General features: G+C 40.8%; 6 protein-coding genes across 15 annotated transcripts; 3 read left to right on the plus strand and 3 right to left on the minus strand.

The window, feature by feature from the left end:
• Window positions 1–731: 731 nt before the first annotated feature.
• Window positions 732–6,416, plus strand: LOC133468062 (zinc finger protein 436-like). The gene is made up of 2 exons (XM_061753483.1): window positions 732–2,390; window positions 3,945–6,416. The coding sequence occupies exons 1-2, from the start codon at window positions 2,276–2,278 to the stop codon at window positions 5,708–5,710; spliced, it is 1,881 nt and encodes a 626-aa protein (XP_061609467.1). The 5' UTR covers window positions 732–2,275; the 3' UTR covers window positions 5,711–6,416.
• Window positions 6,417–7,789: 1,373 nt separating this feature from the next.
• Window positions 7,790–11,626, plus strand: LOC133468067 (gastrula zinc finger protein XlCGF57.1-like). 2 transcript variants are annotated; one of them, XM_061753495.1, is made up of 2 exons: window positions 7,790–8,241; window positions 8,490–11,626. In XM_061753495.1, the coding sequence occupies exon 2, from the start codon at window positions 8,540–8,542 to the stop codon at window positions 10,157–10,159; it is 1,620 nt and encodes a 539-aa protein (XP_061609479.1). In that variant the 5' UTR covers window positions 7,790–8,241; window positions 8,490–8,539; the 3' UTR covers window positions 10,160–11,626. The 2 variants fall into 2 exon arrangements, with proteins under 2 accessions (XP_061609479.1, XP_061609486.1); XM_061753502.1 differs by having other exon boundaries at window positions 7,790–7,928.
• A 1,470-nt stretch (window positions 11,627–13,096) lies between these two features.
• ctr9 (CTR9 homolog, Paf1/RNA polymerase II complex component) lies at window positions 13,097–25,360 on the plus strand. Its single transcript, XM_061753621.1, has 23 exons — window positions 13,097–13,263; window positions 14,081–14,179; window positions 14,410–14,649; window positions 14,731–14,848; window positions 15,357–15,446; window positions 15,520–15,776; window positions 15,849–15,956; window positions 16,743–16,979; window positions 17,556–17,774; window positions 18,180–18,363; window positions 18,451–18,539; window positions 19,285–19,470; window positions 19,808–19,895; window positions 19,978–20,126; window positions 20,208–20,324; window positions 21,678–21,823; window positions 22,000–22,071; window positions 22,457–22,592; window positions 22,668–22,805; window positions 22,965–23,113; window positions 23,381–23,477; window positions 24,066–24,175; window positions 24,262–25,360. Exons 1-23 carry the CDS (start codon window positions 13,219–13,221, stop codon window positions 24,758–24,760), a joined length of 3,573 nt encoding a protein of 1,190 aa, XP_061609605.1. The 5' UTR covers window positions 13,097–13,218; the 3' UTR covers window positions 24,761–25,360.
• A 1,763-nt stretch (window positions 25,361–27,123) lies between these two features.
• LOC133468129 (eukaryotic translation initiation factor 4 gamma 2-like) lies at window positions 27,124–39,355 on the minus strand. Of its 3 annotated transcripts, XM_061753635.1 has the most exons (21): window positions 39,327–39,355; window positions 38,176–38,283; window positions 37,985–38,041; window positions 37,530–37,655; window positions 37,318–37,420; window positions 37,086–37,217; window positions 36,926–36,992; window positions 36,690–36,841; window positions 36,435–36,545; window positions 34,037–34,219; window positions 33,790–33,943; window positions 33,542–33,702; window positions 33,339–33,446; window positions 33,082–33,189; window positions 32,907–33,011; window positions 32,586–32,801; window positions 30,543–30,801; window positions 29,610–29,814; window positions 29,335–29,543; window positions 29,139–29,260; window positions 27,124–28,373 (listed from the first exon to the last, which is right to left on the minus strand). In XM_061753635.1, exons 1-21 carry the CDS (start codon window positions 39,353–39,355, stop codon window positions 28,308–28,310), a joined length of 2,781 nt encoding a protein of 926 aa, XP_061609619.1. In that variant the 3' UTR covers window positions 27,124–28,307. The 3 variants fall into 3 exon arrangements, with proteins under 3 accessions (XP_061609619.1, XP_061609627.1, XP_061609638.1); XM_061753643.1 differs by lacking the exon at window positions 37,985–38,041; XM_061753654.1 differs by lacking the exon at window positions 33,339–33,446.
• A 2,043-nt stretch (window positions 39,356–41,398) lies between these two features.
• Window positions 41,399–48,406, minus strand: LOC133468148 (CD209 antigen-like protein C). 7 transcript variants are annotated; one of them, XM_061753687.1, is made up of 4 exons: window positions 47,721–47,775; window positions 46,900–46,963; window positions 46,593–46,640; window positions 41,399–43,441 (listed from the first exon to the last, which is right to left on the minus strand). In XM_061753687.1, exons 2-4 carry the CDS (start codon window positions 46,920–46,922, stop codon window positions 42,442–42,444), a joined length of 1,071 nt encoding a protein of 356 aa, XP_061609671.1. In that variant the 5' UTR covers window positions 46,923–46,963; window positions 47,721–47,775; the 3' UTR covers window positions 41,399–42,441. The 7 variants fall into 7 exon arrangements, with proteins under 7 accessions (XP_061609671.1, XP_061609708.1, XP_061609690.1 ...); XM_061753724.1 differs by lacking the exon at window positions 47,721–47,775 and having other exon boundaries at window positions 41,399–42,856; window positions 42,943–42,981; window positions 46,900–47,310; XM_061753706.1 differs by lacking the exons at window positions 46,900–46,963; window positions 47,721–47,775 and adding an exon at window positions 48,390–48,406.
• A 1,140-nt stretch (window positions 48,407–49,546) lies between these two features.
• On the minus strand, window positions 49,547–115,654 carry galnt18b (UDP-N-acetyl-alpha-D-galactosamine:polypeptide N-acetylgalactosaminyltransferase 18b). Its single transcript, XM_061753666.1, has 11 exons — window positions 115,183–115,654; window positions 85,869–86,064; window positions 83,080–83,246; window positions 72,751–72,934; window positions 72,234–72,431; window positions 71,115–71,229; window positions 59,615–59,800; window positions 56,120–56,257; window positions 52,948–53,043; window positions 51,206–51,370; window positions 49,547–50,871 (listed from the first exon to the last, which is right to left on the minus strand). The coding sequence occupies exons 1-11, from the start codon at window positions 115,424–115,426 to the stop codon at window positions 50,725–50,727; spliced, it is 1,836 nt and encodes a 611-aa protein (XP_061609650.1). The 5' UTR covers window positions 115,427–115,654; the 3' UTR covers window positions 49,547–50,724.
• Between the last annotated feature and the right edge of the window lie 18,413 nt (window positions 115,655–134,067).

Genomic DNA, 134,067 nt, shown 5'->3' on the forward strand with positions numbered 1-134,067 from the left:
GGAAAACTTAAGAATTCACACAAGAACACACAGTGTAGAGAAACCTTTTGCCTGCCCAGTTTGTGATAAAAGGTTCTCTGGAAAGGGAAACTTAAGAACACACATTAGAACACATACTGGAGAAAAACCTTTTCCCTGTTCAGTTTGTGGTCAAAAGTTCTCTGAAAAGGGAAACTTAAGACGACACAGAAGAACCCACATTGTAGAAAAACCTTTTGGTTGCTCAGTTTGTGGCAAAACATTCACTCAGAAAGTACATTTGGGAACCCATGCAAGAATCCACACTGGGGAGAAACCTTTTTCTTGCTCAATTTGTGATAAAAGCTTCACGATAAAGAGAAGTTTAATAAGGCACGCAAGAGCACACACTGGAGAGAAACCTTTTGTCTGTTCAGTTTGTGGTAAAAGCTTCTCTCTGAAGGCACATTTAAGAACACACACAAGAACACACACTGGGGAAAGACCTTTTGCCTGCTCAGTTTGTGGTAAAAGTTTCACTCAGAAGGGAAATTTAGAAGCACATGCAAGAACGCACACTGGAGAGAAACCTTTTGCCTGTTCAGTCTGCAACTTTACTTTCATTGATAGTACAGGACTAGTTCAACACATGCGGACGCACACTGGGGAGAAACCTTTTGCCTGTTCAGTTTGTGGTAAAAGATTCTCTCAAAGACGCACTTTGACAACACACACAAGAGTACACGCTGGTGAGAAACCATGAGACAGAAGTGTGCTGGTGGGAGAAGCAACAGTAAATAAAGCTTTAAATAAATTGTGAAGAAACATTTACCCAGCGGAGTGAGATGAAAAAAAATTAAATGTGATCTGAATAAAATACAAGTCGTCAAACGGTGATAGCGTTCAATATATTTCTTCTGGTTTCAATTTAGTTTTTCGTCTTCCATATTTTATGTTTGTCACCGCATTACATGATTCTTGAGTTATTACACTTGTGGTCAGAAGTTACATACACTCGGCATGAATGTTGTTGTATTTGGTGATTGCAATTGTTTAATGTACGTCTTTAACGACTTTTAAAAACAAGACTTGTTAGCAGACCTTTAATTTAATATTTTCTCATATCCACACAGGGTAAAAATGGATGGACAAATATATCTTTGTTCATCGATCTGTCCCAGCTTTGTAGCCAGAGTAAAATTAATGTTCATCTTAATTAATTACATGGCAGAGGGTACAACAACCTGTCTACCTACCTGTTTCCATTTACACATTCCCCCCCCCCAGATTTTACACTGAGTACCGGTAAGTCAATAACATATAATAATACATAAATACATAACAATAATAATAAGTAAACTTCGACATGATCATTATTTCAGTATTCTTTCGATTTTTGCTTCGGCGGTACGTGTGAAGACTTTTGAATTTATGTATATATGTATGTGTGTGTGTGTGTATAGAGAGAGAGACACAACTGTGACTCTTAAAAGTGTGTGTTATCGATCCTGTGAGCAACGTGTTTACTTTACTATTTATACCCAATCATGACACTTTCCCATTTCCAATTCATTTGTTCACCTATACCATGTTTGAAAATGGAATTTTCCAACAGCAACTGTAATTTAAAAGCACATATTCTCACGATAATGTAATGGATTACAATTATAATTTTTTTAAAATTAAATGATGTCATCTTGTTACACGTAATTAATTTTTCCTATCACTGCATAATTTTTACGACAGTTAATATTTTAATGTCGGTCATGAGCTGTGTCAATACTCAGGATACAACCATACCTAAATGTTTTGTACTTTTTGGAAAACAGCGTACATGGTCAATATCATAGCTAGATTATTAATATCCTGCTATTAATAGTTTGTCCTATCTGTTAAACAGTATCTTTGATGCAATCGAACCGGTTACAAAGTGCAAGAGAGGCGAGTTGTCTCTCACGCCTGAGGTTTATTAAAGCCGATTCGTTGTTGTGTCTTTGACCTAGTTTGTCCTAGTGGCTTTGCCGTACCATTTCCACTTTAGCGCTACTTCCGGGTACGCTTTGGCTAACCAAAAAACGCGCTTCTCTTTATACTTCTTCCTGAATTCATCTTGAATGTTCTGAGTCTCGATACAATGCATCGCAGCGCTACTTTACGAGACTAAAACGACATCCATACATCTTCCTTGCCGGATAATCTCGTCTCGGTGCAAGCTGAAACTTCTCCAGTTAGCTTAGCTTGCTAGCTCCTAGCACGGCGACGCGATTGTTAGCAACACGTCGCCAAGTAGAGCTTGGGTTGCGATTATCGGGTGGAAATGTGTGCAAAAAGGGTGAAAGAAGACTACGAGGAGGAACTTCGAACAAACGAGCGACAAGGTCAAGTACCAGACGCTGTTTTCGAACTGCCTCAAGATGAACTCCATGGAGCAGGTGTGTTCACTTCTTCCTCTTATTCGTTTAGGGACTACTTTCTTTCACGTGAACACGATTCGTGTGTAACCCAGGTCCCACGTTATTTGATGACAAACATCTAGAGTGGTTAATAAAATGAAACCCGAGCTTGTGTCCAATGTTTACAAAGGCCCATTGGTGAGAAATCAGGGCCAGGAAGGCCTTCCCTGTTGGCCTAAACACTATCCAAAGCACTGACCTGCATGCGCAAACTAAATTGTGACATAGAAGAGTATGAATCAATTCCGAACAAATGTATTCTTTTCATTTCGTAACGTTTCTTTTCTTCAGGCTGCACTTGACCAGTAAGATTTGCACTTCATCTTCACATAACCAGCTTGACGTATATGGGAACAGCAACCCACTTGATGATGTCATGTTAGTAGTCAGTATGAACTGCTCCTCATGATGTATGTGGCACAGTTGCGTGCAAATGTGTGTCGGTACTAAAGTCCTTGAATACTTGAATACGCTCACGATATGACAATATTAATTCTCTTTTTTTTTTTGCGTGAAGATTTGAGGATAAGCCTCCCGGATGGTGTATTATTTTTATACAAAATCAGGGCTTACAGTTCAAACAAAGGTATGACATTCTGACCAATTTCAATCTAAGATATCAATTTTGTATCTCTGTTTAAATGTATCTTTCTCCATAATGTGAACAATTAAAAAAAATATATAAATAATAACAAAATTTGCACTTAAACGAGTATTAAACGTTTGGCACCGAGGTATCAACAATCATTAATGCCTTAACAGGCAATAAATATAGTGCCAATCAAGTTTCCAGTTGGTAAAGAAAAAGTGCGACGTAGCAACATTAATAACAACACATCAAGTAGATCAAAGAAACCTGTTTTTAATCAAAATCTGGAGCCTTTCTTTAAACGCTGCTTTGTCAACATGTTCAATGGCTACATCTCAATAGTGAGTGCTATTAATACAAATTTGGCATAGCAGCTCGTTGGTGTTAGCGGGATAGTCGCGTTATTCTGGCTTAAATCCCAAATGTTCCACTTCGTCGCGGTGGCGTTAAGCTTTGGAATTCATTCCATTTACGCCGCCCAACTTTCTATAACTGTGCAGCGACCGGCCCGCCTGCAGAAAAGCTAGCTTCGTGTTTGCTAGCGCCCGCATTCATTCCGACGCAGACACGCATACAGCCAATCAACCTCCCCGCCCTTGGCTATCTCTGATTGGTTTAGAGACGACAATGGGTTTCATGTTTCTGCTTTTATGTCGCGGAAATGTTTTTTTTCTTCCTCAGATGACTGGTTGTAAAGGTGCACCCTCTTTTCTTTTCTTTTTTTACCACAACTTTCAGAAATTAGGGCGCATATGCGACCAAATTAGTTGCACTCTAGAGCCCTTTCTCGTCAAAAAAAAAAAAAAATCCATACACAAAATCTCTGCGGCTCCATTTGGAAATGCCCTCTTGGAGGTAGTATTAAGTTTAAAATCTTTTACTTCAACAATTTAGGAGAACTTGAACGTGCAAAGGGAGATAAACATTGTTCTTATGTCTTGCAGATGTCCATGAAAAATATGTTCTGGCGCCAGAACCGTCTCACATTAAATATGAAGAGGAGGAGGAGGAAGAAGAGGCGGATGATATCGCCAAGTTGCAGTTGACTGTTGCCCCTTTGAAGAGTGAAGATGAAGTTAAAAGTCAAAGTGAGGAGATCGGAGGGGCCCAGCCTCCGAGCGGAAGCTCAAGTCAACACACGACACGCGAAGGTTATAGAGACCACTTTGGAGGATCGCAAGCAGACAGCCTCTTCGCACCACGATCAGATAGTGACGACACAACGTCGCCTGACTCTGACGGGGAGGAGCACTCTAAAGGTGAGATGACACGTCACACTGACGACAAACGGTTGGAATGTTGTCAGTGTGACAAAACTTTTGGAACCGAGACCGATCGGAAAAGACCCGTGATGCTCCACAATGGAGAGAACCCTTTTGTCTGCTCATTTTGTGGTAAAAGCTTCTCTGTAAAGAGAAGTTTATTAAGGCACACAAGAACACACACTGAGGAAAAAACCTTTGGCTGTGCAGTGTGTGGTCAACGATTCACATGGAAGGGACATTTGAACACACACATCAGAACACACACTGGGGAGAAACCCTTTGCCTGCTTAATTTGTGGCAAAAGATTCTCTGAAAAGGGAAACTTAATAAAACACACAAGAACCCATACTGGAGAGAAACCATTTGCCTGTTCAGTTTGTGGTCAAAGATTCTCTGAAAAGGGAAACTTAATTAAACACTCAAGAACCCACACTGGAGAGAAACCTTTTGTCTGCTCTGTTTGCGGTCAAAGATTCGCTTGGAAGGGAAACTTAAGAGCACACACGAGGACACACACTGTTGAGGAACTTTTTACTGGTTCAGTCTGCAGCTTTAGTTCAGCATTGAAAGCTCATCATCCTGAGCAGCTAGAGTGGAGCGCTAGGTTGGAGCGGCAGGAGCCAGAGCTTCCCCAAATTAAAGAGGAAGAGTTGGCGCATGATATCACCAAGCTGCCATTGACTGGGGTCATTGTGAAGAGTGAAGATGAGGAAGAAAATTGTCAAAGTGAGGCGAACAGAGAGGCTGAGCCTTCGAGCAGCAGCTCAAGTCAACATACGGCAACAGAAGGTTACGGAGACCACCGTGGACGATCACAAGAAGAGAGTCTCGCAGCTCCACTATCGGATAATGACGACGTAACGCCACACACGTTTGACACTGATGATGATGAGCGCTGTGATGATGGTATGACATGTCACGCTGACAACAAACACTGGGAATGTTCTCAGTGCGACAAAAGTTTTGTCTACATGTCTCTTTTGAAAAAGCATATGATGATCCACACTGGGGAGAAACCTTTTAGTTGCTCACTTTGCGGTAAAAGATTCTCACGGAAGGGACAACTGAACGCACACATGAGGACACACACTGGAGAGAAACCTTTCAGCTGCTCAGTATGCAGAAAGACATTTGCTCAGAAGGGACATCTGAATGAACATACAAGAACACACACGGGAGAGAAACCTTTTTTCTGCGCCATTTGTGGTAAAAGATTCTGTGAAAGGGGACATTTGAAGGCACACATGAGAACGCACACTGGAGAGAAACCGTTTTCCTGTTCGATGTGTGATCTTAGAGTAGCTCAAAAGAGTACTTTAACAAATCACATGAAAACACACACTGGAGAGAAACCTTTTCCCTGCACAGTTTGCGGTAAAATGTTTGCTCGTAAGGCACATTTGAACATACACACAAGAACGCACAGTGGCGAGAAACCCTTTTAGTCCGCTTTAGGCGGAACGTCACGTGACCAAAACCGGTTCGCGGACTTCCTGTGTATGCTGCGATAGCTCGCTTAACTACGGGCTGATGACATGATGGCTTCATGAAAATAATAATAATAATAATGCATTCGACTCGTGTAGCGCTTTTCAAGGAACTGAAAGACGCTTAACTATTTACACGCGTTATTGATTCACTCCACAGTCACAGCCCAGCAGTTTGAACCCCAACTTTAAAAAAAATTAAATACATTTGGTTTTCTTAATGGCTGGTGTTCTCGGATCAAGGTGAATGCATGTATATCGTTCATTTATACGAATATGATATTTGTAAACAGGAACAAAGCCGACACATTGGAAATTGTCATCTTTCCTAGCTGTTGAAGACGTCCTGTGGAAAACAAACGACAGTGTAGAAGTTTCAAATGTCCACAGTTGGCTGTCCATAATTCCTATTTTCTATTTTTTTTTTATTTCAGTAGTTAAACACAGTTGATTATTTGATATTTATTTGTTTCATTTGTATTTATATCGTATTCCTTTTGCTTTGATTGATTTGTTTTTCTTATATTCACTTTAACTTGTATTGCTTGCAAAATGTTTAGATTCTGTATTTTATATATGTATGACTGTATTTTAACCATGCAGGGCACATTGTGAGTCCTCTCTGTGGGAAGTGCTATATACTATATAAATGAAATTGACTTACTCCTGTCCAGTCTGTAATTTCCGTTCAGGATTGGAAGCTCCTCATCCTAAGAAGCTGTCGTTGTCCGAAACATTTTGCGTCCATAACTTAACTGGATTGGTCCGACTCCCATAATTATAGTTGACTCTAATTTTACTTGAATATTTTCTGTTAAGGAGAAACACTTATTTTCCTCTGTTCATTGAGCTAAATCCTCCTTCCTACTTTTATTTGATCTACTATTGCGTTTAGGATCTATTTGTTTTGGTTTGTCAGTGCATATAGATACGTGCATATGCAGTGGAACCTCCATTTAACGGACTTCCGATTTAACAGACAAACAAAATAGTTTCCATTTGGAACACAAAATCAGCCCTTTCATGCACCAGTAAGGAAGATTTGGGTAATTTTTTAAAAACTTTTCAAACATTTTGAAACATGTTTATTTGTTTACAATAATTTTGTATTGTACTGGGTGTTTTTAGCCCGCGAAAAAAAGTTCAAAACTATAATTCTGTACTGCAATGGTGTTTTTAGGCCAGAAAAAAGGGGCTTCAATTTAACGGATAATCTGATTTAACGGACGACCCTTGCCCCCATTAGTCCTTTAAATCGAGGTTCCACCGTATGTAAATATACACATGCGTATATATGCAGACGTTTATTTCAGCCTTGTTTTCTCCTGTCTTAAGTAACAATCTATTTCTTTTCCCCGCTTTATTTTGGTGCAAATAATTACATGTCCCTTCTGAAAATGTTCACCTTTGTAGGTTATTGTTGCAAATAAAAGCAATCTGAAATGTCTCAACAAAAATTTGTGCTATTTCGGCAATATTATGAATCAGTTTTTCATTTACACATACGTAACTTCAAGCTCACCGGATCTAAATAGTGCACGTACCTTTCATAAAGCAACTTAAGATTTAGAAATGATTTTGAATTGAAATCAATTTCCACAGCCTTCTGGAAATTTTGACAACCTCAACAACAAGTCGTGGCAATGCGTGAAAAAAAAAAATATGAAAGGGTTCCACCAAATCAAGCTGAACTGAAGCCTATGACTGACATTTTGCCATATTCAGCGTTTTAAAATATTTCTACAGGAGGTAGTCATGCTCACAGAAGTCAAATGTAGCCTCAGTGCGACATCCAGTGGACAAAAGCAGCAACAACAGTCACTTTTACTGAAAAATCCCAGTTCACGTGTTGCAAAATGTATCTCAATGGGCCGGATTGCACACCCTGACAGTGTGTTTTTAAAATATATCTTAATTAAGATTTACTATAATCATACGATGACTCATATGTGCTTCAACATGTGCCAGCATGAATTAGAAGTTGCGGATGCTAATTCCTACAACGCAGGCTACACACGAGATTTGTCCAAGTGGTGATGCCGTAGTATTACTTATGCAACACATTTGCTTTCCTGAACGTTTTTTATTATTATTTTTTTTCATCTCCGTGCACACATTGCACTAAATATTTTTTTCCCCCCCGAATTAGTACTGAATGTACTGAAGCCTCGATACAGTACGTCCATCACTACTAAATCTTCTTAAACTCGTCTCGGTGTACGTCGGTTGACGCTTCTCATTCTATTTTAGCTTAGCTTAGCTTAGCTTAGCTAACGAAGAGATGGGTTTGTTGTCAACACATCGCTCATCGGAGATCAACTGTGGGCGTAAAGTGGTGTGATTATCGTGTGAAATGTGTGCGAAAGGTGTGAAAGAAGAGGAACTTTTTTTGAGGGGTGGGGGGGAGGAATTAAAGCGGAGAAGGCGCGACAACATCAACTAATTAACGCAGCTTAGAAGAATCCTCGAAATTGTGTTATACGGAGCAGGTTTGTACACTTCTTACACTCAAAATGATCCTGTGTTGACTTTTTTTTTTAACGGAATCATCATTACTTTAGGACGTTACATTTGAAATAGCATGAACATTCAATAATTTGTACTATGTGACTATGATGGCGTCCCCTCATGATTATGTGGACCGACGGGCCTATTTAGCCAGCATTGCACAAATGGTCAATATAATGACTTATTTCAAGCTACATTATCCCTCAATGATTATGTGTTTGTCCTGCAGACAACAGTGAAAAAGATCGTTGTCTTGAGCGGCAGGAGTGGAGCTCCAGGATGGAGCAGCAGGAGCTGGAGCCACGCCACATTAAAGAGGAAGAGGAGCCAGTGGACTTCCAAATGAAAGAGGAAGAGGAAGCAGAACCACCGCGCATTAAAGAAGAAGAGCAGGAGGAGGGTATCACCAAGTTTGTATTGACTGGTGTCATTATAAAGTGTGAAGAAGGTAATGATGACCACTGTGGAGAATCTCAATTAGGCAGCCTTTTAGCTCCAGTCTCAGATAGTGACAACATAACGTCACTGTCTGATGATGATGATGATGATGATGATGATGATGACGACGATGGTGATGATAATGATGAACAGCACTCTAAAGGTTATATGACATGTCACACTGGCAACAAACGAGTGAAATGTGCTCAGTGTGACAAAACATTTTTCAACAAGTCATCGTTGAAAACACACACAAGAACACACAGTGGAGAAAAACCCTTTGCGTGCTCAGTTTGTGATAAAAGGTTCACCCAGAAGGGACAGTTAGTGGCACACGCAAAAACACACACTGGGGAGAAACCTTTTGTCTGCTCAGTTTGTGGGAAAAGATTCTCGAGAAATGGAGATTTAAGAACACACAAAAGAACACACACTGGGGAGAAACCCTTTGTCTGTTCAGTTTGTGGCAAAAGCTTCACGAAAAACACAAATTTAAAAGCACACCAAAGAACACACACTGGTGAGAAACCGTTTGCCTGCTTAGTATGTGGTCTTAGGTTCACTCAAAAGACAAATTTAACAACACACACAAAATCACATGCTGGAGCGAAACCTTTTGCTTGCTTAGTTTGTGGGAAAACATTCTATACAAAGTCCAATTTAGCAGCACACACAAGATCGCATGCTGTAGAGAAACCTTTTCCGTGCTCAGTTTGCGATAAAAGATTCTCTTCAAAGACCAATTTAACAGCACACGCACGAACACACACTGGAGAGAAACCTTTTGTATGCTCAATTTGTGGTAAAAGATTCTCTAGAAAGACGCATTTAAGAGCACACACGAGAACACACACTGGAGAAAAAACGTTTTCCTGCTCAGTTTGCAGCGTAAGTTTCCGCGTACGTTCAACATTGGTTCAGCACACGAGAACACACCAAGGGGAGAAAACTTTTGTTTGCGCCTTTTGCGGGAAAGGATTCATGCGTAAGGAAAAATTGAACACACACACAAGAACTCACACTGAAGAAAACCCTTTTTCCTGTTCCGTTTGCGGTAAAAGATTTTCCGCGATGATGAGTTTAACAACACACACCAGAACACATAGTGGTGAGAAACCTTTTGTCTGTTTAGTTTGTGGTAAGACATTCACGCGTAAGGAAAAACTGAACATACACACAAGAACACACACGGGAGAAAAACCTTTTGCCTGCTCGGTTTGTGGTAAAACATTCACGCGTAAGGAAAAATTGAACACACACGCGAGAACACACACCGGAGAAAAACCTTTTGCATGCACAGTTTGTGGTAAAAGATTTTGCAAAAAGACAAGTTTAACAACACACACAAGAACACACAGTGGTGAGAAACCTTTTCGTTGCAGTGTGTGTGATGTAAGATTTAATGAAAAGCGTCAGCTTCGGAAACACAAGTGTGCTGGTGAGAGGCGCAGCGGTCAGTGAAGCTGCAGATTAAATTGAAGAAGCAAAGGCTGCGTTGGGAATTGCTGCATCACAGCAGGAAACTAATTTGTGCGGAGAAGATTTTTTTTTGCTGCTGTGCCAAGTTATTAAAAGTAAGAATAATCATTCATTTTATGTGTCGGCACCTTTCAGGGCAATCGAAGTCACCACACAAACGTAGTTTAAAGAAGTCAAGCAATACAATAAAAGTAACGGAACATAAAACATAAATTTAAATGTTTCAGAGACTCGGCAGTCCGGACTAGGTGTGTCTTAAAGGGTTAATGAGTCTGTGTTTCGGAGGTCAGGTGATAGTGAGATGAACCGAAGTCATTTACTGTATGTGTTTTGTTTCTAAATACATGAAGTTTGAAGACAACTGATACAAACATGCAAAGACCAATAGAGAACAATATAGTATTGAATTGTTGAGTTTGAGCTTAAACTGTTTTTTACGGAGGCATATTGCATTCACTTGGATTAAAAAAAAAAAAAAAAACTCCTGTTTTTCTGAGTAATTTTTTTTGAGGGCTTTGTTTTTTTGAATAGTTTTTTCTGTTTTTCTGACATATTTTTTTCGGACTCACTAATGGCGGATTACTGCCGGGCCGGGATTGTGGCACATACGCCGGCGAAGCCGATTCCGGCTGTGTCCCGATAACTCAGAAAAAAATTAGTCAGAAGAACAGGTGGAAAAAAATTCGGGTCGTGCTGACGTCAACAGGGAACAGCACGAGTCGGCCCTCCCCCCACAATATAAAAAACAAGCGCCCTTATTCCACACAGTGGCCATTCGGCAGAATTGCCGTTTGCTTATTCCTAATAACTTGACCCAGATCTACTAGTACAACGTGTAGTTAGCCACCAACGTATACCCACAACTCGGAAGTGTAATGTGTTATTTGGGCTACAGCGTCTCTGCCATCTGGCGTAGAGAGCCAGCTGTGAATCGGACGAGATTCGCCGCCCCGCGGTCCCTTACCAGACCGACAGCAGTTAGAGTCCCCGGACGTCTGGCGCAACGGCCCACAGCGTCTGGAAGCTGAATGAATGGGCCTCTCCGGAAAGTCCAATCTCCGAAATGAACCTTTATGCCACTTTTTCTTAACCTTTTTCGGAATACGTCATGAAGTCAAGGAGAGATGAGATGTTTCAAAAGAATTCAACTTAATTTAAGATGAAAGACGTGTCTTTTGAAATAATTCACACATTCTACCCATGTGAAGTGTTTCGACAGTAATTTAAAAAAAATATATAAATACTTAAATTAAGTCACACAACTTATTAGGACCGTTAGACACTGTGAAAGTCATTGAAACCTTGGATCTATGTGCTCTTGAATGCATTTTTGTAAATTAGTAATCTGCCTTAATACCACTCATTGTGTGTCACGCCCTGGGGGATGTATGTGTATGTTCTGTGTTTTCTGAATAAATATTAATGGGAAAAAAGTCTAGCCTGCTTTTTTTTATTTTTAACTCCTTTTTCTCTCTCAATTGAAATTGTATCCCTCGCACGTTTCTGTATTTTATTATATCGTGTGTTTACGGCTGTATCGTTTTTTTTTTTTTTGTATGGATAGTAATATTCGTTTTACCATTATTGAGCCAAATGGGGCGGCACGGTGGCCGACTGGTTAGAGCGTCAGCCTCACAGTTCTGAGGTGCGGGGTTCAATCCCCGTCCCCACCTGTGTGGAGTTTGCATGTTCTCCCCGTGCCTGCGTGGGTTTTCTCCGGGCACTCCGGTTTCCTCCCACATCCCAAAAACATGCATTAATTGGAGACTCTAAATTGCCCGTAGGCATGACTGTGAGTGCGAATGGTTGTTTGTTCCTATGTGCCCTGCGATTGGCTGGCAACCAGTTCAGGGTGTACCCCGCCTCCTGCCCGATGACAGCTGGGATAGGCTCCAGCACGCCCGCGACCCTAGTGAGGAGAAGCGGCTCAGAAAATGGATGGATGGATGGATGAGCCAAATGGTTATGTTCACATTACTATTGTTCACTAAGACTGCATTCTTGATGCATGTTTTTTCATATATACTGTTCTGTTCTATATTTTTATTAAGATAAAAGTTTTATTGAATTATAATTCAGGTCTCTAGTTCTCTGGCCTGAAACTCTTGCGTTTCTTCGTGTACTGTGGTGCATAGTTATGAAGAGTAAATTACGCCGGCGAGTTTAGCAACAAAGCTAAACGACGTGTCTTCGTGGCGGCCATGTTGGGGAGGTCGACGTTCCCATAAGGGGCAATGCATGGACATTGAAACTAAGTCGTAAATTGCTAAATTCTCAACAAATGTTTACGAAAAAATATTTGTTGTCAACGTCAAAGCGTGTTCTATTATATAGATAGAGAGAGAGAGTTTTCTCCGGGCACTCCGGTTTCTTCCCACATCCCAAAAACATGCTTGGTAGGTTGATTGTAGACTCGAAATTGCTCGCCGGTGTGAATGAGTGCGAATGGTTGTTTGTTTCTATGTCCCCTGCGATTGGCTGGCGACTGGTTCAGGGTGTACCCTGCCTCCCGCCTGAAGATAGCTGGGATTATATATATATATATATATATATATATATATATATATATATATATATATATATATATATATTATATATATATATATATATATATATATATATATATATATATATATATATATATATATATATATATATATATATATTAAAAACTTTAACTTAATTTCTTAACTATTTTTAGAATTCAAACGAACTGTTCTCCAAGTACTTCCGGGTCATCTCGTTCGGATACGATAGACAAGATCCAAGAAAAAAAAAACGCTCCTAAGCAAAAACCAGCATCCGAAAAGACTCATAACATTTATATCTCGATGACAACGTGCCATCGTGCAAATTGTTTGTGTGCGTCAGTAAAGAAGGAAGAACAGGAAATTTGATATTTTATTCCCAATCGGACACAGTTTTCAGTTGCACAATCCGCGTGCTGGCTTCCGGCCGCATCGACTGACGATCAAACATCTCGCGACGACTCGTTTCATAATTCCGATTTTTAACTGCAATCGGGCTTTTCCTCCTCCAAGATGTCTCGAGGGTCCATCGAAATCCCTCTGCGGGACACAGATGAGGTAAAACATTCAGTTTTTATGGACGTTACAACCGCTGCTGTGTTTTGCTAGCCAAGTGTGCTACTTTTTGCTAACAAGCGGAACAAGTGCTCCGCATTGCTAGCCGAATTAGTGACGTAATGTACAAACCATATATGTCCAAATAAGCATTTCTTTATCTTAATATATCCACAGGGCGGATGTTTATGATCAGGCGCCCCCCCCCCCCCCAAAAAAAAAAAAAAAAACAGCCAAAAGATTCCAAACAGCTCTCGCTGTGTGTTAGTGTCCACAAAAAAAACTGAAAATTGTTTGTAAAAGCAGAATTTATTTTACACGGTTCTTGTAATGAATATCATGAAATTGTACAGATCTGTCGATTGGCAGAACGCCTGTGCAAGTTCGCTCTTTAATGAACGGTAGTGTCGTGTTGCGTTAGGGGCTGCACATTTCCGGCATCCCTAAGAAAGCCGCAGCTCATTGAAAGCTTTACATTGCACCCATTATGTGACATATGTGGAACCTAGACTGTCCGACAATGCTTGCTTTCGGCACTTTATGTAATGGTAAGGCACTTCACTTTTCATTAACTTGTTTATGCAATACAATGTTAAAATTTGAGATATTGTTCTTTATAGTTTTCATATTTGGCCCAAAAACAGTGAGGAAAGAGGAATCTCACATTAACTAATAACTTGCACCTGATGCCTGGGTAAAGCAGTATCGTTGCGTCCCTATATATGAATCTATGGACTAAGTATATGCAGTACGGTGGTGATGACACTGGCACAAATGTCTTCAGAATTTTTCTTTAAATGTCATCAATTTCACCCTGCAGGTCATTGAGCTTGACTTCGACCAACTTCCGGAAGGCGACGAGGTCATCAGTATCCTGAAGCAGGAGCACACGCAGCTGCACATATGGATCGCCTTGGCGGTAAGCATATATTGTACTCACGGGCAATTATAAAGCTCATCAATTAAGGTGCCTTGCGTTGTAGGGTTTTACAGAAAACGGTGAACATTTCAATGGTTATCATAATGAAACAACGGAATGTAATGTGAGATAATACATTTCTTAAAAAAATTCTTCTGTCAAATTGCATTTTTTTTTGGGGGTTATACAGTATTAATGAAACAATAAAAATGACTTTTTTTTTTTCTCAGTTGGAGTATTACAAGCAGGGCAAAACGGAGGACTTTGTCAAACTTCTCGAGGCGGCGCGTATCGACGGGAACCTGGACTACAGAGACCACGAGAAGGATCAGATGACCTGTCTGGACACTCTGGCAGCTTACTACGTGCAGCAGGCGCGCAAAGAGAAGAACAAAGATGCCAAGAAAGAGCTCATCACGCAGGCCACGCTGTTGTACACGATGGCAGACAAGATCATCATGTACGATCAAGTAAGAACAAGATCTCAGGGCAGGTGACCAAAAAAAGCGTTGTTTATGTCCAATGAATCCAACTCATCTTGTGTCATTCAGAACCATTTGCTGGGAAGAGCTTGTTTTTGCCTGCTGGAAGGGGACAAGATGGACCAGGCCGACGCTCAGTTCCAATTTGTCCTCAACCAGTCCACCAATAACATCCCTGCTTTGCTTGGCAAGTTGAACACTATACAATTTGGATTATTATGAGGCGGATTTTCAACACTAAAGTACAATTTACAACATTTAAAGCACGAAACACAATCAAACATATTACAATGTAGCTTGGAGCGATGCATACAGTCTGTTTTAACTTGTTTTTTCATCTAGTATAGTACATTCTTTACTTTTCAAGTGCAGTTCAATTATATTTAGGTACGGTACAATAGATTTCCACTTAATCTTTCAGAACTGCTTGCTGTTAAATTCTTTCTTTCTTTATTTTTTTTTTTTACAAAAGTATGTAACATTTATGTGCAATACATTTCAATGTGATCATTATCTAATATAGGCAACTTTTTTTTTTTTTTTAAATTGAAACATAAGAATTGGACAGGAGCTCGGTACACGATGGGGAATCCTTCGAGATGATGATGATGATGATGAGCCAGCTTCAACGATACATTTGATCCAATAGAGAGCCCCGGTTCACCGGGTTAACACGCCCTTGTTCTGTTTGACAGGCAAGGCGTGCATCTCCTTCAATAAAAAGGATTACAGAGGAGCGCTGGCGTACTACAAGAAGGCTCTGCGTACGAACCCCGGCTGTCCAGGTAAAGGTTTTCTCTCCTTCTCCAATCGCGCATAGATGACATGCTGCGTCTTATTGTTTTTGTACGTGACCAGCTGAGGTAAGGCTGGGTATGGGCCACTGCTTCGTCAAGCTCAACAAATTGGAGAAAGCTCGCTTGGCGTTCGGCCGCGCCCTGGAACTCAACCCCAAATGCGTGGGAGCCCTCGTCGGCTTGGCCGTGCTCGAGCTCAACAACAAGGAGGCCGACTCCATCAAGAACGGAGTGCAGCTTCTGTCGCGCGCCTACACCATCGACCCCAGCAACCCCATGGTGCTCAACCACCTCGCCAACCACTTTTTCTTCAAGAAGGTAGGTACGAGCGTCGGACACGCGGCCTTCTTTTGACCGTTGTTCACCGTGTTTGCCGTCGTCTGCTTTCAGGACTACAGCAAAGTGCAGCATCTGGCTCTGCATGCTTTCCACAACACGGAAGTGGAGGCCATGCAGGCGGAGAGCTGCTACCAGTTGGCTCGATCTTTTCACGTGCAGGTAGCGTCCGCTGTTATTCTGAAGGAGCCTCCCTCCTATTTACTATGCGTTGTATCAAGGCAAGTGGACTCTTCTTGTTTGACATGACACTTTTTATCCAAAAGGCTTTGTCAGTTTGACATTTTTTTTTTAGTGTGGAGTCTCCCTATTCGTGTCTCTCCTGGGTGTGCCCCTCCCCCAATGACGATTGGCCGAGGGTGCGCAATTTCAGGGCCCATAGTTTATCAGTTAATTGATGGGCGAATCTGTTTTGTCACCAGGCAGGTGAACGACCGGTTGTTATGCAAGGCTGTTATTCACCGGCCATGCCTGGCAACTAGGGCTACAGCTATTGGATCATTTCAAAATCGATTATTCTACCCATCCAGAATTTGGACATCTTTGTCCTCCAAGAAACATTTCTTCCCTTCTCTTTGAGATTCAAATGAACTGCTGATTCCGTACCCAAATAAACTGCTCTCCTTTGGTGCGCCATGTGTTTGTGTAGAGGTTGTATGGTCTTCTCTCCAATATAGAAGTGAGTCTCTCCTCACTACACTACACTACACTGCAGTGCCTAAACAACACTGCTGAAGTCTGCTTTGAGGGATTTTGTCCTTGGGGTGAACCAGCTTTTGTCTGAGGGTGTTTGTGGTTTTGAAAAGCATCGGTATGTTCGTCAAAACTCATGACTTCACACTGAAAAATGCAGATTCTCGATTTAACCATTGCAAATGACCATGACCATTATGACCGAGGATCTTTATAGGCATTCATGTTGTTTAATTTCCCCTTCTCTGGCCTTAGGAGGACTATGACCAGGCCTTCCAGTATTACTACCAGGCCACACAGTTTGCCTCGTCCACCTTCGTCTTGCCCTTCTTCGGCCTGGGACAGATGTACGTTTATCGAAGAGACAAAGAGAATGCAGCGCAGTGCTTTGAAAAGGTTTTAAAGGCCTACCCGAACAACTACGAGACCATCAAAATTCTGGGCTCCCTATACGCAACGTCCGACGACCAGGAAAAGCGAGACATTGCCAAGGTACGTGTCCTATGCATTTATTGGTCCAGTGTTCCCCCGCATACCTGCGATTCTCTTCTAGTTTGTCGAAGTGTGCCATACGATTGGCTCGCGACCATTTGTATCTCCAAAGCATCTTTTCCCATTGAAATGAATGGAAATGTCATTAATCTGTTCCAGCCTTCCCTCCCAAAACAATTAGTGCTACATTTGAATGAGAAAAATAGCACTCTGTAATATTATGCTTTATAAAAACATACACTAATGGCATAATTCAATAGTATTTACACATTCTCCTTCAATTGTGCTGCTCGTTCTGGTGTACACACCTTGGCCACCTGGAGGCAGTATAAGACAGCGATATACTGTTCATTGAGCAGCTCAACTCGCCAATTGGGTCACTCGTCTCTCCAGACAACGCTGTACCTATACAAATACTTAGTTCTCCAGGTACTACCATCATGACCATCATGAGTTTCCGCTGTCATAGTTTAGACGTTCCAAACAAAAGTTTGTATTTTGCAGAATTTCTTAATAATAAAATGATTGGCGTTAGTATTAGTATTACTACAAGAAATCTTCACATTTGCTCCGCAGGGTCATCTAAAGAAAGTAACAGAGCAGTACCCGGACGACGTGGAGGCCTGGATCGAGCTGGCTCAGATCCTGGAGCAGACCGACATCCAAGGAGCTCTGTCTGCGTACGGCACGGCCACCCGCATCCTGCAGGAGAAGGTGCAGGCGGATGTGCCCCCAGAGATCCTCAACAACCTGGGGGCGCTTCACTTCCGACTGGGCAACCTAGAAGAAGCCAAGGTAGAGACGTCACTATTATTCTATCACCTTTTGAAAAATGCTACTGATGCATAACACCTGAATGCAAAGTTAAAGAAGAAATAGCTGGCATGTTCATGTTTCTTCCATGTTTCCAATTTAGTTGCTCATATTTTGGTCTTTTTAAAAAAAAAAAAAAAAAAACATTTTCCTCTCTCTCGGGGAACCAACTGTTTTTTTAAGAAAGAAAAACAGAACTATGAACTCTAGAAATTAGAATAGCTACAGAATATAGTCCTGTGCAATAAACATCAGAATGATTATTTTTCACTTCACTTGAGCGCCGGCGTATCTGAAGCTCGCTCATAACTAACACTTTTAAGTCAAGCTACCGCTGTAGTCCTTTACAAAGGGGATTCTAGACATTAAGCATCCTTTCTCCTCCAGAAATACTTCCTGGCGTCTCTGGATCGGGCCAAAGCCGAGGGCGAGCACGACGAGCACTACTACAACGCCATTTCCGTCACCACCTCCTACAACCTGGCGCGTCTGTACGAGGCCATGTGCGAGTTCCACGAAGCGGAAAAGCTTTACAAAAACATCCTGAGAGAGCATCCCAACTATGTAGACTGTAAGCACACCAAATATGCAATTCTGCATCACACAGCTGAAATAGGACGAAAGTGCATTGCGTAACACATTTCTTTTTGACCTCCAGGCTATTTGCGACTCGGTGCGATGGCGCGTGACAAAGGCAATTTCTACGAAGCTTCTGATTGGTTCAAAGAGGCCCTGCAGATTAATCAGGTATATTGATTACTGCATATTTAATTGTGGGAATGAATTGAGAGTTGAGTGTAAAATCATGGAAGGGTACCAGACAAAATCGACCTAACTAAAAAAAAAAAAAAAAAAAAAAACCCCACAAAAGCTCCAAAAAAAATCAAGGTATCACTATACTTACATGAAATCTAGTTGTTTTAGTCAGGATGATGCTGAAGTATATTTTCGTTGATTTAAAGTTTCCAGAATTTTGCAACCGTATTAATTCGAGTTGTCGTGAGAAATCAGGGCCGACCACGACATTTGCAGCTGATGCAAAAGATCGGATCAGCGTCGCCAAATCAAATTGAAAACACAGACTTATAATGTCTGTAAATTGAAAGTTTTGCAGGGGAGTGAGATTTCTGTTGTTGGTTTCAATATTCGACGAGTTCGATTGTTTTTATTTATGCCCGAATGTGAAGCTACGTCTTAGAAGAGGCATTAAGCGCTCCAAGTTTTACTGCTACAATATTTCACTCTGTTAAATTGATTTAGATCTTTATTTTGTTACTGTATTAAATTGAATTTTTGATATTCATTTTTTTTTTTTTTTTTTAGATTTTAGTTTATTTAGGAAGGGATATTTAAATGCAATTTCTTTGCATTTTTAGTTTGTGCTTCACCACTGATACGCTGTCAAAATATCGTATTGTTATTTATTAGAGTGGGCAACTTGTCGATGTGATTTGAGACCCTCGTCACCATTCTCTGCTCCCGTTCGTTGCAGGATCACCCAGATGCCTGGTCCCTCATAGGGAACCTTCACTTGGCCAAACAGGAGTGGGGTCCGGGTCAAAAGAAGTTTGAGCGTATCCTGAAGCAGTCGTCTACGCAGAACGACACCTACTCCATGCTGGCTCTGGGCAACGTGTGGCTGCAGACCCTCCACCAGCCCACCAGAGACCGGGAGAAGGTGCGGTCACAAAAAAAAAAATCATCGGCTCTCGCAATTGTCAAGGAGGTTATGTGGAAAACTTTATGGGGGTCAGGCAAGACTTTACTTGTATCAATATAGGAAGAGAAGGCTTTTTGTTACAATAATGCATGAATCTGTGAGTTGGCAGAATATGCAAAACCGCTTAACGTTTGCGCAGTAGGGCTCAGGCCGAAGAAGAGCCCATTTAATTTAGGTGAGGACACGTTTAAGATTAAATGATTTTTTTTTGTTGTTGTTTTTTTTGAAATAGTTCAGCCTTTGCGGAAGTCTGCATTGTACTGACCTTTTCTCGTGAATGTATTCATGTGTCCAGGAAAAGAGACATCAGGATCGCGCCTTGGCCATTTACAAACAGGTCCTGCGAAACGATGCCAAGAATCTCTACGCAGCCAATGGAATCGGTGTGTTGAGCGTTTCAAAAAACAAAACCAAAAAAAGCGCTGGTGCTGGATGTGGGTCGCCAGAGGAATACTGTGTGTTCAGGTGCCGTCCTGGCCCATAAGGGCTACTTCAGAGAGGCCCGGGACGTGTTCGCGCAGGTGAGGGAGGCCACGGCCGACATCAGCGACGTGTGGTTGAATCTGGCTCACATCTACGTGGAGCAGAAGCAGTACATCAGCGCCGTGCAGATGGTGAGACGCATTTATTTGGGTAGACCGCCGTTGGGTCTGCACGTCACCGAGCGTATTGAATGGTGAATTTCTGCCGTGCAGTACGAGAACTGCCTGAAGAAGTTTTACAAACACCAGAACACGGAGGTCTTGCTCTACTTGGCACGAGCGCTCTTTAAATGTGGGAAACTTCAGGAGTGCAAGCAGATGCTGCTAAAGGTAAAATCAGACGCGTGACTCCAGAGCAGGGGTTCTCAAAGCAGAACTTGGGGGGTCCGCACAATTGCAGTAAATGATATGGTATTATTTGCAAAACTGCATACCCACATATGGAGACCGTCGGCCTATAAAACCAACATAGTAAAAGTCCTCACTGCCTTAGTTTAATGCCAATTAAAAGTTGATATGTTTGTGACAGGAACTGATTTGGAATCATTTACATTTGAATTTGGATTGGAAATGTCGACATTGTGAATTTTCAGTGCGGGTAAAATAATCTTCCGTTCACTTTCAAGTTGATTGGCCTTCAGTTCCAAGCGAATGCCTTCAATTGCAAATATATCTGATTCAGTTTTTAAATGCGCTGTTTCAAATGAAACAATTCAAATTCTTATTTTCATTAAATTAAATAAATCAATCAATAAAATAAAATTCAAATATAGATATTTTTTTAAATAAACTTGAAATTAACTTGTTATAATATGATTTTTTTCCCCCCCTTGTTACATTTGGAATTTCGTATTATGACTTTTTCTTGGGGAAAAACACATCTTTATTTTTGTAACATTACGACTCCTGGAAAAAAAAAATGTCTGAGTTCTTGTTAGAGATGTCCCGATGCACCTTTTTCACTTCCGATACCATGCCGATATTGCGGCCATTCCGATATTGACCTGATGTCTGCATAAATCATACCTACTTGTACTTATTTTGTAGTACGGCGTGTATGAAATGGCTTCAATCAAGTGATATTATTCAAATGGTGAACAATAGTCAGCAAGAGTAGGAGTGAGGAAAAACTGACCCATTTGTTTTCTAAAGTTGAACCCTAAACATAAGCATATGCTTCAATTGAAGAGAATAGATGACCATTACATTAGAAGATCCTGAAAAATAATCTCATTAAAACCAATCAAAACAAAACCTATAAATTGCTACATAACCACTGTTAATCTTAAATGTCAGCATACTCTACAATTACATAAAAATAAACCAGAAGACCATGAAAAATAACCTCACTAAATACGTATTATACTATAAAGTGAAAAATAACAATTCAAGTTCACTTGAGTTATATATATTTTTTGCTGTCAGTCTATGGCAGGAAGAGCATTTCCTTTCTCCACATGTGCAGCAATACACTTTTATAGCTTTTCTAGTTTTATCAACGGTGTCGTGGTGGACATTTCCCCCCCCTAAAACAGGCAACTTTTAAAATTTGATGGCATTTAGGTGTAGACATGGTAGCTGGTACCCTGGACCCAAAAAGTTTGAGAACCCCTAACCCCATAGAAAGGCATTGTGTCATTGGTCTGCAGGCGCCATTGTAACTGATGGTTGCGTTGCCTTCAGGCACGCCACGTGGCGCCCAACGACACAGTGCTGATGTTCAACGTGGCCCTGGTGCTTCAGCGGCTCGCCACTCTGGTGCTCAAGGATGAGAAGAGCAACCTGAAGGCTGTGCTGAGCTCCGTCAAGGAGCTGGAACTCGCTCACAGGTAGCAGCGGTCCACTCTCCACTTTGTGGTTCCTGGAGCTCAGGGGTGGGCAATCCGGGTCACATTCGTTTAAAAAAAACAAAAAACAAAAAAATATGTGTATATATGACTATGGATGTTTTCAAATGTATGAAAGCGCTGCCCTGCATCTTCCTCACTTTGTGCTCCCCTCTCAGGTATTTCAGTTACCTGAGCAAAGCTGGAGACAAGATGAGATTTGACCTTGCACACGCAGCATCCGAAGCCAGGTCTGTTTGCGAGACCCTTCCCTTAAATGATTTGAAAAGTCCAGTCGTGCCTTGAGATACGAGTGGCCCGCCGGAGGAGCTTTAAGTTTACTGTCAAACTTGGCATCAAACAAAGAGAAATACATGTTGTGCATTTAAAACAAGCGCATAGCTTTTGCCTGAGGCAAGTTTGCTTAGCTGAGTGCTAACAAACAATGCCAAACCCCATAGAAATGCAGAAATGGCACCACTGTCTTTGGGTTTATTGTGCTTTAGAAATCCCCTTCAAGTAAATTCCCTTTTCTGCCCGCATTATTGCGTATATGTCTGCTCGAGTGTCAGAATCCTCTTGGATTGGATTCCCGCTCGTTATTGTAATCTGACCGCGTGCGTTGCGGGATTGCAGGCAGTGCTCCGACCTGCTGAGCCAGGCTCAGTACCACGTGGCGCGGGCCAGAAAGCAGGACGAGGAGGAGAAGGAACTCCGGGCCAAACAAGAACAAGAGCGCGACCTGCTGCGCCAACAGTTGATGAAGGAGCAGGTACGTGAGTCGTGGCGAGGATTTGAGCGTTGGACTTGCACCGTGTTGACGACGTGCGCTTCAAAATATGTTCAGGAGGAGAAGAAGAGCCGTGAGGCTGAGGAGCAGAAGAAACTGCTGGAGCAGAGAGCTCTGTATGTGGAGAAGACCAAAAACCTGCTCACCTTCGCAGAGGGCGCCTCAAAGGAGAAGAAGAAGGGAGGTGGAGGACGTGTGAGTGACAAATACACACACACACACACACACACACATTAAGAGTTCACAAACTGCAGTCTAGGGGCAATAAATGATATTTCAAAAAGGAAAAAAAAGGCCGGCAGGTAATAAAACTAATAAACGAACCGCGATATGATGTATTCCATCTGCTCCCAGCGCAAGAAGGGCGGCGACATGGACGAGTTTGTCAATGACGACTCTGACGAAGATCTGCCCGTGAGGAAGAAGAAGAAGAGGGCAGCCAGCGGGAGCGAGCAGGACGAGGACGAGGACGGAGAGAAGAAGGCCCGCCGGAAGAGGAAGAAGTGAGTGCGCCGCTGACATCAAGATCAGTGATTCTTAAAGTCGGACTTGGTGAACCACTGAATTCAATGTTCAAACTGTGTTTAACGTTACAGCGGCTTAAACGTGTTTTAAATCCAGTACCGTACATCTGTTAAGTACAGTTCAGTTATATTTAGCTTTGTCAGTACAATACATTCGCTTTTAGTCTTTTGGAAGTGTTTGTTTGCAAACATTACTTTAGGTACAATTGGACAAGTGGCGCTGACTTTTGATTTTGATGGCCTCAGAGCGGCGAGAGGCGACGACAACGACAGCGACGACGAGGACGGAGGAACTCAAATCAAGAAGCAGCGCAAAACCAAAGAGCGCAAGAGGATCGAAAAGGTACCTTTTTAAACCCTGTATAGTGATATTTGGACTTCCCTAAATTAGGAGAATTACACCTGGTGGATTTTTTTTTGTTTTTGTTTTGAAGGTGAGGAGTGGGAGGGGGGGGTGAACGCAAAGTGTCGTGTGGAAAGCTTTTAATAACTTTGTTATGAAGCTAGAAAATCTAGCTAGCAGCCCTCGTCCCAACGCTGTTTATAGCATAAAGAGACTTTAAAGAGGATTGCATATAAAAAATAAAAAAAACATGTCCCAAAACAAATGTTTCAGTTGGTCGCACCAGTGCTACTAGTATAAATTTTAGTGTAGAGCCCTGGAAATAGTTAAATTTTTCAACTTTTTTATTGTCCTATATTTAAGTGGAGTGTTAATGTTCAAACGGTGCATATTTTTAAAGTGGTGTACAATGATATAGAATTTAGTTTTTTTTTTTTTTTTTTTTAGGTGGTACTTGGTGTAAAAGATTTGCGAAGCACTGGACTAATATACTGTCTCTATTATTTTAGAGACAGATGGCTGGATTCCTTTTCCAGTTGATCAATGTCTCCGTTTTGGTCTTGAACCTAACGTCTTGGTCCTTTTCAGCCTCAGCTTGAGCGTCCTCCGCCTTCTCTCAAAGGGAAGATCAAGTCGAAGGCAATCATCTCATCCTCCGAGTCTTCAGACGAGGATGGCCTGAAAATAGCAGAGGACAGGTAAAAGGGTGGGAGGAGCTGTGATCACAGACACACACACACACACACACACAAAAGTCTCACAAGTCCGCTTTCTTTCTCTTCAGGAACCAAAGAGAAAGCGGTTCCGGATCCGACGAGGACAACGACGGCGACCACAGGAAGCGGATCATATCCGAAAGCGACTCGGACGCCGGGAGGAACCGCTCCGGCAGCGAGGCGGGCAGCCCTCAGCGATCCGTGGGCAGCCCCCAGCGCTCGGCGGGCTCCGACGACAACGATGGCGACTCTGGTAGTGATCGTCTGGGGAAGAAGAGGAGGGTGCAGCGGCAGTCCGACTCGGACCGGTCGCCCCAGCGCTCGGCGGGCTCCGACGACAACGATGACGACTCTGGTAGTGACCGTCCGGGGAAGAAGAGGAGCGTGCAGCGGCGGTCCGACAACGAGAGCAAGAGGTCGGGATCGGACGATGAGTCCCGGCCCGGTACCCCTGTTGTGGCGTCTGAGCGGGAATCGGAACCGGGTACTGACAACGAGGGCTCTCCCCCCCGCTCTGACAACGGATCGGAACCCGGGGGCTCCGACAATGATGATGACAGTGATTAACGATCTAACTAACGATCCCCGTTTATGGCAACAATGACAGCGATTAAGATTGCCCATACTCAAAATGAGCTTAGAAAAGTCTTTTTTTTTTTTTTTTTTTTTTTTGTACAGCATCCATCCATCCATTTTCTGAGCCGCTTTTCCTCACAAGGGTCGCGCGCGGGAGTGCTGGAGCAGGAGGCGGGGTACACCCTGAACTGGTTGCCAGCCAATCGCAGGGCTTGTACATCATTATCATGTCTTATTCTGTCATGTCGAATGACAGAGAAAAGAATGCTTCACACTTTTTTTTTTTTTTTTCCACACTTAGCTTAAGTTTTTAATACAATGAGGGAAGCAGCACTCTCACTCCACACCGAATATGCAACTAGTCTCTGGCCCTGCCTCAGCCCCTGGCAACTGAATTCTGGCCTGTTTTACTGCCCCTTCCCCCACATGGTATCAAAAAAATAAGTTATAGTAAAGTTTGGAAAATGTAAAAGCCTTGAGTCAAGATTTAAACATTATGCTCTCAACATGTTTGCATGTTTTTTTTTTTTCTCTCGGTAAGCTCACATTCCAAAAGCATGCATCTTGGGTTCATTAAAGACTTTAACATTGCACCGGTCATTTCTGTGTTTTGTTTCTAAATAAATGAAATATGTTTGAAGGTAAGTTATGAAAATCTGCAAAGACTGAGAACAATTTAGTACTGAATTGTTGAGATATACCTTAAAACCTTTGGATTTTTATGGGCCGGGCTTTGTGAGAGTACACGATATATTATACAGTACCATGGTCTTGGTGAATACTCGATTCTGATTGGCTCCGAAAATTCCTGTTATACATTATCAGGCGATAACGAATACCCTTCGAGCGTCTCAAGTTGTTCATGTCAAAACATCATTCCACGTGAAGCACCTTGTAGATTGTATAAGTAGACGTGGTAACCCTAACACAGATTTTCTGATAAGTAAACGATGGACTCCGAGGACAGCGAATTAAAAAAAAATTTTTTTTATTTATTTGGTGATTGCAACATCTTTGAAGACTGACAAATATGAACGGAACACATTTAAAACAGGGTGAGTGTTTCAAAACAAGGTTAGGGTTTCAAATGAGTGTTTCAAGAGGGTTTTAGGGTTTCAAAATAGAGTTAGAGTTTTAAGTGAGGGTTTCAAAAGGGTCCTAGAGGGTGCATGGGAGTTCGCCCAACCAATCTTTCAAGAGAATTTTAGGATTTCTAACATGGTTAGGCTTTCAAAACATGGTTAGGGTTTAAAATTAGGGTTTTAAGACAAGGTTAGGGTTTCAAATTAGGGCTTCTAAAAAGGATTATGGTTTCAAATTAGGTTTTCAAGAGAGTTTTAGGGTTTCAAAACATGGTTTGGGTTTCAAAACACAGTGTTTCATAACACATTTAGGGTTTCAAGAGAGTTTTGAATTCAAAACAGGTTCAGTGTCTCAAAACAGGGTGAGTGTTTTAAAGTAGTTTCAAAAAAGGGTTAGGGTCTCAAAATTAGCGGTTTCAAAACGGCGTATTTCAAAACAGGGTTGGGTTTTCAAAACAGTGTTACAAATTGGGGTTTTGATAAGAGTTTTATGGCTTCAAATTAGGGTCTCAATGTAGGGTTTTAAAACAAATTAGGTCTTAAAGAGAATTTTAGAGTTTTAAATGAGGGTTTCCAAAGAGGGTTAGGGTTTCAAATAAGAATCTAAAGAGAATTTTAAGGTTTAAAAGTAGGGTTGCGAAAAAAGTGTTGGGGTTTTGAATTAGGGTTTCAAAACAGACTTAACAATGAAACGAAACGGCAACTTTTTGTGACATGGTTTAACATCTCCAACATGGCGGAGGCGGCAGTTGTCACACGTCGTCTTGTCGTTTGGGTTTGGTCTTTATTTGCGTGAGCTACATGACCAAGCGCTCGTCTTCTGGAAATTATATGGCGACATAATTGAATATATAGAATCAGAATGATACACATCGATCTATTCGAATGTCACAAACAATTTGTATTTATTTTATCGAGAAGTCTGAAAATTAGGGTCTGGAAAAATTCGGGAAGTATGAAACCACAAATGTGTAGAAACTCTCTTAATTTAATAAGAGTTTAGGAGATTTCGAGGACCCCTACATCCCGCAGTTAGCCGTCAAACCATGCCTACAACCCCAAAAACGGTTTCGTTTGTTGTGGTGACCCGCCCGCCAACACAAATGGCGGAGCAACACAGAGAGAAAATAATCATACTTGTACACTTTGTCCTCTGCAAAAAAAAACATTTACTGCAAATTACCGAGTTAACAGTAGTTGAGTGAAACTCTTGTTTGTCTGCATATTGTCACCAAGTGGGCAAGTCTCACACACACACCAGAAGGCGCCACGGTGGATTAATCATAGTGTAGTTTAATTCTTGACATTCTATTTCTATGTTTTTATAAAATATACAGGCTGCTAGTTTCCTTATTAAAAACAACAACAACAAAAAACCTTTGGGCAGGCTGGGAGAGATCAAAATTTCCATTTAAACGAGGAACGATAAAGATACAAGTGTAGCATGGCCACCGAACAAACTCTTTTTCAAGGCCCCACTGTACTGTACAAGCACCAGACAAGTGAGCGACCATGAAATGTACTTTATTTAAGGTTGATCATCAGATGTCCACTCAAACCGTTGCTTACGTTACAGCGACACCCGAAAGAAAGCGCAGGTGGTCACATGCAAGGAGATTAAAAAGACCACTTAAAAACCCGATGATATGGCATACTGGAAACTAAGCTTTGGCTGTCGATATGATAAAACACTTTCAAGTATAGTCAGATACAGAGGTATATTCATAAAAAGTGATAAATTAAAAAAGGCAACAGATTTATTTTTTTTTACAGCACAAAACATCCACACTCCAAATGCTTGATGTAAAAACAAAACAAAAAAAACTATCAAAAGTAATTTTACAAGCATCAAATATAGATAAGCACCCTCTAAAAGCAAAAAAAACTCATTGCTTAGAAAAAAAATAAATGGCAACTGTCTGATGCTCCCATCTTTAACTGCTTGTGCCACAAACATTTTGTGTGGACAATAAAATGGCCGCCTGGTGTCAAATTCAAGACGAAAACAAAACGACTGGAGGAGCTTCCATACAGCTGTCAAGCACACTAATTACCCCCCCCCCCCCCCCCAAAAAAAAATCTGCAACTTAGGATTGTTCTTTATTTCAAAATGAAAAAGTGTATGATACTATTGCAACGACTCATGATGTGCAGCAAAGTGGATCTAAAAACAGATAAAAATGAGTCTCTTTATAATGCATGTTCACTTGTAAACAAGCAGCACTTGATGACTGCGACCTGATTATGAAACCGTGCGTGTCTATGTTCAGAAAAACACTGTTACACTAAACGCAAATCAATTCCCCAAAAAATACTTTGACAAATTACATCTTTCAATATGACGACGTGTTGACGCTGGTTTAGGTCGATTAGTAACAGCGGCGTTGTTGCCGACGGAGGCAAAGTAAAAAAAAAAAAAAAAAAAAAAAAGGAATCAAATTCCGACGTGGGGGATTTTAGTAATCTTCGTCCTCGGATTCCTCGTCTTCGGCGGTCTCCAGCCAGGTGAGCCACTGGTTCACCTGCATGACAAAAACAAAAATCAGAGACGCAGCTTGTGTTTGGAATCACTCCCTAGTGAGTATTTTTAGAATTGATTATTCCAATGATTAGTTAGATTTAAAAAAATAAAAAGTGTACGGAATTTTTTTTCTGAGATTACAGTTTATTAACTGATAATTGTTGTATATTTAATGATTACAGAGGTGCAACAATTGTAATCTACTATCCAATGAATCACAACTATTTTGATAGTCGATCAATTGTTTAGAGACACTGACTAAAAATCTGAATTTCATCTTCTGAACAGTAAATACTCTCAGATTTCTGTAGTCCTCGCATGCAGAGCGGTTATCTTGGTTTTTAACCAAAACAACATTTCGAAACGTCTGCTTTTATTATGGAAAACAACATTTTTGCCTATTTCCTGACTTGTTACAGACCAAACCAGTAACTGAATCATGATGAATTTGTTTGTGCATTTTCTGTACTGTCAATTTGAAATAAATTCGTTTTCGAATAATGGGATGACTAAATGTTTCAGATTCACTGAGGGGGAGGAAAAAAAAAAAAAAAAAAAAAAAAGACAGGAATCAATTATTAAATCATGGGAACTATAGGACATAATTGCTTCAGTTTTCAGATAAAATTTTAGTCAAGGAACAGATTAATTTCAAAAACAGAAGCGCAGAACAGTAGTGACGATATGTGGTTTGGTTGAACATTTTGGTCTTAAATATACAATGTTGAATTCTCTTTTGTGCGTTTTGTTTGAGGAAAGTACGTACGTGAAACAACGCTTTGCCTTTTCCCGGATACTCTTGGGTGACGTCTTCTTTCCATGTCAGGAAGGCTTCTTCTTCAATGATTTCCATGTCGTAAAAGTAGGCAAAGAAGCGCAGCAGCATGCCTGGACACAGACAGCACAGTTAGCATTTCTGACAAGTGCGTTTGTGTGTGTGTGTGTGTGTGTTTCTCGGTCACCTTTCGGGAAGTGTTTAGCATTACAGTGGACCTGCAGAGCGTAGAGCGCGCTGACTTGCAGCTCAACGTGATCGTGCAAGAACTTTTGCATGACGGGCTTGAACGAGAGCAGCAGTTGCTTCTCCTCGTCCAGCTGCTCCTTGCTAGGAGACGCCAGCTGCTCTTCGTCATCGTCAGGGTTTATCTCGTAGGCGATGTACTGCAAGAAACTATCAGAAAAAGAAAATAAAAATGAAGCCAAGTAAAAGTAAAGTGTGACAAAATGTCTGGTCTACCTGGTTGTGAGGATATTGACAAAGCCTTTGTCAGTGTGGAGTTTGGGAGATATGTTGTCTTTAATCCACTTATAGATGGACTGTGGAGATGGATCCACTTTGATCTGCTTCAGAAGCTCCTTCTCCAGCTTCATCAGTGGGAATAGAAAGCTCAGGCCTTTGCCCTCCAGAATCTCCAGCATCCGGTCCTTGTTCTGGTCCATTTCTGGAGACGTGAGGGGAATGAACTATCAAAGCACCAGTCACTCCCAATACAACTTTGAACTTTAGTCTTAAGTTTAATGGATTCTAGAAAGTCCTATACAATTTGACTGTGGCGACCTTCATACGTTAGGAGTAGAAAAAAGCCTTTAAGATGAAGGCAAAGCACTACATTTGTCTCAATAAATCTCTTCAGCTTGTAGAAACGTTCAAACAGGAAGAGAGCCAAGGTTGGCACGCTTTACACTAAAGAATTAGTTTGGCAGCTTCAGCTTATTCCAGAAGATTGACTGCCTTTTGTTGCTTTACAGCTGCTAACTTCATTTTACGGTAATGTGAAAACATTGGCAAAATGTGATGCTGGAGGTGCATTTATGACTCACGCATGCACACATCCTGAGGCAAAGTTAGGAATTTAGTAAACGTTTGTTAAAATGGTTCTCAATGTTGCATGGACTGGTAATTACTGTCACTAGATCACATTCCAGTCACAAGTCAGACTGTGAGCAGTTCTTAGATTCTTAGGCTGTACTTGCCTACGTCTGAAACAGTTGAGCTGCCTTTCCTTTTTCACTTCTGGCTAAACAAGGCAGTTATTGACCTGGTGTTTAAGAGAGTTCTGAGATCTCATTGCAGAACAACAATATTCATTCCACTGATCAAACAACATTCCTAATCCAAACGACATGACTTGTCAATGATGGATAGAGGTGAGTGGAGTGCGAGACATACCGGGTAGCATGTTCTGCATGTTAACCTTGCTCTTCTGGAAGAGATCGGCGAGCCACTCGCGATCCTTGAGCTTGGACATCTGTTGCAGACAGAGCAGGAAGAGTGGGAAATGGGCGCCGTTCTCCAGCTGGTGGGCCAGATCAGTCATGCTGATGAGGTCAGCGACGGCGGCCCGTGCCGCAAACTGAGCCAGGTACGACTTCACCAGAGGGACTTCTTCCTCGATCTTGGGACACTGGTCCAGGACACCGAGAATGGCCTGTTTCGGAGAACGTTGGCAGTTTAGCTCGTGAGTGGCGGCAGTACCTCATTGTGAGTGATGTTGTATAAACTGCGAACATTCACCTTAAGAACACCGTTGAGACATTTTAATACTTCTGAAAGGCAAAATTTAGATTTGCACGCCTGCGGTGTAATGTCATGCTGGGCACCAAGAGCTAAAACAGAACAGCAATACAAATTTCCGGTAACGAGTGCATCCGGTCGCATTTGAGTTGACAAGATAAAGCCCAATGATCGTAAAAATCGGGATGCGTCGGTATCGGAATACAAGATTTTATTGCAGTAGATTATCTAATAGAATAAAAATAATGCTGCATACTGTTCAATTGCACAACATAATCAGAATTCTTAATACATTTCGGCTTCAATATGTTTTTATCGCATCAACATTGTAATGCCAGACTCAGTCGCAGCCTGAATCAAAGTATATGAGTTTTGCACGTGCCAGTCAGAATTCACCTTTACCAATTCTGTTTGGAACTTTGGTTATAAAAGTCCAGTAAATCAGATCTCAATTGTCAAAATTAAAACTCGGCACTCTTATTTCTCAAACAAACATAACATTGGTGGTAGACGGAATTGGATAGTTTCTGCATGGACAATAGATTTTAATTTTGTGCATGTATTCGTATAGATTTCTTCTCTTGCATGCCATTTAGGTCTCCTATATCCACTAATGCTACTTGAAAGGACTGAAATTTCCCCATTGTGGGACTAATAAAGGTAATCTTATATTACAAATAACCTGACCCCGTTCTTAAATTACATCTTCAGTGATGTATTAATTGAGTTCCGGTTCAGGGGGTGTCGTTATTTATTGTTATGAATTATTTTACATTTATAACTCCAGATGTGTAACAATTGGCTTATTATTTTGTTGTTCAAACTTGGTTACTCACTGCTATAATGCGGTTCCAGCCAGACCTGTGTGACAAGTTAACTGTATAACCCAATCACTTATTTCGGTTTTGCGACTTCCTGACACGATAGCTCAGGAATTAGCACTGTACTTTGTTTACGCCTTTGCCTACCCACACCTCGCCCCCTGTGATAATGGAAACAATATAAAGAAGCATGCTAAGAAGTGCAGCTTATTCGCTACCACAGAGGCGATGATGAGTGACTTACAATGTGTTGATGACACCAGACGCAAAGAGAACTTTCGCCTCCACGGCCGTGTAATAAACTGGCGTACCCCCAAGCAGCACCCCATCCCTTTTTGTCAGTGGCCAGAAAGACAGCCGTGCTGGCCGGTAATGGAGGCCGCTGGAGTTTGCTCTCCCCCAATATTCGGAACAATCGATATTATGGCCGTAACGAATCAGCGTTCAGTGATTTCCGAAACAAAAGATGGATGTTCCATAACATTTGGCAGCTTTATATATCGTTTAGGTAAACATTTTGGTGTTGAAATATACAATGTCTTATCCTCTTTTGTCGTGTGCTGTGTGTGTTTTGCTGCGCCATGTCTGTCCAAGTTTGAAGAATTACTGTAATATCTATGCTAATTTCCATTAGCCTGTTTATGGTGTCCTGCATTGGAGGGTAGGATTAGGCTTGCGGACGTTCATGAGATGAAGTTATCGGATTTGGTCAAATATTTTGATGCTTGAATATACGTTTAATTCTCTCGTGTCAGTTTTACAGTGAAGTTCAGCTGGGAGTGACATATACATATATATATTTTCACCTCTAGTAGGTAGAACAACCCCCCCCCCCCAAAAAAAAAGGGGGGGTTCGCGGTATAAACTTTACACTCACCTGCAGAAGGTTCTCGCTTGTGACAAGGCCCTCTGTGCAGAGCTCGTGGATCAGGGCGCTCGCAAGTTCCTTATCGTCAGCTGTACGACTGAGCGAAGACACCACAATCTTGTTCAGCATCTCAGATAAAAAGTGTTTAGGAGCCTTCATCTCCTTCATAGTGGCCACAGCCTCACTGACGTCCTTGCCGTTCATATAGTCAGCAACAAGTGTGTCCTAAAAAAAAAAAAAAGAAGACAATGGCGAAATGTGTTACACTGCATGTAATAGTGTTGTACAGGACTTGGGCGGGGGGGGGGGGAACAAAAAAAAAAAACATACCGTCATTTTCTGCAGCTCTTCCTTAGTTGGAGGTAGTTTTTTGGTGGACTTTGCGGGTTTTTCCTGAATCGGTGGAGGACTGGTTTTAAGACCAAGCTGTGGGGACTACAAAAAGAAAAACGCTTAACCATTTAACTTTTGTAAAGTCATGTTCTGCCACCATATAAACAATTACCTGCCCCATTAAGGAACCTTGGGCACTTGGCGGCATCATCGTCATCTGTGGCTGCAGCTTTGGCACTTTTTTGTTTAAGATGAATGACTGTGCTGGCCTCAGGCTGATCTGGAGGTGTGAAAACAAGAATTTAAACCATCCGACCTTTTGTCAGAATAAAACCAGTGCAACCCAAAGACATCTGCTTATAGTAGATTAATTAATGTCACAATAGAACCTGGAGAGTCTTTCCACCATCTTAACAGAAGTCTAAATACCTCATCAACATTGAGCTTCCCTTTCTTGCTAAAGCGTGGGCCCATATCCTTAGACTGCATCTGAACTGAGCCATTCTGTTTATGGCTGAAAACTGGTGAACTCTGACCCTGGGTAGACATTGAGAATAAATGCTGGCAATGTCTAGAATCAATAACAAAAGCAAGTTGAGTTGGAGGGGGAAAAAAAACGTAATGGCAATCACCTGCATTGGCTTGATAAAAGGCTTGCTTCCTGTATCAAACGGGGGCTGATGCAAACTGTTAATCCCAATATGGCCATTGAAAATTGGGTTGGAGCGGTGGCGGCCCAAAGTTGGAGAGTAGTGGTCCTGAATAACTCCAGGACCTGTTCCAATTCCAATTCCTGCACGAATTAAGAGGAAAAACAAACATTGCAAATTGTGCCGTGTGTGGCATTGTGGGGCAAGAGGACAACAATACTGTGGCATACCAGGCATTTGTCCAAACATATCAGAAAGCCCCCCAAGCCCTTCTTTGTCAAATCTGATCCTGGCCTGTAGAAAAGAACAGTCCAGGAAGGCATTATCCATGAAAAAGTCAGACCTCGAGCCATCAGATTGAGGGGGAATGAAGACACCCAAGTCCTGCAAAGAACATTAGCTTGGCATCAGGTCAGAATGAGAGGTGACTCGTAAACCGCTGATAAACAAGGAAGCGTTATGAAAATGAAAATCAACCTTTATGGCATCCTGACGAACTTGATTGATCGTTTTTGGTGCGTTGTCAAAATAAGCTTTACGAGGCACCCAGTTGTTCTCGCGCAGCTCTGCTGTATTCTGCAGCAGGAAGCGAATCCTTGCAGGTAATTCCTTGTTGTTGGTCAAGGCCTGCATGCGGCCAAAGTACTGATTCATCAGGGACTGGAATGACAAGAAAGGTGTGTCATTAAAAACAAAGAGCATTAAAAAGGACTTCTTTATGACAGCATTGTTTTGTACAAACTAGGGCTGCAATAACAAATCGATCATTAAAAGTGTTGGCAATGAATTTCATTATAGATTCGTTGTGTCGCTCGATTATTACGTTAGTCACCCGCTGCATCGCACGATTATTACAGTCTGTGCTGCTGTTGTGTGTGTTCTGTTCCAATTCATCAGAACTGTATAAAAAGTTTTTCCACATAATAGCAAGAATATGGACTTGTGAGTATTGTTATATTATCTGTATGTTGCTGCAGTGTTTGTGGGAAGATCTGTTATTTGGAGCAACAGTCCCGTGAAAAAGTATTGGGCCCCCTTCTCAAATTCTTATATTTTTGCCGTTTCCACGCTGTGTTTAAGATCAAACTAATGTAAATAGACAAATATAACCCAAGTGAACTTAAAATTCAGTTTTTCAATGATTTCCTTTATTAAGGAAAACCTGGCCCTGTGTGAAAAAAGTTATTACCCCCCCCCCTTGGTAAATCATGAATTAATTGTGGCTAATAAAATTTTTGGGCTAGTTTGCACTGATCACACCCAAGCCTGATTACCTCCAGACCTATTCAAAACCAATCTGTACCGACAAAAATCAAGCCAGACAAAACATCTAAAAATATATGCAACAAAAGGACACGATCCAAAGAAATTCTAGAACGGTCCAGAAATAAAGTAATTGACATCTATCAGTCTGGTAAGCGTTACAAAAGCCAATTCTAAAGCTTTAGGATTCCAGCGAACCATAAGGGAGACTAACATGGAACAGTGGTGAACCTTCCCATGAGTGGCTGGCCTAAAAAGATTACCCCAAGAGAACAGCAATGACTCACCCAGGAGGCCACAAAGGAACTCAGGATAACTTCTAAAGAACTGCAGGCCTCCCTTGCCTCAGTTAAGGTTAGTGTTCATGACAACAATAAGGAAGAGACTGGGGGGGGGAAAAAAAATGGCATCCATGGCAAAGTTCCAAAGCAAAAACCACTGCTGACCAAAGAGAACAAAGGCTGGTCTTACTTTTGCAAAACAAAAAATAAAAAATAAAACATCTGAACGATTCCCAAGACTTTTGGGAGAATATTATATTTACTGACGAGATGAAAGTTGAGCTTTTTGAAGAGGTGAGTGTGTGTGGTTACGTCTGGCATAAATGTAGCACAGCATTTCAGAAAAAGATCATCATACCAACAGTCAAACACGGTGGTAGTAGTGTGATGGTCTTGGGCTGCTTACTCCTTCAGGACCTGGACAACTTGCTGTGATTGATGGAACCGTGAACTCTGCTCTTTAACAGAAAAACCTGAGGGAGAATGTTCAGCCATCAGTTTTTGTCCTCGAGCGGAAGCGCACTTGGGTTCTGCAGCAGGATAACGATCCAAAACACACCAACCAGCAAGTCAACTTCTGAATGGCTTAAGAAAACAAAATGAAGGTTTTGGGAGTGGCCTAGTCAAAGTCCAGACTTGAATCCGATTGAAATGCAGTGGCATGATTTTAAAACCCTCAATTGTTTCTGAATTCAAACAATTCTGCAAGGAAGAGTGGGCCAAAATATCTCCACAGAGATGTGAAAGACTCATTGTCAGTTATAGACAACGCTTGATTTCAGTTGCTGCTGCGGAGGATGGCCCAACCAATTATTAGGTTGAGCGGGCATTACTTTTTCCACACAGCACCAGATCACTTTGAATAGCTTTATGTTCTTAGTTAATGAAATCACCATTTAAAAACATTAAGTTCACTTGGGTTACATTTGTTTGATGATCTTAAAGTGGGGAAACTATGCAAAAATTTAAGGGAGCCAATATTTTTTCACAGCGCTGTACACAAGTACCGCTACTTTGGCAATAAGATTTTGCATTGAGCTGTTAGCATTAAGATGGCAATGTTTCGAAAAGAAAATGTGTTGGATTAAAATATACAACTTGTTCATTCTTTTTGTAGTGTCTTCAGTTTTTCAGCCAACTGGAGTGTCAATAATTAAAAAAGAAAGTTGGACCTTTTGATGCAGCGACCTGTGTGCACTGCCAATTTGAAATAATGTGCTTTTTTTTTTAAAATAAATAAAGGGATGGCAATTAAGAATTCATCGATTAATCAAAAATAACCGATTAAGAAATTAAACTAATAGTTAGTTTCAGACCTATTACAAACATACCCGAGCCTTTGCATGATCAAGTTTTGGTCCCACCGTCTTCATTATCTGACAGAGGCATTCCAGGTCTTCTCCCATATCCTTAATTTGGACTCTCTTCTTCTTTTCCAGAAGCTTAAAACAAAAACGCACATTAGAAAATTTAATTTTCGTACTGCCGATTTTGTTTTACTATACAGTGGTGCCTTGACTTAAGATTTTATTCAATTCCGTGACCGTGCTCAAGGTAACACTGTATATTGTGTAAATAGGACCTACTGTTTTGATGCATTTATGGAGGATGGATTCGTGGATAAGGTGGAGTTTCCCAAGTTCTCCAATGAATTTGATGTTGCCAAGCATTTTAATCTTCGCAACAGCACGCTGTTCCTCCTCCTCAGAGGTGAGTGGGCAATCGTGTTTGTCAAAGACTACAGAGGAAAAAACAATGACAAAGTTAAAAGTGATCTTGACAAAAATTGCAAAACATGCTATACAAAATATTTGCTACACACGTTCAACATTTCTGGCACGATTTTCAAACTCATCTTGAAGCTTGGAAATGAGAAGTCTTCTGAAGGTCTGCAAGCGAGAAAAAAAAAAAGAAGAAAAAACTATATTAAAGGCCACCAAAAACCAGTTAATGCTTTCACCTTAAAATATTTAATAATTTACTGTATTCTGCTTTTTTGTTGCAGGGTTTTCTGTTGCTGGATCTTCAAAGTTTGGTGCGTCTTCTGCCAAGCGTAGACATAGCTGAGCATATAACTGACTGTACTTGGGCTCTTCGAGGGCTTTGTCAACGATCTGAAAAGGCACCCCCCCAAAATAAAGCATAGAAGCACATAATGAACGAGTGCCTTGATGGGCTACACAAATGGATCAAAGAACTTTAGAGAACACCTACCAACAAGATAATTCCTTTCAGTACAAGCTTAGAATCCACACCCACATTGAGGAGCTCCAGGCACAGTTTGTCAAACTTCTCAGGTGTCAGCTTATTAAGAATGCTAAAGATAGCAGAGGCATGCAATAAACCAGCAGCTTAACACAAACTGATTCCATCAACGTTTTGACAAACACGGAAGCAATAGTCTTGAATTCCCAGTCAAAACTCACCCCCTCACTTTTCTGAAGATTGCATCATGCTGCACTTTCTCAGCAGACACACTGGCCTCTCGCCTAGTGCTTCGAGAAGGTATCCATCTCTGAGCGGCAGAACCTGGGGGCTTCCCCAGGAACTCGCTGTAATTGACAAACAAAGCTGATGTTACAAGAACTGCATGGCAAAACAACCTTGTGTCAGCTTAACGAATTTTTTTTGTTTAGTTACATAGTGGAAAATAACGGTAGATGGTGGAGGAGTTATTGAATGTGTGTGAAACACTTTGGCAAATAAGTTGGCAGCTACAAAAAAATGTGTCAAATGAGGAGGGAAAAAAAGCTAGTGGAGAACCTGTCCCTCCATTTGTGTTCATAGTGACACTACTTTTAGGCCAGCACAGATTTGGTGAGAACTATCAATAACATGCAATTTACTAATATTGTACATTAAAAATTAAAATAAAAATCACCTTTTGCTTTCAGCCTTGGGAAAGTGCTGAGGTGCACCCCCACCTCCTCCCCCCACTCTGTGATGCAAGCAGAAAAAAGCGTGTTGAAACGAGAAAGGGTGTATGCGTATGCTAGTTCCGTTTGTGTGTGTCATGTTTTGGAAGCGTTCCCAGTGCGAGTAGTCAGGGACGGCTCACAACATAATCAATACCTGAAATGAGAAGGAACCCCTGGTGCAACAACACTCTCCACTTTGGCGGCTTGACTACAAATATTTGGAAAAGAATTGTGTTCTGGGAAGGAATCAGGGAGAAGCACCCTACAATTAAAGAGAGGAGAATAACAGTTACAAAGCAAGCACATTCACATTTCAACAACTGAAAAGTCAGTTTAATAAAAGGACAGTTGTGCTCCACGAATAAACGTGCAAAAGGGATTTTCATAGGCCTGTCATAATAATTTTTTAAAGACGATATATTTTCCCAACTACAGCGATAAACGCTTTTTCATGCCTCTGAAATCATGAAAAATAAGGCCGGCCCTTATTCATTTTTAATTAATTATTTTATTGATTTTAAATGTTTACTGTTGTTATTATTTTTCTTATTACCATCCTAATTTCTTTTCTTGTTTCTCAATTCAATTGGTTTTCTTTACTCTGTAATATGGAACCCCCGTGGGCCTGCAATAAAGAGCTGCAAGAGTAGCCTGGTTTACATGGAGCGTTCTGTTAAACCAAATGAAAATGCTCCATATAAAAACCTCCATCGGAATAAGCAGGCCGAATGGAATTTCATTCAGTTTCACAATGGACCCCCGCGATTTGTGGGGATAGGGAGTCGGTCAGACCACGACTAGCCAGACTCTGTGGATAATTGATGCCCATTATAATTACATTAAAAAATTAACCTGCAAAAAAAAAAAAAAAGTGAATTTCAAGCACAGATAAACTAATTAAAAAAATATTTGTCCTCAAATGGGCAAATCCGCAGATGCCGAACCCAGAGTATGTGGGGGCGCCCACTGTAGTTGTCCTGCTTATATGCCAAACTCGTCCTACTTGTGAGTACAAAGGATGTACTCGTACATTGACCTTAAACATGGACTTTAAATAATCTTATGAGCATTTATTTGACATCCAGTTTAAGAGTGTACTATTCCATAGACCTTCGGCTGGATCTGAAGGCTAAGGGATAAATGCTCACACGGCTTCCCAAGGTTACCAGTGCAGTCCACTCAAATTTCGCCAACTGAGAGTCAGTTTAATGAGGACAGTTGAGCACATGAGCGCTCCACGTGCCGGTGGGGCAAAATTCAGCACTAGTACACACACACACACACACGCACACAGGCGCTGCTAACCTGGCACGAGGCATTAGCCCAGCAGACATCCACGTCTCAATCCGCTTTCACAACTACCTCCCGGACTCTAAAACGCGTCATTAATGGAAAATTACCTACGATAACACCGATTCACAAGAGTCACAGAACAATCATCTGACCGACACACAACTTGTCGAGGTGCTCATGGAAATTCTACCAGACACAATTTATACGGACATAAATGATATTCTTTCATAATTTGTTAAATTAATGCTAGTAATGTTTGGGGTTTGACATTATCGCTACGTTTTGGTGATTAATTTGAAACCGTGCTGAAGGGCCATTTAAACGTTCATCGCCAATACCGCGATTGTTATGTTCTTTGGAGAGCAGTAAAAGATCGGATTGGATTTGAATACGAATACAGAGTGAAAGCGAGAAAAGGAGTCCAGAAGCTGTTTTTCCTCAAGCCTTTGTTAGGGAAACCGGATGTTAGCACACAGCCACATAATGGTGGCTATCTCCTCGAGACGGCCCTTGCGCCGATACCGCAAGACATTAAAAGTTACATTCCAAAATTGTGGAATTCCGATAGTTTCTTTGTTCCGTCGACGTCATGTAAGGGCAAGAACAACCAAATCCACGGAAAGCCGCTAACTAGGTCACGCAGCTAACACTAGCCAACGCCGTGAAATAGCCAAAGCGCTTACCTTTTACAAAAAGAACGTCAGCTCAACTGTTGTCGTTTCGACAACTATTAAGAAAACTAGGCGATGAATGTGGGGGAACGGATGCGAATCTGTCGTAATTATCACCAGAAAGCTTCAGTTTCCGTTATCTAAAAGAGGACGGGCCTCGTCGTAGTGGCTCGCAGTTGCTGCGAAGAAGACTGCTGACTGGCTGTGTGCGTCACGAGGCATGAAGTCGCTTTTTGAATGGGGGCTCTATGATGCGTCATCAGCCTGCCCCGGTGACGTCACGTACTGAAACCTCGCCAAATCGTTTCGCAATTCACTTGATTTAGTTTCCGGAATTGGTAAATGTTCCTATGAAAAGCCCTTTTGCCGTTTAAGAGCTAGGCCGTAAATCTAATCTCACCCTAAAGATATCTTGAACTCAAAATTATGACTCGCCAGCAGTGTTGGGAAGTAACTAGTTACATGTAACGAGATTACGTAATTTAATTAGTTGTAATCAATTACATTACCGGGAGAATTAGTTGCTTTAGGACATTTCCACGTTTACAATTTTAGTTACAAAAAATAGTTGCAAAAGGTCGGATTTGGTTTCATCTCTCTTCCGCCTCCTAAAATCGACGATTGTGATTGGCTGTCTACTCAAGTGGGAGTCCTTGGCTCAATAAAGGTTGGGAAACAATATAGAGCACGGTAAAGCGGATACTGAGTGATTCCGAACACAAAGTATTCCAACTAACTTTGGAACTGTGAAGATCTCACCTCATTTTCACGCTCTCCCCACTGAGACTCGTTGGGTCTTCACCGCTGACATCAACAGAACAGGGATTATTCAGCACCACATGCAGTGCCGGTTCTGACACGACTAACACCCACACTGATGTTATTTTGCCCCCCAATAAATAAATAAAGGTGCCAAGTTGTCAAATGATGAGTGCCTTCAAATTGGACAAATAATGACAGAACAATTAGGCACTGAAAAAAATACTCTCATTCGTATGACCTAACAAGCATCCTTCCAGCTGTTGTACCCCAGACCAAACCACCTTTTGCAGGTAGTCATGTTTTGTTAGACTCACATTTGGTGCTAAACTAAAAGTACACACGTTTAAAAAAAAAAAAAGACTGGTAAAAGTAGAAGTAAAAAAGTACAGCGTCTGGGTTGTATTTCCAGAATTGGAGGATAATTTAGCCACCAACATCTAAAAATTATACCATTTCTTTTACAATTTGTTATTTTGTTTTCAATAAACAAGTAAACCATTATATCATTTGATTTGTTCACCTCATCCATCAACAGTACAGTATTTATGAAGTATTTTGTTTGTCCAATCATACTTTGCTGTTTGGCACAGCTTGGGTTATTATAGTGAGCTACCTGTAAAACATATGAATGAATAAATCCTTTACAATAAATTACATTTGAAAACTCATTTAATTTAACAATTTCTCCAATGATATAAACAGGGTTGCAAATCAATGTTCATGCACTGTATGTAGTAGTTGATAAGGTACCATAAGGTGCAAAAATTAAGTATTAAGAAAAATACTTGGTTTCATCGGAGCGTAGCACACTTTCACACGTGTGTGGGAGATTTTGTCACTTCCATCGAACCCAAGGCTGAACTTTTTGGCCATAACTTCAAAAGGTATGTTTTGACACAAACCCAAAAAATGCTCATCATTAAAAGAGCACCACGCCTACAGTGACAGCATGTTTGGTTTGAATTTTCGGGTTTTAAATCTTCTTTAGCTGGAACGGGGGCCTGAGACAAGGTGGAACCTGAACACGTCCACTCTGTCATACTGAAGTATCAATTGATATAAAAAACCTTTCAGAAATTCAAAATATATTGGTTAAACAGTACAGTCAGCTTGCTAACGTTAAGAATCATGTTGCTACGTGAAGGTTCACCATGTCAATCATACCCGTGCCAATAAATCAAAACATTTAACCAAAAAATAAACACCCATTGAGACCGAGGTCTCTTTTTCAAGATGGAATCTGGCCAAGGCGGCGGAGAGCACAATTCGTCATAAAAGAACACAGTAGTTACAAATAGAAACCTCTCTCTACAATCCACTCAGAATGCATAGCAGTAAAACAAAAACCAAAAGGGTACACCGTGTCAGAAAGCTGACATAATTGGCTGTTTACATGTGCGTTGTTTGTTTGTAGTTGATCTAATTAAAAAAACAAAAAGGTGTGGGAGCTTGACCGATATGCATTTCTAACAGCATAACATACTTATTGAAATGAACAATGAAGTTCAATGGAAAATATTTTCCTGATAAAATATACATTATGACAGCCTCCAGGAAATTGTCTTGCGTGGGCTGCAATTGTTGTACAAGCTCGTAGTCCCTTCCATCACAAAAAAAAGAAAAACCGCTGTTGGGTGCTAGTCAGTCTCCTCAAAGGATGCTGATTGGACCCCTATAGTCTGGCCACAAACACTTCAGTCTAAATAATCACATAAAATGCACGCTTTACACATAAAGTATCGTCTTGCGTTGCATATGACATCATCCCAGGAATGATACCACTTGACGTCCTTTTTGTTACGCTTGTTAGACTTCTTGGCCTTTTTACGGGCCTTAATGGTCACACAATCTTGACCGTGGACCTCGTGATTGTTGTTTGGCTCTTTGGGCTCCCAAAATGTGAGATCGGAGAGGTCGGTGCCGTCCACCCACTTGAATTGACCTTCTACTTCAATGTCATTCAAGCCAATCCATGCCGAGGGTTGTAAGTCATGATCATCAACAAGATCGGTCAGGAACGCCTGCTCGTCATCGGTCTCAATTTTAACTAGTAAACTGTTCATGCTCTCACAGTGATTTTGTGCATCCTTCCAGTTTTTTCTTTTTTCTCTATATGGAAGGTAGCAATTAGAAGCGTGCCTAAACCAGCCATGCCGGCAGCAGTTTATGGGATTCTCTTTCTTTGTGTCACATACTTGTTTGTAGAGCAGATCCTGCTGCTGTTCCTGTTCCTCCTGAAATTTTTGTAGAGAGGCGTTAAGACTCAGAATCAACCGCTGGTGCTCACTTATGAGGGTGCTCATAGTCTCGTAGATTTCGAGATATTTGAGCTCCAATAGATTAATTTGCATACTTATGATTGTGGTTACTTCAAAACATTTAGCATTACGCAATAGCTGCTTTTGCTCAAGATCTAGCCGCTGATGTTTAAGCTGTAGGCTGTGAAATTGCAGCTGTATGCTTCCCATGTTGGTGCTCGTAAACTTGTTCAGTAGCATACTTGTATGCAGCCGAATATTTTCTTCACTGGCGCTCAGGTGATGGAACTTGGACATGTTGAGAGAGAAACCAGCCGCTGTGCAAATGAGCAGTATAGCAAATCCAATGAAATAGCAAACACCTTGGGTTGGCATCCATGACATGTTACATTTGGATTGATGCCATTCCACTGGAGTTTGACGGTCATATATTATACTGATAGAAAGAGAAAAAAACAGGGAAATTCTAAGCAATTGATTTTTGCAGCACAACAGCTTGCAAACATCACACTTCCTTCATAAACATACTTTTCTTGAAAACAAAACTCTCATTAAAAAAAAAGCAAACATTATCACATATTTTATGATGACAAAAAGACTGAGCCTGTGTTCAGAATCATGTATTAATTTGCTCCTCCCTAATCACTATACAGTACAGAATCAGGGATTTTATACTGTAGAATGGACAGATTAATATCTGTAAAAAATATTGAACAAATAAATATGGTATAAAAAAAATAGCCCGCGACCCTAGTGAGGAGAAGCGGCTCAGAAAATGGATGGATAAAAAAATATATATTGTTCTTAAGAGGAGTGTACTTAAGAAAAATAAAATACAAACTAGGGCCTGACTGATTAATTGGCAGATATTAGTCCTTTTCAAATCGGCAAAAATCGGGACGATTCATTGCGATGTTTTTTTTTTTTTTAAACAATGACTTACAACATAAGACAACGATAATGACAGTCAAACAAACAAACAAAAACTTGTTAACTGAGTTCAATAAAACTGTGCACTGAGTCTGTGCAATAGAGCTGAGAAAAAAAAGTTGACTAACGCGGTTATGTCTACAGAAATTAGTCGACACCAAATTTTTGCCTCAGCACTCTGCCAAAACCATGTTTGCGCCGGAACTTTTCCACACAGACATTACTCGCACGCAACGTCATGACCTCCCCATCATGGCCGCCACATAGGTGTCGGTTGCCCGGCTGCTACAGCACGCTGGCGTTATCGAGTCTTCATACAGAACTTGGGACCATTGCTGCAATACACTGCTGTAGACAGAAGATGTGAGCTTGCATGTTTACATCCACAAATAATCAAAACCTCAACTGTGGACTTCACTCTGTTCACACAACCTTTTTACGATGCAATTAGGGCTAGCCAAATTTGTGTAAAGAATATGAAGAATCGTGTGATTATTTTTGATTGAGAAGAATCTAATCTGCAACAGCCAATCACGGCCCAAGTCGGGCCGGTGTAATGAGTAGACATGTGACATATGTGCGTCGTGTTGGGTCCCGCACAATTTTCAAAGTGTTTATCATTTTGCTCCATGACACCCTAATAAATGAGCAATTTATTCAGTATATTAAATTGAAATTGAACATAATTTTGGCAAGGAAGAAGGGGGGTTCCAAAGGGAATTAGTTATTTGCCAATTGCTGTAAAACAGATTGATAATATTGTAAATGACTGCCAGATTAATTTTCTTGAGGAAGAAAAAATATATAAAATCAACTTGTTAGTGAAGTATGTGAACATGAAGACCCCATACCACATTTAAGTTATTGGTGTTATTTGTATGTAAACATGAACTGTTTTAAGGGTTAAGATGTGTGTTTAACAATTACTTTGTATTTCTGTGTTTTTGGGAATACATTTATATATGTTGATGCATTCTTCTCCTTTAGTAGGATCAAAGTAATTTCATTTGTGGTAAAACAGATATCAGCTTTTTTCTTGGAAAGAATAAACATCCTATTTGCAAAATGAATAATAAATGTGAAAAGAAATGGAAATGTTCGACTTTTGTTCAACTGGTCAGCTATGCAAATCGAAACATTTTGAGGTCTGAACCTTTGCCATGAGAAAACAAAACAACTTACACCACTATGAATTTTAATTGAAGATCCCTGATATAGTGCATAGGGAGTGATTCCTAACCAGGGGTGAGTCTAGGTCGAGTACTTTGGGTGGGCTGAGGCCAATTTCAGAGTCCCCTTCTGAAGTTGAATCAAACTGTCGGCTCTAACGTTTTAGTCCATGAAAAAGATCATTTGGTGGATGACCCAAAGTAGGGCTAAGCCTCACCACCACTACTACTAATTTATTATTAGATCTATTTATGCAATACACTATAAAAATCTGGTTTATTGTCAGAAAAGGACAGACATTTTGTAACAGTATGAATACAATATGAGTATTTCATCTCAGAGGAAAGGAATATGAAAAAAACATTTTGGCTAGTCTCTAGCTCTATTAAAGAAGAAATAAATTGTTTATAAGGTCACCATTTGATTTGAGTAATAGACAACAGTGTTGGAAATGTAGTATATACCTCTGTGACGTTTTTTGTTACTATGCCGTCACATATCTGATCCAATAGATAGCAGTGTGAGCTAAACAATGCAGTTCCGAACCACTAAAGTGACGAAAGGAAACAAGACTTTTTGGAAGAAGGAATGATTAAATGGAAGTGAACTCAAATGAAAAATTTGAGATATATTTTCACTCAAACAATTGACCATGCTGTATTTTATTCTGTTTTATATTTACACATTTACCATAACATATTGATTTTCAATGTAAACTATACACTGAGATGCATCTAATTTTATTTAGTTTTGACTCGAAATAAAATATTCATGGTAAGATTTTGAGTTTTTGCAGGGGATTAAAAAAAACAACAACAACAAAAAAAACACGTGTGAACACGCCCTACCTTGGGGTAAGATACTTCATGGAGATATTTCATATCATATCGTCTCAGATACATTGGGCAAAAACTCTTTTGCTATTCAATTAACTAGCGACAGCTCCAAGTGCCTAATTAGCATATTAGCTAATCAGTCCGCAGCATGACAAGCCCCTCCCGGGTCAGTGCCGACACATAACATTGAGCAATTGAAGAGACATTGAAGCATTGCCGTGTGGTCAAATGTCATTTCACAGATTGTGTCAGGGTTGTAAATCAAGCATTACCTGGTAATTAGCGTTAACACAGCTGGAAATGTGGGTAACTGTCCTGACCATAGATAGGAATGTACGCTAGCACGCCGACATGCCTACGTGGCGGCCACGTTGGGAAGGTCCATTTTCCTTTCAAAGGCAATGCATGGACATTGAAATGAAGTCCTAGCTTGATCTTTTCTCAACCGATTTTCACGAAGTTTACTTTTTTGTCAATTCCAAAGCGTGTGCTATCATCACATTAAAAAAAAACACACCAAAAAAAAAAAACAACAACAACCATATTTTTCAAATTAATTTGAGTCCACCCAAAATAGTGCTGGCCTCGCCACTGTTCCTAACACAGCCTGAGTATTCCATCTTAAAACTGACTGAATTGTGACGATCTCACCTCATTTTCATGTTCTCCCCACTGTGACTGTTAATTGTGTCACCACCGCTGAAATGAATAGAACAGGGATTTTTCAGCAACACAACACGAATATGACATTCACACCCCAATATCTACGTATAAATGCTGCATTTGACTTTGAAATGCATTCAAATGATCACTTAGCAAGTTCACATACGACATTCAGTAATACTCAGGAAGTAGTACAGCCGTCTCGATTAAAACATGTACTTTCCCTTACTGTTACAGTACACATGGAGTCAGGAACATCTATTTAAAGCTTTCTATTCAAAACGGATTTCATTACCCATCCTGTGTAGAGTCAATCATGGCGACATCATTTTGTTTCACCACAACACGTCTGGGTCAATCTAAGTATGAATAAAAAAATAAATACATAAAAACCACCTATAAGGCTTCGCATGGCCACACCTTCCGTATTGCCCGGCATGGCGTTATTTTCAAACGCCTTTGACGAAACAAAACAAAAAACAAAGCCGTATTCGGCGCGTCAGGTGCCTCGTCAAAGGAATTACGAGTGACGGAACAATTATTCATTTAATTATTTTTCAAAAAAAAAAAAAAAAAGCACACACACGTTAGTATGACACAAAACGAGCATCTGACGAAAAAAAAAGAGAAAAAAAACAATAAAAAAAAAGAAAAGAGCGCCAACCGAAAACATAATTTGCTGTTTGGCGCAACTCGGTTAGATACTCACGCACCTGAAAATCATATTTAAAAAGTATTACTTAAGAAATCCTTCGTATCATGAAATAAAAGTAAATTTTTAATTGAATACTCGTTTAATTTTAGTATTAGCCCAACTCTATCCACTTAATCATTAAGTGTTACATAACTTCATCATTAATATGATGATTGATGATTAATAGGGTTTCAAATCGATGCTAATGTTCATGCTAGCTGTGTTAGCTGCTGTGCTAACAAACATGGCTAAACAAGAACAAAAACAGCAACAAAAACCCCTGATATTAATATGTTTCTTCCTGATCATATATGAGTAAAAAGGGTGCTTTGGTTTGCGTGACACGCAATTACAGCTAAAAAAAAACAACAACAAAAAAACATTGAAATATTGTGAAAAATAGAAGACAAGACATAGGCTACCTTAGGTCTAGCCATGGTCAGGACAATTGCTAGCTTGAGTTCTGCTGAGTCATGTCACTCACTTTTTTCTCTCTTCCTTCAGACCAAGGTGGTCACCAAAATGGTGCCGGCGGGCCCCTTGTAGCCCCTCTTGGATCACATAAGCGGCCCGCTGGGGTGTTCCAAAAATAGTGTCTTTCTCAAGTGATATCTTTTTAAAATTTATTTATTTATTTTTTACATTGTGTAGTTATTCGCGAGTTTGACAAAAAGTGTCTATTTTGACAAGTAGTAGAATGTATGACTGAAACCAAGGTTGAACTTTTTTTTGGCCCTAACTCCCAAGAGCTCACCACCAAAAGAACACCTTACCTACAGTGCAACATTATACTTACATGGTTATAGGTCACATTGAGTGGATTTTTTTTTTGGTGGAAATTATTTATCATTTTAAATCGCAAAAACCTGGCATTTTGAACGCGTGTGTTTTAGACTTTTTATATGGCCACTGTATATTAATGAACACACATTTAAAAATCAGTTGTCAAAAGTCTTAACTTGCTCTAGTGCCACTCTTAAAGTTAAGCACCACACAGGCTTACGTACACAATACCGCAAAGAGACAAAGTTGAGAAGTGTATGGAGGCCTTTGCTGTTACTTATCAGCAAACAAGATTTACAGTTACTTACTCTTATCTTTCCATTTCAGGCAGCGTTTCAGATGGATGTGCAGCTCAAATGAAGAACATGATGTCTAAGAGCACTATCGCCTCCTGACATTATTTTTTTTTTTATTGCTGAGTGACCTCTGCATGGCGCACTTTGAGCACTGTCTTCTTGACTTAGTTTCAGCCTCGCCCCAGTCATCGAAATCACAAAACACGCACACAAGCCTGTGAAATAGCCATTATGGAACAATTGTGTTTACAACTGTAAACACAGAAGAAACATTGCGACACAGTAGTGGGCCACTCTCTCAATATTTCCTTGCTCGTATTACTCTGCTCTTATTGTGTACGTTTTTAGTAGACCAGTAGATGTCACACTCTGCCCATCTTTGGTCTCCTATAGTGAATGATGCCAAACCAGCAATAATGACAAGACACGCTGTGCTGTACACAAAAAAGTGTTTCAATACATACATTTTCCGAGATACTTGTATAGTACTTAAGAAAAAATAATAATTACTAGTGCTAACCAGGATTTTTGTTTCATTTAGCAAAATGCATTGCTATTGCAAGCGACAAAGATTATTGCGACAGCGTTATGATCTGAGGATCGATTTTATTTTTTTCTCTGTTGTGTGTAGTGACAGTTGAGTGGTGTTTTTCATTTTGATTGACTTGGGGTTTGATTTGACAACAAAGTTTGCTTTTGAGCACAGAGTCTCAGGTTTGTGAATGCGAATGTGCATAGCTTGAATATTGGCTTTTAAGTTTGGAGAAAATGAGCGACGGTTTCAAGAAATGTGTTGTGCAAGCATACGCAATCAAGCGTCCGTTGAGTGCAAAGCCCAAGGAGTGAGTGTAAGTAAGTGTTGAGTAATTTCCTGTATATTTTTCTGCGGGGTCTGAGAATACAGAGGGGCTCACGTTGTTCTATGAAGCAATGCAAGTGAATGAGGTCTTTTCGATGAAAGTGGGTTTCCATGTATATTTAATGCAATGGTCTGTTGAGCACTGCTCGAATGCAGTTTCTAATGAGGACTGACATTTTGAAAACAGGCTGGGCCACCAGTCGCCTCCTCAGGTGCACAGTCAGAGCAGGGAGCAGACTTATTTTTCATCCCTCGCATTCGTCATGACTCACTGATATCGCTTTCCATATGGTGTACATACTCACAGAGGTGAGAAGCAAGAAGCACTTTATTATCTGAACGGCAATTTCACATTTCCTTTTCACTGTACAAAGGAGCAGTTTTCATCAAGAATTTCATTTCTCGGTTTTCCTTTGTAGCTCTAAAAGGTTGGCACTTCCCAAAAAGTGGTAGATTCTAGTCATTGTCTCGCAAAAGCTATTATCCTTAATGACTGTACTTTTGCGGCTTTTGGTGTGTGTATTGTATTTTAAATAGTTGAAGGAAATTGAGCTGATACAGCAGAAGATTCTTGTCTTTGTTAAAAAGGCACATGCAGCTAATGGTTTAAACTTAAAAAAAAAAAAATATTCACTTTATATATTACAAATATTAAGGTTATTAACAATCAGAAAATAATAAAAACATTTTTGTTTGTTCCATCGGCTATACAGCTAATTCACAAAATAAACCTGAGACCATGAAATAAATTACTTACAGTAGAAAGATTGCCACATGGTAGCCATAAAAAAAAGCCTCAAGACATTTTTGAACCCGCTAACTTTTTTCAGTCCATGAAAATATGACTGTCCTGCTTTTATCATAAAATATACAAAGTATTCTAACATGTCATAAAAATATCGGTTGAAATATCAGCGGTTCATCTCTCCTTGGGCATATTTAAATGTTTTAACATTCGATAAAAAGACATCATGGTACACCTACTGAATGAAAATGTATCCTTTTCCCACTCCCATTTAGTGTTTTTTTTTGCTGGGTTCCCAAAAACTGTGAAGTCCGATTTTTTTCACCTTCGAAGAAAAATGCATTGGAACACCGCTTAAAGTTGGAATACATACAAAGTTTGGCCAGTTCACAGAGGAAAATCTCTTTCTCAGTATGACCCTAAATTAATTTCGAAGTCCATTATTTCCTCTAGTAATTTCTTTATTTTAAATTCAAACTATTTCAAATTCAACCAGTCATGGATTGTTTGTTTTGGAGGTTGTGGCTCTTAATGGTAATCATGCACTTATTGAGGTTGGTGGACAACGATTTTTGTTTATTTTGTAATTTTTTGTCGATTATTTGGAACGCATTGATGTCGGATGTCGGAATTTACTAGCGGGATAGTTCCTACGTCCCAGCTGTCTGGAACACAGAATGACACTCACACAGATACAGACACAAACTCCGTATGCAGGCAGTCAGTCCGTAAGTCAGGTTTGCTCATGGGGAATTGCTATACAACACGTTTGTGATGGACCATTTCTGTCCAGTGCATTTCTGCAGAGCCAGTTGGTAACCAAACTCATTGTCACTGTTTGCTACGAGCTCCAGGCATCTCCTTGATTTCCTGTTCTGAATGGCTCCTCCCTGAAAAGATAAAAAAAAACATGTTGGTTAGCATTGTTCGGGCTCCACAAGAACGTTATTCTTAAATAACATTTTGACACACACTGCTGCACATTAAATTGTAGAGACTTATTGTCTACTTTACAATGCAGTTTTGGAGCTTCGGATTTAAGGGCTGAATTGGAGCCAGTGACAAGAAGGGAGTCATTTCTTTGAGTCTGGTTCATTTTAGCACACTGAGACAATTGATGCTGGCCTCACCCAGAGCATTTAGTCGCTTCTGCTGCCTTTAAGTTTTAAACGCAATCTTATGCAAATTTGTTGTCTAAATCTCTGACTGAACATCTGTTGTCACCTGAGTGAAGAGCCAGTGTAGTTTCATGCGTTTGGCTGTGGCGTAGCTACACTCGATGAGGCGTGGTCTGCTGTTCACGTCCACCAGGCACTTGTTGTCGTCATCGTCAACAGTGGGACTGAGGAGGCCGAGCAGGAGGTGATGAGTACTGGTATAGTACACATTCTGTAAGAGCATAACAGCTTGGTTTTCATCTCTGGGGCAGAGACAAAGTATGGTGAAAGGATCAACTTAAGTTTGGAGGAGGAGAAGAACAATGGAATTGGATCTGTAACTTTCTAAAGAAGAATTCAACATGTGGGAGGATGTACTGTAAGTGATGAATAGGAGGGGACCTAGAACAGAGCCTACACCTGTAGGAGCTGGGGAGTTTTCAATTATATTTGACAGATATGATTTTCCCCATTATAAACAAGGATTTCTAAATTAGATTCCCAATGTTTAAGTCTCAACTCCAAGTAATTGCCAAACCTTTGGAAGAATCCCAAACACTTTATTTAAATTCACTGCTGAATGACGCAAAAATGAATACAGCAGACAACACAAATACATGATGGATTCGGAGTAAGCATGAATATTCAGTCCTTACAAACAGCGTTTTTTTTTTCTTGTAGGGAATAGGCTTTCGTGTATTTAGCCGAGGGATACTGATCATTTGAGAATTTACTGAGGAAATAATCTCCATTCAAAAAGGAAAAAGGCTTTGCATTTAAATGTGGGAGAGAGCGAGTTTGGAGATTTACAAATGGATTTGAAATGTCTCCTGCTCATACAGAGAATGCATTACAATTTATCATTACCATACATGCATTTTTTTGGGTGTTTTGATTTCACAACCTGATTGGCTGACCGAGCATCGTACTGTCTTACAAGTAAAACATTTTTTTCCACTACTGCATGACATCCCTGGACAGTAGTAGGACAACTACATGTTACTAGTGAGGCAAAACTGTGCAGACATCTGTGCACTACTAGTAGTACGAGTGAAATGCTAGACGTTAAATGGTAGAATTTTCCAGTGTCACTACTAAAACTAGTTGTACGCATTTGTCAACTAGTTTTGCTTCGCTAGGAACAAGTAGTCGTCCTACTGGTATGTCACAATTGTACTACTAGTGAGGATGAAGAATGTACTAATGCATGGACCTAAAGCTGGGTATCAAGGATTTTGAATAAAAATTCTCATGCAAGCTTTTTGAGCATTTATTTGATAAAATGATCAAATGGCTTCTATACCCTTGATATCAAATTAACGTAATTTGAGCGCTTATTCAATATCCTTGATATTTAGCTTATGGTCGTAATAGTAGGCACGAGTAGTGGGGAAAAAAACGTCACAATTGAGCCCTGGAGTAAAAAAAAAAAAATATATATATTTATTATAAATATATATTCCTTGCGCACTTTTACAATTACTGATTAAGAAGAATGTAAAAATGATGCAATAGGTTCAGTTGGTATTATTGAAAGAAAGCCAGAGTAGTTAAGACCAAAAAGGTTTAAAGTGTCACAGCAAGGTTAAAACAATATGCTCAGACAAAGAAGGATTATCAATAGCATCTTGATGAGGCTGGCGAACACAGATGAGAATAAAGGTGTGCTAACATTTCAGGACATTTAAAGTCGCTGTTATTTAGGCTGACCCATCCTGAACAAACAAACAGCCCAATTAAGCTTCACACTTGTGAAGCAACATGGTTTGAAATGCAACAGCGGCTGGAAAATGAGACAAGAGCGCGAACCTGCGGTGTCATTCCGTGACAGAGGTACACGATGGGAACGTTGTCATTGTCAGGCCCCTGATCCAGACACACGTCGCTCTTCAGAGAGTTTTTCAGCTGAAAGACAAAGATGCATGCACACAACAATTAGTGAATAGGGCATGAGTCAATAAAGTCAATAAAATGAAAAAGCCAAAGGTTGCACTCAAGTAAAAGAGTACTGGTATTTTAGAATCACATGACTCAAGTTAAAGTAAAAAGTCATCCTCCAAATCATTACGCAAGGGTAAGTTCAGTGAAAAAACTACTCATGTACTGAGTAACTAGTGAGTGACTTTTGACTTTTTTTTTTTTTTTTAAATCCACAATAGGAATGTGCAAGACGACAGAAGAATGTGAGCCATAATGTTGGAATATGAATTGCCTTTTTGTTCTTCTTAAAAATGCAAATGCTGCAGCATTACCTATGATCTTGTCACACAGTTATTAAGAGCATGGTCTGCCTGACTGGTGCACCACAAGGAGCTCCAAGAATGGTGCTTTGAGAGTGCAGCGTAAACAGCAGCGGAACACTGCCAGGGATGATTCCACTCCCCACTGGCTCTGTAGACGTTTACTTTATGTGCTAATCAGTAAAGCCACAGGCAGCACAAAGTTTTTCATGAGAGCTTAAATGTAAACCTTTCAAGTTTAAAAAGAAAAAAGAAAAAAATAATTGCAATGTTTGCGACACCTGTGGAGACGAACTTGGAAAATTTCAAAACTGGTGGATGAGAGTGTAGATGCCTTGACGTAATCGTTGATTTGCAATTGCGAGTTTAAAATCCCAATCCCAATCAATGGTTCTTGCTCTGACATAGTGCTGTAGTACACCCTACCGTTTACAAACACAGTTTAAGTCTTAAATCATACTGATTGCGGCATTCACCAAGACTGAAGGGCGCAGTATGGAGCAATGCACTTTATAACTAATGTATAACAGCATTTCACTCTCCTGGGAAGACTTTCTACAAGTGTCTGACTTTTCGAGGACGTCCCAAAGGTCTTTGATGTCCTTGAGGTCGGCCTTAAAAAAAAGTGCTTCAATGTAACGGACAATCTGTTCTATCAAGGTTCCACTGTGATGTGTTGCTATTGGTGTCCAGTGGCATATGATAGCAATATAAGGTATAATACCAACTCGGTAACTCAAGTCAAAAATTTCCTGAAAAGTAGTAATTTTGGAGATGCGACGATTCGGCCCGACAGAGGTGATATCTTGTTTGAATATATAGACAAAAAAAAAAAAATGAAAACTGAAAATTTAAAGAAGACCAATCAAAAATAAATGTGGATAGACAATGTGTTGTGGCTTTTATTTTTGCCTGGACTTAACAAGGACGACAATCTGTGCCGCTGTAGTGACCACAGACAAGCACATCAAATGCACGCAACAAATATAGAATAATGAGGTCTGCGGACACGAATTAATGTAATAAGGCTGGCCTGCTTCCTTGGTTTCCAGCTGCCGTTTGTCAGTTTGTACAGGACAAATCACCCACACAACAGAAGGCCGTAATAGTGCGGTCCGACTGTCACTGTGCATTAGGGAGCGTCTCAGATGAGATGTGGGAGCAGAGAGACATTTCAGGTTGGGCCAGCATATTCCTAGGTAGCTGTGTGTGTCCTCCTGACTAATATAGTTCTGATGCAAAGTCCTCAAGTTGGATTAGCATTATCTAGAGTTTAAACTACAATTGGTCCTCAACTGACCTCCACCAAGGTTGAACCGCAAACAAAAGCAGCTTCTCTGTCCTCTGGTTTGCAGAGGAGGTACATCCCGTCACCTTTCGTGCGACTAGTGCGGGTTCGATTCCCAGCCAGCGTCTCAATACGCAGCCACTGCCGGTCCCGAGGCAAAAAATGGGTGTGTGGCATCAGGAAGGGCATCTGGTGCAACTAAAAACTGCCGAACAAATCATTTGTGTGACTCGCCTTGGCGACCACTGATGGGACAAGCCGAAAGTGGTAACAACTCCAAAAGACGTGTGTGTGTGTGTGTGTGTGTGTGGGGGGGGGGGGGGGGATATTGTATTGTATGCAAACATTTGAAATCCAATTCCCTTGAAAGAAAGTAAAAAAAAAAAAAAGTGGAGCTTATCTGTATGTCTGTAAATTAGCAGGCTACTTTCTGGTTCATTGAGAGTGACATAAGACAACAAACCGAGTACCATTTCTGATTCTGAAGTGCTAACTCACCCAAACGGCTACAAGAGAAATAAACTCACAAATGTAAAAAAAATAAATACAAATGTGGGGGTGCTGTATTTGTGTCTATCTGCTCATCAATTTGTTAGCAGACTTCGGGAAAGGATCTTAAGATTAAAGGGCATTCAAGGGAATATGTTCCATTGAAACTCAAATGGTTAAATAAAGACAAAATAAATACCTCTATCTGCATTGTGCTACACATCAGCAATGTTTCTTGGGAAATAACGTGTAGTTTTTGCTCGATTCTGCAAACCAACAAACGATCAAAACAAAGTGACGGCAACAGCAACCCTGCTGTGTTTGTGATTGCAGCTATCGACCTCCAAGCCCAAGGGGGGGGATAAAAATCAATTAATGAAGCATACAGTGGTACCTTGACTTGCGAGTGACCTGACGTACGGGGTTTTCAAGATACGCACCGTTGCGTTGCCCTGCAAGCAAAAATCTGAGATACAAATGCTAGATGGTGGCAGCGAACCACTCACAACAATAACATAAAAATGAGAATTACAAGCTGTGCCTTTAGAACAACCACAAGAAAAGTCAGCTGGATTCAGAATATCATTGATGTTGCTGTGTCATCACCCTTTAAGCAATGCAGCCACATATGTAGACAGACTATATAGAATAGTCACAGGTATAAAATGACTAATATTGCAGCAGCTTACGGAGCAATTGCGAGCATTTCTTCATGTTTGTCTCAGTCTGTATCATATCGACCCCTGGTGGTCAAGGCACACACACCAGAATGAGCACAATGTGGGGGGTTGCAACGGGTAAATGGCATTTCCACTTATTTCTACGTGGAAAGATGATTTGAGTGTGAGTGTTCTGAATAGTGACAGTGGGATGAATTCAACTAATACGTCACAGGCGCCATTATTTTCTTTCGGCCTTTGCCAAAAGGTTAGTGAGGTGAGCTTGAAAAGGTGCAATTGCTTACTACTCCATATGCAATGGTTTCGCTGTACATCCTCATCTCAGGGTAGATGTTGACCAGGTACCATCTGAAGGTTTTACACTGCAGCCTCTTCCTCAGAGCCTTCCTTTCTGAGATGTCGCCGATGTCAATGCCAGAGTCCTGGATTCCCGCAAAAACAACACACAAACGCATACAAGGCAAAAACATTGATTAGCCACAATTGATGGGTGTAAATCGCTTCACAGCCATCTGTTGTGTTTGCGAATAGTCTCCATAAACCTTGGACATATCCCATTTAGACTTGTTCAACTTGCCACATCGCATTTCCACAGTCAACGTTATTATCGGCTCAGTCTGGGGTCAATCTCATTTCACCATCAGTGATGCTTTTCTTTATGTCTCATTCAAAAATGCATTCAAAGCACAGTGTCACCGAGGTTCCTCTCTGGCGGCCAGAAAACATCTACAAGCGACTCATGCTGTTGGTTTTCAGTCTCGCCGAGGTAAACCAACAGTGGCAGTTGCCCCGCGCGCTTAATTCTTTGGGCCGCGGCTAAATTTCATGCTTAGTGAGTACAGCCCGAGTTAAACGCCTCATTATTGACTGAATCAATTGCCTGCAGATGTTCATCTATTCAACAGAATATACAAAGGCCCCTAAGGGATAATAGAATTAACATAAGAAGACATCGGGTGCTGATCTAATTATTCATCAACTTCAGTTCAAAAGAATAAAAACATTTATCTGTTAATTCCTTCTGAAGACAATCCCACCCCCCTAAGACCTAAATACTGTTCAGTGAAACCTCTAAAGTCAAAGACAATCCATTTTCGGATGATGATGTGACTTTTTTTTTTTTTTTTTTTTTTTTGTCCTGTCATGCAGAATGGTGGATTTTAATGATGCAGGTTTTTCTGTGCAGTAGGGGAACTCAAAATACTCCCTCTATGGTTGTTTATATTGTGACATTTCATGGAAATGGAACCGTACAAAACAAGCTTTGTGAGGTGACAAGAGAGAGACAGAAATGCAAAAAAAAAAAACTTGTCCAGCTGACCAGAGGGCGACAGCCCCCAAGAGTCATGACATAAGCCTTGTGAGTACCCACCTCGCATAATTTTGCGCTGGTTACAAGTTCCCTGACGGGTGATCATTATCCGTGCGCCGTGTACATGTGTGGTCATGTGTGGTGTTCCGTTATGAGGTAAAACAGAAGAAGCTGTTGGGGATGAGGCTTGATGGCTACGGGGCACTGCTGACCCCTGACCCAAACCACCCAGCTCCCCACGGTATGTGCACGTTTCGATCTCGAATGCACTTTTCCCACAGGAAGCAATGTAAATAATCTGCTCGGAGTGAAGCTGCTGCTCATAAACTCTTAGTTATTGGTACAATGTTTTAGTTCAAATGACAATAGTAACGTAAAAAAGCAATAAAACGTGACAAATGAGCGTAGTACTGAACCTGGAGAGAGGATTACATCTATGGTAGCTCTCCATTTTTTTTTTCCCCACTTCATTCGAGCGGCGGCATATTGGAAGTTTTGAAAAACGCTAAATTTTGGCTTGCAACACAAAGCCAAAAAATTGCCTTGTAACTTGAAAACCTCGTAAATTTGGGCACTTTGAAATCAAGGTACCACTGTACAGGTGGTCTTTAGTTTATGCGGGCGTTTCCCTTCCTACGACCGACGTAACCCCATTTTGTAGTCACAACACACTGTAGTCTCTATCACTAACCTATGCTAACTAACACTGTAGTGAAGTTATAATTACAGTAAATATTTGTATGAAATATTAGCCCAGTCACATAAAACAGTAACATTTTCTGTGTGTTTGTGGGATTATGACAGAACACCGAAAAGTCAGAATCCCGCCTAGACGCGGCGATACCCTAGCGCCGCGGCGCCCCGGCTGGCCCCGGGTAGGCGGGGGAGGGGCCGCTCCCTCCTCCCCGCCGCGCAGAGCCGCTCGCGATCGGGTCGGGGTGCGCCCGGACGAAGGGTGCCCTCTCTCCGGACTTGCCTGGTGCTAAATGACTTGCAGACGACCTGATTCTGGGTCAGGGTTTCGTGCGTAGCAGAGCAGCTCCCTCGCTGCGATCTATTGAAAGTCAGCCCTCGATCCAGGTTTTTGTCGGCCGGACCGGACCCGCGCCAAGCTACCAGGGGGGTGGGGCCCGGGGGTGGAGTTGGGTGTGAGCGCTCCGGGCCGGATGTGCGAGATCCGAGCTGGGTGTCCGAGCTCCGTGCTGAAAGCCAGAGGTCCGTGCTGGAAGTCAAAGCTCCATGCTTGATGTCAGAGATCCTTGTTGGTCAGAGGTCCATGCGGGTAGTCAGAGCAAGATGCTTGATTTTAGAGCTCCGTGCTGGTCAGAACTCTGTGCTGGAAGTCAGAGGTCCATGCTGGTCAGAGGTCTATGCGGGAAGTCAGAGATCCATGCTGAAGTCAGAGGTCCATGCTGGTCAGAGCTCCGTGCTGGATGGATGTCAGAGATCCGCGCTAGAAGTCAGAGCTCCGTGCTTGTGAGACTTCCATGCTGGAAGTCAGGTCCATGCTTGATGTCAGAGCTCCGTGCTGGTCAGAGGTCCATGCGGGAAGTCAGAGGTCCATGCCCGAAGTTGTCGAAGTTTGGTGTTGAACCACGCACGGCTTGCTGTTATTGAACTTGCTAAATGTCGTCGTTGGTACACACACATCTTCACAAAAGCTGATGTAGGATGTAATAGTGTCTGTATAATCCTCGAGGCTGCCAGTTGAAGTTGCAAAGACACTCCAATCTGTGCACAGTCTCGAGTTCCCTATTTGCTTCATTGGTCCACTTCTTCACTCTTTTCACTGCAGGTTTCGCACATTTAAGTTTACCCCTGTATCAGTGATCAGACGAGCCTAGAGCTGCACGGGGAATAATAGCACGGTACGAGTTATTTAGCTTGGTATAGCAGTGGTCTAGAATGTTGTTGTCATATTCCGCCACCTTTGTTTTCCCCGATAGGTTGGTGTCACGGTCCGCTCGGTGTAGTTGGAAGCCGGGAAGCATTACGGCGCCATCGGGGATGCGTTTACAAAGTCATGTCTCTGTGAAGCAATGGGCGGCGGAATGTCCAAAGTCCTTACTGGTCTTTGTGAGAAGATTATTTTCTTTATTTTGTTAGGTAGCGAGCGTAGATTTGCGAGGTGAGCAGCATTCGGAATCCACTCTGTTGAAGCCTGACCTGCACTCCGGCAAGCTTTCCTCTCTGGCGTTGTCTTCGCTTTCTCCATGCGCCATAGACCGCACCCGCTCCGCCGCTGAGCAATTCCGAGAAAAATCCTTATGGATTTGTGAAAGTTGGTGAGAGGAAGTCCGGAGTAGACGCTCTAATCCTAAATCGCGTAATGTCTCCAAAGATGAATGATAAGCACAAAAACGAGACAGTACTAGCGAGCTCGTTACCGAGGCGACTACGCGGGTTGACGCCATCTTGGATCTTATTGCGTTATAGCAACGGGGTGTGCCAGTGTGGACTCACTCACCTCCTGAGGAATGTTCCAGGCCATGTAAACATGACTCTTAAACTCATCCATCCAGACCTCTGCAACTCTGAGGGCATTGCGTCGCACGTGAGACGTCAGGTCCTCCGTGTAAGGTTTATGAGCACGCTCGATGTGGGCAATGCGGGCACAAGGTAGGACCTCCACGCTGCCGCCACACTGCCACACCTGGTTTTGAACAAAATACACAGGAAGAATACAGTGTCACACTGGAAGACATACTGGAAGAGTCACAGAAAGGCATTCATGTTGTTGTGACAGGCTGTATTGACAAGGCCTGCGACACAATTTTGCAGGAAGAAAAAAAAAAAAAAAAGACTAACTGCAATGCGCCACTCACAAATAACACTGCAACTGTGATGTTTTATTATTGTAATGAAAAGGGCGATTTTGTCTGTGCAGACGAGGCAACCAAATTCATTAAGCTCCAATATGCTGGTGCTTTGCCACTTATCAAGTGCAAGAGCAGCTGAGGAGCCTCTTCACACTGAGTGCAGAACGCCACGACTCACAAGCAACCTTTTTTTTTTTTTTTGTTCACCTCTCTAGCCTTCTATGGCCTCGCCTGTCAGGAGGACGCTCCCCAGATGCAACATTTTCAAAAGGGAGAGGCCAGAATCCATGTTGATTCAAATTCAATGACACTAAATTATGACATCATGATGATTGCTGGGAGGTTTTGGGACTTTGATGACTTTGTGTTTTCTTGACCTTCAACCATTAGTGATGGCCCACGAGAGATAAGAATGTTGTTTTCTACACTCAAGGTCGCTGTTAATGGGAAGTTTATTAAAGTGTAAACAAGCACTTTCACATTAGGGGCAAACGGGTCAGTGCCCCACCAGATCCTGCAGGAAAAGTGCACTGGAACGCCACTCGAACTGGGTGGTCCAAGTCAGATGTGAAGTCAGAGAAAAAAAATATACACCCCCCGACTTCACCGAGTTGCTTCGATCTGACGTCGCTCGAGATTGATTTACGAGATTGTATATTTGTCTTTATTTAGTTCTTTGACATAACGTCACGTAACACAATGTGATATGTATTGAGTGCGTGACGATATGCCCCTCTGCTTGCCTGTTAGTCGGTGAAATGTATGAAATGCTTTTCAGGTAAGATATTCCTTTATTTATATAACTAAAGTAAATTATGATTTTATATAGGCCTATATAGCTTACAAATACATTTAAAACAAACACGCAAAAAAAAACAATTTAGCGCAATCAGCCATCTCGCAACTAGTACAATCCGAGTGGGATAAATCTGACTTCTCACTTTTCTGGAATGTCGCATTAGCGCCATGAGTGATGCAATAAATAAAAGGATGCGCTGACAAAGCAGTTTCATAGGCAGAAATGAATCTCGACACCCTTACCTTCGTCGCTGACCGCTTCCTTCTTTACCAAAACATTACAGATATACTTTTTTTTTTTAACAAAACAGGCTTACTCAAATGTATGTCAACCAAAGTGTTTTCAGTGACTGTCTAAAAAAAACATCCAGACTTTCAATCTTCAAGCGACATAATGTCCCCATGGCTCCTGTAGTGAGAGGGAAGAGGCGGAGTTTTACGGCGCCTCCCAGACTGTTCAAGCCTTCAAGAGACTTCAAGATTTGCTTTTAAGCTCATTTCAACACTTGAAAGTGGTTAATAAAGCATACAAGTAAACGATGACAGACCGATAGCATCGATTTGTGAAAAAATGCCGACTTGACCATTTTGGACGCTCAGAAAAAAGGTTTTCACCCGCCAGCGAGGACAATATGCCAGTCCAGTCTTCAATGGACCTGGCATTTATGCTTTCGAACTGTGGGAGGGAGAGAACCCACATAGGTGAACATTCAAAAGCAGTACTTGTTAAAGCGATAGAATATGTATCATTTTCGAGTGTAGTCCTACCAAAGTGCTCAGTGATTGATAGTGATGTCTTCGCACAGACTACACAACACAATGTCTTTTGCCACAGTTCAAGTTTTAGCCCATTACAGATGAATAGGTGGCAATTTGAAATCGACTTTCGAGCGTCACAGGCCTACGAGTGCTTTATAATGTTGCCTCGTTCACCCTGAAATCCGGCGAAGCAAGAGGTCATCCATCAGTCATGCCATGAGTCATCACTGGAGGCCTGAGGTAGAGAAGTGGCTGAGGTGGGCTGCATTTTGCTGATAAACATCGTGAGTCTGACGTATCATTTAATGGAAGCGCATCCATCAAAGCTTCCTTTATTTGCAAAAAAAAAAAAAAAAAAAACCCCACACACGGCTCTATTTTTGTACACGCCGCATCTGTGGTCGGGTGAAAGCGTATCCTGATTATTGTGCAAGCACAAGGCTCACCGCAGGTGTTTGCCAATTTGGTCGACTAGTCAGCGCCAAGCTAGGGCGTCGTTGGACACGTGGCAAGCAGAGTGATAATTTGGTTGCCAGCCCAGTTGCCACCCCTACTATCGGCAATGAATCTATCAATAAATGAGAAAATTCAAAATTTGATGATCTATCTTTGCGATATTGTCTCCATAATGCCTATAAAAGGTTTAGGATCACTTTGGAATTCACTCCCACACCGACCCCCCCCCCCCCCCCCTTTTAAGGAAAAAATTGCTGCATCTGAATTCAAAACAAAATTGGATGTTCGACATCAGTGGTTCGACTCTATCTCTGACGAGGCTTAAAATATGGCATCCAAATGACTGACACAATGAGCCCAGTTAAAGTCAAAATGCCAACTGTGCCATACTGTTCCGCTCCAGTCCTGTATGGAGGGCTAATGTGCATTGTGAAGTATTTGCCAGCTATCAAATGGGGAAGAAGACAGGTCTACGAAGACCACAACTTGGAGTTTACTTAATACTAAATAAGAGAAAGAAACACAAAACGTTCAGTCTTCTGCTAGAATTTAAAAACTAAATGAAAAGAAAAACAGAAATTTACTAGGGGTGCCAATGGTGCCAGGTGTGTACTGACTCCCATTTAATTTAGTTTGAATGTGGCTGGTTAATTCTGAACACAGCCAACGTCACAATTTTAAGAGGGTGTGCACACTTGCGCAACCGCAGTATATCCGTTGTTTATTTTTACTACGTTTCTTGAAAATATTTTTTTTAAAATTCAGTTGAGTTGTATAGGTTTTAGGCTACATTAATGGTGGAATAATTTAGCTTAGTCGCTCTTTTTCTTTTTTTATATATCACAAAAACAGTGTATTTGAAAAGGGGTGTGTAGACTTTCCTTTGATCCACTATATTTTGTACTCGTTTGCAAAAGTTCAAGTACTTTTTTGCGTAACCCTGAAAGAAGGCTGCCAGGAGAGCATAAATGGCCTCTTGACAAACTTTTCAACGCACGTGATTGAGAATATTTCCTTAGAAATTTCATTTTTCCATTTCATACTTACACGTCTCTCTGAACCATTCTGCTTTCATCTCACTGCACCCAATCTCGCGGCCTCCAACGCACCAAGACCGAAAAGCAAAACGAGAAAAGACAAAAACGCTTCCTGCCGCAATCATTTTGCATGTCTTCGGCAAGCCATGATAACTCTTCACATCAAAGCCCATGCGAGGTAAACTGCTTCTCCTCCACTGCTGCCCAGAGCAGAGCAAATAATTGGCATCGACTTTCCACTCGTATGCATCATCTCACGCTGTCTGCTATCAGTACACTTACCGGCCGCCCCACTCCATTTTCACGTTGCACCGCCATCCTTCCAACAGTGTCCTCACAAAAAAGCATGTGATTTTACAGTTGTACAGTTTAGTCGTAGTAGTGTGAGACTATGCACCACTGCTCGCTAACAACTGATTAAGTGCCCCCTGCATTTAATGACATCACATCACATCACATCACACCCGCGACCCTTGTGAGGAAAAGCGGCTCGGAAAATGGATGGATGGATGACACCTCAAACTCTAAAAACGATGAAAGCAAGAGTGAGAAAGGGGCTTTAAAAGTTAGTAGATATATCTTTTTTGGGTGTCAATAGTTTGTCTGTCAAAACTTGGGCATCAAATGCCGCCCTGTGCGGTCACACATAGTGCACATGCCAGAAACCACCACTGCTTCGATCCGATGTTGCTTTGTCTCAAACTAAAGGATTGAAGCGGATGAATTTCCTCTACTGCATGTTATGTAATTTATGAATACATTTGTATAAAAAAACAAAGGAAAGTTTCATTTTAGAGAAGACGTTTTTGTTTATTATCCGCGTGGACCCCAAATCAAGCATAATACTAACTGCTCTGAAAGCTAATGCACCACACACACACACACACAAAAGTGTATGCCACAAGTCGCGTTTATTGCAAACCAAGCCTCACTGCTTAACTGCATGGTCTTCTTGCACAAAATCGTAAAAAAAAAAAAATTTCTCTGGAACATGTGAGCACTGGGAAAGTTAAATTCAAGTTACTGCTTCAGCTGTTGGGACCTCAAAGGAGGTTATAATGCACAGTTTGTACATCTTGTTCAATGCTGCTGTGCTGAAATAAAAGGATTTTTGCACTGCGGGCTTGTGGGTCGTTGCGTAGTTCGTAATGAACAACTACGCGACCAATTTGTTGTATTTTTGCACGCAGATAAATGAATGTTTATAAATACAGTTAAAAAGCAAACACATTATGAAATATCAACTATTTACTTGCTTGTACAGTGAATCCCTGCAATTCGCCGTGAATAGCAAAATTCAAATTAAGTCCCACCCAAAAACATTTGTAATTACCTATAGATAACACAAGATGGCAGCCAAGCACATTTTTCTATTGGACAAGGCCGACTAAATGAAGCGCCTTCCTTCAGTTCTGATGGGCCTGCCCGCCCATCGAATGTGAAATTAAATAACCACGTAAATCTAATACTGGAAATGTGACTGTGTCAAGTCATTTATATAATAACCGCCCCAACACGGGCTTCTCCACTCATAACTAGGCATAACTAGTCTGGGCAAAGATCCAGCACTTTCGGGCGACGGTTGGAGTGTCCTTCAGACACCCTGTGTCAAAAACCAAAAGGTAAGCAGAGCTGCATCAAGTCATGTTGCATGCATAGAGTGACACTAGCTAACAGCATTCACTTTTGATATGCCTCACCACTGTTCATTTTCTAAGCAAATTAGTTCAAAGTTCAGTTTATCGTTCCAAAAATGAATTAGTTCAGTTTTTGTTTTTGTTGGTTTTCCTCAGTATGTCGCTGCAAGCTATTACCCTCAAAATACTGTGTTGGCATTTCCCCATTGATGCCACCCATTCAGTCCACACTAATAGCTCGCTGCAGCACCAATCCAAAGTGAGTAAACCTGATATGAGCCAAGATGGGGCTCCTGGAGGTACTTCTGTTACTACTATGGAGTTTTCACAGGTTAGGTAATGTGTAAGCTAAATGTGAGCAAATGAAAAGAAACGACTGACCTCTGACTAGCTTTTGACTCACTGAAAAAAAAAAAAAAAAAAAAAAGCCTTTGAGGTGCACAGCAGATGATTTCTAATCATAGCGTCAGGACAACGTCACATCAAGTCAAGTAGGTCATTGTGCACAACGGTGTAATCAAACCAGCCCACCATGAAATTTGGAGTGTGTCCATTTTTCGACTTTTATGGTCAAGCAAGCCAAAGAGACGCCAAAGGCAATTTGCAGATCTAGCATATGATTGAGAAAAATACAAATAAAATCAGTGCTGCACTCTCCTTCAGAGGCTAACAATATAGCTGCAACAATGTCTTGTTAAATGGGATTTAATACACAGTATATTTAGTAGTGCGTATACATACAGTCAACCTTCAAGGACTGACTTGAATATCTGGCTCAGCGATACTTCATCGGGGCTGCAGAGGTTGCAGGAATTGAAGCTGCGACTTTCCAGTTGAGCGATGACAACCTGAGCCCGGCTGCCCCTTTAGAAGTAGAAACACATGTTTGGACTCCTAATGCCAAGGCAGAAAATGCATTTTACCACTGGGTGCTAACCCCATCAGCTGTAATTAAAAAAAAATGAAAATAAAAAAGGGCTTTGTGCATACCCGTCCACCACCTGTGTCCTCTGTCCTATTTTATCTTCATCAAACCTTTGATTCGCTTTTGCTTAAAGAATAAATACAGATAAGGCTACGTTTCATTTGTAATTCGCCGGCATCTCACACTCGTTGCCTACAACTCTTCTAAAGCTAAGCCATGTGTTTAACTTACCTCCAATGCCCGCCGCGGCACACCTGTTCATAACGCTTAATGTGTTGAATGTGAGAGAGACAGAGAAAGCGCGAAACAGCATTTTCTGGAAATGCAACCGCACTGTGCATTGTGTATGTGAATAACAGGCGGTATTTTATTATTTTTTTTAAAGTTGTTGACAGAAAACTAATATTATCAAACATTTATGTTGCAGTATGTGCCCCCCACTCACCACTGTGGCGCCGGGCCCAGCAGAGCAGCTTAATTCAAACTTTGCCGGTGCAACAGTTGCTCAGCGTCTATGTTTCATCTGTAGAAAGTCTTGACAGAACGTGAGGAACGTCAGAATGTGATGGGCCGGGAGGGAACAAACTGGCATCGGGCCTACGCGACTCAGCAGCCCCGTCCCCCCCCCCAAAAGCTTAGTAAGACTTCAATATAGAGAAAGAACTGGTCAAAATCCGACCCCACACTACATTTTGGGCAAACGGGTGTCCCGTGGGTACTGGGAAAAGCGCAACTGGAGCCTGAAGCACTATAATAACTCATACATATGCTGTGTGAACTTTAGTGGATTTCTACATGTACTACTTTCCATTTGAACGTTTACCACAATTATTATGTTCATTATAAGAAGCTCTAGGTGTTGCTTTTGTCTCCTGGGCAGCTGTCAAGAATCCCTATTGGAAGCGAATGCAAAAATACCGAATTTCTTTCAGGAAACATGTCAAAACACTGTTTGGGATTTAAAACACAACTCTGTGACACAGCCAGCAGGGCTTAAGGAGAATATCACTGCGGGAAGCTTGTTTGATTGTGTCACAGATGCTGGACAGAAGATGAAGTTTGAGAGGAAATGTTGCAAACCAGACGCTGTTGCTTTTCTGTCTGTGCGTCCTCTCCGCGGGGATTCCACGATTAGGCTTTGGTATTCTCTCTGTGCTACTCAATCCTCCCAGCAGGTGTGTTGAAGAGCACCGTGGCTTGCACCAACGCGCGATGCTGCAGTCACACTGCCTTTAACGTCGTCACTCAATGCCCAAAACATTAGCTACACCTGCACAACCTAAGTAGAACCTGTATGAGAGCTGTACGTACAGGCATATATACACGTATGTTGTATGTAATTATATTTATATATATATATATATATATATATATACACCTTCTTTATGAAGGTCAGTTTTGATTGGCACAATTAGAGAGCTATTAATGAACCCATTATGTTGATTATAGCGGTTGTAGTTTGCAGTGGCGTAGAGCTGTTTTAACACCTTGTCTCTATTTTGTGGCTAAATAAGGCAACCAAAGTATTTTTGTTCAGTTTGTTCAAACTTACGAATTCATTTCAAAATGTATGACTGCGAGAGCAATAACCTTCTTGATTTTGAATTGTGTTTGTGTTATCTGCACGTTTCACATCATGATGATGATCTTTATGGCAATTGTAGTGTTTTATTGCACTTGCAGTTTTTTCAATGATCTCAACGATCCTCATTTGTTAGTAGACATTTCCAGGGAATTGTTGAGACTAATGGTGATGGCCGCTTAGCTGCTTTGTTCCAGGCAGGCTGCACTGGCACAATATTTGCTACTCAGGGGTGTTTTGGTACATTATTTTGTGAGTTAGCTCTCTGTAGTAAAAAAAAAAAAAATCATATGGCCATGCAAGATGGGGAGAGCTTTAACAGTAAAGGTGACAGGCCCCTGAGCAGTTTTGGGTGGGTTGTGCCTTGCTCAAGGAAATTTATAATCCTTCCAACAACAAATCTCAATTTTCACGTTTCAGTTTGCAGAGGGATTAAAACCGGAGATCCTTTGGACCCCAAGCAAATTGGACTGAGCCTGTGCTAAAGGCTAAAGCGGTGTAAAAGGTTCTACCTAACCATGTGTAATAAAGTGAAAAAAAAAAGAGCCACAATTTCCAGAATTACTCGCAAGAGACTATGATGGCATTTACATTTAGATTAAATTAAACTGTAGAACGGGGGAATAAAAAGGATGTCTCTCGCATAATTCCCTAATCCTATTCCTTTTAGTAATACTGTCATATCCATATATCATACTTCGCTCTCCTGTGTAGATAAGAAGAGTCAAAATATTATTACCGGCTCTCAGTTAAATGAATTGGAGATCTAAGAGGCTGCATAATATACAACCACAGTACGTAATAAAGGTCTTGTTAAATTAATACCCGAGAGTGTTAATCAAAATAGAGCATGACTATCTTTATAGATTTTCGATACAGCTCTTACGATGCATGAACTACTGTTGCAAAAAATATTGACTTCCTCTGTTTCTGAGAACAATAAACAAGGAAATCTCTGTAACAACTATAGAAGAATTGATATGCATGATTTAGGGCATCTACTGTTCTTATCTCACGAGACAGTCACATAAAATAAACATTTGTGTCAGCGAACCTAATTAGAGCGCAGTGACTGATTGACAACAGACAGCACGGGTAGATTTTTCCCTTCATTTTACCCAGCATACCACTTTAAAGCCTCTGCCAAAGCCCGTCGCTGTCGGCCTAGTTTGTCTCTGAGGATCCTTCAGCTGCCAGTCATGCTAGCAGCTGGTGTGAAGGCATGACCGGCACACAGCAGACAAGCCAGCCTCCGTGGGCTCTGCATTTCCAAAGAGGAGCTGAACTGTCAGCCTGGAGGCGAGCGAGAGCCGGTCTCAAACTGTGCAAGTAAACAACATGCAGTTTGAGTCTGAGGGACAATGTCATTCCTGAAAAAAAAACAAATAATAACACTCTCGGCACGAACCTCGCCTCTTCTGGCCATCTTTGTCACAAGTGACCTTTCCCCGTTCGGCACCCTTTCATAAAATCCAGCGCTATGTAGTCAGTCTAACAAAAAAACGAGGAATTCTCGGAATTGTGTGAATTCCGAGAGTCACATTGAAATGGTCTCCAACTTTGTGTGTATGTTACAAATGTGCTCCGGCGGTAATCAAGATGCTAAAATGAAAAGGCAAGTAAATACCCACAACTGAGACATAGACACTGATGTTTCATTACGTCCGTAATCATCAACACGAACCAATAACTGAAATATTAGTGTAGTTGAAGCCACATTCAATGAGCTACTTAGTGCAGACTTGACATGCCAAATATAGTAAGTACCTAACAATGTAAACAAGCGCACAATTCTCAAGTACACTTCTCTGAAGACACTGAACTGATAGACAGACAGATAGACTGTAGCAACCCTGCATGTTGAGTTCTGTGGTTTCCGATTGTGTGGGGGTCCATGAAGGCAACCGTGTGTGTGTGTGTGTGTGCACGTGTGCGCACGAGAAAACGAGTTCCTGGTGACTAGCAAAGCTGTGAGTGATTGACACTGGAGCACTTACTTACGTGAACGTCAGCGTTGCACCAGCTCACGAGCAGTCCGGACTCCAGACGAAGATGAAAGCTCTCACTTTTCATTGTGGATATTATTTAAGTTAAGTATTGTAAGTCCTCCAGTGAGTCGGTCCTTACCTCCTTGACAATTTCTAGCCGTGCACTTCGGTATGAATAATTAACCCACAAGGCATTGTGCGCTGAACACGGCAGTAAAACTCTATTCTTAGTGTGTAAATAAAAAAAGTAACAGCAATCAAATACACTTTTTACTAGGGAAAATAATAAAAATAGTGTGGCGACAGTGAAGCCGTGCATTGCATTATTTAAAAAAAACAAAACATATTTTCTGCACCTTCTTTGTTGATTGTATGATAAACAATGACGCCCCAGTCATTTTTCACTACACATTGGAAAATAAGCGGTGTGAGTATTCGGTAAAATGCTTTTGGACACCCGCGACCCGAGTGAGGATAAGCGGTAAAGAAAAATTGTTAAGCGATATTGTTGTCTTATAAGCAACTATTATTGGTTTGAGGAAGTAACTGTGATCTAATGACTTCCCCGGGTACAGCAACGCGTTACGATGCTCGTTACTCAAAATGGCGGCAATTTTGGAGTAACTTGTAACACGTTACCGGTATCACTGATCAAACAACCCACAATAAAAAAGACTGGCATCCAGTGGAGTCTGACAGAACAACTAGAGGACCTTGTCTATGCGGATGACATTGCACTCCTCTCGCACAGCCACCAACAGATGCAAGACAAATCCCAACTGTTGCAATCAACTGCAGCCGGACTTGGACTCCAATGAAATGGAACAAAGACTAAAAATCATGTGACTTAACAACAAAAGCAAGAACCCCACATCCATCTCTGGCCAGACTCTGGAAGGGGGGTGGAAAAATTCACACACCGAGTAAGTGTAATCTCTGTGGATGGGAGGATAGAAGAGGACATCAAGACAAGAATAGGACACGCAAGAACAACTTGCACCATGTTAAATGACATCTCACTTCATACCAAGCCGAAAATCTTTGACTCCAATGTTGTTGTATGGCTCTGAAAACTGGAGGACCACCACCAATACACTGCAAACCTTCATTGCCTTGATATGTTTGAATGTATCTTTCTTTTTTCCTCTTTGGTAGCGTCCAGCATCCACAATTTGTCATCTAATTACAATTCTTGGTTGTTAAAGTAAATGCGTTAATGGCAGTAATTCAAGTGTTACGTGGTCCAGCTCGTTTGTGTGCAACAGGTCAATTTTTCACGCATGGCAAAAAAATGCAGCAATGAGAGAGTTCCACATGAGTCAAAAAAATACACTCTAACTGTAAATTGTTGTTTCCCAACCAACAATGAACCCGTGCACTGTTAAGAAACAGTTCAACTGTGCAATCACCGTGAACAGTGGTGCTTTTACCACACGTGTACAATCGCTGTTGTGTGCATTTGTGATGATGCGCATGGTGAGCGCTCCTTTGAAATGAAGACAGTTATTACGGCCATCAACTCGTTCTGTAGGGCATCATACTGACAGAGTACATACCATAGCGTCACTTTTGAAAGCCTATTCAACAGAGGGGTAATGCAGTCATACTAGCAATTGATATGGATTATCCCTCCATCCATTTTATATATATATATGTAAAGATATATAAAGATGCACGGTGCAAATCCTTTATCAGATCAACCTGATGTACTAATAATGGCATTCTTAACCACAAACCACAGTACTTAACCCCAGTGGGTCAGTATTTCTGCCCATGACTAAAAAAAAGCACTCACTTGATCAATATTTCTTAAGAGACTGCGGGTACTGAAAGTGAAAAGTGAGTCCCGATTTGACCTTGCTCCACAAACAGCCATAAAGTGCCATAACATTTAGTAATTTTGCACATACAGTATTTCATGGCTGAACAATGGCCCATGGCCACACGAGGTGACAACATTACTCACCCTGATGCCCAACTCCACGTTCTCTCCCCCGTACACCTCCATGCCTTCATCCAACAGACCTATCTCCTCAAAGTACAGCCTGTCCACCACAAAGCAGCCAATCAGGGCGGGGCTCCTGAAGGTGGAACGGGGATGCAGGTCAGTATTGTTGACTTGATACAGTAACCACAGAGACAAAACAAGAGGAGGCATGTAACCATGGAGATGAAGATGAAACATTTATGCATGAATAATGCAAGTTGAGGTAGAGAACCACAAAGTAACTCATTCAACTTCTCAATGTTACTGGAATACAGTTTTGCCTTGAAATACGAGTGACCCGAATCAGGATTATTTTTATTTTTTCCGAGTCAGGAGTTGACGTTTGGCCGATATTTTGCTTTGACTTGCGAGCAAAAACTTGAGAGAGAAATGCTGTATGGTGGCAGTAAACCCAACTCAAGTTTGGGAGATAGTAAACAATTCTTCAAAAAAGAGGTTTCCTTTATAACTTATAACTTTATCCTTTGTGAAAAATGACCAACAATAGTGCAGCCTGACTGAGTTCGTTCAATTCTTCTTTGTGTGTGTCTCTATGCATATACTACATTGCCGCCATGTGGCCAAGGCACGCACATCAGAGGGAGCCACACAATGTGCATTGAATTGAAGCAAAAAATGTGGCAAAAACTGTTTAATTCTTTACATTCTATTTAATTATGTCATTACTCTATGTACAATATAACAGGGTGCAATTTTCTTACTAAAAATGTGTTTTCTGGAAGGCTGAAATGGATTAATGGCATTTCCATACATTCCAACGGGGAAAGATGATTTGAGATACAAAGGTTTTGAGTTACGAATGTGGTCACGGAATGAATTAAACTCGCACTACTGTGGTTTTGTGGTCATTTGGATTTGACTTGTGGAGAATCCAGATGTTCATGTCATTAAAATTTTTTTTAATTTTGCACATCCGCTTGGATTTCATAGGACATAGAACATTGATGCTGTACTTGATGTTGTATAGACACTGTGCAAAAGATAACAATACATCGCTATGGCTATTTTGTTCCACATCTAATGCATGTAAAAATAATAATAATAATAAGTTTTCATCAGGATGTGACGTTCACTTACTGGATAGGAGCAGTTTTGTTCCCCTTGTGCCACCAGGATTTGGGGGGGTTGAGGTAGCGACACCACAGCTCCCAGTCGAAGCCCTGAGCAGACAGCGGATACTCCTCAATCTCAAATGTGTCGTACTTGATGTTATCAAAGGAAGGCGAGATTATGCGAGTTTTGTCCTCTTTAATTCTCTGAAGAATGGGTTCAGCCCTTTAAATGAGAGAGAGAGTGCACACATAATTGGAGCATTTGTGTTTGCGAGCTTTTTCTCATCACCCTCATTATCATGCTTGTGTTTATGAGAAGGCACAGAGATTAATTCATTTTTTGCACATCTGATAAACTAATGGGAAATGCCCTTGTGTAATGTGTGCAAAGATGAAAATGCTAAATGATAACAATTTGAAAACACATCGAAATGCACTTTCCGGCTGAATACAAATGATCATTGACGGGCACATTAAGCAGAAGCCAGGAAGTCATTAAAAAGTATTTCCAGCGAATCCACTCAGAACTACGAGTCACTCACCAGCCAACGTTGAACTCCACGTGGGCATCGAAGAGGGCAACAACTGGAGCACTGGCGGCCCGCCACCCGCTCACCCTGGACCGGATCAGGCCTTCCTGCTTGGCATGCCGCACCATCTTAATGAATCCCGGACGTTTGGTGTTGGTCTCTGACACAAAATCCTCCAGCTTCTCCTTTAGCTCTTCTGCAAAACACACACACACACACACGTGCACACACATTTTTCAGTATCTCAAAAAGTTCCTGGAGATGACGAATGAAGTCAAGCGAAAAGTGTTGGTGAATAAACTTCCACCCACGTTCTCCTCCAGTGGGTATCATTTGATTGGAAGACGTCCAACAGTAAATGCTCACATCACTGGACCAAAGAGGCTTCTACAAACGAGACGTCTGCCACTATTGGTGGCCAATTGCAAGACTAAAGACTGTAAGACTTGAGCCAGAGGCAGTTCAAGTCAAAGAAAAATTGTGCATTCTTTAAGGTACTAACAACGTAGCGAATCTAAACGTAATAATACAAATCAATATTAGATTTATGAAAAAAGAACACGAAAACAGTGGGGCGGCACGGTGAGCGACTGGTTAGCCCAACTGCCTCACCGTTCTGAGGACAAATCCGGCCTCGCCTGTGTGGAGTTTGCATGTTCTCCCCTTGCCTGCCTGGGTTTTCTCCAGGTACTCTGGTTTCCTCCCACATCCCAAAAAACATGCATGATCGGTTAATTGAAGACTTTAAATTGCCCGTAGGTGTGACTGTGAGTGCGAATGGTTGTTTGTTTATATGTGCCCTGCGATTGGCTGGTGACCAGTTCAGGGTGTACCATGCCTCTCGCCCGAAGCTAGCTGGGTATATTGTCTGTCTATATGTGGTGATGCAGCGTTATTTTTTAAATATCTATTGCTTATAGGGTTATAACTACTGCAACATCGATGCTAGCTTTGTTCGCCCATCTATGGGGTTTTGCATTGGGTGTTAGCATTAAGTTAGCGGAATTCCACAATGTATGTAGTTTTGGTTAAATACTCTACGTGGGAATACAGTAATTGTTTATTATTTGCTGCTTGTTGTGACACTCGCTGCTACCATTTAATGCTCGTAACTCAAAAATTCTGCTTGCAATTTAAGACAAAACAATCGGCAGAGCGACGGCTCGTATCTCAAAACCTCCAAATTGTGTCATTCGTGAGCTGAGATACCACTGTATTCATGTCTAACCGGATGACGTGTGATTGGTTGAAAACTAGGAAGTGAGAGATGAAAACTCATTTGTTCTTCTCTTCTCCTGCCTTGCCACCCAGTGTAGAAGGTAAGTAGTGCAATTTAAATAATTTTAGTATATGCCGTGGGGTGCTAAAATATGGACGGTAGGCCGCAAATGGACCGGCCCCGTAGTTTGGACACCCCCGACATCAAATATTTTAGAGGTAAACATGCAAAAGGAAGCAAATAGTCAGGTGTAAGAGAGCTTGAACGCCATTTCAAATGTTATTTTCTACTTTAGAGCCAAATGGCCCATCTGCCCAACAAGCATGTCGTTATCCAGCAATGTGGCTCCAGCACTCCACGCCCATGAAGTGCGTTAATGGTTCCCCTCGGCAGGCTTCTGCTCTTTTGGCAAGTCTCAGTAAAGCGAGGGAGAGACAGCCACTCAGCGAGAAGTATGCTGGGTTGGATAAAACTGGAATGGCACTAAGTACAGCGCCGACTCAACAAAAAAAATTGTATTCTTGAGTTTTGACTTATTCATTAGTTTCCTTGAATACTGATATGTTTTCAGCTCGTCTATGATCACCAACACAGGGTAACATATTGATGTTAGTTCATTTAATATACCTTACCATCGCTAGTTAGAAAGCATTGTGATACCACCATAAGCACTCAAGGATAGACACAGCCGATGGAGCAGTTCCAATAGCTTTATGATACAAATGGTAAAAAAAACCAAAAAAACACGTACTGTAGTTAGCACATTCATATACGAGCTGCCGATGGCCACAACTCATTCAAGTCATTCGACCATGCTAGCAACGTTAACTCTACAATCTCATTTGGTGACACCCACGTCACTCACCAGGCAGGCCAGGCCTTTTAAAGCCATACATAGGCCTACGCAAAGTCACAGATACTCAAGTAGAATGTGAGGATGGCAACTCTAAGTGGAAAAAAAACAATCACATGCACATTATTGTATTAAATAATGCAAAATTATTTTTATCCAATTATTCGATTAATCGATGGGTTAATCGGTAGAATACTCGATTCTAAATATTTTTGACATCTCCCCCACGAATGTGTTTAATGTATTTCTATTATTTTTGCTGGTCTGCTAGGAGAAGGTGCCAGGGGGTGGAGTTAAATTGTTTTGTTTAATATTTGGCCATTGTTTTTGTTTCTATCTGAAAACCTAAACAAAAAAGTAAAGTAATGAGCAGCGTTTCATCCTTCTAACTAAACTACTAAGCAACCAAACAATACCTCAAGCATTCATGTTAGTGGACCCAAAAAAAGTGGACCAATGAAGCAAAGATAGAACTTCAGAGCTGTTTAGACTGCACAGACTGGAGTGTCTTTGAAAATTCAGCTGGCAGCCTGGATGAATATACGAACACTGTCACATCCTATATTAGTTTCTGTGAAGAGGCGTGTGTACCAACAAAGTCATTTCGCACATTCAACATAACAACAAGCCGTGGTTCACTGCCAAACTTAAGCAACTTCGCCAGGCTAAGGAAGGCGCATATCAAAGCGGGGAATGGGCCCTGTATAATCGAGCTAGAAACTAGCTGACTAAGGAAATTAACATTGCAAAGAGGAACTATGCAGCAAAGTTGGAAAAACAGTTTAGCGCTAACGACTCTAAATCAGTCTGGCATGCATTCCAATCGCTGACCAATTACAAGCGACGATCTTTTTGCACAATTTTCAAAAACAAAAAACGGCATTACCAGATAACGAGCAAGCCTTTATTGCTAAGTGACTGTTTTTCTCAATGTCTTTATGTCTCCAAAGTGTTCTCTGTCAATTGGCTGTCTGTTGTCGTACCAGAGCTGCTCCAACTACCGGAGACAAATTCCTTGTGTGGTTTTTTTGGACATACTTGGCATATAAAGATGATTCTGATTAGCGGACTTTAGGACAAACTGCAAATGGAATGAAAGTGCAAGGCTAATGTCATTAAATTCCCTTCAGCATTTTAATTCTTGAGGGCATTTCATTTGTGTATTTTGCTAATAGCAAAGCAACTGTAGTTATTCATTTGCAAGTGTGCGCCGAACAGATTTCCGTACTTGTAATCAATTCAGATCTGTCAGTAATGAAGGCATTCTGTTTGTGTGTGAATGGAAAATAAGAATGATGGTGTGCTATGCCACACAACAAATCATCATAAGGAACGGTTCATTAAGGCAGGAGTGACTGCTGGCCAACAGCCATCCATCTTTCATTAATGATAAACTAGTGTCAGTGTGATGGAACGCAACGGGCTGTGGGATGACTGAGCTGAGTCGGAGCAACATGCATGCACGAGGCAAACCCAATAATACATTTTAGGTGCAACAACAGTGAGCAATAACAAATATTGCTTGAACTAGGTCAGCATTGTCTTTCTAAAGCCATAACACAGCATCATATTTTTTTCCCCCCCCAAGTAGGTGGAAAGAATTACAAATGCTGTTTTATTGATATCTATTTTATTGATATCTAAAAAAAAGAACATTTCCACTGTAGTAAGGATTTTCCCTCTGTTGTTGTTCAATTGTTTTGTTGCTCTTGTCTGTTCAACACACCTATTTTTCAAAGTGACATTCCTATTTTCACTTTATCTGTTTAGTTTACACTACAGCTTTTTAGACCCCAAAAATGGTACAGTACGGGTCCTTTTTTTTAGCCCTTAATTGTACTAATGGACCTTGAGGTGTCTAATTTGACCTTTTCTAGAGCATATTTTTTCCCTATGTTTATTCCGGACATAATGTATACTCTTGACTTTTAAAACTCCAATAGTGTCTTTTTGCATGTTTATCACACTTAAATGTTTCCCTTCATCAAATAAATTTAAATATTAGTCAAAGACCACACAAGTTGCTCCAGCACGGCAATGTTCTTCTCAGCCAGGAACTGTCAGATGCTCAGGGCATTGTGAACAGGCGCGTTGCCCTGCCACAACACTCGCCGCTTCTTGCCAACGCAGGATCTCTTTGCAGACGTTACATCAGGGGTGTCAAACGTACGACCCGCAGGCCAGAACCGGCCCGTTAGGGGATCTAATCCGGCCCGCGGGCACTTTAATGCCCATCATTTTGTTTATTTATAGATATAGACACTTATTTTGAAACTCATGCTTTTATTTTGACACAAGTACAATTTAACCGGAAGTGCTGTTAGTCGCGCGACGTGACATGCACGAAGCTTAGAGAGAGAAGAAAGATCGGCGCAGCGGGGCACGCCTCCAATCAATGTGCAGTAAGAGAGTGAGACTGTGCGCCAATGCCAACATATGTATCATATCATGTATTGTTTGTTCAGTAATTTCATGTGCATTTAGAAATTAGTTTGTGAAGTTAATTGGGACATGGGTTTATTAAAGCCCAGATAAGAATGGTTATGTTACGTCAGACAAACAAATCATGTGAGTGATTCGCTGTAGTGGCGTATGAGGGGCCGTTAGGGACATTATTGAGGATTAGCTCTCACACTTACTATTCAAATGCTTTCACACACACACACACACACATGCACACACACACACACACACACACACACACACACACACACAAACTACTGAAAGGCTCTCATAAACACAACTCAAACACTCTCATACGCACGAGTCTTCCTCTCATAAAGACTACTCTAACACTCTCATAAACACTACTCACTATTCACGTGTGAGCATAATCAACGTGTACGTGAGAATGATTGACATGAACCCGTGAATGCCAGTGACGTGTGCGAGAATGTGATTGACGTGCTCACGTGAACGCATTTGAGGAGTGCATATGAGTGTTTGAGTAGTCTTTATGAGAGCAAGACTTGTGCGTATGAGAGTGTTTGAGTAGTGCTTATGAAAGTGTTTGAGTAGTCTTTATGACAGCAAGACTCGTGCGTATCAGAGAGTTTGAGTTGTGTTTATGAGAGCTTTTCAGTAGTTTGTGTGTGTGTGTGTGTTTGTGTGTGTGTGTGAAAGCATTTGAATAGTAAGTGTGAGAGCTCATCCTGAATAATGTCCCTAACGGCCCCTCATAGTGGTGACCCCCTGACAAGGATAAACTGGAAGTCACTTCTTAAGTGAGATGTAAGCTACAAGATAATTTGATGCATGTTAATAGTTGGTGAGGGGGTTGCGAATTGTTTGTGCAGACTAATGATAACCTCATATAAATTAATTGTTTGTGTTTTCAGCTTTTTTATGGGAACCCACTGAGTGACAATTAAATAAGTAGCAAATTTTGATGAATTTCTATTTTGCATTGACTGTGGATATGTGTCCTTAATTGACATAGCAAATACATTCCCCCCCCCCCCCCCCCCCTCTGTCAAGCTGCCTGTATACCTTGACAAGGCAGGAGGATAACTGCACTTTCATTCTAAAAAGTTCCCATTTTAGTTTGTATGGTGTGATGAGTCAGTTGAGCCTTTCAAGATTTCCAGATGTGTAAATTGATGTCAATTTAAAAAGATTTCAAAATAGGTTGTTTTATAAAAAGGTACGTACAGTTTATAGATCTACTGTTATCTCTAAGTTGCAACTGTAAATGAAAACTCAGATTCATAATATTGTTGAAATTTTTATGACATTGCTCTTTTGATTTGAAACAAGATTGGCAACAAGATATCAATAAATGTGAATACTTTTCCAAATGTAGTTGTAATTATATGCACCCAAAAAAAAAAGGTAAAAAAAAAAAAAGTTGAATTGTCGTTATTCATAGCTTATAAGGCCATTGATATACTGGTCCGACCCACTTGAGATCAAATTGGGTTGGATGTGGCCCGCGAACTGAAATGAGTTTGCCACCCCTGCGTTACGTGATGATTGATCATTTGGCCCGCAATGAAGGGGAAAACTCGAAGTAGTACTCGTTTGTGGTTTGGGTTTTGAAATATATCTTGTCCTGGAACCTTTCTGACACACCTCATGGAATGATGAGCAATTACCTTTCAGTTGACTTTTGAGCTGATGCGAACAAGCAATTCATTGATACATTAAGAAGATAATTATCGGAACCATGGTCACTAGCTGTGAGCCTTGTTTAATGGCAGCAACTCTCCAAACAAAGACTGACATAATTCACGGGCAAAAGTATGAAGAGATGTGCGACGAGACGTGTATTTTAACACCCTCTGAATATTCATGTGAATATATCTTGGACAAATTCTAACATCGTATGAACACATTGAGGAAGGACCTCTGTTCCAGAATGACCATGAAGTACATGGATAAGGTTGGTGTATAAGAAATGAGACCACATTGAGTAGATAACACATTTGCTTCAGAGCGTTGAACGTTTCACACTCACAACTCATTGGAATTAATAGATTTCGTGGCTTATCGAATCATAAATCTTGTGAGAAGCTACAAGTCTCACACGTCACAAGTCTTTCCAGGCCACAGCTTGGGATGTTATCCAATTAGGGAGGAATGAGCTAGGTATATCCACCCTTCTCCCACCCCGCACGTCGCTCCTGACGGCTACATGTTCTCCTGCATGCTAATTCTCTGTGGGACGTGAGCTGTGACACCGGCGGTTGACAAACGTGATACAGCGGATGACTGATATGTTAGCTGTGGCTCATGAGCCCCTTCCACAGTGGCAGCTACATAGCCGGTCAATAGGCTAATGACATTTTTGGAAGACATGCTCCACAAGTGTTGTCATAACAACAACATGAGAAGTAAAAGTGTGTAATGCCACCTGCAAAATGTCAAATCGTGACTTGGCTTCCTAGAGGAGCTAAAGGAAGCAGCTCCAGGGCTGCCAATTAAAAGATGCAAAACGCTTGTTTTTGAGATGTAATGTGATAACGCTTCCGTCGAGCTGAGAGTTTTGGATTTTCCCATTTATTCTTTTTATAGTAACATAGTGATAGCTGGATATTTTTAACTCGCAGCCCATGAAGAGCCCGTGGGAGTGTGATCATTGTCATCGCAGCATGTTAAGATAACATAACACCGATCTACATTCTGCTCCAGAAGGCTGCAGGCCAAGCTGCATGTTTTGCATTATTGACTTGGGTAAACAAACCTCTCTCAGGGTCAGTAGTCACCATCTTGATAACATCTAATGGCTGTCTAATTTGGGTCGCATGCAGACTTTTAAAAATGGTTATCCTATGAAAGCATGACCTTGACACTATATTATTAAAAGCGCTTACACACTTCACTCATTTGACATGTGCCTACCGCATTGTAAGGTGCAGGGACAATGGTGGCTCAAGCTTACCCATATTAGGTGGTTGCTAAGTGACCGAACAGGAAGTAGCGTAGTGCCTTTTCCCGCTGAATTGGACATAAGGTAGGTTGCAGCATCGTTTTGTCACTGTCACAACAGAAAGCCCTAAAATAAGGGTATACATTCATCCGATCCAATGGGGAGTTTAGGTCGCTTGGAAGTGTACTTCACAATCAGCAGGAAGCAGTTGGACAGCCTGTTGGGAGAGAGTTGTCCCAAGCCTCAGGAGTTCAATTTCACCAAAATGTTGGATTGTTCACCCACAAATACAAATATGAAATAAATAATCATTGTATCCTGCTTGCTGCTTTCAGTGTAGAACTCGGCGAAAATCTCTTGCTGTTGTCACTCTGCAATCACTCTGCCACCATCTCTCCTATTGGATGCGCCGCGGTGTCTTCAGATTTGAATTTAACATCTCCAAAAACAAAACATAAACTCATCTGAGTACTGTCAGCCTCTGCGGCGCAGCAGCGCAAAGGGTTGGTCGACGGCACACTGTGCTGTGAAAGGGCCTTCAAGTTTTATGGCTCTGCTCTTTGCCTTTGAAATGTCTTAAATAACGACTCAGTGACGGTGTGAATGTCAGTGGGAATTTGCGTGTCTTTATATGTACACTGTGATTAACTGGCGACCAATCCAGGGCATAGTGTTCCTTTTGCACAATGTCAGCTAGGATAGGCTCCAGCTCCCCTCACACCTGAACAGGATAGGAAAATAGATGGCTGGCTATTTTATTGATCTATTTATTGATTGGCAACGGGCTTCTTGATTGATGCCTGTTGTGTTCTTTGTCATGTAAAGGTATATGTCAATGTTATGGTAATACATAATGTATTTTTTTCAGGAAGGAACTACATTTCTAATTTGCGTCATCAGCTAAAAAAAAAAAAAAAAAAAAAAGGTCTGATGAGATCCAATACAAAAGCTGTATTTGCATGAATTAATTAATGAATTTACCAATACGAATATGCCAATGCAAATCAGATACAGGCGTTCCTTGGTTTACAATGGTCTCGACCCAAGTGGTTTTGATGTTTCTATTGTCGAAGACAACCACACGAGTAAAGGTACTTAAGAGAATGTTATCTTGTTTGCAACTGTTTTTAGTTCATGACTTTATATATATGGCCTAGGAGTGATTATCAAATGTTGACTGAAATTATGACTTTACTCGTGTGCTGGCATAGCTGAGTGACAGAGACGAAGTGTGTTCTGGCACATGTACATATTCGGGTTATGTCTCTATTGTAGGAACTGAAGGCTGTCGTAAATCGAGGAACCCCTGTATGCAGAAACAATTGCAGTATAGCTATGAGCCATGTGGCAATTATCCTAATCAGGGCTAGTCAGCCATTAATTAAATCCAGAGAAAACATTTTAAATTGACAAAATGAAAGACACCACAGGAGCAATACTGATGACCTTATATAGGAGGTGAAACTCTTTATGCTTCCTTAAATTACTGCAAACCACATTCTGTAATCAGCCTTGCACAGCCGATCACTCAGGTGGAAGAAAATGGGCATTAAGCACCTCCGCTGTGCACATACAGCGGGTACGGAAAGTTTTCAGACCCCCTTCAATGTTTCACTCTTTTTTATATTGCAACCATTTGTTAATATCATTTAAGTTCATTTTTTTCCTCATTAATGTATGCACAGCACCCCATATTGACAGAAAAAAATGGAATTGTTGAAATCTTTGCTGATTTATTAAAAATCAGCCACAAGTATTCAGACCCTTTGCTATGACACTCATATATTTAACTCGGGTGCTGTCCATTTCTTCTGATCATCCTTGAGATGATTCTACACCTTCATTGGAGTCCAGCTGTGTTTGACTAAACTGATTGGACTTGATTAGGAAAGCCACACCCCAGTCTACATAAGACCGTACAGCTCACAGTGCATGTCAGAGCAAATGAGAATCATTGAGGTCAAAGGAACTGCCTGAAGAGCTCAGAGAAAGAATTGTGGCAAGGCACAGATCTGGCCAAGGTTACAAAAAAAATTCTGCTGCACTTAAGGTTCCTAAGATCACAGTGGCCTCCATAATGCTGAAATTGAAGACGTTTGGAACGATCAGAACCCTTCCTAGAGCTGGCCCGCCTGGCCAAACTGAACAATTGGGGGAGAAGAGCCTTGGTGTGAGAGATGCAGTCGGGAGATGGGAAAAAGTTCGAGAAAGTCAGCCATCACTGCAGCCCTCCATCAGTCGGGGCTTTATGGTGGAGTGGCCCGACGGAAGCCTCTCCGTGCAAGACACATGAAAGCCAGTATGGAGTTTGCTAAAAAAATACACTTGAAGGACTCCAAGATGGTGAAAAATAAGATTCTCTGATCTGATGAGACCAAGATAGAAATTGTTGGCCTTAATTCTAAGTGGCGTGTGTGGGGAAAACCAGGCACTGCTCATCACCTGTCCAATACAGACCCAACAGTGAAGCATGGTGGTGGCAGCATCATGCTGCCACCACATGCACATGACACGACTAATTTCAGTGTCCATGCTTTATATTCTATGGGAGCTACTTATTCTTGATGCAGTGACAAGGAACATGTAACCACTAACCATGAGGTCGTACAATTTGGAATTAGACCAACATTTTTGGTGAAATATATACATAAGAAGTCAGTTTATTGTGGATTATATTGGAGCCTCAACAAGCGGTGTTAAGAGAAGAAAAATGTGAGAAGAGAATATGATTAGCACCTTTAATGGAAATTGTATTACTTGGCCAATCTATTCGTCAGGGGTGTGTGTGTGTGTGTCTGTGTGTTGCATGGCACCCCCCCCCCCCCCCCCCCCCCTTGGCTTAAGATTGGACACTGTACTAAGGTAAGACAAACTGTTGTAATGTAAACGGCTGCTGATTACCGTTATTGCTGTTGTCGTCCACCAGAATGATCTCCTTGAGAAGATGGGAGGGCGTTCTGCTAATGGCGGAGTGAATGGACCGCAGGATGACAGATAAAGCTTCATTCACGAAAATGAACACGATGCTCACTTGGGGGAGGTTTAAAGGATAAGTGATGTTTCCGCACCTGCAGAGGACAAATATATATCTGGTGAGGTGAGTAACCTTCAAGGTGTTGTTAAAAACAAACAAAAAACAACACCAAAAAAAAAGAATGCAGTTTTAACAACATTAACAGAAAGTACGTTTATGCGATCTAAAGGCTGGTGTTAGTGTTTAGTGGAGTGTACAGTATTGTGGGTAAAATTAATAAGAAATAAGCTAATTGCAGTTTGCACAGAGTGATTAATGCTGGCAAATCTCTCTTCCAGCAATGAAGCTATTTACATCACATGCCACTGCCACATTAGACAAACTCACATTATAACGTCACGTTGTTCATCCAAGCAAACACCCTGTTTTGTTTACATAATGCCATTGCCTGAGCATGTCTTTAAAGATGTGTTAGGACAACGCCAAGGCCAAATGTGTGATTAAAGTATCCCCCCAAAAATATTTTGAATATACAGTATCTAAAGAGCTCGTACTGGCGGCAACGGATGATCTGGAGGGAGTGTAGTAATGTGCAGTGGAGAAAACATCCCTCGGAACTTTTAAGTGTGCCAAAATTAGCAACAGGACTGCCCCTTGTAGGCTCCTGTTACCTTGGGAACATCACCATTAAAAGTGAGTCACAGTCAATAATGATGTTTAGTTTATTTTTAGTCTGTGACTTAAACCAGAACACTCCTAAAAAAAAAGAATACAAAATATTTATAGGATGTGGTTAGACAATAAGTCAAAGAAGTCAATACCCTGTTTTTAGGCTCACAACCCTGGACTGGTTGTGAGCCAAATACAAGGCAACATATAGAGAAACAACGATTCACACCTATGGACAATTGAGAGTACGTGGAGAAAACCCACACGAGCACAGGGACAACGCAAGCAAACTCCAAACAGGAGGGCCCAAGCCCAGAGTTGAACTCAGAACCTTAAAGCTGTGGGGCAGGCATGCTCCCCACAAGGTCACGTGCCCCCCCAAAAAAATTATGCAAATTGGTTTGCATTTCTCATGTCAAAAATGACTGATCAATGCCACCATCCACCTGTTCATCCACTTTCTCTCGCTTACCCGTCCGGGGTTGTGTCGTGGGGGCAGCAATTTAAGAAAAAAAGACCAGACTTCCATCCAACAACTTAGTCCAGCTCTTCTAGGGGGATCCCAAGACGTTCCAAGGCCAGCCGCGAGACTGTCTGTCCAGTATGTCTCTCCAACATGTCCTGGGTCTTCCCCAGGGCCACATGCACCCTTTTCCGACTGAGGGCCTTGGCCACAGATTTGGAAATGCTAATTCTCATCCCAACAGCTTCACACTTGGCTGCTAACTGCTCCAACAAACATTGAAAATCACGGCTTGGTCCAGCCAACAGAACCACCTCATCTGCAAAACTGAGAGGTGCAATACTGAGGCCACCAAAACGGACATCTTTAATTCCTCAGCTGTGCCTAAAACGTCTGTGCAGATTATGAACAGAATTGGTGACAAAGGGCTGCTTTGGACTCAACCCTCACTGGAATCGAATCCGATTTACGTGGTCCAAACTCTACCCCTTAATTCCAGGAGAACCTTTCACCAGACTCCCCAAGGGACACAGTTGAACACCTTCTCCAAGTCCACAAAGCACTTGTAGACAGCTTGGACGAACTCCCATGCACCCGCCAGAACCTTGCTGAAAGTGCAGAGCTGTTCCACTGTTCTATGGCCAGTATGAAAGCCATGTTGATCCTCCTCATTCTGAGATTCAACAACCCAACATACCAGGGAGGTTGAGGAGGAACACTCTCTCCTGTTCTAATCACCTCAGTGACCTCAACCCCATAGGTAGGAGAGCCCGCCTCAGAATTCCCAGGCTTTGCATGTTGGTAGAATTAAGGAGGTCTTAGAAGTATTGTTCCAACCAACTCACAATGTCCAGAGTCGAGGTCAGCAGTGCCCCATCCCCACTCTACACAGTGGGGATGGTGCACTGCTTTCCCTTCTCGAGAAGGTGAATGGCGAACCAGAATATCCTCGAAGCCATCCAGAAGTCATTCTCCATGGCCTCATCAAACTCCTCCTACGCCTAAGTTTTTGGCTTTAGCGACCGCAAAAGCTGCGTTCCGCTTAGCCTGCCGGTACTCATCAGCTGCCGCTGGAGTTCCACAGGCCAAAAAGGCCCAACATGACTCCTTCTTCAGCTTGGCGACATCCCTTAACGCTGGTCTACTAACACGTCCAGGGATTGCCACCACGACAGGTACCAACCACTTTTCAGCCACAGCTCCAGTTGGCTGCCTCACCAATGGAAACAAGCAACATGGCCCACTCTGATTCAATGTTACTCGCCTCCCCCAGGACGTGATGCACGTTAAGTTTTGCAACAAGAAACTCTGACCTTGCAATGTGACATCATAGTAGTGCTACACAGTCCAAGTGTATTGTTGTTTGTAAGTGAGTCTCGATCTGACTGATACATTAAATGTGGTGCGGTTTTCGCAGTGCTTTTAATATGAAAAAGTGGTGGGATTTAGGAAGGGAAGGAGTTGACTCAGTATTTCTACTTTTTTACATCAGTATCTGTACTTCTACTTAAGTACAGAGTACTTATGTCACCTCTGTGAAAGTTATGTAAGGATGGTATTGTTTTTTTTCTAGCTGCTTTTTACCCAGTAGGCCTGAGATCTGCGATTGGCCTGTCTAACGGGAGACGGTCACTGAGGTAGCTGTTGTAGCCGTAGTACTGGAACATCTTGAGCGCCACTCGTCGATTGTCGGCGCTGAGCTCCTGACCCCAGTGAGCGAAGAGAGACGAGTCTGAGAAGGACGTGTCGGCCTGCTCATCCTCTCCTCGGCCCGGAGCCTCTGAGACACAAGAAGACAAATAGTAAAAAGGATTGTCTCGACAACAGGTGCTCCAAGTGTGCACAAAGTGACAGCAAAAGAATACGGGGCAATGATAATACATTCACTGTGATAAATGACTTTGGTATGATCAGATCAAGCATGAGCCGTGTCGTTTTAAAATAGACCAGGAGTTCATACTCTTGACGGAAAGCCCAAGTGCCCTTGAACAAAAAAAATCAATCTAAAAAAGCAGCCGGTGGTAGCGTCTGCAACTACTTTGACTCTTTGACCTCCTGGGAGGAAAATGAAAAATAAAAATCCCAGCACGTCGACGCTCTGCTCCGGTGCTTCGAGAGCTTCAAAGTAACGTGTTGCCAATGAGCACAGCTTTGTGTTGTTTTAGGCCATATCAATCCAAATTTAAAAAGAATATCTCCATTTTTTGGATGCATCTTGACCTCTCTCAACTAATTCTAGGTCTCTGATGGGGAAAATTGATTTGCTATCCAAGTAAATCGAGTTACAAGCTTGGTCACGGAACAAATTAAACTCATAAATCCAGGTGCCACTGTAATTTGAATTAAACATTTTTTTTGTGTCCCTCCTTAACAACGATTGCCTGGGAACATGTACGTGGGGGAGGAGGGGTTGGGGTGGGGGGCGCTGGTTAATGCCCCCCAAAGCCCGTTTGGGCTGCAAAATACGGATAATACTTCGATTTTTGCGCATGGATAGCAGCAATTCGGGGGGGACAGGGGTGTATTATACATAGGTACAAGGAAAAATCTGCTGTGAAAGGGACATTTTGGGGGTACATATATTCGAGTTGAAGAGCACATTCATACACGAGCTGCCGATGGCCACAGCTCGCACCAAGTCACTGACTAACACAGGTTAGCCAGTTAGTAGCCAGCCAACTCTACACTCTCATTCGCTGATGCCCACAACTCACTTTAGAGGTGAGAGGTCCCACCTCTAAAGCCGTACACACTCAAAGTTACAGATATTACACTGGAACGTGAGGATGGCACCCCCAAGTGGACATAAATAATACCTGCAACTCACATGCACTTTATTGTGTTTAATAATGCAAAATCCATTTTTATCCAATAATCCAATCCAATACTTGTTTCCAAAAAACATTTGAAAGCTGAAATGTACTCAAGCGGTGACTCTTTTGCGTACCACAAGAGGGAAGAAAAACAAATATGCTTGCGGCCCATGCTGAAAGACACAATCTCCATAAAACATTGGAAGCATCTGCTCAAGAGCTTTCTAAAAGGTGTTTAACTGTCAAGATGCTAACCTCTTGGCAAATAGGTTGCAATGTCAATAAAATAGAAGCAAAAATGCACGCTAACTGAGAATTCCACAGGTTGCTCATTGAATAACGCATTCCTTTGACTCTCGTTACCTGTTGGGACATTACACCAGGAATGTTCACATTCAAGCTTGAATATTAAAGCATGTTTTGTTTAGTGCACCCTGTTACACTCTGGACTGGTCGGCAGCTAAGCGCAGGGCATGAAAAAAGGATTTTTAAAAAAGCGCTTTAAAAATATCTTACTAATTAAATAGAAAAAAAAAATATGAACCTCCCGTGAGTTTCCATAGCAGAAAAGAAAAAAGGAGAGAAGCTTGTTGAAAAAAATTGTGTATATTGTTCCTTTGCATGTCCCGATAAGAAAGAAATGAAATAAAATGAAAAGTCGCTTTGGTATCATCTGTTAATCCATGTGGCTTATTGAGTCTATAAAGGAGCAGTTTTATGACACAGTTTTAACAGCCTACAATACTGCTGACAGACTGAGGTTATGCAGAGGAATAATTCACCACCTGACACGACTAATAAACACCTTTTAACTGCAGGTGGAAGCAATTTCTTCTTTTACTTGTTTTTTTTTCTAAATCCGTTTAAAACTGAACAGTGTACGGACTCAAAAGTGTGGATGTCTTTATGTGCCCTGCGATTGGATGGCGTCCAGTTCAGGTCAGCTGGGACAGCTGGGACTCCAGCACACCCGTCACCCTAACGAGGACAACCACTATAGAAAATGAATGGCTTGAAGTTCAAATTTGTTATGAAAGGAAGACGCTAGAGCCCCTGGTGAGACACCAAAAAAAAAACAATTTACAAGGTTATTCAAGTTGTTTGTGTGTCTGTTTCCCTTGTTTGTTTGTAATAAGTAGATTTGACATTCAATATTCATGAGCAGATTGTCTCACTCACATATGAGTGACAACCTTGTCAGTTCAGTTACAATGCCGTGTGAATGCCGGTACCGAGGGAACACTCGCAGAAAAACAAAGAAATCACTATAAGGTGGGATGCAGATGAAGGAATTGTACGGTATTTATTCACAATATACAAGAGATATGCCAGAAAAGTTTCGGGACCGGTGTCACAAAATTTATGTTTCAAATCTACCACAAACTTTTCACACAAAGTTTTCCCCAAGTAATCCCCTGGCGTCTAATGCACTTTCCCAACCTTCTCTATTGCACATTAATGCACCCCTGTGAGGATTCTTACAGGTCTTCCGTCGTCACGGCCATCGCGATGTGGTCCATATCTTCAAAACAGGTGCTCTTGAAGACCCACTTGAGTTTGGGAAAGAGAAAAAAACAACAATAACAAGGAAGGAAGTGATTTCCAGGGTGTTGTGAACATGTTGTTTTTTTGTTTGTTTTTTGTTTTGACCATAACCCCGTTTATTCGTGAGAATCTGACCTGAACTGAAACGATGACAAAAACTGCACTGCCCGATAAACACGAGAAAGTATTTTTTGATTCCCTTCTAAAAAGAAACATTGAATTATTCCAGCGGATCCTGTAGATGAGGCGGATCAATCGAGTGGATTTGGTAAATAGTTGAGAGATCGGAAGACTGGCAAATGGTGAAGTAGCCACTTCTAAAGGGACAGACCGTGAACCTCAATCATCGGGTTTGTGGAAAGCATTTATATAAAATGATTGACGTCATGGTGAAAATGTTTACTGACACAATGTATCCAGACACGCTTCTTTATCAATTATGCGTTGGAGGAGAGCCCTTATTCCTCAATGCATGTTCATTCTTACCAAGGCCTTTGGGCAATAGCATGTTTCACTTTTGTTCCTAGTGCGCAAAGCAAGATCCATGAAGACATGCTCGGTCGGATGAGCTTGTGAGCTGCGACCTCAGCCCCACCAAACACCTTTGTGATATACTCTAACTGAGATGAGGGGCTCGGCCCTCTCTTACGCCTTCATCACGAATGTTCTTCTGGATGAAAACAGACACACTCCAACATCTTTATAGAAAGTTTTCCCAGAAGAGTGATATTATAGTTGCAAAGGTGTTACAAACTCCATATTTATTTCTTTTTTTCACTTCCTGTAGGTGCAAGGATCTCAAACGTTTTACACCAAGTACCACCTAAAAAAATTAGAAAAATACCACCATCATGGCCAACATCATATTGAATGGCATAGTAGGCCTAAGTGTTCATAAAAAAAAACAGAAGGGAGGTTTTCTTCCTAAAGAGTATATTTAATATTATTGTGAGCCACTGTAACATTATGGGCAGTTTGAATATTAACACTGTACATGAATATAGGAAAATCACAAAAAAAAAAAAAAAAAACTACTTTAAAAACTATACAATCCGAATGTATTGCACATAAAAATTGGACCTAAAAAAAGTTTAAAAACAAGTAAGTCTTTCAAATGAAATGCAAATGCATGTGGTACACGAACACATTTTGATCAAAATGTGTTCTACATTTCTGATGTCTGACTTCCAGAGAACACCAGCCACTACTACATGGGAAATCCTGAACTCTTAACTCACACACACACACACACGCACGAACGCACACACACACACACACACACACACACACACATACAGAAGCATGGTAGTTTTGAAAGCCCCCATTGTCATCATTAAGATAGAAGAAAAAAAAAAACAACGTGATTCTTCAATTCAAACAACAAAACTGTTGTAAATAAACTGTTCAATATTTGATCCATGAAACTTTACCGATGGGAACATTTTGCTCCCCGTAATAAGATTTCATCACATGATATTTGTTCCTTGAGATGTGAGTTCAATTCCATGACCACTCTTGTAAATCAAAGCACTCTTATCTCAAATCCTCTTTCCTCATTGAAATGAATGCAAATGCCATTAATCTGTTCCACCCTCACAAAAAACACAAACAAAAACTTATTACACAAGTAAATGACACTCTGTAAAATTGTACTTCCTAAAAACAGACATTAATGACATAAATAGAATGCAAAGGAATCAACAGTTTTTTCTTGAGTTCAATAGCCATTGCGCTGCTCCTTGGCCACCTGGGGGCAGTCATATGTATAAACATGGAGACACAATTTCTTAGTATGCCACAGTAATATTTGTCATTTCTTGCAAAGGATAATGAATATATGTGAATATTGTTAAATTATCAGTCTACATGTGTTGCTCCACTGTTTAGGCACCACTACAGTCTCATCATTTCAAAATACATTCTCAATCATATTTGTGCAGTGTCACTATAGAAGTCGGCACAAGCCCGCAGTCATGTTGTTGGAATTTAGTAGACTTATATGGCCTTAAAGTGTTTATTTGAATGATTTTGCGACAAAATGTATTCATGTTTAAAATTAACATCGTCTCTTTGACAGATGCATTGTGCAGAGAGATTGTGAACATCATGACCATCAGATGTGCCTTTGTTGATTCAAGTCAGATGAAAATGCATTTTGAATGAGCTGCTCCACCACTCCAGCTGTTCTGTCGAAAAAGACGAAGCATAACACGCCACAGTTACTACCACCTGCTTATAACACGCTTTGTGCATTGTACTGGATGGAGAAGGGAAAAGTACAATAATGCGTGAAATAGTATCCTAATGGTGGTGTAAGCTTTGGCAAATACACTACAGTTAATTTTTTAATTTTTTTTTTGTTCTACCAAGATGAATTATAATTACAACCTGTCAATGTTTTCAATAATATTTTGAACATTATGAACTGTCATACAAGTATAAAGGGATGATAACTAAAGAGCAATTATCATTCAACTATAGTGCTGCCTTGAGTTATGAGTTTAATTTGTTCAGTAACCACACTGGTAACTCAAAACACATCTCAAAACATCTTTCCTCCCCAGAAACCCCAAATGTTTTAAATTGTTTTTTTTGATAAGAAAAATAGCACTCCATAATATTGTACTTTATAAAAGCATACAACAATGAGACAAATAATTAGAATTAAATGAATGAAACATTCTTTGCATCAATTGAAAGGCCTTTTTGCGGTTTCTTCTGGTGTGCTCTCCTTGGCCACCTGGGGGCAGTATAAGACAGACAGCCGGATACTGTTAATGGAGACTATGCTCGTCGCAGAGGATAAAGAATATGAGGCCTGTTATTTCGCATGTTGCTGCACCTTTTGTGTTCAAATATTGGTTGCTCAAAGTTTATATTATTAGCATTAAGCTAGCGACTAAAGGCTAAGCTATGTGATTATTTTGAATACGCAACGTGAAATTCTCCTAGTTTTATATATATTTTTTGACAGTACACTTCAACTGGGAGTGGCATTAAACAGCTTGCAGAATTGAAGAATTGTTCACTAATTTCCAAAGTGAGTTGCCACCATATAGCGCTTACATGTCCAAGCAAAAAAAAAATTGTCCGAATGACGGCTCGTATCTTGAAAAATTTGGAAGTCAGATCACTCAATCTCAAGGCACCAATGTATATTAAAAATACTTATAATATCAGATTGTTTTCAAAATGACATCACATTTTTGCTTTTTGTTGTTGGTACAACGCATTCAGAAATAGTACTGAACTTCCATTATAATTGTTGCACGCAGGTTTAGGGGAAGGGATTTAATTAATATCATGATATGATTTCTAGGTCATGTGGCGTCTTAATAACATATTTGTGGCATTTGTTTGTGAAGCTTTCCCTATGATCAAGAATTCTAGACACAGAACACACTTCTGGAGTTAAGTCAATTGAGCATTTCTCTCCAGCATCTTTGAGTTGTTTCGCCTTGATTGGATTCAACATGTGTTGTATTCAATTGAGTTGACTTAATTTGGAAAGTCACCTCCCATCTGTATAAGGCCCCGGGATTTGTGGCACAACACAAACATTGGCCAGGTTACAGAAAACGCTACACTTAATGTTCCTAAGAGCAAAGTGGCCTCCACAATTCTAAAATGGCAACTCTGGCTCAGCTCCAAATATAGCGATGAAAGAAAAAATAAAAGGGAACCACCATACTGAAAACTAAAATGTACATGCATTTCCTGAAACGAGCATTGATTCTTACACTACTTCTGGTGAATGCTAACAACAAAGTCAAATGGATGCGAAGAGATAAAAGAATCTCAGGATCAACTTGACATCAAGCAGACATTTTAAACAAATCTGCTCCAACAGTCTAAACACAAGCAGACATTTTTACAATTTATCCTCAGCCATGGTGTCATCCTGCATATAAAGTACAGACATCAGACACTTTGCTGCTGTCACAATAGGAATTCAATTTTTCTTCAGATGGTGACTAATAGGCAGGACAAGACCTTGATGTAGACTACAGTCTGATCTCATCATTCTAGGGAATCGCACTAATATATTTATTTTCGGGTTAGAAAAAAAGCTACCATACAAAAGAGATCAAGTAGTTTAGAAAACATTTGACGCTCAGCCGTCCCCCACAAATCCCCCACATGCATTTATGACTAAAATATTGAGACAGCAAGAAATAAAACAAGGGGGAACCCTTTCTCACAGCCAAGGAGGTGCGCCATGCTTGAATACGTCCATTGATCTGTGTGTCACTGAAGTTGGCACCACTGCATCCAAAGCTCTTGGACAGACCTTAAAAATCAATATGGTTATGATTTGAGTAACTAACCTTGAAAGTTTAACGTTCGGTAGAGAAGTGAAAAGGAACATTAACTTCCTTGGATTCAACCTCCGCTGCCTTTGCCATCTTTCAACCAATGATGCACCGTATGACCTCTTTCATTGGTCGCTAAAGTTAAGACTAAATGTTTTATTGGTTTTTCGTCTTAACTCATTGTGGACGTTTATATTCGTCAGCTGGAATCCAACCGTTTAGTGCCACCGAGAAATATATTCGTAAAGTACGTGTTTTGGTAGGAATGAGTGGACGAGGGACTCGCCCAGCTTGTATGTTAAATTCAACTTTGTGAACCACTGTAATGCCTAACAGATCCCTGTAGATGGTGGTGTTGCATCGCTTTGGATTTGAGATCGGCGCGTACTACTCTAAATTCGGACTTTCCTGTACACTGTAAAAACACGTATAAAACATTTGCTTAAAATCCACAATAACGGGGCGTGCGACCGATGAAACGCGATATAGCGAGAAGTTCTCTGAAGTTTAAAAAAAAAAAAAAAGCCACAACAAGCGACAACTAGTGATGTTTGGTCCATCACTGGTAGGTGCTCTGCGGCTAGAGACGGGGGGGACACATTCTCTCATTAGGATGCATCAGAGGCTGGCACATCAGACTGACATTTTCCTTTTCAAAGAGGAGAGGTTGTGTGCTGCTTTGTCTTTCTCTTTGTTTGTTCCCAAGAGGGGATATGCGGAGGCAGAATTTAGTAGGAGGGTCATGTTTACTTGCGGCATCCTTTGTCATCTCTACCCCTTTTGTGCAACTCTCCTCATTAAACCCAGAAATCGCTCCTGCCCTTCAGAAGGGTATAAAGGTTCTCTTTGTGCTTTTTCCACTTTGGGAGAAGCATTCTTTTTTTTTTGAAATTCTTTGTCATTAGTGCAAGTAAAGTGTCAGCGACGAGTCACCACACACTTTCCTTCTTTGCAAGAATAGGAGCAATTTTACTGTGAGACAGTGTTGAATTGAAATCATATAGCTCGTTCTTTGGATTTTGCAGCTGTGACACAAATATACAAATATATTTGAAGTTGTCTTCTAAAACATTTGTATACATCTCAAATGTTCTTGTGCATGAGAGAATGTAACGCCTTTACTCTGTTATTTTAGTCTTCAAGCCATGTCGGTCTTCCGTCTGACATTGTTCGACCTTAAAAATCTTTTAGAAATTTGAATCCAAACTGCTTCCGTGTAACCGATGGTCTCACTTTGCATTGGCTTGCTCAAACACATTGTAGATTGTTAGGTCACAGTACTTGCTTCTAAATGAATAAACTTGTGAAGTCACATGAACACAACTCTCTGTGAAGGTCTTTTCTGGAAGCTTTGCTCACTGTATGATCTGTGCAAACATTTACCAGAACTAATATGACTTCTTTACTATACTAGTACAAATTAAAAAAGAAAAAAAAAGTCAAACATTCTGTAGAGAGCTGTCCATGTCTTTCCTTAGTATGGGCCATATTCTCCCATGCACTTAAGAAGGAAAAGGCAGATTTAGTTGCACACTTTACTGGTTATACAGATTCTCCCGTTGACTGAGACATCGAGCTATCAAATGTATTTAAACTGCCACTATCATAAAGTTTTTTTTTGTTTGTTTGTTTAGTTTTTTTCTTGGTGACTGGGTCGTAAGGGGTGTCTCAGTCTCGCCGCCACTGTACAGGAAAAAACATCTCCCCCCCCCCAAAAAAAAAACCCAAAATATTTCCTTGGTCATCAGTCTGAAAGAGATTTTTTGAAAATCATTTGCATCTGCCTGTCCCTGTGTCAAAACGCTCATCTCGGGTGATATGGGAAAAAAGTAAGCCCACAAGCTAGCAAAAATGAGCAAAAGAACAAAGAGAGTTTCTTCAAAAGAGGGAAAATTGATTCAGAAAAGCAGCCTACAACTTCCAAGGAAAGCGGACGAATGCTGACGGAAGTTTTCCCGACCGGGCTGGCAATATTTGGATCTCTTCTTCGAAAACAGCTGGCAGTGAATCAGTGGTTGACTTACTGTAGATTTGTATGACAGTTAAGAATGTTAGTAAAGAAAGCATGTCGGGGGCGTTGTTTTTTGTCCCCCCTCCTAACAACGCTTGCCCAGGAAAATTGATAGGACGCCCCACAAACCCCTTTTGAATGACAGGATAAGGGGAAGAAAATGAATGGAAGGACATTAAGTGAGTGAGTGTAGAAAGCCAGAGTATAAATCAAAGGGAATGGGTGACGTCTGCAGGCAAGGCCACACTTTTGATAAAAAGGAAGTGTGCTTTTAAAGTGAAGGCCCTTTTATAGCGCCAAAGGCGTTTGGAAATCTTTCACAGATAAATGCAGAATCTCCCAAAATTCATATCTGGTGGGAATCACTGACTCACCATTTTATATGGGGGCAGGGGGAGTTCTTAATCAAGTGGCGTGTGAGTGAAAGCCACTTCAAGCGTTCGCGTGGGATATAAATCAGAAATATATTTCTGAGCTGAGAGATAAGATAATGTAGCCTATGAAGCCAGTAATGTGGAGAGGGCCATTCACTCATCTTTCTGAGCCAATACTCTGGCAGTTTTACTGTTAAATATAATAACCCTTTTCAAAGCTTATCGTGTCTTTAGATTTATTTCTTCGTCTTCAGAAGAAGAAGAATATTTACCAGAGGTTACGTGAAGTGAGCAAATTCAAAGCGCTACAAAAACAACCTTGAAACTTTTCATAGTTCCGAAACAGGTTTAGGTTTAGGTTTGATCGTTCACTAATAACAGTGATTTACTTTGTTGATTGTCACAAAGTGAGATGAGCGAGCCACGCGGCCAAAGCGTGCCACTCGTTTTCGGGAGTGGCCGACCGTCTGCCGCTCGTCGTCGAAGTCGTGACACAAGGTCGCGGATGTAACAATCCATCGAAAACAAATATGAAAGAAACATCTTTCTCACGTCCTTCTTCTTTGACAATCACGCTGTTTTTATGGTTCAGTAAATAACACAACTCACCTTTCCGTTACATCTTTGATAGTTGTCGTTAGTGCGAAGACAACTGCAACGCAAGGAAATCCAAAGTCGAAAGGTTATGTGATCATCATGACTCCTTCTTGTGACTGGTTCCAAGTCAGGCCTTAGATCACGCAGAAGCTGGGCATACCTTGGAATACCTGAGGTGTGCTGAATATGTTTTTTTTCCCCCCCCTTATTTTACATACTCATTTTTTTGAATAGTTCTAGAAGAGGTATTTTTATACTATATATTTTATTTATCTTCTAAATTTGAGCTGTGCATCTTTTATGAACCTACCAGTGGTATCTTGTGTTGGACCTTAAACGTCAAGGAAAACCATGAATGGGGATCTGTCCATGAATGTTTTACATAGATTCTTACTCAACTACTTTTTGGTCCAACACAAGAGTGTGTCTGTACCTAGTAGAGAATTTGTAATTAAGTGGGGTCTTTCGTAAAAGACTTGTAATATTTGCTTTTGTCATGCCTGTGACTGAGATAAAATAATTTGACAGTATGGATTTCCATCAAGTCATGCATGTTTTTTCCCTTTTATTGGAACAGGGCGGTGGTGGCAGCAGTTACAGTCTGCACGACCCGTTTCTTTATTTCCCTTTTGAAAAGGCAGGTTTGATTTTCTTGCATTTACTTGTCATTTTAGAGCTGATGGGGGGGGGGCAAAATAAAGTGTCACGCTTGGCTCTCAGTTCTTTCAGGGTATCCTTATTTGTAGTTTGCCCTTGATTTCATTAAGGAGACTTTTAATGAGTCCTTTGAGGTTTTTGCCCATTTTTATCATGCATTTGAATTCACGGTATCAAACCACCATTTTTGTATTTTTGTATTTTTTTGTCCTGTTCAAGGAAACAAAAAAGCTAAGGAAGTGAAATGTGATGCATTGTGATGTTGAAGTGAGATTGCTTGCTGAATGGCTAACTTTGCACATTAGTTAACATATTAACATATTCTTATATTTAACGACACCCTTGAGGTAAACTTGAGATTTGCCCGGAGTTAACAAGTTCAAGGCTCTTTATGTTGTTAGGCTTTATTAGGCTTTATTGTAAAAACGTGACCAAAATTTAAACCGCTCATTTATAAAATGTTTTTACTTCAAATACATAAGTACATTTAATATCAGAATATTACTTTTGATACTTAAGTACAGCAAAGATCAGATACTTTACTTTCACTCAACTAATATTCTACAAGGTGACTTTAACTTTTAACCAAAATTATTTTCTGTTTAACTACTTTTACGCTAGTATCGCTTTCAGATACTTAAACAAGACCGGTCACTTGTACAGAAAACCTTAGAGAAATGAAGTAAGGTGGCCATTGATCTGTGCACATCTAATAACAGACTTCAAAATCCAAATTTCAAACAAGGCATGACACACACAAGAGCTACTAAAGAAAACAAAGTGAATGCTTACAAAAAAAGAAAGACCGTTATTTAAACCCCCAAGAGGCTGCAGATAGATTATCCTTTAGGAAATGGAAAAAAACAAACAAACAAAAAAAAACAGAATATGTTCAGTCTCTGTTGTAAAAGCATTACCTTTCATACACAGCTTTTAAGTAATATAGTGAGATGAAAGGTAGCAACCAAACAGGGAAATACAGTGCAACATCCAAAGATTGAAAAAAAAAAAAAGAATACAAATTGGAGTTTGGCCAAAATCTGCAAGACATGCTATATGATACATGATATTTTCGTTGTTAAATAATGCTTCCAAAAGGAAATGGGATGCACACAGGTTCCACTGTATTTCACAGTAAGCACTATGAAGGCCATCTTTTCCCCCCCACTTCTGACTTAAGAATGTGACAAATATGCTTCCAGGCTAGTGCCTTTTTTCCCCTACACGTCTCAACATCCTTTGAGTGCCGCCTCCTGTTTCCAAAAAATATCTTCTCACTTTCTGATGTCGAAACAATGAGATGTATAATTAGCTCCAAAGCTCTGCTGTGTTGCAAAAATGCGAACAGCACAGCGCTTATCGCTGCACAGCAGACAATAGTACACGACAGTCGACGGGCCGGTCAGACTGAAGTGCCTCTGGCTCGTGGCTGATGGCGGCCGCTGGCCTCAGTCGAACGCTTCCAAAATATCGCCTCACAGCTGGACCCGTCATGCTTTCTCAGAAAACGGCAAATACTCGCAGAGAGCAGGGTTAGCAAAACAGTACACGGATAGCCACGAGGTGGTATTGTTATTTTTAGGATTTATAGGAGAAAGTTTTTCCTGTGCCTACAAGTTGGAGTGGCACATACACAATCAGTGATGGGCACAGCTGTAATGTGATTACACTGAGGAGTCACAAGAGCCTGAAGCATTAATGGATTTCACTATTTGCCAAAGCACTTGCTTTGCTGCTTAATTGGCGTGAAGCGACGCCTAATGCCGGGGGCCAAAGAAAGAGTTTGGAAAATAAAGTTGAGCCACGGAAATATACGATGTTGCCTATTCAGGGTCGCACGGAAGGGTCATGCCAATGTGCGTTATTTTCCTGGATCAAACACCTGCTCGATGTCTTATGAACATTACACTTTGCATGATTTCAAGTTATTAATACACAACTCGGCTCTGCTTTTTTTTCCTCCCAGCCCAAACTTGAGCGATCAATAGAACAAATTCAAAAGCATCTCTAAGCTCAGAGGACAATCAAAAGTGCCGTTTTGCCGGGGTGGAGGTCTGCGCTCTATTGACCTCTCTTAGTTGTTGTCTTTTGATTTATTCAAAAGGCGTAAATGTTTAGGAGAGCATTAGTTTCTTTGTGAAATAAATATTTGATTGTTTCCACCATCGACAATGGGGGAAAAAAAAGAAATAATTGATGAAGTTTCCGGATCATCAATGAAACCCACTTCTTCGAAAGCCCGTCCCTACGCACACGATACTTTGCGTTTCTTGAAAAACAAAGCTCTAAAAAATGCAACACAAGCATTGAGACGCTGTTCCATTTTCTCGACAATTCAGCAGAGACTTCCCCGAGCAAATACGAGCCGAGTTCTGCAGGGAGATTTTGTAATGACTTCACTTCAGCACTGCATCACATTCTTGAAATGGATGGAATCTATTTTTATGCTAAGAATTTGCATTCCAGAGAAATTTGTGAATATTTGATGGCTCCGGCTGTTTCAACAGGAGGACCCACAGACAGCTGGAGGATGCGGGCGAACTGCTTCAGGCATCAAATGCTCTTTCATGTGCCACCTAAATCTGTTGTGTGCTCGTAGTACAGTTCAATTTAACCAGTCGGGGACTGACGGACAAGACAAATATTAGATTTAAAGCAGATCAAACAGATCTTGGAATCTCAAATAAAAAGCGGCGATATGTTAGGTTAGGCTCATTATGAACATACTTTTTGCTGTGTGCGTAGTTTAAAATGTGCTACGACTTTTTCCTTTCTTACAAAATTTGGGCTCCACTTAACAGGAATACATTTGGCTTTAAACTGACTATTCACTACCCATACACCAGCAGCTGGTTGTCATAGAAACTAGTGGCACACATCATTTAAACAAAAGTAGTGAAACAACTTGCTACAACTGTGTTGTTGTAGCAAGGGAAAATAAAGAAAGTTCGACCCAAAATTGAGAAAAAAAAGATCAAATTTTAGTTTTAATAAAATGATCTTCAATTTTGACTAGATAAAACAAGAATTAGCTGGTACTCGGGGTTGCACGGCGACATAATTTAACTATAATGTGATGAAAGTCTCACTTTTGGCGACTAAATCGGTTCAGCCCCGATGCTGTATTTCCTTTTCCCCTGTAATATTTGATTGTGGTTTCCTTAATTTACAGCATGAGTGATCATCACACGATGTCACAGAGCAATGCACGCGACAGAGAGAAAATATAGCGGTTACCCCAAGATTGCATCATGTGGATTACAGAAGGGGCCACGAGGTGAATCAAACAGTGTTGAAGGCGAAGGAAAGGAAGAGACACCAGGGTGACGCTAAGGACGAAAGGATTTCTCCAGGGCACCTTCTCATGTTGCAATGCTGTATAACATCTTTACTACACCCGCCTCTCAACACTTTACTGTAATATAAAACGCTGCGTAAACTCAACCTGACATTTTCACACATTCTACCTGCTACCGTATTCAACATTTAAAGGGATTTTTATTTTTATTGTTTTCTCAAGATGCTGCAGCTCCTCTGAAATCGTGTTTTAGTTCGTAATAAAAAAAAAAAAAAACGTCTCAATTGTTTACTAATATTATAAACCTAAAGTCTGTAAAATAGACATACCTATCTATCCATTCTTCGTCGATTTACTGCATTTAAAATATGCAGATGAAATGGTGTATATATAATAATAATAATAATGAACCACAGGTGAAGAGGCTAATTGCTCCAAACACTCACTTACCTAATAGTTTGGTAGTAACATCGTTACATTGCAGGACACATATACTGTAGACAAACAACCTTTTCTATGCAAATTCACACCTATGGACAATTCCATGTGAATCTTACATCCATGTTTTTGGAATGTGGGAGGAAGCCATTGTCCAATGCAAACTCCAAACAGGATTGGAACCCTTACAACTGTGAAGCATATGAACTAACCATTAGTCCTGGAATCTAAAGCACTTGCAAAATAATTTTTTCCAAGAGAAATGTTTCAATTGCCCTAACAAAACCAAAGACAAAAACAACAACAAATAGATAAATAAATAAATAAACTGCCTGAACTCTTAAGGAAATCATAACATACATGCCTCTGCACAACTTTCCATCAAAACCTGCTTACGAATGTTAAAAACATCTTTTTGGCAGACGTGCAAACAAATGTGTTTAAGAACAAGCTGGGGAGCAGAAGGCAACTTCAGTGAGGGAGGAATTTAAACCGGAATTTACACCTACGTGTCTTAACATACATCTCGGCTTTCCTGAAGAAAAGGTCGTCAGTGCTGCGGGAAATAGAAAGTAGGGCACGAGGACTGTAATTATTAGTGTGGGCGGAGACAAATCATACATCAGTGAACTCGACATGAACTTACAATCACTGTTTAGCGCATGTAATATTATCATTTCAGAGGGTGGGAAAATCTTGCCCAGGAGCTCTTTAATATGCTGTTTTAAAGGGTAAAGATTTAAACAGCATTCACCATAGAAATACCTTATGTGCTACTACAGTGATTCTCAAAGTGTGCCATGTAAAGGAAACAAAACAATACATTGACTTGACAAAGTCTTTCATTTTTTTCGGTGAGTGCATTTAATGATAAACGTTTGGTGTGAGACGCATAAGAGTCAGCCTAAGAAAGCTTTCAATAGAGCGGCAAGATGGAGATGATCATCTTTGCAGCATCTGTATCAATGTTTGCTTGTGGATTTGCGGTGTCGCGGCTCATCACCGCTTGGCTATACTTCCAGTTTTATCGCGTTCACTGATGAATTCATAATGAGCCAAGGGTGGAAGCGTGCACTTGGATACAAAATCTCAATTATAACTAGCTTTGATGAATATTATTTCTCGGGCCACAGTAAATCATTTCTGCCCTGTCTGGCCTCAGCCTCTAATCCACCACACCTCCATCACAACCCCCATCTGGAAGTGCTGACTAAATAAAAGTGGAGGATACACAGTACAAAAAGGACAACTAAAGCCTACTGACTTCAACTGAAGGTATATGCTGACTGGAGAAGACGCGGTCTGGCCTTTTTGATGCTTTATACGAAGATAAAAATGAGTCAAAGCGGTCACTCAGCAGGTTACCTCATTAGATCAATTACGTTTAAGGGATTAGATTCACACACTGACAGCTTTATACATAGACTGCTCATTAGTGAGTCGTCAGGCCTGCCCACCGTGGACACGAGGGCTGATCCAAGCAGGTGGCGACAGGCTTTCTTCACCTTTTAAATACTGTAGACCGCCCTGGTGAATGTCGTAATGTCAAATTCGCGTAAGATGCAAACATGTTCCTAATATAGTTGTGACCTTCTGTATGTTCTACACTTAATCCAATACTCATCAACCAGCAGATGACAATGGTCTACTTTGTATTCGAAATGTACAACCCCAATTCCAATGAAGTTGGGACCTTGTGTTAAAAACAGAATACGATGATTTGAAAATCATGTTCAACCTATATTTAATTGAATACACTACAAAGACAAGATATTTCATGTTCAAACTGATAAACGTTATTATTTTTTGCAAATAATCATTAACTTGGAATTTTATGGCGGCAACACGTTCCAAAAAAGCTGGGACAGGGTCATGTTTACCACTCTGTTACATCACCTTTTCTTTGAACAACATTCAATAAGCGAGGACACTAATTGTTGAAGCTTTGTAGGTGGAATTCTTTCCCAGCTGTTCAACAGTCCGGGGTCTCCGTTGTCATATTTTACGCTTCATAATGCGCCACACATTTTCAATGTGAGACCGGTCTGGACTGCAGGCAGGCCAGTCTAGTACCCGCACTCTTTAACTGCGAAGCCACGCTGTCATAACACATGCAGAATATGGTTTGGCATTGTCTTGCTGAAATAAGCAGGGGCGTCCATGCTTGGATGGCAGCATATGTTTCTCCAAAACCTGTATGTACCTTTCAGTATTAATGGTGCCTTCACAGATGTGTAAGTTACCCATGCCATTGGCACTAACACAGCCACATACCATCACAGATGCTGGCTTTTGAACTTTGCGTCCATAACAGTCCGGATGTTTCTTTTCCTCTTTGGCCCGGGGGACACGACGTCCACAATTTCCCAAAACAATTTGAAATGTTGACTTGTCGGACCACAGAACACTTTTCCACTTTGCATCAGTCCGTCTTAGATGAGCTAGGGCCCAGAGAAGCCGGCGGCGTTTCTGGGTGTTGTTGATAAATGGCTTTGGCTTCGCATAGTAGAGTTTCAAGTTGCACTTACGGCTGTAGCGCCGAACTGTATTTACTGACATTGGTTTTCTGAAGTGTTCCTGAGCCCATGTGGGGCTTTACACATTGATGTCGGTTTTTGAAGCAATGCCGCCTGAGGGATCGAAGGTCACGGGCGTTCAATGTTGGTTTTCGGCCTTGCCGCTTACATGCAGCGATTTCTCCAGATTCTCTGAACCTTTTGATGATATTATGGACCGTAGATGATGAAATCCTGACATTCCTTGCAATTGTACGTTGAGGAACATTTTCCTTAAACTGTTCGTTTATTTTGTCACGCACTTCACAAAGAGGTGAACCTCGCCCCATCTTTGCTTGTGAATGACTGAGCAATTCAGGGAAGCTCCTTTCATACCCAATCATGGCACCCACCTGTTCCCAATTAGCCTGTTCACCTGTGGGATGTTCCAAATAGGTGTTTGAGGAGCATTCCTCAACTTTCTCACTCTTTTTTGCCACCTGTCCCAGCTTTTTGGGAACGTGTTGCAGCCATAAAATTCTAAGTTAATGATTATTTGCTAAAAACAATAAAGTCTATCAGTTTATTGCATTCTGTTTTTATTCATGTTTAACACAACGTCCCAACTTCATTGGAATCGGGGTAGTAAAAGAGAAAGAATTGAGTAAAAGAAAGAATAGAGTAGCAGACACAAATGATAACACTACCTTGACTAACAAGGGCTCCAACCTTTTCAAGTAACAAGCCGGGTCGATTCTTTTCTTTGCTTTGTGTTGGGAGTCAAAAATTTAATTACGAGCGAGCTTCAGATACATCACAGCTCGAGTGAAGTGCAAACAAAGGAGATCGCCGATCTACTTTCCGGAGTTTACTGAACGGGACAAATACAATGAGTTTACATAAAACGACACAAATAATGAGTTCCAGGGTCAATTGTCACTAGACATGGGCCTGTATCAGATTCGAACGGTATGCTAACCTTAAGCAAAAATATCACCGTTTCACGGTATTACAATCACAATTAATGTATTTTCTTTTTGAATAAAATACAAAAAAAAAATTTCCCCATTGAATGCAATCAATTTTATTTTTAAACTCCATATGTAGTATTTGGTACACTGGTAAATTGAAAAATAAATAAATAAAAATAAATAAAATCAAAATATAGTGCTACAGTAACAGTACTTATTTCTCAGATAATGAGTAGTTACGTCTGTGCTTTTCTCCACTTTGTGAAGTACCGTCTGAATGGAAACAAGCTTATGTTCGTCATGCTAGTAGTTAGCCATGTTAGCATTGGTAGCTAGTCCATAGTATTTGTTTCACCAACTGTGGACACGCTCACTCTGGTTCCAAACACTTTTTTTTTCAAGACAGTGTTACCTTAGTATATTTACATTACCTTGGCTTTGTCAAAGATGAGTGGGCGGCGCTCTCGTAATGTAATATCGTATTGGAAGTAGCAGCCACTCTCCTCTACAAGTCGCAGCACCCCAAAAATTCCCAAAAAGAGCTACCGTAACTTCTTCCACAAGGGGAAAAGTCGCAAGACTAGTGGAAAGTCTTATCGCTTTTGAAACTGTGAATTTGGAAAACCCCGGTATAACTCTAAACCGGTTAACAGGCTTATGCCTAACTGTCGCCCTCATAAAACTTTCTTAACTGTAGAACCAACACGTTATGTAACATTTTAACATTCTTAAGTGTCCTAAAAGTAAAAGACAAGCCCTATAGAAGATGGATGGATGAGTATAAAGACCAGCACTTTAATATAAAACAATACAACAGTTTTTTGTTTTTTTACCCTGTCTTAAAGCCATGGTAATAAAAATGTTCCTGATTTCCTGAGGCAAATTCCAAATTGTAAAACCATTGGATGTGTGAGAAATATTCTGTATTGACTCATCATATAATTCCCGATCATATCATCAATCAGAAAACATATTTCCTGTTTAGTTGAATGTTAATTTAAACCAAAAAAAATACAAAAAATAAATCTTCAAGTGTTCATCATTTCTTGCCATCATTCAGCCAACAAATCCCTCCAGGTTTAATGCGCCTCTGACGTGTCTATTTGTAGCTTCAGCGATAAATAAACCTTTGCTCGTGGAGTATTTCATGGTCTCGTAGTGTTTGTGACAAATTGCATCAGACATTCAGGTTTAAACACAAAGAGACGTCTTTGAGTGCTATGCGCCGTGAGGAAATGACAGTATACACTTGTTCATGCAGAAGATGAAAAGATGGAACAGAATTGCACGGGGGTGTTGGAGATGTAGCCCACTTTCACACTTTGCGACATTAATAATGAAAACACGGGTAGAAGGAAGAACGTGAACTGAAATCACATATTCAAAACATTTGGATGGAAAGCGGAGAAATAGCCAACAACAACAGCTTTTCTCAAAATTGCGTTCGTCTGTAAGTGTACTGAAAGTTTAACACGCAAAAAATTGCATTTAAATGAACCCTCTTTTTATTATTGATAGTTGGAGGACTGTGGTGCTGATAACCAGTATACATGTTAAATTTACATTTTGAAATGTATCTTTGTTTGTAGGTGGCTTTAAACAATTGCAGTTTTATTTGGATTTTACTGTGGACACAATCAAGAAAAACGTCATCGAAAGTGCATATTTTTGTATGAAGAAAAGGAGGAAAGCAAATTGAGAATATGTGCACTGGGGAACTTTATCTATTTAGTAGAATTTGCCAAGGGACATCTGCTGAATTGCTACTTTACGCCTGATTTGCACGCCGTCATGATTTTCTCCTCTGGATTAAATGTAATTAATTGTTTTCATGAGCAAACATCCTCCAGTGCGCCCATATTCCCGTAGTCTGAGTTTAACCGAATTTCTACCCCGCTTTGCACTCATCACCCCAGACACTCTCCGTCACAGCGTCTGAATTATTGCCTACAGGCTGCTGTACTGGCAGATGATTCAGACTTTTAATAAATGGCGAGCGCAATATTTGTAGCAACCAAAGTCAAATGAATCTCCAACTGAGAGAAGGCTGGAGGGAAATCTCCCGGTAGCTAGTGACACATCCAATCAATCTGAGCAATATGATTTCCCTCACATAAAGACAACAACAAAGGTACAATGCACAGAACATTCACATGGGAATTTTAAAGAAGATAAAGCACTTTTATCGTGATACCACTACAGATTCTTTATAATTATGGGATACTTTCTCCTGGTTAGTATCCACAACCATAGCGATACATTTTTTTCTTCTTCCTATCACCGTAATAGCAGCACCGATGTTTTCACACATCGTAAGCCTGCAGCTACGTTTGCAAAAAACAAAAAACAAAACTGTGATTGTAAAGACTGGAAGGCCTGCACAAGACTTCACGAGTTTTATATCCTACAAAAAAACGGAAAATGAGGAAAACATAACCCGAAGAAACTTTCACCCAATGTTAAGAAAACAGTTAATCATTGAATATGGATGCTTAAAATCGAATGTGTTGCTTTGCCTTGGCCCGAGGACCCCTAATATGTTTTCTTAACATTTTGGGATATCTTGTTCAGTGTTACAAAACGAAACACATACTGGCGGAAATAAGGCCTCTATTGATTTAAATACTTTTGTGTTTGTTTCCAGGCTCCCGTGTGCGTCTTGAATGCCCTTATTATTATCTTAAAGTTTGTTCAATAAAGCGATTGAAAGTGCATCAGCAGCTGTGTCTATCCTTGGCCAGAAAATTCTGTTTCTACTGTATGTGCAAAGCTCGTACTTGACCAAGTTGCATACCAAATCCTGCACAACACCAAGCCCACATACTGAACAATACACACAAGCACATCCGTGGAAACACAAAAAGCTCACTGCTCCGATTTCCCTCATTTATTCTGCCGCTTTATCCATTGTCGCTCTTCAAAATGGCATCAGATAAATGTCCAAATTTAACTGTCCTCAGCACATGAGCGGAAACGCTGATTATCCGAGCTTCTCTACTGATGTGATGGGCGGATTTGCTGGTAGCCATCTTTGGAACCGTCACAATCATTTGGGGATAAATCATCGTTGTGGTAATCACAAGCTCCCGCAAGCCTCCTGGCCATTCAGTGAGGCAACACAATGGAAGACACAAATCCTTAGTGGTCAAAGCAAGCCTTCAAACAAACTGCTTTTTAATGAACAGCCCGATCGTGAAGAGCTTTGCTGAAAAAAATGTCCATCCATTACTTCTACATGACAATCATTATTAGTGCTTTGGAAAAAGGAAGAGACGAATGTGGGATCTTTGAGACCAATGAGTCTTGGCGGGAAAGTAAACCAAGGCAAATCTCTTACGTTCACAATGATGACACCTTCAGGAGCAACCGGAGGTTTGATATCCGTCTCACCGATATTGAAACAGGAATCATTGTCCAGCTGCGTTATGGCAAATCCCTCCCCCGTCAGCCACACAACCCCCACAACTGACAGTATATGCATGCATACCTCTTAATCAATCAGGTGAATCTTAAGTCTTCAGCTTGCCCAGACACTTTGTACAACTTTGTAGGTTTGGGGAATTCCCCTTCTGTTCAGTCTGTTCACGTTGGCTTGAGCGAGGACAGAGATTGTGAGCAAGTAGCTCCTCTCTCTGGTCCGTCGTGGTGAGTGAACTCTGACCTGACAAATGTTCTTCTGGATGAACGGGCATAAACTCCCACAGACGCGCTGCAACATCTTGTTGAGATGAACGGAAGCCGTTAGAGTTGCAAAGGGTCGACCGGCTCAATGACTTTTTCCTGTAGGCGTAATGGCCAGATATACAGGTCTAATTATTTTTGTTGATACAGTGATCTCTCATCATCAAATATAGTTGGCATATGCAATTTCATCTTTGGAGCTGGTATGAAAAGATACAGCCATTTTTTGCACTGGATAGAACTAAACGTTATATTATTGCTACCGTGGATTGAAAGTGAGAAATGCCGTTCCGGTTTGTCTTTCCCAAACCAATTAGAGACTCAGCAGGGGACGTCGCTCGCCTCAAGTCCACAGCATCATCTGATCAGCTGCGATGCAACTGCGCCGACTGTGGAAAAACGGATTTACGACACGCTTTACTGGAGCATCTGTGTGATGACAGAATTTCTACAGTAAATCATCCGGGACATTGCATTTGGGTTATTGCCGCAAATCTAAAAGCTCACACCCGAATGCAAATACATAAATCGGCATGATATCTGTTAAAGACCCTGTGAAGCGAATTTGTGGATTTATTTCTCAATACATTATACATGTTTGAAGATAACTGCAACCCATGTGAAAAGTAGTACTCAAATGTGAAGCTATTGCGTTAAACTATTTTTCACCATTTAGGTTTTCCTGATTTTTGGGGGGAGGGGCGTGGCTAGACAGGGTCAATTGAAACAAATGGCTTCAGGTTGGCATGGCCTCGTTGTCGGCTGTTGTCAACTGTCACATCACAAAGAAAAAAGCAGAGGAGGGGGAATCTTTTTTTTTAAGTTGAACATGACAGCCAACATGTTGACAGGGAATTTGTGCTAGCATGGCCACTTTAGAGCTCCTTGTTATTGTGACGTGAAAAAGCCCTGAGTTGCCTCGGTGGGGTATACATTACAGCCACCGGAGCCTTTAAGCTGATATATTTTCACGGCTCAAACATGTAGTTGTGTGTATGCATAAGAAAGATGCTAGATGAACTAGCATCAATTTTTCCTGGTCTGAGAAGTGTTATTTAATTGACAGTTGGGTGGGCAGTGGATTCAGCGCATTCAGGGGACACATCCACAGCATTTGAGCTGCTTCATTTTTCACGATGGTGATTTTTTTTTAATCAATCGAATTTGGCAGGGTTGATAACATTACTCTTTTCTCTCTGGTGTCGCAAATTTAGAAGAGATTTCTTTTCACTTTAAAGCCCTTTTACTGCATATTGTATTCAGGTCAGGTTGTAGAAAACAGTCCTACAAATGATTCAATGTGAATACATAGAAAATGAGACGAAGTCACGGAACAAACGCATACAAATTATTTTCGATACCACATATCCTTTGGAGAACCACAGGGAGGAGGAGCAAGGAGCCTAGGCTAGTTGACTTGTGCGCCGTGCGTGGCCACGCCCTCATCTCACGCCCATCAATCAAGGGACAGACACAAAAACAAACCATTGAAACTAATGGCCAATTTAAGTTGAGTCTCTTATGAACAAAAGCCTTGCTTAATCATGCCCTTCACGTGACTACTCCATTTTCTCTGCATGCAAACTAACAACTTATTATTTTCCCCAAATAAAACCAAAAGCATTGACAAGCACAAAGGACACAGTGTTCTCTGGACTGTAAGGAAAGCACAGACATAGAGGTGCTACATTTTTCCACGACTTTTGGTTTTGCAGTACAGTGGAAGGCAATGAGCACAGCGGCACAGCCCTCGTGGTGGGCGTGTGTGAACCTGCACTGTCTAACTCACCAATAAATTCCCTTAGGCTGACTACAACGTGATAAAAGATGGAGTTCAAACAGCTTATGTGCTGTTGCCATGTTGCTTTGTCGCGGCAACAGGATACTTTGCAATGTCACATTGTGCTTCTCCTCCCACACTTTTCCTAAACAGACCGCAGCAAGCCAGCTGCAATAAACGTTCTTTGCATGCTCTTTAGTCTGGGACCCAATATCGGTGCACTAAAACTAAGTGCATGCTCAGTTGGTAGATGTGTTAATAGTGCATCAGTGTGGAAGTCACGGCTTCTGCAAAATGCCAAGGTCAGAATATCTGAGATGAGAACATGACTTCTATGCTTGTCGCACTGTGAAATACAGGCAGAAAATGTATTTTAACAGAGACTTGTGAAAGTGCCCTAATAACTGTCTCTGCAGCTGACTGTTGATGCCGCTGGCCACTATTACTAATAGCTGAAATACAGGCTCTTGGGGCAATTACTGTAATTTTTTTTCCTCTAAAAAATTGTCAAAAGTCAATAGTGCGTATTATACATAGGTACAGGGGCAACTGGGGGGAAAAACCGTTCACATAAAAATGTATGCCGCCATCTAGAGGTTATGAAAAAGCTGTACACTTTCATTCTAATATGCCACCGCCACCTAGTGGTTATAAAAAAGGTGTAGCCTACACTTTAATTCCAATATGACAGGGGTACATATGACTGCATATATGTACAATTGTGCTCAGTTTACATACCCTGGCGGAATTTGTGAAATATTTATTTATTATTATTTTTTTTTAAATATGACTGAACAACAACTGGCGGCACGGTGGTCGACTGGTTAGAGCGTCAGCCTCACAGTTCTGAGGACCCGGGTTCAATCCCCGGCCCCGCCTGTGTGGATGGATGAACAACAACCCATCCATCCATCCATTTTCTGAGCCGCTTCTCCTCACTAGGGTCGCGGGCGTGCTGGAGCCTATCCCAGGTGTCATCGGGCAGGAGGCGGGGTACACCCTGAACTGGTTGCCAGCCAATCGCAGAGCACATACAAACAAACAAACAACCATTCACACTCACAGTCACAGTCACACCTACGGGCAATTTCGAGTCTCCAATTTATGCATGTTTTTGGGACGGGGGAGGAAACCGGAGTGCCCGGAGAAAACCCACGCAGGCACGGGGAGAACATGCAAACTCCACACAGGCGGGGCCGGGGATTGAACCCGGGTCCTCAGAACTGTGAGGCTGACGCTCTAACCAGTCGGCCACCGTGCCGCTTGAACACCAACCATCATGATTTTTTTTTTTTTATGTTTTGTTTAATGATAATGCTTTTCTGAAATGCTTGACCGTTTAATTGGAATCCCATTAAAATAAAATTAAATGTGTTTCGCCTGGTCCTTCATGTTTTCTTTAAAGAATTGTACCCATCTTACAAATTCTGGCTGGGTAATCAAACATATGAGCACAACTGTGTGTTTTCTAATTTACTAAATCAAATTAGGGCCGTGAATTTCAAAATAAGAGCAAGGAAATTTAAAAAAGTATTACGTGTTCAAATAAAGTGCTTAACTTCAGAAGAATTCTTTGAAAAAAACCTAAAAACTACAGAAAATACTTCGTGTTTTGATCATATGGGTAGAAGAAAAATGCATTATACATAGGTAGAAGGGATTTCCAGAATTCTGAGGTCAACTTTTGGGGTGATATTAGAGTATATGGAACATCCAGACAGTGGCGTGTCCTCAAAGTGACATGTAATAATGTAGTGACAGCATTGAAAATACTATGAAGAAGCTTGAATCATCCCACCCATAGTTTTATATCAACAACCAACTTTAAGGCTGGAAAAACAGGAGCTAATATATAGTGGGTATTAATTTGATCCATGTTGTGCCCCTTCACTTTGCTTGGCAGTTATGAAATACAACCGATCCAAAGCAGCCATCCACCACAACCTTAATAAAGCCACTGACTGCACACGTGCTGCTGAGACGACGAGAGAGTGAAGGAGTTTGGTATGCAAAAGGATCGACCACACTAATTACAGGATATCTGTCCTACTTTTTAATGTGGCATAAAAAGACAAAGACGCTACAGCAAGCTGATAAATACCTCAAGGTGGTTATTGTCTCATGCAAAAAAGGAGGAAAAAAAGCAGAAAGTTAAATGTAATTTAAATGAAATTTTGCACATGAAATTGATAATGACATTTAGTGGTCAGAAGAAAAACCTTGTCGTACACTTGGGCCGAAAATCTCAAATAATGCTCGCTCAACTGAGTGTTGACTTCAGCAGATTGTGCGTGCGGTTTGTAGCCGTGTTGTCTTTGAGCTAACAAGATTGCGGCGCAATTGGCAACTTGGGTAAAAGTGGTGGCCACTGTCGTATTTAGAAGAGGTTTTCTCCACTTGAGGTGGTGCTGATAGGTTTCGCCATGTAAAATTTGGGAAAGCACGGCAAGTGTGAACTAAACTAAAGGTAATGAAATGGGAAGTGTGAGTGGACGAGGCAAACAAACATTACAGAGTTACTCCTATACGCAAGGAACCACTTAAAAGCCATCCTTTGCCCGATTGAACTCATCCTGCGTGTGTGGGAATTGGATGAATGTACCCATCCTGCACAACATTGCGTGGGGACAACACACCTGAAAAACTGCTCTGGGAGAGACCACACAGATTGCCACAGTGCACTGAAATGACCCAGATGCCACCGAAACATGGCTGATGACGTACGCACAACAACTGCTGACGGCAGCCAGAGGAGTAACGTGGAAGTGACCCTTATTCAAATCAAAGGAGCATAGAGTCAGTCCAGGCCTAGTAAACACTATGTAAAGTTTAATATTCGGGTTATTTATTCATTATTGTTTGCGTCTGTTGTCACACGTGTGTAGCTGTTACACGTTTGTTCACTTTTCTTTTCTTTGAGAGTTCAGCGAGGCAAGCGACCAGCAAGTCCGACTTATCTACTCCTTGAAACACTTGGGCCGGTCTGCCAGGTCCAATGAATTATGATATGACACGTGGATTTATACACACATGACAGCAATTGTCAGATGTAAATATGCCCGCTAGTGACTGTGAGCACTATAATTTACAACATCAAATTCATCTTATTGGACGCTTAAAGGGATAACGCTTGGCTGCATCATTCTTGCATTCCGTTAGCCTAATAGCATAATTGCCCAAGTCATTTTAAAATGTTTTCGGAAAGAAAACAAACAAACAAATAAATAATAGTAGAGTTGCCACTATTCAACCTTTGAAGATTATCATTACCTGGATGACTTTGATTCTACACGGATATGAAGAATAAAACCCAATTTTTAGCACACACACATTGGTATTTTTTTTGTTTATTGGGATTGTGACAGTAAGTAAAAAAGGACTTAGGCAATTATGTTATTAGGCTCATGAGTTGATCTACCTGGTCCAAAATCCAGAAGGAGATGCATGGTTTGTCATGCTGTACATACATTTTTTTAATATATTAGGAAATGACATCACAAGTACATGCAGTTTTTGGCACAGAACAGCCCCACATTATTGGGAAATATTAGTTTCTGAGCTGTCTCAGCTCAAAGGTCAATGTGGGCAACCTGCATTACTAAAACAAATGTCAATTTTATTATTAGAATTTTTTTTTTTTTATTGGCACCGTGGCATCGTTTCAATAACGAGCTGCTAATTTGGAATATTGCACACAGAGTTGTTCCGATCTGATCGTGTCCTTGGAAATCAGGGCTGATCACAGAATTTTCGGGTTGAAAAGGATTTGCAAATCATGGTATTCTGTTTTTATTTATGTTTTACACAATGTCCCAACTTCATTGGAATTGGAGTATGTGTGTGTGAAACATTTTATCTTTCAATACACCGTTCCCTTTTTCAAATAAAGGACAAATAAATCAAACGTAAAATAAGGCCCACCCTTGAGGTGCTGGACTGTGATGGGAGAACTTTACGTTTCGATTAAATGACGCTGAAAACGAGTTTGCTGAAGTCAACTAGTGCCTGAATGTTGACATGTGCCGCTGTGGTTATGGTTTATAAACAGTTCACTTCCCCGTATATATATGTGTGTGTGCGTGTTATGTGGCAAACACTTAACGTTTTAACGAATGTAATAAACACTTAACTCTCCCTTAAGTGTCCCAGTTCGTCACCAGCCACCATTGACGCTATTTCAACTTGAGACCTGCACGAAGACCCCCGCACCACCACCATGTAACACCACATGATGACAAGAACAACTCTTTTAAAGACTCAGGAGAGAGAGAGAAATTATCTGGGTGTAATCAAGCATACAAAAACCGTAGACCAGAAGTGGCTGAAAGGCTGGAAGGAAGCAGAAAAAGAATTCCAGGCATCCAAGGTCTATGCATATGCTCCAAGGTCAGTTATTTTTACACAGGTGGTTTCATAAAACTATGAAAAAGGTGGAGGTTAATGGAGTTGTGACACATTAACACACACACACGAGCAGATAGAGTATTATGGGTGTTTTCCTGTCAGTAGTTTAATTTACGATGAATGTCACACTGTGTTTTTTGTTCCCTCTCGAAGAGCAGACTGCTGATTTGAGCTTAGGTATTATGTAAATTAACCCGAGAGGTGCAAACACTGAAAATCAGAGCAGCCTATCTTAAAAAAAGCATCACATAATTAGCGTCAAATCAACGTTAAGAAAAGTCATTTCCAAAATCAGCTCCTGGCTTCCAAGCGTTGTACTTTGCTATTGTCAGTGATTTAGATGCTGTTACTCAGACGTGACGCGCAATTAGCGTTTCAGCCTACAAGTCCAAGGATGAGTGCCATTACACTCACACCTCGCTCTGCATCCTCCTCCAAAATAATGACATTCGGTTCAAAATGCAGTGGTGCCTTAAGGTACGACTTTAATGCCCTCCCAAAATAACAAAAACGACATTTTAATGTGTTTATCAACGACAAAAATAACCCTATGTATTGTACTTTATAAAAACATACAGTACAGTAATGAGAGAATTAAATAGAATAAAAAACAAAAAACAAAGCAGCTTTGGTCACACTTTGCACATTGTGCTGCTCATTCTGGTGTGCTTGTTTGTTTTTGGCGCAGTGTAAGACAGACACAGATATACTGTAGCCTACTATGCTAAGCCCCTGTCTCGGCTTCTCAGTACGGCAGAAATATTAGTCGTTCGTGTATTGTTATATTATCTGTCTGCATATGTCTGCATATGTCTGTCTGCATATGTTGCTGCACCGTTGCTGTTCAGACATCCATTGCTCAAAGCGTAACAACGACACCACCACATACAGTAGATGCTAATTGTTAGCCCGTGTGCCTATGGCGTTTCCCATTGTATGTTAGCATTAAAGTAGCGGAGGTTATGCGGGTGTTTTAAAAACAGGATTTTGTTTTCTTTTTTTATGTTTAGTTTGACAATACCCTTCAGCTGAGAGTGGCAATAAAAAACTTGAAGGCACCACTGTATTCATATTCAGCAAATTTGTGTTTTTTTTTTTTTTACATTATACAGCTACAGTAGAGGACAGCCTTTGTGATGCAGTGCAGTTCTACAGCCACTATATTATTGATAAATTGACGGCGTCAATCAAAGCTGAGCATGGTTATTTTTGCAAAGGCATGAATTTGGAATATTGGATCAGTTTTGGATCAGCTGTGGTGGACATTGAATAGTCAGAAATATATAAGGCTACAGTCTAGTTTATATGTGCCGTGGGATGTGTTATGTGTACATACACTTCATTTTGCAACAGTCTGAACAAAGATTAGGTAATAAAATTTTTTTTTTTTTTTAAAAACAGTGAAACCAATTAAGGCTTGCACACAAGCACGCACACACCCTGAGTGCTGAAAAAGCCTTCACAACTTTCCACTGCAGATGAAGTCATGCATGAGGCTAGTCGGGATTATATTTGCTTTACCTTGTATGTGTTGATTGACCACATTCTCCAGGCGATCAAGTCTCTCCATGAGCCGGAGAGTGTCTCCTGATCTTTTGTCCCCCTCCTCGAACTTTCTCTCGGGGAAAGGCACGGGCACTTTGATGTAAATATTGGCGATGTAATTAGTCACCCAGCCGACATAGAGCAGACACACAATGTTGGTCATGCCGCTCAGGATCACGCATGTGGACACCAAAGTTTTGGTTCTCCTGGTGCAAGCCATGCCCACATCCCTCCATGCAGGTTGGAAAACCCTCAAAAATAAAAAAAATATATATTAAAAAAAACTAACAAAAAAAACCCCACTAAACACTACAATCTCCACGCAGAAAAAAAAAAAATAAAGTTAAATGAATCCCTGAGATAATCCGAAATCTTCAATTCTGGCTTGTACCATACAGGTGAACGCTACCTCTGTCGAGCCATCGCAAAGCTCCGGCAGGTCCAAGAACATTTGCCGAAGAGGGAGCGGAAGAAGCCGCAAGAAGCAGAGAGGCGGCCAGCATCTGGCTGCAGCCAATGGGAGGCGTGAAGAGGACGGACCGGCTCCGTGCAGCACGCCTCCCCTCCTCCACCCCGCTCTCACTCTTTCACAATTCACTCATCTTTGTAAAGTAAGTGCAAACATACCAATTTAGTTACTGTACTTAAATTGAGTATTTACTTTTCGGATGACTTTTTACTCGAACTCCCTACATTTGAAAGTAGATATATGAACTTTCTACTTCTTATTTTGACAAAAGTAGGCCACTTTAAGTACAGAGAGTTGTTTTCTCAGTAGGAGCACTATGCAGGTTAATTAAAAAAAAAAAAGAAACGATTAAGACGGGTATTGCATATAAATTACTTCTATTCAAGTACGTTATCAAAGTCTGTACTTTTTTTTTTTTTTTTTTTTACTTTTTTCAGGAAATGATTTAAATCAGTACTTCTACTTTAACCAGAATCTTTTTTTTTAAAGAAGTATTTGTACTTCTACTTAAGAATGGCGTGTGATTACTTTTCGTCACGTCTGCTGTCCATCTGACGATAAACTGTGATGTACAGATTGTCACTCTGTTCCACCCCGATCCTATAGGTGGCAGCAGAGATGCAGCTGCACTCATGGCAGGTGGGGCAGTGCCCGCTTCTTTCACTTCATTTCTCTCACATATATGATGTATCCATCTTTCTATATTCAGAAACAGCGAGCAATCATGTTTGAGTCATTTGATTAAAAATAAAAAAATTAAAAAAATCACGGTGTCGAGTGCAATAGAAACAAAAATGGTGGTTATTTAAATTTTTTTTTAAATACAAAGTCTTGGTAAGACGCAGTGAAATGCTATAAAGCATTACAACATTAAGCTAAATGTAATAACACAATAAGGATCATTACATAATACAAGTAATAATAATAATAATAATAATAATAATAATGTACTGTACTCCAAGATCAATTGTTTTACTTCCCAATAATTTCAACGAGTGCTCTCAGAGACAGATCGGATAGGGACTGAATGAGGACACAGGCAGAGACATTAGTGCTGGGTTCATGTTACAGCTCCGGTCAGTCTGGACTGGAAACAGGAGTTGAAAAACATCCATCCGTTTTCTATGCCATTTGCTCTCATGAGGTGAGCTGGAGCCGATTCCGATTCTAAATCTGGACGAGTCACCAGCAAGAGCGTATATACAGCAGACAAACAACGATTCGTACTCACAATCACACTTATGTGCGATTTAGTCTTCAGTGAACCTAACAGGCATGTTTCCGGGAATGTGGGGAGGAAACCAGAGTACCAGGAGAAAACCCATGCAAGCACGGGGAGAATATGCAAACTCCACACAGGACGGTCGGCGCCAACATTCAGTCCCAGAACCTCAGAACTGTGAGGCAGTTGTGTTAACCACTTGAATAGTATGCTGCCAGCTTCAGAATATTCCCATAAAAAAAAAAAAAAATTATAACAACAATACCTAACTAGAATTATGATTTCATATGTACTGTACCTGTGGCTAAAAAGCGAAGCGTGTCGAGTCTCCGTTGACGAAATACACAAAAGCTTTCATAACAATAATTACCTTTCCTGGTCGAAGCCATGCAGTACCAATATAGTATTCTGTATATAGTCTACATACTGTATATTATATTATTTGCTATTATTTCCAGTAATAGCAAACTTTCATATGACCCCATGGCCGAAAAAGAAAAAGTGTGGATAGTCTCAATTAATGAATGGAGCCAATAGCCTCTCAAATATTCGCACGCTTGCCTTTTTTTTTTTTTCTTTTTTCCTTCCTCGTTCGTTTCCTCTCTTTGTATTATTACAGGATAGCTGCAGCTGCCAGGGCAACCGTGCCATGGTAAATGGGACGATTGCCCTGGGTTTTCTCCGGTTTCCTCCCACATCCCGAAAAACATGCAGGGTAGGTTAATTAAAGACTCTAAATTGCCCGTAGGTGTGAATGTGAGTGCGAATGGTTGTTTGTTTATATGTGCCCTGTGATTGGCTGGCAACCAGTTGAAGGTGTACCCCGCCTCTCGCCCGCAGTTAGCTGGGATCGGCTCCAGCCTACTTGCGACCCTAGTGAGGATAAGCGGTGTGGAAAATAGAAGGATGAATGGATGGAATTATGTTGTCAATCACAGGGCATAGAAATGTTTTACGTCAGTGCGGCAGACTCTAATTTTAGTGGAATGAAAACAAAAAACATTTGTGTGATTTTTGAGTGTGGATGCAGAGGAAAAAGACACATAATCTTCTATCAGAGACACAATGGATTGGAATAATTTTACTTCAAATCCATAAATCATTTCACTTAAACCAAACATCTACAATAGCCGATCATTTGTATTTCCATACAAAGCAGACTTCCCAGATTGATACTTCTCCTCCACAATTCCAGGTACGGTAAGTAAGCACCACCTTTGTGCGCGTTCAGCGGCAGTCGTTTGCGGCTCCCAGAACAGGAGCGTGCTGAACATTCAGCGCCGGAGACAGGATGAGAAAGGCGTCCCTTCTATTTGCGAGTTGAATGTGATGAAAGTCCGTTATTCGATTTTCTCGCTGGTCTAATGACTTCCCGTAACCCAAGAGGTTGTGCTGAAAGTCAATAAATTGTAGGATTTCAGCTCCCCTGCGGTACAAACGATGCTTTGGTGTGCCATTAAGCTCAGGATGCTGGCTTGCACCCGAAGTTATTTACAACAATGGAGCTCTGACAGCACTGTAATAATGTGATGATTAACTGATCAGATGGATTACACTAAAAAAATAATTGCCTTGTCTCTTGAACAAGACTAGCAAGTAAAAACATTTTTCATTTATGTAAAAATGACAATTGTAGCTTTTCCAAGTTTTCTTTTTGCAATTAAAGTAGTATTCTTAAAGATTAGACAAGATGAGCAATTGTTGAGAAAACAAATCATTAAATTCAGCCTCAGCGGGGCTCTTATTTGAGTGATTACGCATTATAGTAGAGCATTGTCATTTTCATATTGTTAAAATTACACATTTAAGTTGCAAAACATTTTCATTTTCAACAACAGGCCTTCACATACACCCTCCACATTTCTACTTCCCGGGAGCAATAATACTGTCATTTGTTTTGCATCAGAAGATTTGCCTCGAAATGTAAATGTAATATATATAAATGTAATATATATAAATTTGGGTCTCCGTGGCGAACACAAAAACTTGGGGCCATATTCTCCCATGTGCGTGAAAGGGAAAAGGTCCTAATATTTTTTAGTTGCGCTCATTCCCCCATCAACTTGATGTACCTCCAAAAACGTATTCAGTAACCAGCACTGTGTTGTGGTTAAATTACTTTTATTTGATTTATTTCATACAGAATAATAATTTAAATTTAAAAAAAAAAAACGGTCTTCTTCAAAGCGTATGAGTAGCCGGAGCAATATGATATCTTCACATATGACAGAATAAGCCTTTTGCGCAATAGGGGAAATTCCACTTTTACAGGACCTCACCAGAAGATGAAAAATATCCATATACAGTATATCAAGAATATACACAATACATATGTATTTACATCAAGGCAACATACTGTTGACGTATAAGCAGCATCAGCAGCAGTGTATGTGGTGACTGTACATGAATAAATAAGCACTATGTACAGTATGCATGTGTGATGTGAATTAAACAGAAGGCAGCAAGAATAAATAAGCGCTGGAGTGATATACTGTGCATGAATAACTAAATGATATAGTGTTATATATACTGTTGTGAGATGATTTAGCACAGTGTTGGAAGATTGCACTTGCTAATTGTTCAATGAAATTGCTCTCGGGAGCATGATATGTGGGTGTCACTATAAAATGTGGTGAGGTATTAGTGCTATATCATATATATATCATCCGTTAAAGCCGTTTGTCCATTCATTTGATGCATTTCTTTCCCCATAGCCTAAAAACACCCAGCACAGTACTAAATAATTGTAAATAAAATTGACCTGAACTTAACTTTAAACATTGTTGTGATTGTCTAATACTGCCTTGAAAGTTCCGTGATTGCTGGTGCTTGGGGAGAGGTGATAATGGCGTGCAGCTGGTGGAAGAAATTTGTTGTGTCGGCGAGTCGAGGGGTCGCTTTTATGAACCGTGAAGTTAGCGTGCTTCCTTTTCCCACTTCCGTTAATGCCATTGAGAAGGGCTTGGCAAAAAAACAACAACTGTATACTGTACCAAAATCAATATAGAATGTTTGAAAGAGGAGACACGAGCACCCGTGTAAATAACAGCCATAGATATCAACAGGTACATATGACACGCCCTTATGTCCATGCCGTCGGCCCTGCCAACATGGCCGCCACGAAGGCATGTTGGTTAGTCTTTGTATGTGTGACAACATCGGCACCATCCGGAAAATACTGGTACCAGTCGTCGCTGTTTGTTGATTGCACCAGTAAACAACAGCGGCCAATTCTGGAACTAACGGACTTTGTCCGATACAAGTGGTCGTTTTGCGTACCCACCGGACACTATTGTCCGTTAAATTCAAAGTCTGTTGTTTCCAGGTCTGTTAAATTGTGGTTCCGCTATACTTAAATAATGATTCACTCAAAATGTATCGTACATAAAAGGTTTTTAAAATTTTTTACCGAAATAAAAGTTCCAAAACAAGGCAGGGATTATTTCACATATCACTCGAGGGATCCTGCATATCGCTATTGGTACTAGCACCACACCTTAAGAATCACTGTCTTATTAATATTTGTAGTATATAAATGATTTATGGTATATTTTAGATCATCTTCTATTTGAAGTGTTTATTTGAAGAGGACTTTTCCAAAATGAGATATCATTCCATTCATTCACTTAATTTTAACTTTAACGATTAACTTTTGTTGATGATCAGACTGAGCCAAAGAATTGTTTTAACAGGATAAGATATATATTTTTAAATATTATATAAAATATAAAAATATTATATTAAATATAAATATTACATATTTTTTCTCAGAATAATCCAAGTGGATTAATAACGTTTCAAATATGGCTTCATTTATTGTTTCATAATATTTCAAGGCCATATTTTTATTAAAAAATTTTTTTTATAAACATTATTACATAGTTTGTGTAGTGTAAATGTCCTGATAGCAAAAACTGTGGTCATGAAGATGATCTGAAAGCAAAGTCCATGAACAATTGCAGCATATTTCTTTTAAAGTGGAGCCGAATGAACCATTCGGTCCAGTTAAGTTTGTCAAAGAATGCTTGGGAAAATAAACCCTGATCAGTAAGAGAGTGAAGGTAGGTCGCTCAGAATCACACTTGCGGGCAATTTAGATCCCTTAGTGAATCTAACATACCGTACATCTTTTGGAACTGTGGGAGGAAACAAATATGTTACATTTGTCTAAATGTAGTTGAGCTGTGTTAATTCAGAGTTTGTTAGAAATGGAAGGTCTTAAATGTTGTGGAAATTGGATTTTCACTGTATGGTATGTCATTTATTTATGTAGTTCAGAATTGACCTGCAACAGTGGTACAACCCATTGCATATCTAGGCCTCAGTCTGGGTTTCAGAGTGGAGTGTGGGTGTCAAGCGGAAAAATATATAAATAAGAAAAAAGAGCATCAGCTTGAGCAAAAGCATGATGTTCCCCAACGCAAGGCTGCCAAAACAAGTGATGTCATCGGAAATCTAAGAGATGTGTTCCAAACTAACACAAACCACACTGCTGCTGGGTGTAAGCAATGTTTTTACTGTAGGTATAGTTGACTTCAGTTCTTCTGGTTCTTCAGTCCATGAGGTCAATGCCACATTTAATCTGAGTGTGATTAATTAGAGTGTGAGAAAGGTTATCCCGTAATCATGGATGCATGCTCTGAGAGATGAAGACACGGCCACTGAAGGTTATCAAGCTTTGGAGACAGCAACCGTTAATCAGCCAAGCACAAACACATTACCAAAAACAGTACATTAGATTGTGACAGCGCCGACAAATGTTTTTCTCACTCGAATCCAGCGAGTCAAATTATAGGGAAGAAGGTATTAATAAAACTTGCCCACACTCACCACCTCCTTCCCGCTGAGCTGACCCTTTATTTCGAAGTTTCAGTGGGTGGGGTACCAGCAAGAGAAAGGAAATTCCCCTTGAGATGAGGAATCATTTAATTCATGTCTGACTGCAAGTGCCGCTCAATGAATTGAAATTGAAAAAGAAATGATTCATTCTTCCTCATTTTGGGATTAACACCAAAATCCTCTTATGGTTTTGATACTGTTTGAATATAATAGAATTAAATGAGTCCTTTAGCATGATGGAACTGGTCATTGTGTACAATCGAATGATCATTGGAGAGTTGCGGCACTGTATGCCAATGTGTTTCTTTCAATTTAATGTCCCTAAAATACTTCTCTCACAGGGAGAGTTTGTAATTTTCTCGTATTTGTTAAAACTGTCATTAGAACCTGACAGTACATGAGTAAAAAAATAAAATAAATAAATAAATAAAAAATAAAAATACAAAATAAAAAATCCCTCTCTGGCTTGTGCGTCTAATTTGATTTGCAGAAAAAAACACCCACCTGAAGAAAAACAACCAATCATAGGCAGAAGGTGTGGCTGGCAAGGGCCCAATCATTTCTACTGCTCTTGTGGACACACTCACGCTGACCTTGGGCTTCAGGAGCTTTGCTGAAACTGGCGGAATAGCCACCTCCAGAAAATTCAAAAAAGCCCATCCCTCGTTTGCCAACTTTTGGGCATACAATAAGACTAGCAAACAGAAGCAGAGTGAACGGACCGCAGACAGCCGAGAGGATTCAGAAGTGACGCGGAATTTGCAACATTTCTGAAAAACAGTTAAGTTTATCACCTCTTTTTGATTTTCAATTAATTGTACATTCCAAAAACTGAGACTTTAAACCGATAACATTTAGTGGTATAGTAACACTCCATTAAGGTCATACTACCAATTTAGCAGCCGTGGCTAACGTTGGCTAGTTTACAGTGGTAATGCTAGCTCAGTATTCCTAGCGCTGCTATTTTGTTGAAGATAAATATGCATTCTCCGTCACTATTTACTACTATCATGACTACGCACTTTCATAATCCCATGCCACTCGATATGGCCAAGTTTGAGAATTGTGCTGGAGCAAATTATTGATGGGTGTGGCTTTGGTCAAAGCCTTGCGGGGGTGTAGAGACAAGTAAAGTGAGGCTACTTTCAAATCTTGCTAGCAGTTTTAACACCGCAGATTTTCCCTTCAATAGAAATCCAAAATGCTAAATATTGTCTACCTTTTCTCTGCTCACGTGCTTTTACTGTTTCTTCTTTTAAACAAGGTGCCTTATTAAGGTAAGTAATAACCTCTGTCTTCGAACGTGAACACCGGTCTTCTGAGATGAGAACCAAATTGAGCTGAAGCTTGTTTATTTATAGTGCCCTTCATCAGCACGTCTCCACAGAATTAACAGGATGAAAGTGAGAACCTATTTTGGTTCCTTTTAATCATAATGAATCACCAGACAAAAAATGAATATTGTACATGATGAAACTGGCCAAATTCAAGGTGGTAAAGAGGACGTGGGGATGTCCCCTCCCCCCTCTCCGGTACTTAAAACTCTACTGCTATCCAATTCATTGAGGCTACAATAAATCTGGCCTTCGTAAAGCACCTTAACAATGCTTTTGTTGAGGCTGAAAAAGGAGCTGACTCTTTGGATTCGATCTTTACTGTTAAGGAACACCTTTCATTTGGCGACTGTGCAACTCTGGTACAAGGTTACATCCCAGCTGATTCATGACATTGTGTTTGCCTCTCCCCAATCTTTTTTAAGTGGCATGGTCCTTGTTTCCGACTACTTTAAAACTGTTGAGACTGCCAATTATGAACAAAGGAAAAAGTCCTACTCTAGTTAGAGGCGGTGAAGTCTTCAGCACCGAGAAGCCCCGTTTGAAAAAGCATCATAAATCGAATCATTAGCTTATTCTGAGGTCAGTGATCGAATGCGATGGAGCAACTGAACCTGGCAAATTCAATGAGTTCATGTGTAGCAACTGTTAGCAATTAGCAATAGCATTCTGCTGGTAAGAGCCATGTTAGAGAACAGCGAGTTGCAAAAAGTACCGAAACATTTAACCGTTGCTCATGTGCATTCCAGAGCTTAGAGGAGGTCATGTTGAGTTTATCTGTAAAGCTTATGGTGCATTTTAGGTTTATCCTGAAAACCCAAAAACAAATTAACTATAACTTTTTGTAAGTAATGTACTGCATGCGTAATTGACCGTCACCTTTCAATGATGTCAGGCTCACAGTGACAGGGTTCGTTCCATTTGTTCATTCATGTGTTAACTGTGATTGCTGCAGGGAAACAAATATAGTCTCCCAAATGTCTTGGATGTGGAATGACTCGGCGGTGGTCAGGGCACGGATCAAAGCTTCAGTCATTTCTTAAAGAATATGGAAGGGAAATGAAAAATTGGAAGATCACTTGAGTTTTTAGGAGGCTGGCAAATTTGAGATGGAGCATTTGTCTATGTACGCTGGCAGAGGAAGTCAAGTAAGGCTAGCACCGTTTACCCAAGGTAGGAGATTATAGACCACACTCGAGTTGAACTTGCTCAAGGAAGATAAAGGGAGGGAAAAGACAGAAAAAGACTAAGTGGATCCAGAAACAAGGACTCTGACATGACAGCGGGCCACAGTTGCCAGTGATTAGCTGGCAAATAGGCTGTTCGAACAGCCACACGCCTCACTAAATATGCCTGACATTGTTTTAACTCAAAGTCACCTCATCCGCGTCGAAATGATCCGAACTCATGCTGAACTTTACAAATGCCTGTGGGACTCACTGAGTTCAACATGGAGATGTCTTACGTGTCTGATGTTCACATTTACATGTAAAGTCCCTGCGTAGGGAAAAGAGATGTCTTCTAAATTTGAAACAACACAGAGACGACTGTTAACAACCCTATGAAATTTTAATGATTAAAAATATTGCCAAGTGTATAAAATGACACTTTAATATGGTTCACTCATCATTTTTAATTTTCCCCCCCTAGCTCTTCCACCTTCCTCCGTGACGTGCGCACACTCACATAATGAGGCAGTCTTAAGTGGCCATGCAACCCTAAAGCCCCCGGTCCGGCTTCTTGCCCCAAGTCAGCTGGGGTAGGCTCCTGCTCACCCGCAACCCTAATGAGAATAAGCAGGATAAAAAAAAAATGGATGGATGGATAAAAGGATTAATTATGCTCCCTGGGAGGGAAATAAAATGTCTTAAATACTCTATGTCGGACTTTAGGAGCTAAAGACTTTAATGTAGGCCTGCAAATATAGCGTACCGTGCTGAGTCCATGCTTCACAATAAATCAAATTCCTTCATAAAATCACCAATTGTGAAGCACATTGAGGAGCTGCTGCAGACAAAACTCATGGCAGATGAAATGACCCGCATGAATATTTAATGGCCAAGTGTCAGGCGTCTATAAACTGAGGAGCCACTTTTTATATATCCGTTTTTTTTTTTTTTTATCGCTTGGAAATGTTGCAGGCAATTGACAGCTTGTGAATAATGTATCATTGCATTGAACCCATCATTTATAATATGGCAGCTCCTCCAGACGCGCTTACACTGAAGCAGATACGATGATTTCATCAACAAGCATTAAAGCGATCGGTCGGTATGGATATCGTAGGCCAGATTAATACCGTCTACCGCATATACCGCACACCCCTATACGACGGTGCTGTGCCTCTTTTGCTCTTAATTGTAACAAAATGAATGGAACGGTGAGTCGCAGGGCAGCCAAAAGTTTCAAACATGACATGGTAAAATACAATATGTATTGAGACTATGGCTCATATCAGTTTAGATGAGAACATTCTAGTAGCACCACAACAGAAGGAGCGGGAGGAGGGTTAGAAAGATGGCGAGGCCCCAGGCTTAGTTTTATTTTCATTAAGCTGGCGAGCACAAAGGTGAAGTGGCTAAAAGAGTCAGTCTTTGTCCCCCTCAGGTCAGTGCAGGTTGAAGTGTCACAGAGTTGGCTGAGTTTCAATTCCAAGTTGATTAGCGACTCCAACTCCAGCTTCCGCTCTCCTCGGTTGCTTTTTTTTCTTCCCTTTGCTCAGCGCTGCATGAGTCGCTAATCAGAAACGCTGCTCAAGCTGCAAAATGAGAATGCGCTTCCTTTATTAGACACGCTTCTGACATCAGACATGTGAGCTGCGTGCTTCGCGGCTATAAAACACGACCGTAAGCTCAGCGATCAGGTGCTGCTTGTCGGACTTAAAATAGCTCCGGCCAGCGAGCATCATTCAAACGTATACATGCGGATTATGTGAATCATACATGCTGGCGCTTGGAAAATCAGATAATACAAATGATGCGTTTGATGCTAATTGTCCTAGATTTACAGTAGAGGCTGGCAGGATTTCAGGATCCCCACAGGTCCCGCGGGTGGGAGTGGGAACTATGACAAAAACAAGTCACCGGGAGAGAACGGGAGTGGAAACGGTGATGGGAGTGGATACCTTCAAGAGATTCATATCTCAAAATCAACAATATCCACGCTATAGATTTTCCCTGCTCGCAACTGCATGCAAAGCTCATTTTTACACTTGGCTTTAAACGCAGCGCTAAGGCCAGCCGCTGACGAACATGCTGGGCGGGAGCAACGAGTTCTTTCTTACTTCAAGTTCATAAGCAGAGCAGAAGGTCTTGATGGAATTTGACAGATTTAATGGCAATAAATAAATAAGCCTCCATTATTTAGAGGTATTTTGGATAATGATAATAATAATAATAATTCTAAACCAGAGTGAGGTGTTGGGCAGTGTTTTTGAGATATATAAGGACGCGGGAGTGCTTGGAGAATGACGTAAATAAATAAAACCAAACTCAAACGTTTTTAACGATGTTTTATATATTAACATTATAAAAGAATCGTGCTGATCGTGGAAAATGATCATCCAAAATGTCTTCAGATATTTCCAACCCCTTTTGCAACCGTAGTTGTAATGTGATATCTTTCCACCTGAATGTGTGTTGCCAATGAGACTGTGACATGTTTTGAGTCTGACTGGCATTCACAAAGGTCAGACAGAAAGGGTACCATAGAAAAAGTGAAATTATTGAAAATGTCACCCGATTACTGGTCAGACAACTGGCAGTTACAACGTCATCCATCATGGAGCATCACCAAGTTGTAGGATGCCAGCAAAACAGGTGTTAAAAAATGACATTTTTTTCTTGACATTTCAACCCTCACCTCTTCTTATTTAGCTTGTTAGCTTTGCACTTTTTAATGAGCATGCTAAATATTTATCAGGCCTCGATACAAGAACAGGACAACGGTTTCAACCCATAGAGTACTTTGCAAAGAAGAAGAGTCTTTCCAGTATTCTGTCCTTTTGTTTGCCTCTTCGGCGTCGCACATTAAAGCAAACAACCTCCTCTACTCTCCTCCATTCCCCAAGTATAACATTAGTCGACACTGGGTCTCTCGGTTGAGTCGTTCTTGGCATTACAAGTGCAAAATTAACATTGTGAAGGTATTTTCAGCTCGAATAGAACCAGCGACTACGTGATGAGTTCTCATGACAATTTTAGTGTAGCACTCCTTTAGGTTTGAACTGCAACAACATGAGTGCACACAAAACTATAAAGGAATAATGAGGGGCACACAGAAAATAATGAAAATATATTTTACTGAAGTCAATATCACTATAAAGTGCCTTTGGTGTCCTCATCAGAATTGTTTAGTGGTCAAAACATGTAGCAGAATAACAAACCTCTGAGGTCTTATTATAAGTGGCCAAACATTCTCACACATATGAGAACAAAGATAAGTGTAAAATGTGTTTCCTACCCTTTTTTTCATTGGCATGTCCCACACACTGCTCTGCTATCTACAGTGTGTGTGATAAAGTGGTTAAATGATACAATGATCGATTGTTCATTCGGTTTGCTCATTTTATGTGGTTCGATAGTTATTTGAGCAAATGAGTCATTTTGGCCATGTATAGTCCATTTTCATATTCATATTAAACATTTTAAGAATGACTCTGTTGTTTGCAGTGACATTACGACCAGCAAAAATGTACACTTTTGTCATTTTCATCATATTATGTGTGTCATTGGATGTTGTCCACTCTGTCCAGTGATATGGAAAATAAAACCCTTCAAAATATATTCGTTAAACAGTACACAGTCAGCTTGTTATCCAAATCATTTCGCTAAGCAAAGGTCTGCCATGTGCTCATTACATCCTAACATTAGCCAGAAAACGTCCACCCTGTCAGCAAGTGCTCATATTTTGCTGTTTGCTATTTTATCACACACCCTTTGTATCATGTCGTAATTTCAAAGCAGTTCTGATTTAGGTCAGGGGATATGGCATACTAATTTCTAAATTGTATGGAGAAGGCTGGTATTGAAGTAAGTATTGATCTTCCCAACACTGCTTGGAACAGAAAGAAACTTTCATAAGGCAAGTTACACAACCAAAATAAACCACACATTTGATCAAATACACCAGTTAGGATGAAATCCCAGATGGTGACTGCATGAAGAAAACGAGGTCAGATGTGTGCTTGTAACTGTTTTGTACCACCCAAACCAAACAAAGCGTAAATAAAACACTTTCTGTGGTGACAAAAGGGTTCTTCTTGGATTTCTACAGTATGAAGGGTCTTTCGGGTAGCTTCTATTTTTTTTTGACAAGCTGGCAAAGAACCCTTGCAGTGAGTTTGAAAAAGATGTTTGCCGGTGAGATGCGAATGTGCTGCCTGCCTCAACCTGTGAGCTCGCTTGACTCTCGGCTGTGTTGTGCAGATGTAACAGCAGTCATGTCAGAACACCTTTCTTCTATCATAACTATAAAGCGCAAGAAGAAGAAAAACAGAATCCTGTTGGATATATGTTCTCGCCATGACCTACTTACACTCTGAGGACTGATTTCACTTTGCTTTTCTGAGTTTTGAACGATGATTTTCAAATGTGCCCTAGTTTGCCAGTCTGTGGATTAGCGTAATGAAGGCTGATATATTAGAATTTCCCCTTTTCTCATTTTGCTATATTTACTTATATGAAGTGATATTGCTATTTTTTTTTTAATCCTCAAAAAGCCTGCTTCTCTATAGCCTGTTAAAAGTAATGACGATTTAGTTTGAAACGTTTCTATTTTTTTGAATTTACAAACAATAAGCAAGAATTTCAATAATAAATATCAAGCATCCAACAGAAGAACGACATTTCATAACCAAAAATCCTCACTTCACGCACAAAAAAAAGTTCCTCCATACCATTGTTTACCCTTTAATAATTTGTGTAATACTTTAAGTGGATCCAAAGTTCCTCCATGCTAGCTGTGTAGATGACAGTATCAAGAAAAATTCGACTGAGTATACATTTTGCAAATGGGGGGGGGAAAAAACAACCTAAATTATGAAAGTGTTGATTGCTCTTTTGTCCAATTCAACCTACATACTATTGTATGTTTTAATGGTGTAAACAAGTGAATGATTGGCTATAAGACAAAAGCTACCCTAGCATCTGTACCAAAAAGACTCAAATATCTTTTTTCTTTGTGTGATGAATTGAGACTGTTTGATACCTTTTTATAATGTAGAAAATGCAATGACAGTATCTGACTCGACCGCACTGAAACCCAACAAAAAAATCTCTTACATTTTTGTGTTCAAGGATGAGCTGAGAATTAGATTCCATAAATCTTCTATAGTAAATTCTACTGTACAATAAAGTTACTTCTTTGATTGCCACAATATCCGATTGCCATTAATCTGATATTGCTATGAGTGTTGTCATCTCATTATGGCTACAAAGCACAAATACGTTTTTACAGAAAGCAGCAAACACGAGTGCCACAAAGGGAGTAACAAAACCAACACGTGTCTTCCAAAAGATTTATCGGTACTCTAGGGTGAGATTAAATTACCTGTATCATACACCAGCAATGTATATAGTATAGTAGTTATTTTTGGAAACAGAATGCACTGGAAGAACGATGGATGAGTGGTTAGTACGTCTGCCTGACAGTTTTGAGATTCAGCGAATGAATCTCAGCTCCGGCCTTCCTGTGTAGTTTGCATGTTCTCCCAGCGCTTCCGCGGGTTTTCTCCAGGCACTCGAGTTCATTAAAGACTAAATTGTCCATAGAATTTGAGTGTGAATGGTTGCTTGCCTAACAACGCCCTGTGATTGGCTGGGATTAGGGTTTGGCCAACCCTAACCCTAAAGTCACCTTGGCTCGGCTTCAACTCACCTGTGACCCTAATGAAAGGCAGTATAGAAAATGGATGGATGCACTGGAATACTGAGCTTGTCTAAAATAAAAATGTATATTCCCTCAGCTCCCTGCCGGGCCTCTGTAGGTGTTTCATGTCCACATCTATTTAAACGCTTTACATTTGTTGAACTCTTGTTTGTCTTCACGCCTTCTGATCAGAGAGCTAATGGCCTCGGCAGAAGCAGCCTGTAACATTTTGCCAAGCAAAGTGGGAGTTGTTAGTTTGCTGCAGCCAATCAATAGAAGTACATACAGCATCTGGGGAAATAAGAAGTGAGTACATGGGAACAAGTCAAGTCCAGCCAATTTTACAAATTGAGCAGAAATAAATATTTAACACGTCACCATTTGTCTCACTAAATATACTTCCAAAGTTGCTATTGACCTGAAAATTTCACCTGATGTTGGGAACAACGCAAGTAATCCATACATACAAAGAAAGTAGAACAAATAAGATCAGAAATTAAGTTGTGTGTAAAAATGTGAAATGACACAGGGAAAAAGTATTGAACACGGAAACTGGTATTTATTTAATACTTTGTACAAAAGCCTCCGTTTGCAATGACAGCTTCAAGATGCCTCCAGTATGGAGAAACTAAATGAACTAACCTCATGAGAAACCTTGAAAAGAACCTCTATGGGTCAACCCTCTGCCTCTGCCGGTTGGGTTGAGAGCGAGAGAAAAGAGTGTTCAGGGGTTGAGCAGCTGGGGAGGGAGAGAACAATGGGCGCGACAACAACTGGATCAACAACAGCAATAGTACCATGATGGCAGTCACAACGACGATGCTGGTCTGCTCCCAAGACCTCACCACTGGCGATAACAAGTCGAATGTGAACGCAAAACGATTATAGATTAGACTAAAACAATTGAAACAAACCGTTGTTTAGCTGTAGGGCACCTCTCACCAAGGCCATGTACTGTCCCAACCTTTTCCGGAATTTCCAATGCGTTGACAGCTAAGTGCTGATCCAAAATAGGATTGAAAACTATTGAACACATTTGCCATTCTAGTTTAAAATGAATTGACCAATAATACCCAAGTATTTGAAAATCTGATGATACTTGAGACCCGTAGAAATTAAATGAGTATCGGATGTACATTCAGGTTTCTGAAATTCACCGCTGCTTGTCGATAATGCTTAAATAAGGTGTAAAGATTATGTTCATTCTGCATACACTAAATCTGATTTTCAGTCAATAATTGGATAGATATGAGAATCACTTGACCTCAAGGAGTGCATCTTTTAACCTGATTATTGACTTTCTCTTCAAAAGCTATAAATCAGCCTGTCATTGTTAAACTGGTCATAAATGTTCGCATGTAATGGCTGATACAAACAGTATCGTGTTGTTGTGGGTGGGAGGAAAGTAGAGGAGAGGGATGTTCTGCCGAGAGGAAATTAAACATTGATTTACACTCTTGCCCAAAATGTATCATGTTAAATAGATTACCTGAAACAACTTTCCCCCAAGTGTGTTGAGAGAATCAACTTAAAAAAAAAACAAAAAAAAAACACTAACGATGAATCCTTCTCTCCACTGCCACATGTATACAAAATCTCTATTTCAGCATCAATTATAAATCGGTTGCATTTATATAGTGGATTTGTCATTTAAAATGCTTTGATTCAAGTCACAGAATAATAATAATGCATTAGAAACAACAAGAGGTCCAGCAGCTTTTTCAGTGGCACTTCAACAGGATTTTAGGTGAAACTGGTATTCAAACCAGCAACCTTTTCAGGCTGCAACTTTAACACCCGAGCAGTAGGACATGTAACTGAAAGAGAGCTAGTTCAAGTGCTTTAATATTCTGCAGTTGTCAATCATTCAATGTTTTTGTTTTTTAACTTCATCTACTTCCCAACTTTATATTTTTGTTGCCTCCTCGTTACCAGAATGATAGTAAACGTATTGCTAGCACAAATATGACTGGGTTGCATGACACTCTGCCTGTTTTACACTCAGGGGCTGTTCACAAAACACTGATTTTAACGGAATAGTTGAAAACATGTTACGGAGTCGTTTTGGGTTGTTCATTTTTAGACGACGTCAAAGTTTTTAAGTCCAAAACCACAAAAACAAGTCTTGACATGGAAGATTTTGAGAACTCAAGTCAGTAAGGCGTCTTCGACACTTTGAAGACTATCAAGACAATTACAGATTACAGATTAGAATTGCGAAGAAAAGTGATTAGGGTGCAGCCGCCTAGTTAGTTAGCACCTCCTACTTTAGAATTGGAGTAATATGCTCTGACCTCTTTGTTTTGGTCAGAACCCGAGCGGCAGCATTCTGAATGAGCTGCAGCTGTTTAATGGTCTTTTTAGGGAGTCCAGTCAGAAGACCATTACAATAGTCAAGTCTACTTGAGATAAACAAGCCTTCAATCAGGATATGTTCTTCAGATGGTAGAAGGCAGTTTTAGAAAATGATTTGATATGCCTGTTGAAAGTCAGGTCGGAATCTATCAGAACACCAAGGTTTCGGACTTGGTCTTTGGTTTTTAAAGAGAGTGACTCCAGGTATTTACTAACAGCAACCCACTTTTCTTTATTGCCCAAAACAATTATCTCAGTTTGGTTGTGGTTTAATTGAAGAAAATGTTGGCTCATCCAGATATTTATCTGTTTTAGACAGTGACATAACACCTCAATTGAACTGTAGTCATCTGGAGACACTGCTAGATAGAACTGTTTGTCATCTGCATACCTATGATAGTCAAAATTAAAGTTCTGAAGAATTTGACCCAAGGTTAGCATATACAGGTTGAACAGGAGGGGTCCAAGAACTGACCCTTGAGGGATCCCATAGGTCATTGCCATTCAATGAGTTTGAACATTTCCAATGGTTACAAAATAACTCATTTACTCCAGGTAGGACCTGAACCATTTAAGGACTGTTCCGTTTAGTCCCACCCATGTTTCCAACCTGTTCAGCAGTAAATTATGATCCACCTTATCAAAAGCCGCACTGAGGTCCAACAAGACCAGAATTGACACCTTTCCCAGTATCCACCCTTATATCATTTAGCACTTTGATAAGAGCAGATTCTGTACTGTGATGAGTTTGGAACCATGATTGGAATTTGTCAAAAAGTCCATTTAAGTTCAAGAAATTGCTGAGTTGGTTAAAAATAATGTTCTCAACAATCTTGGCTATGAAAGAGAGATTTGAGATGGGTCTATAGTTGCTAACATGGCGTTTTATTTTTTTTAACAGAGGCTTAATGGCAGCTACTTTAAGAGCTTTAGTAAACTCGCCTGACTGAAGTGAGCAATTGATTATTTGCTGCAAATCAGCTAGCACAGACTTCGCAATAGCTTTGAAGAAGTCAGATGGTATTGAGTCCAGACAGCTCGTTGATGGTTTAAGCTGCTGAACCGTTTTCTCTACAGTTTTTTGGTCAACTGTATCAGATTGTGACATGGTAATAGAGTTTTTTTCTAGGTGGCTTCAGATGTAATATAATTTTATCATTTTGCTGATTTGTGCTAATATTTAACCTGATGGATTGTGTGTTTTTCACTAAAATAACAAGCAAATTCATTGCATTTATCCGCTGTTAGGAGTTCTGGAGCTATCGGGTTGGGGGGGGGGGGGGGGGGGGGGTTGTGAGCTTTTCAACCACAGCAAACAGAGTGCGAGTATTGTTGAACTTCTTACTGATGATTTCAAAAGTGTTGTTGTCAGACTTTGTCTATAAAGGTTATAGTCAATTTGGAATTTAGTTTTTCTCTCCTTACGATCTGCTTTCCTCCACTTAGATTTAGAGGTCTTTACCATCATTGTGCTCCTCCACGGTGTTCTAGGTCGCCTCAAGATTGTCTTAGTTTTTATAGGAGCGACAGCATTCATGACATTTGAGGTTTTACAGGTGAAATTATCCAATAGTTCATCAACTGTCTCAACATTCACAGTTTGTGGCACAGGAATGGTCTTGTAGCGGGCATGTCACGCAAAAGATGCCACCCGGCATCTCGCACTACCGTCGCTCCCCGCCGAGGTAGACGATAGAGGCTGGTGAGACCCAACGTCACACGCAGACTCTAAACGAATCAACGCCATAAACCATCAAAAACAAGATACAGACATT

Source organism: Phyllopteryx taeniolatus, chromosome 2 (genome assembly GCF_024500385.1).
Source record: "Phyllopteryx taeniolatus isolate TA_2022b chromosome 2, UOR_Ptae_1.2, whole genome shotgun sequence".
In the NCBI taxonomy this organism is placed as follows: domain Eukaryota; kingdom Metazoa; phylum Chordata; class Actinopteri; order Syngnathiformes; family Syngnathidae; genus Phyllopteryx; species Phyllopteryx taeniolatus.

Bases quoted from the DNA above. Each gene is read 5' to 3' on its own strand.
- LOC133468067 (XM_061753495.1), top strand. From the start codon at position 8,540: ATGGAGCAGCAGGAGCTGGAGCCACGCCACATTAAAGAGGAAGAGGAG.
- LOC133468062 (XM_061753483.1), top strand. From the start codon at position 2,276: ATGTGTGCAAAAAGGGTGAAAGAAGACTACGAGGAGGAACTTCGAACA. The intron at 2,391-3,944 runs GTGTGTTCACTT...TATGTCTTGCAG, and splicing joins AGATGAACTCCATGGAGCAG to ATGTCCATGAAAAATATGTT.
- ctr9 (XM_061753621.1), top strand. From the start codon at position 13,219: ATGTCTCGAGGGTCCATCGAAATCCCTCTGCGGGACACAGATGAG. The intron at 14,650-14,730 runs GTAAGAACAAGA...TGTGTCATTCAG, and splicing joins AGATCATCATGTACGATCAA to AACCATTTGCTGGGAAGAGC. The intron at 18,540-19,284 runs GTATATTGATTA...CGTTCGTTGCAG, and splicing joins AGGCCCTGCAGATTAATCAG to GATCACCCAGATGCCTGGTC.
- galnt18b (XM_061753666.1), bottom strand. From the start codon at position 115,426: ATGGCTTGCACCAGGAGAACCAAAACTTTGGTGTCCACATGCGTGATC. The intron at 59,801-71,114 runs GTGAGTAATGTT...GTTCAAAACCAG, and splicing joins ACGTGGAGTTGGGCATCAGG to GTGTGGCAGTGTGGCGGCAG. The intron at 56,258-59,614 runs GTGAGTGAGTCC...GCGGGAATCCAG, and splicing joins CCTGGAACATTCCTCAGGAG to GACTCTGGCATTGACATCGG.
- LOC133468129 (XM_061753635.1), bottom strand. From the start codon at position 39,355: ATGTCTGCTGGGCTAATGCCTCGTGCCAG. The intron at 33,703-33,789 runs GTATGCCACAGT...TAATTCGTGCAG, and splicing joins TATGTTTGGACAAATGCCTG to GAATTGGAATTGGAACAGGT. The intron at 29,261-29,334 runs GTGACCGAGAAA...GTCTGTGTCCAG, and splicing joins TGCTAAACACTTCCCGAAAG to GCATGCTGCTGCGCTTCTTT.
- LOC133468148 (XM_061753687.1), bottom strand. From the start codon at position 46,922: ATGATTGACTCTACACAGGATGG. The intron at 46,641-46,899 runs GTAATGAAATCC...TATTCATTTCAG, and splicing joins ATTGACTCTACACAGGATGG to CGGTGGTGACACAATTAACA. The intron at 43,442-46,592 runs GTGAGATCGTCA...TCTTTCTATCAG, and splicing joins GGGGAGAACATGAAAATGAG to TATAATATATGACCGTCAAA.